Genomic DNA, 117,240 nt, shown 5'->3' on the forward strand with positions numbered 1-117,240 from the left:
GCCCACCTGCCTCGTACCCTAGCCGGGCCCACCTGCCTCGTACCCTAGCCGGGCCCACCTGCCTCGTACCCTAGCCGGGCCCACCTGCCTCGTACCCTAGCCGGGCCCACCTGCCTCGTACCCTAGCCGGGCCCACCTGCCTCGTACCCTAAACTATTATTGATATGCGAGTCCATAGCAATGTGCAGGTTCTTGTAGTTTGAGGACAGCCTGAAAGCCACCAGTCACAGACCGCTGCCTTAGCACATAGCACTTTGTGTAGATTATATGATTTACGAGGGCAACCGCTGTGTCCAAAGGTGTCATGAGGAATTTCCTTTGTCACCTTTCCCACCATATAACATTAATGTAGGAATGATGGGTGACCACTGCCACTGACTAGTCCAGGGACTGTAGTGCAGCACTAGGAGGTTATAGCGGGAGGTTGTCTATTACATGTGGGATATACAGGGTTTGCACTAATGTGTATTGTTTTTTTTTAGCAACTTTGTGTTTGATATAGACTGTTCCTACAAATTATATACTGTAGTGACTACGCATAGCCTTACCCAAAAGAGGTTTTCTGAGATTGATGGCCTCCCAGGGTTAGGACTCCATTGGTATACACTAGCAGCCATTAATATATATCCTGGAACACCCCTTTAAAGAGGAGCTGTCCCCTCGCCTAACTTGTCTCTTTTAGTAACTACTTGCATTCCCCATGTAATAACAGTAATCTGAACCGTCTATTCTTATGACTGTATGTTGTACAATTCCTCTATTATTCCTGTTAGGAGTTATGAATTGCTATCGGTTTGCAATGAGTGTTACAAGTTTGGGGGGTGTCCCAGCCTGAGCAGCACCCATTATATACTGTCGAACTGTTCATGGACACTCCCCCAACTGGTAACACCCAACTGGACCATTATTTCAGATGCCAGTAATGCATTGATCACTTCTAGCAGGAATAATAAAGGATTGGCACAACATAGAACCATAAGAATTGGTGCCCCAGAATTGTTATTGCATGGGGAATGTGAGTAGTTACTGAAACAGACATGACAGGAAAGGGGACAAGTCCTGTCGTGCACCTTTGGCGCAGCAGTGAATGAAGAGGCAGCACGGTGCGCTCTCCATTCACTGCCATGGGACTTCAAAAAATAGCCAGGTGCGCTGGCTCGATTATTTTTGGAGCTCCCATAGTGAAGAATGGGGAGCACGCTGCACCTTTCTGGCATATCCTAGCGATATGCCAACAGTGTGCGAGATGAAGGTTTAAAGGGGTTGTCCAAGTTATATTTATTGATAACCTATTATCAGGATAGTTCATCAATATCATATCGGCTGGAGTCCGACACCCGGCACCCCCGCCGATTAGCTGTTTGAAGAGAAGGCGCGCGCCGTGCCAGCGCTGCCTCCCCTTCACGGTTTACCTTCTAGCCGTTGCATCTGCAGTGGTGAGCAGGTGTAATTACACCCAAGCCTTCCTATTGAAATGAATGGAAGGCTTGGGTGTAATTACACCTGCTCACCACTGCAGATGCAACGGCTAGAAGGTAAACAGTGAAGGGGAGGCAGCGCTGGCACGGCGCGCGCCTTCTCTTCAAACAGCTAATCGGCGGGGGTGCCGGGTGTGGGACCACAGCCGATCTGATACTGATGAACTATCCTGATGATAGGTCATCAATAAATATAACTTGGACAACCCCTTTAAACCTTCATCTCGCACACTGTTGGCATATCGCTAGGATATGCCAGAAAGGTGCAGCGTGCTCCCCATTCTTCACTATGGGAGCTCCAAAAATAATCGAGCCAGTGCACCTGTGTTTTTGAAGTCCCATGGCAGATGCAACGGCAGATGCAAAGGCTGATATTGATGACCTATCCTGAGGACAGGTCATCAATAAATATAACTTGGACAACCCCTTTAAGTCAAAGTTGCATGAAGGTGCTACCCCTATAAATGATGTTACTGGAGATGGGAAGACATTTCTCCAGAGAAATTCAATCCCAATAATACAGATATTTGGGCCTGCCCATTAAAATATTTGGATTGGAGGATAGGCTAGTTTTTATTGCCTTTTGGAGAGTAGATCCTCAGCGTAAGGTTACATTTACACGACCGTATGCATTTTTGCGGTCCGACATTCCACATGGCATTCAATTTTTTTTTTTTTTGTGGATCCATTGTAACAATGCCTATCCTTGTCTGCAAAACAAGAATAGGACATGTTCTATTTTTATTCTTATTTTTTTGCGGGGCTACGGAATGGACATACAGATGCGGATAGCACACAGTTGTGCTGTCCGCATTTTTTGCGGAAGCATTGAAATTAATGGGTCTGCATCCTATCCGCAAAAAAAACCGGAATGGACACGGAAACAAAATAAGTTTGTGTGAATGTAGCCTAATCCAGTATCAATGATATCATTTGTCCTCTGCACAATGTGTATACTCGGAGAAAAGTTTTTGAAGGGCACACAGCAATAGTAGAATAGGTGATCAGTATCTGATTGATCTGGGTCCGACTCCCGAAACAGCCGCGACCTCCACAGCACATTGTATAGCGACGCTGCTCGGTATTGCAGGCCAGCCCCATTCACTTCAGGGAAGGTGAGCTGCACATAGGCCATGTGACCGATGAACGTGACATCACTGGCCTAGAAAGTGGCCGCAACGCCCACCGGAGCTAATCATCAGGAGTGTCGGGAGTCAGACCCCCACCGATCAGATCAAAATTTTGCTCCTTGAAAACCCCTTTTAAATTTTTTTTCTTTAACATGAATTGGGAATGTTGGAGGACGTCCGTACTCTTATTAATAATATCTAGAAAACTTTTAAAGAAATTATGGAAGGTGTTACAGCCCAGTGCAACCGAGATAATAATAATATACCGTGGTGATCTTATCCCATAGCAGTAAATAGGAACTTACTAAAAAAATAACCAAAAAGACCTGAAACGCGTTGCAGCATGTTGTCACCAGCTATGATACATGTCTATTCATGACTGTGGGATTCTACCTGCTAGGACCTGAAATCCATTATCTAATGACCTGTAATGAAGCCATTCTGTTCTGTCCTCTAATTGAGATGTGGGGGGTATTTAATGAGATGCGGGGGGGATTTAATGAGATAAGGGGTCTCCTCATTCTATGTCTCATACATGTCTGCACTGAAGAATGAAGAAGCACAGGTTGTCTACTCCTTTTACTATGATGAAGAGCTTTACCTGTAGGAAATAGACCCAACCTATTCAGACTTGTCTAATATATTTTTGTAATAAAAATATAACTTCACCGATGTGTCCTGTGTCATTAATATTCACGAGATGTGGAGGAAGACACCAGACCGGCAAGAACGTCTATAGTTACAATCTGCCTGTCCCATATAGTAGTTATATTCTTGTACATAGGAGGCAGTATTATAGTAGTCATATTCTTGTACATAGCAGGCAGTATTATAGTAGTTATATTCCTGTACATAGGAGCAGTATTATAGTAGTTATATTCCTGTACATAGGAGCAGTATTATAGTAGTTATATTCTTGTACATAGGAGGCAGTATTATAGTAGTTATATTCTTGTACATAGGAGGCAGTATTATAGTAGGTATATTCTTGTACATAGGAGCAGTATTATAGTAGTTATATTCTTATACATAGGAGGCAGTATTATAGTAGTTATATTCTTGTACATAGGAGCAGTATTATAGTAGTTATATTCTTGTACATAGGAGGCAGTATTATAGTAGTTATATTCTTGTACATAGGAGGCAGTATTATAGTAGTTATATTCTTGTACATAGGAGGCAGTATTATAGTAGTTATATTCTTGTACATAGGAGGCAGTATTATAGTAGTTATATTCTTAACCAAATTTCTTTTTATTGAAAGAAAAATCAAGGCCATAGCCCACACATGACAGTACAATGATGGCAATAGGGTACAAGATAGTCATCCAGCATACATGTCAAGTGCAAACAATACCAGCTGTCATTGACATTGATCATACAAAGAAATCAAAGAAAAGAGAAAAGGGGGAAAGGGGACGTCAGGAGGGGAAGGAGGGGAGGGAAACAAGGAAGGGATACACATCTGCTCTATCAAGTAAAGTTTCTATAGACTTTCCATGGAGACCATAATTTTAAGAAGCGAGAGCGTGAGTTAGTCTCCCAATGCGCTAGCTCCTCGAAACGGTAGATCTGATCCACCTTCTCAGACCACATAAGGGCAGTCGGCGGGGAATCGTTCTTCCACAAAAAGGGTATGATCAACCTAGCCGCTGTGAGCAACATCGTTGGAAGGTCATGTTTGGTAGGTGTAAGGGACTTGTTTGGGCACCATAACAGAATAAGCTTGACATCCAGTGATATCTCAGTATTACATATTTGGTTGACTAGTGCCTCAATAGCGCTCCAGAACGGCCGGATCTTAAGACAGAACCACCAAATATGTGATAGAGATCCAGCGTCTGTGCCACATCTCCAACATTTTTCGGAGACCTCTGGGTTCAATTTATGCAGAAACTCAGGTGTTTTGTACCACCTGCAGAGAAGTTTAAATTAGTTCTCCTGGATTCTCACACAACGGCTGAAAAAGTGCGAATGAGCCAGAATAAACGCCCTTTCTGGATCCGTGAAGGCTATGGAGAGTTCACGTTCCCATGAAGCCATGAAACGAAGCTCCGGGGGCAGGGAGAAGAGCAATTCTTTATACATCTGAGATAGCGGCCGAATAAGAGGCTTAGTAGTCAAAACCTTCTTTTCAAGCCAGGAGGGGGAGCCACTACCAGAGAGGAGTCCAACACAAAGTTTGGTATCCCTCTGGAAGTTCGCTAGATGGAAAAAGGGTGCAGCTTTGACCTCAGGGAGGTCCATTACTGAATCCCAGTGCAAGCTACCGTCCGGGAGAAGGACATCCCGCAAAGCAATGTCAGCGAGCTTAGACCAAATCCCGGAGGGGCGTGACACAGCAGGGTGTAGGTGACATTGAAGTAGTCTAAGCGGCATACAAGCGTTTGGGAAATTAAAGGTATGTGATTGGACCATTTTAGACCACTCTACCAGCATGCCCTTCCAAACCGGGGATGAATGACAGTGGTTAGCTGAAATAGGCCTTATACCCCACATAGCCAGCAGTTCCTGGTCAGTCAAAAGAGCATTTTCAAGACGGGAGCAAAGGGAATTGGACTGGCGAGACATAATAGTAACACACCTACCTAGCTGTACAGCAGTGTAGTAAAGCTTGACATCTGGCATCCCAAAACCCCCTAACTTCTTATCCCTTGTAAGCACAGAGTAGGCAATACGTGGCGATTTGCCATTCCATAGGAAGCGTGTGAATACCCTACGGACTTCAGTAAAGTATGAATTTGGAAGCCAAATAGGGAGGGATTGCAGCAAGTATAAAAATTTGGGGAGAATAAAGGTCTTGATGTAGTTTTTACGGCCCACCCAGGAAACAAACGGGAGTTTCAGAATTTGTAAATGTGAACGAACAGTTTGCAGGAGCGGCATGTAGTTAAGGGAGGCTAGGTCTTGAACATTAGCTGATATGTGCGTCCCCAAATACACAATGTCTCTGGAGGCCCAAGAGAATGGGGTGGTCTGCTTAAGAGCAGTGACCACTGCTTGTGGACATGAGATATTGAGAGCCATGGATTTCCCATAATTAATTTTAAAATTCGAAACGAACCCAAAGTCTTCAAATACATTCAGCAACCTGGGCAAGGCCTCCCTAGGGTTTGATGTCATGACTAAAAGGTCATCCGCGAATGCCGCAGCAATGTGAGTACAGGTACCGATACGTAGACCCTCAATCTCTGGGTCCAACCTAATTTTACATAGTAGGGTCTCCATCACCAGAACGAACAACGCAGGAGATAAGGGGCACCCCTGCCTCGTCCCATTAGTGATGCGAAATGGCGGCGATAGTGTTCCATTCACTTTGACCATGGCAGAGGGGGCCGAGTATAACGTGTAGATAGCTTTAATAAATTGGTCCGGTAGACCGAACCTCGACAGGGCCTCGGACATAAAGTGCCAGCTGACCCTGTCGAAGGCCTTCTCCGCGTCTGTGCTCACCAACACCAAGGGCTTAGCTGATCGTTTGGCCCAGTTTACAAGATGAAGAAGCCTTATAGTGTTCTCAGACCCCTGTCTGCCATGGACAAAACCCACCTGGTCCTCATGGACGATGTCGGGCAACACATCCTGGAGCCTAGTAGCCAAGATCTTCGCCCACCATTTCACATCACAATTAAGCAAAGAGATCGGCCTGTAGTTGCTGCAGCATGTCGGATCCTTATTCTCCTTATGCAGGATCGTAATATGCGCCATCAAGGAGTGTGGAGCCAAAGAGCCCCCAGTGAGGAGGTGGTTGCACAGGTCCCTAAAACGAGGAATTAAAACATCTTTGAAGGACTTAAAGTAAGCAATAGAAAACCCATCCGGACCTGGGCTCTTGCCCGAGGGGATGGACATGAGAACCTTATGAATCTCTGAATCGGTAACAGGTCTAGTTAGCCGAGATGCCTTTAGAGAGGATATGGAGGGGAGGTCTAGATTCTGCAAGAATTTATCAGTGGCTTCAGCAATATCAGTAGCAGCAGCGCCCTCTGGGGGGGGCAGGTTGTAGAGCGCCTCATAAAAAGTACAGAAGGCCTTAGCTATATCTGGGGTGGATTTATGTACTTTGCCTTTGGGGTCCTTAATAGAGGAAACAAAGGAGTCAGAGAACTGCTTCTTAGCAATCGCCGACATCAGTCTGTTTCCTCTATCCCCATGTGCATAGGCTTTAAATCGAAGAACGCAAGATCAGCTTTGCAGAGGTGACATTTAAAAGATTTTTCAAATGTACTCTAGCCTCAGTGAGTTCCGTCAGAATGGCCTTAGCCTGAGACTCCTTGTGAGAGGACTCAAGGCGAACAATTTTCGCAAGCAAAGCATCTAAAGCCTGTGTCCTTCGCTTTTTCACAGAAGCCCCTAACGCTATTAGTTCCCCCCGTATAACTACCTTATGTGTCTCCCATAAAGTGGAAGGGGAAGGAGGTGACTCCGTTGTGTCATTGAGCACAAAAAACTCAGAAAGCGAGGCCCTGATTTTGCGAGCGTGGGTAGGATCCAAAATCAGGGTGTCGTTCAGACCCCAGATGCGTTCTTTTCTCTTTGATCCGGACAGGGAGAAATTAATGATAACAGGCGCATGGTCGGATAAAGTGATACTACCAATCCGGGCCTCAGAGACATTGCGTATATGTGAGCCAGACAGGAACAGATAATCTAACCTATGGAATGACATCTTAGCATGTGAATAAAAGGTATAATCACGGCCATTAGGGTTCATAGTGCGCCAAACATCAAGGACCTTCAATTTCCGTAGGGAAGATTTAAGCCTTCTCAAGAGCCTGTAGGATACAGACGGTCTCCCCAACGATGTGTCAACAGCTGGCTCCAGAGCCACATTGAAGTCGCCCCCCAGAACCAACAACCCATCTGTGAATGCTGATAAGGAGGCGAGGGTCTGAACGAGCCATGGTACTTGGCCTCTATTAGGCGCATAGAGATTGGCGAATGTAACCGGCGAGTCACCAATTACACCCTTTACAAAAATGTACCTGCCCTCAGGATCCGCTGAAGTAGCTGCATGCTTAAAGGGGAGGTTTTTGTGTATAGCTATACTAACTCCTCTACTAGCGGAATCATGTGTACTATGAAACCACTGAACAAACCTCTTAGGAGGAAGATGAGGGATTTTATTCGTTCTAAAATGCGTCTCCTGGAGGAAGACCACCGAGACCCTATCCTTCAGCAGAAGGGATATGGTGTGAGACCTTTTGCATGGCTCGTTCAGCCCGTGCGCATTCAGGGAGGCGACTACAATTGATGACATGACAATATCCGTATTAGGAAGAGAAAGCACAAATTACCCATGAAAATGTCTAACAGAGTATAGCACATATGAGCAGAGAGAGGGAGGGAGGGAAAGGGAAAACATGTAAAATAAAATAAATTAAGAGAAATAACCAACAACATAGTGGGCTGGTAAAAAACCAGCTCAGATGCAACGTACATCTAAAAGAAAGGTAGGTGTTCACCTATCACCATCCAAGACAGGGTTGGAGTGGCGAGGGGGCAAGTGAAGCACCTCTAGGTCTACTACAAAAACGGAGACCAAAAAACAAAAAATGCTTCCAGCACCGGAAACGTTCCGGCTATTCCCCTGCAATTCGGGAGAGAGAAAAATGCCTACTGAGAGGCAGAGTCCCAGAACATGAGAAAAGAGTCCCGATTGAAGCGTGACTTGTTGTAAAAAACACTAGGACCAAAAAACGTAATACTTTGTAAAAAGCAAAACGAACAAAAAGAAGGCCTTAACCTTCCCTGTAAACAATAGGCTGTGAAGCCGGGAGACAGTCATCTCTCACATAGGAAAAGAAGGCAAGGCACGGTGTTGGCAGCCCTTGCTAGCAGGCAAAAATAATCAACGGCACCTTGTTCTGGGCTCAAGTGAGGGCCCTGTCCATCTTGCTGCGACCTATGCGATCCGACTTGCTGGCGGATGCCGTCTGCCAAGGAGACACCCGCGGCGGGACAGGTAAGGGGCCATCTTGGTCGGCTGGTAGCCACGAGGGAATCTCCACCGGAGGGACATCCAAGGACCTCCAAACTGATTCCAGGTCCGCAGGTGACCGTACTGTAAGCAGCTTTCCATTCCTAGAGACAGCCAGTCCAAACGGGTAAAGCCACCGGAACGGAGTCGACGTCTTCCTAAGAACTTCGAGGAGAGGCTTGAATAGGCGCCGCTTAGCCAGGGTGGATGGCGCCAGATCCTGGAACATCTGTATCTGCGCGTTTTCGTGCTCCAGCACCTCCATCTCACGTTGCCTTTTTAAGAGGGCTGCGGTATCAATATAGCTCAATAGGCCGCAAATTACGTCACGTGGTGGCTCTTGTGGTTTAGGCCTAGGACGCAGTGCCCTGTGTATGCGTTCCACCACGATCCCTTCCGCTCTGTCTGGCCCCAGCATGGTGGAGAACAGCTCACGTGCCACAGTCGGTAAGGCCTCTGCTGCTATCGACTCAGGAAGGCCGCGTATGCGTATATTGCGCCGGCGACTCCGGTTCTCCTGGTCCTCCAGTTTCAGGAAGGCCTCATTTAGTAGAGCTTTATGGGACGCTAGCACTTCTGACGCTTTACCTTCATAGGTTAAGATGGCGTCCTGTGTACCCTCCAGCGTGACCACTCTCTGGCCTAAATGCTTCATGTCGTCTTTGATGTCCGCCAAGTCCTGCTTAAGAGGCGTAAGGGCCGATTCAAGGACCCGACGAAGGGTCCGCTCCGACAGAGGCGGATCTCTGGGCCTCCTGTCTGAGGTATCGGAGCCGCTGCCCGCATCAGATAGCTCTCCTGCATCAGAGTCCTGTGCAATAGACGCCGCCATATTGGCGCCTTTCTGTGCGGCAGCTCTCAGCGTTTTTCGGAGAAATTTCTCCATTTCAGGCTGTCTGGAGCGCTGTGGAGAAGACTCTGAGCTTCCTCTTGTCTTTTCTTTGCCAGGTTTCCCCATAATCAGGTAAAATCCAAGCTTTTATAGGGAAAATGAGCCGGAATGCTGGAGGAGCTCAAGCTCGTGCAGCCATTCAGCAGCGTGGCTCGGCTCCGCCCCCCTATAGTAGTTATATTCTTGTACATAGGGGCAGTATTATAGTAGTTATATTCTTGTACATAGGAGCAGTATTATAGTAGTTAGATTCTTGTACATAGGAGGCAGTATTATAGTAGTTATATTCTTGTACATAGGGGCAGTATTATAGTAGTTATATTCTTGTACATAGGAGCAGTATTATAGTAGTTATATTCTTGTACATAGGAGGCAGTTTTATAGTAGTTATATTCTTGTACATAGGAGCAGTATTATAGTAGTTATATTCTTGTACATAGGAGCAGTATTATAGTAGTTATATTCTTGTACATAGGAGCAGTATTATAGTAGTTATATTCTTGTACATAGGAGGCAGTTTTATAGTAGTTATATTCTTGTACATAGGAAGCAGTATTATAGTAGTTATATGCATGTACATAGGAGCAGTATTATAGTAGTTATATTCTTGTACATAGGAGGCAGTATTATAGTAGTTATATTCTTGTACATAGGGGCAGTATTATAGTAGTTATATTCTTGTACATAGGAGGCAGTTTTATAGTAGTTATATTCTTGTACATAAGAGGCAGTATTATAGTAGTTATATTCTTGTACATAGGAGGCAGTATTATAGTAGTTATATTCTTGTACATAGGAGCAGTATTATAGTAGTTATATTCTTGTACATAGGAGGCAGTTTTATAGTAGTTATATTCTTGTACATAGGAAGCAGTATTATAGTAGTTATATTCATGTACATAGGAGCAGTATTATAGTAGTTATATTCTTGTACATATGAGCAGTATTATAGTAGTTATATTCTTGTACATAGGAGGCAGTTTTATAGTAGTTATATTCTTGTACATAGGAAGCAGTATTATAGTAGTTATATTCACAGAGATAGAAGACAGTATTATAGCAGTTATATTCTTCTACATAGGAACAGTATTATAGTAGTTATATCCCTGTACATAGAAGCAGTATTATAGTAGTTATATTCACATAGATAGAAGACAGTACTATAGTAGTTATATTCTTGTACATGGAGGCAGTATTATAGTAGTTATATTCTTGTACATAGGAGCAGTATTATAGTAGTTATATTCTTGTACATAGGATCAGTATTATAGTAGTTATATTCTTGTACATAGGATCAGTATTATGGTAGTTATATTCTTGTACACAGGAGCAGTATTATAGTAGTTATATTCTTGTACATAGGAGCAGTATTATAGTAGTTATATTCTTGTACATGGAGGCAGTATTATAGTAGTTATATTCTTGTACATAGGAGGCAGTATTATAGGAGTTATATTCTTGTACATAGGAGGCAGTATTATAGTAGTTATATACTTGTACATAGGAGGCAATTTTTATTAGTAAAAAACAAGCAATAATTATTTTACAGAAATCATACATATTGTCTGAAGAATACATTTATAATAACTTTAACTTAAGTCCATCTAAAAAATATATAAAAAAAAAACAATAAATATATATAATTTCATGGTACATGAGTTAAAATTACTCCAAATATACATTCCTCTATTTTTCATTCTTTCCCTTTTTCCTAACCTCTATAGATCTGATCCACCTTAGTTCTGACAGGATGAGGTTAATGGCTTTTATATGATTGAAGGGCTCACAGTGGATGGACACTCTTGTTCTTGTATGCCAGTGTCCGTATTTGATGGTGGTAATAATCAGATGGATGGTCCTCCGGTCAATGTCGGCTACCTGTGATGTTACACCATAGATCAGTGGTGGCGAACCTATGGCACAGGTGCCAGAGGCGGCACTCAGAGCCCTCTCTGTGGGCACCCATGCCATGGAAAAAGTCTATGGCGTACCAATTTGCCTCAGACTTTTCCTGCCATTCATCAGCGCAGGGCGCACTATGAACAGGCAGCGCACGGAATGTAGACAGGCTATTATAGCTACATGATAAAGTACATGGAAGATATAATATGTTGGACTGTAGTATTCAGGTTAAATTGCCGTGTCGGCACTTTGCGATAAATAAGTAGGTTTTGGTTTGCAGTTTGGGCACTCGGTCTCTAAAAGGTCCGCCATCACTGCCATAGATGATGTCTGGGTAGGTTAGAGACCGCAGTCTTGGGATTTTTAGCTTGCTGGTTATTTTCTGCCATTTCTGTCCCCCTCCCCAGCACTCGGTTATAAAATGTTCCATAGTCTCCTCCTGCTGACAGCCCAAGGGGTCACATGCGATCTGAGACACTTTCTTTACTGTCCACCAATAGCAGCAAAGAAAAAACATGACATAAAGGAAGAAACCATGGCAACAAGCCCCTCCCCATCTGTGCCATTATAATAGACCTCACATCCATATGTCCTTCCTCTTTCTTTGCTGCTGCCACCAAGATAAGTACATCCATAACAGTTATTTTCCTTGTTTGTCCTATCTCACTGGTTGCTTTTGGTTATTAGGTTTTCTTCCCTCAGGTTCGCCTATAGATTTATATATATATACACTCACCTAAAGAATTATTAGGAACACCATACTAATACGGTGTTGGACCCCCTTTTACCTTCAGAACTGCCTTAATTCTACGTGGCATTGATTCAACAAGGTGCTGATAGCATTCTTTAGAAATGTTGGCCCATATTGATAGGATGGCATCTTGCAGTTGATAGAGATTTGAGGGATGCACATCCAGGGCACGAAGCTCCCGTTCCACCACATCCCAAAGATGCTCTATTGGGTTGAGATCTGGTGACGGTGGGGGCCATTTTAGTACAGTGAACTCATTGTCATGTTCAAGAAACCAATTTGAAATGATTAGAGCTTTGTGACATGGTGCATTATCCTGCTGGAAGTAGCCATCAGAGGATTGGTACATGGTGGTCATGAAGGGATGGACATGGTCAGAAACAATGCTCAGGTAGCCCGTGGCATTTAAAAGATGGCCAATTGGCACTAAGGGGCCTAAAGTGTGCCCAGAAAACATCCCCCACACCATTACACCACTACCACCAGCCTGCACAGTGGTAACGAGGCATGATGGATACATGTTCTCATTCTGTTTACGCCAAATTCGGACTCTACCATTTGAATGTCTCAACAGAAATCGAGACTCATCAGACCAGGCAACATTTTTCCAGTCTTCAATACTCCAATTTTGGTGAGCTTGTGCAAATTGTAGCCTCTTTTTCCTATTTGTAGTGGAGATGAGTGGTACCCGGTGGGGTCTTCTGCTGTTGTAGCCCATCCGCCTCAAGGTTGTGCGTGTTGTGGCTTCACAAATGCTTTGCTGCATACCTCGGTTGTAACGAGTGGTTATTTCAGTCAACGTTGCTCTTCTATCAGCTTGAATCAGTCGGCCCATTCTCCTCTGACCTCCAGCATCAACAAGGCATTTTCGCCCACAGGACTGCCGCATACTGGATGTTTTTCCCTTTTCACACCATTCTTTGTAAACCCTAGAAATGGTTCTGTGTGAAAATCCCAGTAACTGAGCAGATTGTGAAATACTCAGACCGGCCCGCCTGGCACCAACAACCATGCCACGCTCAAAATTGCTTAAATCACCTTTCTTTCCCATTCTGACATTCAGTTTGGAGTTCAGGAGATTGTCTTGACCAGGACCACAACCCTACATGCATTGAAGCAACTGCCATGTGATTGGTGGACTAGATAATCGCATTAATGAGAAATAGAACAGGTGTTCCTAATAATTCTTTAGGTGAGTGTGTGTGTGTATGTGTGTATATATATATATATAAGAGAAAGAAGGACTGCACTCCAAATTGTGATAAAAATCCAAGCAGTGTTATTCACCCATAGTATGGCAAATCTTGCGACGTTTCAGCTCATACGAGCCTTCCTCAAGCATAGAGATAGTGAAAGTGAAGACATATAAAGCATTACAAAACTTGTCCCACCCATCATGGTGTTGTTACAATTAGTTTAAATTACAGACACATGATACTAATATAGAGTGCATATTTTCCAAATAGGATACACTCCCCTTTATATAGAACAAGACATATACAAAACTTGATTCCAATTAGAATAATAAAATAGTGACACCATCCTGGATAAGGATCATAGAAATGAAGACAAGGAAAGCAATGGAGCCCACATATACCGTCATGTTCCATGAGCGTCTTGATCTCCTCAGTGCGCATGCCCAGAGTGACATCATCGTGTGAGTCACAATGTGACGATCGTGCGCATGCGTTCCGCAAGGTTTTCACTTATCAACGCCATCTTACTTATGGGAGGATTGCCCTAAATATCCGTTCTCATTCATCACATAGATGATAACTAGACATATTTACTCAAAGCAGTGACTGTGGAACGGAGAGCATAGAGAGTATATAGCGAGCCGCAGTAGGGATCTCCTACAAATACCAGTATCAGGACCGGGATCCCCACCTCTCGGAGGGGATACAAGACAATGGGGCCGTATATGGCGGAGGGGGACATCCTCATGAACCCCGCCGACAGCCGTAACCCACTTACTGGCAGTAAGTGGACATTGCACCCACTTTCAGGTTGGTGCTCCCATTGGACTTTCTCTTTTTAGGAGATATATATATATATATCCTTATAGGTCTGGTTTTATTTTTGGTGTATATATATATATATATATAGATATATATATATATATTTTATTATTTTTTTCTCCCTGTTGTCATCGCTCCCACACCAGTCTCTGCCCAGGGGCTGGTGTGTTTTTTTTTGCTTCTGGTGTCTTGGATCCAATCCCCCCTTTTATTCCTTGTCCCCCCCCCTCTTCTTACTGCGTCATCCGCCATTGCGCTTACCTTCTCTTCTCTTGGCTCCGCCTCCTTGTTCTCCATCTCCCTTCTTCTCCTTCTCTTCGCGCACTCCCCGACCGCTCTGGTTCTGGCCCGCCCCTTCTGACGCACCCGTAGTCTCACGAGACTTCGCTCTTCATCCCGGCCGGCAGTTGCGGACGTCGCTCCTGTAGTCTCGCGAGACTTCGGGCGCACGATCTTCATTCCGGCCGGCAGTAACGGACGGCAGCGCTGGTCTCGGGCCTCTGGTACAATTTATTCGGCTCTTGGGCTAATATTATTGCCCCCCCCTTGTTCTGTATACCCTTGCTGCAGGAGGGATCCAGGGTCAGGTTGACCTGCTGCCCTCAATTAGTTCCTATAGATACTTTACAGGGATTCATTATGTCCAAGCATAGGGTGCCCCTATGGGGACCTTGCATCTGGAGAAGCCCCAACTAATCCTGGCCCCTTTTCCCCTGCGGGAGTGGATAATCCCTGGGTGGATGACTCCCAGGTCCTTGCGCTCCAGCGCTCTATGACAGACACCATCATTGCGGTCATGGGGTCCATGTCCTCCACACTATCCCGGTCCATTTCTGAGACCATTTTGGCCCAGCCCTCTACTTCCAGACTTCGGGTTCCCCATGCCACCCTTGAATCAGGATCTTCAGCTCCTGACCCGTCAGCCTCCAGAAACGATGTGAGCGGTGTGACTTTTGCCACCCATGATAGCGCGCCTAGGTTGCGCAAAAGGGCCTGTACGCGGCAGGCAGAAAGAGCGCGCCTGTGGAAATGTGCCAGAGCACAACCAGACACTGAGTCCGAGTCGGACTTTGGTTCAGATGAGGAGGCTCCGACTGACTCCTTTGGCGACGGGGAGGGGGATCTTGGGGACGTTCCGGTGGACCGACCCTTCTCAGCCCCTTCGGCCAGCGGCTCCCTAGCTGAGGCCAGCACTGCCTTTGCCACCACCCTTATAGACCCGGTCGGTGAACCCCTTTTTGACCCGGATGCCCTCCACCATCCCAGATCAGCGGAGTGGCTCAAGGCCATCCTTTTTAAGATTGAACCCAAATTGGCCAACCTTGCCCTTACAGAGGCGGGTAGGGAGGCACAAGGTTTGCTCTTCGGTGATTCCTTTATCAAGGATATGGGCCGTTTTGTGGGAGCCTTTATGGCCTTGGACAACGCCCAGTCCTCCATGAAAAGGGTGTTTCAGAATAGGGTTTCTACCAGGGCCGGCAGTTACAGGGGCCGTCTGTCCGGCCGGTCGACCTTCCAGACCCGAGGCATGGGGTCGAGGCTCCTTCTCTCAGAGGTCCTTTGCTCACTGGAACCCCTACCCAGAGGCGAGGCAATATTCTTCCTTCTTCCCCACTCGTGGCGGATCGGGCCGTTTCAGAGGCTATAGAGGTTCCACGGGATCAAGACGTCCTTTTGTTAAGTCCAACACCTCCTCTGCATTTTTGGGATTTTTGTGTAGGAGGGCGACTCCGTCTTTTTTCTCATGCTTGGTCTCAGACCCGTGGGTTCTTTCTACTGTTCGGGGGTTCCACATAGAGCTGGTAGACGACCCTCCTTTCCTTCCCCCGCTGCATATCCAGGTCTGCTCCACTCAGGTGCAAGCTTTGGTGGATCAGGAGCTGTCGGAACTCTACCGTAAAGGGGCGGGCCTCGGACGGGCATTCGGGAGTTGTCAGCAGCATTTTCCTAATAGAAAAGAAAGGTGGGCATATGCGCTCGGTCATCAATCTCTGAACTTTAATGCGTTCATCAGGTACCGCCACTTCAAGATGGAGGGGATTCACATCCTCAGAGATCTTCTTCTGCAATCAGATTGGATGGTGAAGCTCGACCTCAAAGATGCGTATCTGACGGTTCCGGTGTCAGAGTCTTACAGAGACCTTCTGCGTTTCCTCTGGAGAGGGGTCGGGGTCACTGATGTATGCCTTTCCGCCGTTCTCCATGATTTTGCGGGTGCTGAGTCAAGTTCGCCAGCAATTGGCCGAGCTTGTAGTTGTGGTCCCCTTGGTTTCCCTCAATTGTTAGAGCTGACAGTCGACACACCCTTCTTCCTACCTTGCTTTCTGGATCTCTTACGAGGACTGTCGGGGCTTCAGCACCCTCTCATACTGGACTGCTCTCTTCGGCTCCTGGCATGCAGGATTTCGTGAACTCCTGGGGAATCCAGGGAATTTCGGAAGCGACTCAGCGTCTTTTAGCGGACGCATGGGCTCCCGGCACAAGAAGATCTTATAGAGCGGCCTGGACATCTTGGACTAATTGGTGCCTGGCGCGGGACTTGGATCCCTTTTTGGCTCCTGTAGCGGAAATTTTGTAGTTCCTTACTTTCTTGTTCGAAGAAGGCAAGGCTTACCGCACAATTAACCTGTTCAGGTCGGCTATCTCCTCCGCTCACCGAGAATTCGACGGGCTTCCGGCAGGCCGGCAGCCCCTGGTATGTCGTCTCCGTGGTTCACACCTGGCTAGGCCCCCGAGGCCTCGGTTCTCCATGACTTGGGATGTGTCTTGTGTCTTGTCTCTTTTTTCTACCTGGCCGTCTAACCCGGATCTCTCCTTGCGCCAGTTGTCGGCCAAGCTAGTTACACTTCTGTGTCTCATCTCTTGTAAGAGAGTGTCCGATGTCCGGGCTCTGGACTATGATGCCTGTTTGGTCACCCCAGAAGACCTTACTTTCAATATTACGCACCGCACCAAGACGCACATTCACGTGATACATTATCCTGCTTTTCCTCCTACCCCAGCGCTCTGTCCGGTTCTCTGCCTCAGGGAATATGAGGCTCATACGTTGGCATATCGTTCTCCCGCATCTCCCCAGCTTTTTCTCTCGTTCCGTCTCCCCTGTCACCAGCACTACGTTGGCTTGATTGGTTGAGTGGCTCATATCCTTAGCGGGAGTGGACACATCAGTCTTCATGGCTCATTCTACCAGAGGAGCTGTGGCCACTTCTATGGCGGTATCAGGTGTTAAACTGGAAGACGTCATGAGATTTGCAGATTGATCCAGGGTTTCCACCTACAGGGAATTCTACTTTCGACTGCCACTTCATGCTTTCTCGTCGGTTATAGGTCGGCTTTTGAACTCGCAATAGGAGCCTCTGTGTCTTGAAATAAAATTGCATGATTTTCCTATTTTATGATGTAAAGTCATGATTTTATGAAAGACACGGAGGCGAGTATTTCCCTGCCCCTTTTACCCGCCCAGACAATCTTTTTTTGTGTCTATATGTGGTTCTTTGCCTTGATTAATTGCATTGATAATTATATGTTTATTTTCAGGGATGTTTGCCCCGTTTTAGGTGTAATTCCGCAATGTCCTGTTTTCTTGATTTTGCAGGATAGAATCTTCAAGATCATTAGGAGCTTCACAGTGTGGCTTCAGTGCTGAGTTCGCCAGACCGTGGCGGTGTTTCCAGTTCCGAAGAGTTCAGTGGTTCGTGCTGCATCGGTTGAAAAGGAATGTTCCGGATTGTTCCTGTTATTGAGTTGGTGTCACCTCGCTAAGAAAAAGGAAGGACTTATGGATGTGGGGTCTATTATAATGGCACATATGAGGAGGGGCTTGTTGCCATGGTTTCTTCCTTTTATGTCATGTTTTTTCTTTGCTGCTATTGGTGGACAGTAAAGAAAGGGTTAAGCAATACCTCTGTGTCTTTCATAAAATCATGACTTTACGTCTTAAAATAGGAAAATAACGCAATTGCCTCTGACAAAAAGCTTCCCATGCAACGGCAGCCAGGCGATGTCAAAAAAGCTTTTCGAAGAGCCTCGGTCCATTGAGGAACTTTAGACTTTCCTGTGAGGTGGCTGTTGTGCAGTTTCGTACTGCAGGCTGCAAGTAAAATAATATTCTACAGATCCTGGTATAGAGATCCTTCCTGGTCTTAGTTTCCAGATATACCTTATCTATTCCCCATTTCTTCAAGTACTTTAGACCATATTCCAGATACTAGAGGACCATGAAAGTCTAGCCAGCGTGTGGACACAGGGTGCAAACTCACAACCAGATGGCAAGTATAACAAGGTTTATTTGAAGACAATGCGTTTCGGGGTTTAACTGACCCCTTTATCAGGTCTGGGAGGCTACCTTTAAGTTTCATTATATAATGTAAGGTAAGCTCAATGACACAGCAGAAACAACAGAAAGCATAGAGTTAAACTGTTGTTGCTGGGCAGGAGTTTTGACTTATCACAGCCAGCCCCACACATAGCAGGTGTCTTGACCAATCACAGCCAGCCTCACACACAGCCTGTGTGGGAAATTCCCCTAGCAGGAGCTGCCAGAATCACTACACCAGAGGAGAGAAGCTGAACAGACATTCACTCCACTAAGAGCTCTGTTTTATGGAAGCAGAGAGGCCAAAATAGGTATTTAAAACAGTTTTATAATGTTCCTACTGTTAATATAGGGATTAGAACTGTACACTGAGCCAGTTATATGTATGTTTACTTTACAGTTCCACCAATTACAAACTACAAAGTTCACATACAAATTCCATATTGCAATCCAAGTTTCATACAACCATATCAGATCATACTCAACCAATCTGCAAATAGCTACTGCATACTGCAAATTGTGACCAAATTCAGCAAGTAGAACTTACTTAGACCTCAGCTTTACCTCTCAGAGAGATCATAAAGTGCTTAAATAACTTAAAGTGACAGTACAGATACTAAAGAGAGAAATATATCCACCATTTTATGTTGAATGACAAAATTGAACAGTTGAACGACGATCTTATGCATACCGCCATTTTGTGATATCTTTATGCAACCCGTGTTTTGTACATGGACTATCTACTGGGGAGACGGCAGTAATATATGAAGAAAAGTTGAAGTTAATAAAGAAGTTATTTCAAGCATTTGGTGTGCTCTTTAAACCTACTGTTTCCATAGAACGGCGCTAGACAGTAGTGTTGAGCGCAAATATTCGAATTACGAATATTTATCTCGAATATCGCAACTTCGAGAATTCGTGAATATTTTGAATATAGTGCTTTATATTCGCTATATAGAATATTCAGAATTTTTCCCATCTAAAGTCAGGATTCCTCCCTGCTTAAGTTGCTTGTGGGCCAATGAGTCAAGCAACTTAAGCAGGGAGGAATCCTGACTTTAGATGGGAAAAATTACGACTATTCTAAAAAACAAATATATAACACTATATCGAATATTAGTTTTTTTAGAATATTCGTAAAATTCTAAAACAATATTATATAGCAATATAGCGAATATTCGGAAAAAAAGGAATGTAGAGCAATTTAGCTAATATAGTACTATAATCTTCTTTGTCTAATAGTTGTAATTTTTTTCCAATCTGAAAAATGTAAAATATAATGAATATTCAAATTTGCAAATATTCAACAAATATTCTACAAAATATTTGTGAAATATTGCGAATTCGAATATGACCCCTGCGGCTCATCACTAATGGTCTGTTTAGACTAAAAGTCAGAGATATCAAAATTCTTCTAATGCCACAGCGCAAAAGGCACTTCATAGTGCTGCGCCTGCCACAGGACAGTCCTTGTGGGGATGACCAATCTTACCACACAAATTACATCTAATGACCTCGCAATTTGCACTTACATGACCAACTTCCCCACACAGGTTGCACTTCACCATGGTGCACGCACTCGCTAAGTGACCAGTCTTCCCACACTTAAAGAGAACCTGTCACCTGAATTTTGTGTAAAGAGCTGAGGACATGGGTTGCTAGATGGCCACTAGCACATCCGCAATACCCAGTCCCCATAGCTCTGTGTGCTTTTATTGCGTAAAAAAAACGATTTGATACACATGCAAATTAACATAAAAGAGCCATATCTTACTTGTGTGACCAGAGAAGAGTCATATTTTCAAGCTCTGACTCATCTCAGGTTAATTTGCATATGTATCAAATCGGTTTTTATACACAATAAAAGTACACAGAGCTATGGGGACTGGGTATTGCGGTTGTGCTAGCGGCCATCTAGCAACCCATGTCCTCAGCTCTATACCCAAAATCCAGGTGACAGGTTACCTTTAAAGCACTTTCTAGGCTGACCCGCATAGAAACATACACCCTTCTCCCGGCCAATGAAGAAAGAATTGGGCAGATGGGTTATATTTTGGTGTTGATGAAGCTTTACCAAGACCCTCCACCCCCCCAGTCCAGATACCGTCTTCATCTCTGGTCTTAGTGAGTTCTGACATAAGGTCCCAATGTCTCCTCAGCCAAACTACAATGTCCTGGTGCGGAACGGACTCGTTCCAGAAAATGATGGTGATATTAACGGTATCTGGCTTAGAAATGAGGGATAAAACTGAACTTATTCCAGTCCTCTTCTTCTCTAAACCTGATGAAGCTAGCCCAGAAGCGGTCTAAGTCAGACATGAGCTTGAAACTAATGTCATAGCCCTGTCTGTCCGGAAGGTTTATCACGGCCAGGATGGTGCTTACATAGCAGCTCTCTGATGACATACCTCCTATCGGGCACCTCTTCCTTGGCACATGTATGCCTGAACCTGACCATGTCAACCCAAAAACAGAACCAATAACCCCAAAGAAAAGTGGGAGACACACATATAAAATATATGTAATTTATTGAGACATGATCACATAACAAACAATATATGAAACATAAGGCACAAGTGTACAGGAGGGGGGGGGGAGACCTCATGTAAGGAGGTCAGATACAACCTCTCTCCCAAACACCCAACTGGCAGGGAAAAAGATGTCACAGCCCCTAGGCATACATCAGCATGAAAACTGTAGGTTCACTCAAAGTAACATGTACTAGTATGTATGTTGCATGCACAGAAAGATAAATGAAAAAATTTACAAATAGCACAAGGCAAACTAGCCCACCCAAAAACCTGGGATGGCCGCATAAGGTAGGCACATAGCCATTGAACTGTACAATACAGACAGAGGCAAGTGTGCCAAGTGCAGGTGGCAATAGAGATATAAAAAGAGATGTAACAACTAACTGAGCAAAACAACAAAACATGTATTACCCATGATATGCTGGACCCAGAGCGTGTGACCAAAAGCTGCACCTCAACGTACGTTTCACCTGGAGAGGCTTCGTCAGGAGGTAAAGTAACAAACTGAGTTCGTCCTTAAATGGTGTGGTCCACAGCTGGCAGCTGATTAGCGCATCCGCCCAGTGTTGCAGGGATGACATCATAAAGACGCGCCACCCAGCCTACAGAGCAAGGCACGCCCACCGTGTCACATGACCAGACCAGGAGGAGGGAGGGAGCCGCATCTGACATCACGCAGCCACACCTCCCCGCCCCGGGTCCGATCACATGACACTCACGTGCGTGTCATGTGATCGGACCCGGGGCGGGGAGGTGTGGCTGCGTGATGTCAGATGCGGCCCCCAAAATTAGGCATTCACCTGACAGAAAAAGCCTTTTATGCCGCTTTATATACATAATGCAAGGAACATTCTTTGTTCTGGGTGGTGGCGGATATGTGTGGGCTGGCATGAGGAAATTCTATTACACGTGGTCGTCACAGGTGTTGAATTCCTTTGAGATCCATGTCTCATTCATTTTTAAAAATGTGAGGTAGTCCACACTGTCGTGAGCTAGGCGAGTGCGCTTATCGGTCACGATCTCCCCTGCTGCGCTAAACGTCCTTTCGGACAGGACACTCGACTAGGGGCAAGCCAAGAGTTCCATGGCAAATTGTGTCAGCTCTGGCCACAGGTCAAGCCTGCACACCCAGTAGTCCAGGGGTTCCTCGCTTCTCAGAGCGTCCACATCGGCCGTTAACCCGATGTAGTTGGACACCTGTCGGTCTAGGCGTTCCCTGACGCTGGATCCGGAGGGCGGCTGTCGATGGGTTGGCTGCAAGAATGATCTCATATATCCGAATAGACCAACACATATACAAGGTGGAGTTCCAACGCGGCGGGCAGTCACAAATCAGACGTCTGAGGGGCAAGAGGTGCATCTGACGGGCAAGTAGTGTCTCCGCTGAACGTCAGCAAGGTGAGCTATGGCCGTGTAAGATCTTCTAAAATGCCCAGAGATTTTCCTGGCCTGCCATAAGATGTCCTGGACCCCGGGGTATTTGGCAACAAATCGCTGCACGACTAAGTTCATGACGTGTTCCATGCACAGCACATTCATTAATGTCATTTTGCCCTGTTTCAGAGCGCTCAGCAGATTGTCACCATTGTCGCACACCACTTTACCAACTGTCAAATTGAGCGGGGTTAGCCACTGATCGGCCTGTGACCGCAGAGCTGAAAGCAGTGCAGGATCGGTGTGGCTCTTGGCTTCCAGGCACAAAGGCCGCAGCACAGCATGGCAACGTCTATCCTGGCATGTCGAATAGGTTCTGGGGAGCTTGGGGAGTGCAGCGGAAGAGGTGGTAGCAGGGAAAAAGGAGGAGTCAGCCAAGGAGGAGACGGAGGATGGAGTAGGAGGAGAAGAAGAGACAGGCCTGCATGCAATCCGTTGCGGTAACACCAAATCCACACGGGTGCTACGGGTTACATGCTTGACGGCAGTCAGAAGGTTCACCCAGTGGGCAGTAAAAGTTATGTACCTTCCCTGCCCGTGTTTGCTAGACCACGTGTCTGTGGTCAGATGTATCTTGGCACCAACACTGTGTGCCAGAGATACATTCACTTGCCGCTGAACGTGGCCATATAGCTCTGGGATGCCCTTCTGGGAGAAATATTTCCTTTCGGGGACCTTCCATTGCTGTGTGCCAATGGCCACAAATTTTCTAAAGGCCTCCGAGTCCACCAATTTAGTTGGCGGGCTAGCAGTTCTGACAATCCAGCAGTCAGCCGTTGGGCAAGAGGATTATCTGGCGTCATAATTGTTTTACGCTCGAACATTTGGGCCACGGAAGCCTGCCTTGTGCTAGATGAACGCGACAACGGCACATATTCTTGTACATAGGAGCAGTATTATAGTAAATATATTCTTGTACATAGGAGGCAGTATTATAGCAGTTATATTCTTGTACATAGGAGCAGTATTATAGTAGGTATATTCTTGTACATAGGAGGCAGTATTATAGTAGTTATATTCTTGTACATAGGAGGCAGTATTATAGTAGTTATATTCTTGTACATAGGAGCAGTATTATAGTAGTTATATTCTTGTACATAGGAGGCAGTATTATAGTAGTTATATTCTTGTACATAGGAGGCAGTATTATAGTAGTTATATTCTTGTACATAGGAGCAGTATTATAGTAAATATATTCTTGTACATAGGAGCAGTATTATAGTAGTTATATTCTTGTACATAGGAGCAGTATTATAGTAGATATATTCTTGTAATTTGGGGCAGTATTATAGTAGTTATATCCCTTTACATAAAGTATAGCATAAAAGTAATCAGTAAAACTATTGCGGTCAGGAAGTGGTTAAGTAAGCTGCAGAAGTTACACATGAAGCGCCGTGACCTCACCAGGCTGATCACGTGACCAAAACACTGGCCGCTGTCAAACTATCCCAGGCGTCATCTACATCATCCCTTCCCAGCTAATCAGATGAAAGCGTCTCCTCCCCCTCTCGGAGGCCCCGCCCAGTGAGTGCGGCGGCTGTAGTCAGTGGGGCTGGGGGTCGGGAGCTGCGCGGTTTATGTATCAGTGTGTACGGGAGCTGAGACGCTGCGTCACTTACCAGGAGCTATCCGCCGTAGCATTGCGGGTGTTTGTACTGAAGGGAGGACGCTGCTGGTGGACGTTCATACAGGGGGTGACGCCCAGGAGCTGGAGTAGCAGAGTTGTGTTTGCTGATTGATGTTACAGGTAGGTCATGGAGAATGATCAGGGGGCAGTATTAGAGTAGTTATATTCTTGTACATAGGAGCAGTATTATAGTAGTTATATTCTTGTACATAGGAGCAGTATTATAGTAGTTATATTCTTGTACATAGGAGCTGTAGTATAGTAGTTATATTCTTGTACATAGGAGCAGTAGTATAGTAGTTATATTCTTGTACATAGGAGCAGTATTATAGTAGTTATATTCTTGTACATAGGAAGCAGTATTATAGTAGTTATATTCTTGTACATAGGAGCAGTATTATAGTAGTTATATTCTTGTACATAGAAGGCAGTATTATAGTAGTTATATTCTTGTACATAGGAACAGTATTATAGTAGTTATATTCCTGTACATAGGAGCAGTATTATAGTAGTTATATTCTTGTACATAGGAGGCAGTATTATAGTAGTTATATTCCTGTACATAGGAGCAGTATTATAGTAGTTATATTCTTGTACATAGGAGCAGTAGTATAGTAGTTATATTCTTGTATATAGGAGCAGTATTATAGTAGTTATATTCTTGTATATAGGAGCAGTATTATAGTAGTTATATTCTTGTACATAGAAGGCAGTATTATAGTAGTTATATTCTTGTACATAGGAACAGTATTATAGTAGTTATATTCCTGTACATAGGAGCAGTATTATAGTAGTTATATTCTTGTACATAGGAGGCAGTATTATAGTAGTTATATTCCTGTACATAGGAGCAGTATTATAGTAGTTATATTCTTGTACATAGGAGGCAGTATTATAGTAGTTATATTCCTGTACATAGGAGCAGTATTATAGTAGTTATATTCTTGTACATAGGAGGCAGTATTATAGTAGTTATATTCTTGTATATAGGAGCAGTATTATAGTAGATATATTCTTGTACATAGGAGCAGTATTATAGTAGTTATATTCTTGTATATAGGAGGCAGTATTATAGTAGTTATATTCCTGTACATAGGAGCAGTATTATAGTAGTTATATTCTTGTACATAGGAGGCAGTATTATAGTAGTTATATTCCTGTACATAGGTGCAGTATTATAGCAGTTATATTCTTGTACATAGGAGGCAGTATTATAGTAGTTATATTCTTGTACATAGGAGCAGTATTATAGTAGTTATATTCTTGTACATAGGAGCAGTATTATAGTAGTTATATTCTTGTACATAGTAGGCAGTATTATAGTAGTTATATTCTTGTACATAGCAGGCAGTATTATAGTAGTTATATTCTTGTACATAGGAGGCAGTATTATAGTAGTTATATTCTTGTACATAGGAGCAGTATTATAGTAGTTATATTCCTGTACATAGGTGCAGTATTATAGCAGTTATATTCTTGTACATAGGAGGCAGTATTATAGTAGTTATATTCTTGTACATAGGAGCAGTATTATAGTAGTTATATTCTTGTACATAGGAGCAGTATTATAGTAGTTATATTCTTGTACATAGTAGGCAGTATTATAGTAGTTATATTCTTGTACATAGCAGGCAGTGTTATAGTAGTTATATTTTTGTACATAGGAGCAGTATTATAGTAGTTATATTCTTGTACATAGTAGGCAGTATTATAGTAGTTATATTCTTGTACATAGCAGGCAGTATTATAGTAGTTATATTCTTGTACATAGGAGGCAGTATTATAGTAGTTATATTCTTGTACATAGGAGCAGTATTATAGTAGTTATATTCCTGTACATAGGAGCAGTATTATAGTAGTTATATTCCTGTACATAGGAGCAATATTATAGTAGTTATATTCCTGTACATAGGAGCAGTATTATAGTAGTTATATTCTTGTACATAGGAGGCAGTATTATAGTAGTTATAGTCTTGTACATAGAAGGCAGTATTATAGTAGCTATATTCTTGTACATAGGAGCAGTATTATAGTAGTTATATTCTTGTACATAGGAGGCAGTATTATAGTAGTTATATTCTTGTACATAGGAGGCAGTATTATAGTAGTTATATTATTGTACACAGGAGCAGTATTATAGTAGTTATATTCTTGTACATAGGAGGCAGTATTATAGTAGTTATATTCTTGTACATAGGAGGCAGTATTATAGTAGTTATATGCTTGAACATAGGAGGGAGTATTATTGTTGTTATATTCTTGTGCATAGGAGGCAGTATTATTGTAGTTATATTCTTGTACATAGGAGGCAGTATTATAGTAGTTATATTCTTGTACATAGGAGCAGTATTATAGTAGTTATATTCTTGTACATAGGAGGCAGTATTATAGTAGTTATATTCTTGTACATAGGAGCAGTATTATAGTAGTTATATTCTTGTACATAGGAGCAGTATTATAGTAGTTATATTCTTGTACATAGGAGCAGTATTATAGTAGATATATTCTTGTATATAGGAGCAGTATTATAGTAGTTACATTCTTATATATAGGAGCAGTATTATAGTAGTTATATTCTTGTATATAGGAGCAGTATTATAGTAGTTATATTCTTGTATATAGGAGCAGTATTATAGTAGTTATATTCTTGTACATAGCAGGCAGTATTATAGTAGTTATATTCTTGTACATAGGAGCAGTATTATAGTAGTTATATTCCTGTACATAGGAGCAGTATTATAGTAGTTATATTCCTGTACATAGGAGCAGTATTATAGTAGTTATATTCTTGTACATAGGGGGCAGTATTATAGTAGTTATATTCTTGTACATAGGGGCAGTATTATAGTAGTTATATTCTTGTACATAGGAGGCAGTATTATAGTAGTTATATTCTTGTACATAGGGGGCAGTATTATAGTAGTTATATTCTTGTACATAGGAGGCAGTATTATAGTAGTTATAGTCTTGTACATAGAAGGCAGTATTATAGTAGCTATATTCTTGTACATAGGAGCAGTATTATAGTAGTTATATTCTTGTACATAGGAGGCAGTATTATAGTAGTTATATTCTTGTACATAGGAGGCAGTATTATAGTAGTTATATTCTTGTACACAGGAGCAGTATTATAGTAGTTATATTCTTGTACATAGGAGGCAGTATTATAGTAGTTATATTCTTGTACATAGGAGGCAGTATTATAGTAGTTATATTCTTGTACATAGGAGCAGTATTATAGTAGTTATATTCTTGTACATAGGAGGCAGTATTATAGTAGTTATATGCTTGAACATAGGAGGGAGTATTATTGTTGTTATATTCTTGTACATAGGAGCAGTATTATTGTAGTTATATTCTTGTACATAGGAGGCAGTATTATAGTAGTTTTACAGCAAGACACGGAGGCGAGTATTGCTATCTCCTTCTTTACTTTCCACCAATAGCAGCAAAGAAGAAATTTACATAATCATAACAATAAAGGACCCTCCCCTGACAGATCCTATAATAAGCAGTGTCCTCTTCAGTAACTTCCTCTTTCTTTGCTGCTCCACCAAAGCTAAGTAACATCTATTCACTATATGGTTATTGCTTTTACTGCGATTTAAGGGTTAATCTCTGAGCTTTAGTTTGCTCAGGGTGCCATATTTTATGCTGTTTTTCTTTATAGGGTTTTATCCCCTTATATTTATGTTATTTTACTTGGGCCTTTATATCTTGTTGATTTCTGGGCCCTCTTTACCTTCTTGGGGGGGTTTCTCCCCCTATTTAGCGTTACCCTATTGTTTTAGTGCCAGTTTTTCTTCCGGCTGCGCTTTGCTATTGGCGATTCTCGCCATTTATTTATTCCTCCTGGCCTGTGGCCTGTCCTGCGTCCGGAGGGTTTTCTCCCCTCTTACCTTTTTCCTCAGCGCTACGCTGTTAGTTTCGCTCCGGCGAAGGCCCGGCTTGGTTTTCCCGCGGGCCGCGAGATCTCGGCGGCCATTTTGGGAGCTCTCGCGCGTGTTATCGCGGGATTTCGGCTCTGCTTGTGCACCGGACGGTATCGGCTACTCTCTGCGGCTCCTGGGGTGATTAACCCCTCTCTTGGTTAGTTCTTGGGTTCTGTTAGGCCTACCTCTACCCTTGTTAGTCTCCCCTTAGGTTCTGTGTTGCCATTATTATTATCTTATAGAATTAAACATGTCATCCGACCGATCCCCATCCGGGCCTACCCCCCCTACATCTGGGGACCCCGGAAGGTCTGAGATGAAGGTGCAGGCCCTGGAATTGCAGCGCTCTGTGTCAAGCGCAATAATAGAAGCCATGGGATCCATGTCAACCATGATATCCCAAACCATATCCCAGGCTCATTATCTGCCCATGCTCCAGGCCCCTCTAATCAAACGCCTGCTATACCTCATCCGCAGCCTGCCGCTTGTGATACTCCTAATATACAGGAGAACCTGACTGGTGTGATCTCAGCCACCATTGATAGCGCGCATAGATCGCGCAATAGAGCCTTACCGCGCCAGGCAGAAAGGGCGCGCACGTGGAAATGTGCTAGAGCACAAAACAGTGATGTGGAATCAGAGTTGGATTCTGATGCGGAGGCTTTTGCGGAGGCGAGCGGCAATTTGGAAGTGGAAATGGAATATGACATTCCGGGCACTACTGACCCCGTGCCTTCCACCTCTGGGTCTATGGGTCCTGCCACCACCACTCCCAATGCGGCACCTGCCCTGGTGGACCCCTCTGGCGACCCTTTATTCGACCCTGATGCCCTCCACCACCCTAGATCGGCGGAGTGGCTGCCGACGGCTCATGTGAGCACGTATCTGGAGCACTGGGTGCGCCGTCCTCTCAGTAGAGGCGCGCAGCAAACTCAGATCCGAATGTCCCAGACCACTAGTTCCCAACAGGGTCTGTGAGACACCTTCAGTCGACCCAAAAATGACCCAGTTCCTGTCTAAGACCGGCTGGAACCCCCGTAAGGGGTTGGATTCGGCACTAAGGAGTTGCCAGGACAAGCTCCTAGACATATTTGGTCCCCTGGCCAAAAATTTTGAGATGGCCGAATCGGCCAGAGTTGACGGCTCTCCAATAACGGAGGAGCTTTCTGGATGGATACAGAGAGCCATCTGTATCGCGGGCAGCTCTAACTCGTCCCTGGCCATTGAACGGCGTAAAGCCATACTGTTCAAAATTGACCCGAAACTGGTTAACCTGGCACTTACCGAGGCAGGAAAGGACGCTAATGGCCTACTGTTTGGGGACTCCTTTATCAAGGACCTCGGCAGATATGTGGGGGCATTTACGGCACTAGACAAGGCCTGGTCCTCCATGCGTAGGGTGTTCCAGGGACGGGTCTCCACCAGGGCCGGCAGTAGTAGGGGCCGCCTGTCCGGCCGTTCCACGTTTCAGGCCCGTAGCTGGGGCAGAGGCTCCTTTTCGCAAAGTCAGCCCTTTCAGGAACAGAGGAACCCTCCTCCATTCTTCCCGGCCAGAGGCGGCCAATGGCGATCGAGGTCCGTTCGAGGGAATCCGTCTTTCCGAAAATCCTACGGTAAGTCTTTCCCCTGTGGGGACTTCTTTGGATCTTTGTGTCGGGGGCAGACTCCGTCTTTGTTCCCACGTTTGGTCCGGAATTACATCAGACCCATGGGTGCTGACCACATCTTATCCCTTCACCCCCTCCACTTCCTCTGGCGCGACCAGACAGGGAACTCGTGGACTCAGAACTGTATTCCCTTTTTCAAAAAAGGGCCATAGAAAGGGCCCCTCCTACTCCGGAGGGTGTACTCAGCAACATTTTTCTGGTACAGAAAAAGGGCGGACAAATGCGTCCGGTGATAAATCTCCATGCCCTTAACGCAGTGGTGCGCTATCGCCACTTCAAGATGGAGGAAATTCACCTCCTTCGGGACTTGCTGGTTCCGGGGGACTGGATGGTGAAGCTGGACCTCAAAGATGCCTATCTGACGGTCCCAATTGCCTCCACGTCCAGGGATCTCCTGCGCTTCCTGTGGAGGGGCGAAGTGTGGCGCTTCACTTGCCTTCCATTCGGCCTTTCTTCAGCGCCTTGGTGCTTTACCAAACTTCTGCGCCCAGTCATGGCCTGGCTACGGAGTCGGGGGGTGCGTCTAGTCATCTATCTAGACGACATCCTCATTATGCATCAATGTCAGTCGACGCTGCTTCAACACCTTCAGTGGACCTCGAACCTCCTTACGGCTCTTGGCTTTCTGCTGAACCCCGAGAAGTCCTGCCTCACGCCGTCTCGACGGATGGAGTTCCTAGGCTTCACGGTGGACTCTGTCGCGGAATCTCTCAGTCTTCCATCAGAGAAATTGCGGACGATACGCAAGGAGTTGAGACATGCTCTCTCAGCTACCTCCCTATCCTTACGCCACCTGGCTCGCATCATTGGCCTGTTGGCCTCCTCTATCCAGGCGGTGTTCCCCGCTCCTCTCCATTATCGGGCTCTACAACGCCTGAAGATCGCCCACCTTCGTGCTGGGGCCTCGTTCGCGGACCCGGTGGTTCTGGATCAAGAGGCTCGGGAGGAACTCTGTTGGTGGATATGCAACTTTGGAGCCTAGAACGGCAGAGCGATCTTCGGATTTCAACCAGAATTCACGGTGGAGTCGGACTCGAGTCTCCAAGGCTGGGGTGCCCACTGCGAGGGTGTTTCCACAGGGGGTCGATGGTCGGAGGACGAGACCCAATTCCACATCAACGCTCTGGAACTTCTGGCGGGCTCCTTTGCCATCCGGAGTTTTACCAAGGACATCGCACATGCGTGCATCCGTCTACGCATGGACAATGTGTCGGCGGTCCGCTCTGTCAATCACCTGGGCGGCACCCAATCGGCTACCTTGGCCCGACTGGCGAAAGAGTTCTGGTCCTACTGTCTTTCCAGGGACATCATGGTACAGGCGGAGTACCTTCCGGGTCTACACAACTACCGAGCGGATCGGAGTTCCAGATGCTTCACGGACGGCAGCGATTGGAGGCTCGCACCGGAGATGTTCTCCGTGATCTCGGACGCCTGGGGTCCTTGTGCCATAGACCTCTTTGCGTCCCGGCTCAATACTCACCTGCCCAGGTTCTTCAGCTGGCGCCCGGATCCGGAGGCGGTGGATGCGTTTCTCCAGGACTGGTCATCAGCTCTACATTACGCGTTTCCACCTTTTGCCATGATCCCGAGGATGTTGCTACAGACTCGTCGTCAGCATGCAGAGTTGGTGGTGGTGATCCCCTTCTGGGGGTCTCAAGCCTGGTACCCGATCCTCCTGGAACTCCTAGTGGATGCACCTCTTCTCCTTCCGGATCGGACGGATCTCCTCCAGGACCCTCTGGGTGCTCCACACCCCCTGCTGGGCGACGGATCCCTTCAACTTCTTGCGTGCCGACTCTCAGGACTCCCGGAGAGGTCGAGGGAATTTCGGAGGCAACTAGACGCCTCCTGGACAACGCTTGGGCTCCCGGCACCAGAAAGTCTTACCGGGCAGCTTAGGGATCTTGGGTTAGCTGGTGCCTGGAACGGGACCTGGATCCCATTTCGGCGCCTGTGACCCATTTATTACAATTCCTTACGTCTCTTTTGAGGCAGGAAAAGCTTATCGGACCATTAATTTGTTCCGTTCAGCGATCTCTTCTACTCATCAGGGTTTTGATGGTGTTCCGGCGGGTCAACACCCTTCGGTGTCACGCCTTCTGCGTGGCTCACGCTTGGCTCGGCCTCCTCGGCCACGCTTCACCACTACGTGGGACGTTTCCCTGGTCCTTTCTTTCTTCTCTGCGTGGCCTGAAAACGCGGCTCTTTCCCTCCGTCAGCTGTCGGCCAAGTTGCTGACCCTCTTTTGCCTCATTTCCTGTAAGAGGGTTTCCGATGTCAGGGCTCTGGATCATGATGCGAGATCCTTTACTCCCGAGGGCATCACATTTCACATTACGCGGCGCACCAAGACCAATATTCGGTCTGTGTCTTATCCCTGTTTCCCGTCTTCCCCGGCGCTTTGTCCTGTGGCCTGCTTGCGGGAATATGAGTTGCGCACTCGGGCTCACCGCTCTGCGGACGTTCCACAGTTGTTCCTCTCTATTCGCCATCCTTTTGGCCCGGTGACTAGTCCCACTTTGGCGCGTTGGATGAAGTGGGTCATGTCCCTTTCGGGGATTGATACGGCGGTCTTTACCGCTCATTCGGCCAGGGGCGCGGCTGCCACTGCCCTGGCTGTTTCGGGGGCTCGTTTGGAGGACATTTTGCGTTTGGCTGACTGGTCTAGGGCCACGACGTTTAGAGAATTTTATTTTCGGCCGCCACCTCATGTGTTTTCTTCTATTATTGATCAGCTTTGAACTTGCAATATGAGCCTCCGTGTCTTGCTGTAAAACTAAATGATTTTCCTATTCCATGACGTAAAGTCATAGTTTTATTAAAGACACGGAGGCGAGTATTGCCCGCCCTGGGTTTTTCCTGCCCGCCCTTTTGTGGTGTTATTATTATTGGACTGTTTACATTGTCGTTTATGGTTATTTATTACGTATAATTGTATTAATGACTGTTTATGGTTCTGTTTTCAGCGACCTTATAATGTACGACCGTTTCCAGGGTCGATCTTGCTCAGTTTCTGCCTGCCTCTTACACTGGCTATATTATTTGCTCTGTTTCAGGTTGAAGGTTCCACGGCGTATGGACTTCTGCGTTGTCCCCGGTTTCCGGAGGTGTTAGCCATGTTGGCTTGAATTCTACAGTGTGATGGACCAGTTTGTTTATCGTTCTCGGGTCCAGTTCCAGTTTCCGGTTTCGGTTCCAGTTACGGTTATGCGGTTGGTGTCATGGATACAAAGAAAGAGGAAGTTACTGAAGAGGACACTGCTTATTATAGGATCTGTCAGGGGAGGGTCCTTTATTGTTATGATTATGTAAATTTCTTCTTTGCTGCTATTGGTGGAAAGTAAAGAAGGAGATAGCAATACTCGCCTCCGTGTCTTTAATAAAACTATGACTTTACGTCATGAAATAGGAAAATCATTTAGTTATATTCTTGTACATAGGAGCAGTATTATAGTAGTTATATTCTTGTACATAGGAGCAGTATTATAGTAGTTATATTCTTGTACATAGGAGCAGTATTATAGTAGTTATATTCTTGTACATAGAAGCAGTATTATAGTAGTTATATTCTTGCACATTGGGGGCAGTATTATAGTAGTTATATACTTGTACATAGGAGCAGTATTATAGTAGGTATATTCTTGTACATAGGAGCAGTATTATAGTAGTTATATTCTTGTACATAGGAGCAGTATTATAGTAGTTATATTCTTGTACATAGGAGGCAGTATTATAGTAGTTATATTCTTGTACATAGGAGCAGTATTATAGTAGTTATATTCTTAACCATATTTCTTTTTATTGTGGTAAGAAAACAAGGCTTCATGCCCACACATGACGGCAGAATCATAACATTAAAAGTCACAATAGTTATCCATCATACAAGTCATATGTAAACATTTCCAGCGATTATCATCTGCATCAGAAATAAACATTTAAAGAAAAGAAAAGAGAAAAAAGGGAAAAAAGGGGGGGGGACACAAGGATAGGAAGGTGAAGAGAACCAGGGAAGGGGAGGATTCCTGCTCTATCATGTGAAATTCCTGTGTGATTTCCACTGGGACCATAGTTTCAGGAAGCAGTGGCGTGAGTTTGTTTCCCAATGCGCCAATTCTTCAAAGCGGTAGATTTGATCTACTTTATCCGTCCACATATTGAGATCTGGAGGAGAATCAGTTTTCCACAAAAAGGGGACCAGTACCCTAGCAGCTGTAATCAGCATTGTAGGGAGGTTATTCTTGGCGGGGGTGAGCGTATCATTCGGGCACCACAGTAAGATAAGTTTGGCGTCCAGGACGACTCTGGTTTTGCAAACACTATTAATCACTGATTCTATCAATTTCCAGAACGGTTGGATCTTATGGCATAGCCACCAGATGTGTGATAATGAGCCAATTTCTATGCCACACCTCCAGCACATTTCAGAAACCTCAGGGTTAAGTTTGTGTAAGAATTCAGGAGTCTTATACCATCTACTTAGTAGTTTAAATGAATTCTCCTGAACTCTCACACAACGACTAAAACCATGAGAGTGAGCCAGAACAAAGGCCCTCTCCGGATCCGTTAGGGTCACCGAAAGCTCTCGTTCCCATGAAGTCACATAAGCCAACTCCGGAGGTAAGGAGGAAAGCAATTCCTTGTACATCAGGGACAGTGGTCTAGAGGGAAGTTTAGGAGCTAAGACCCTCTTCTCGAGCCAAGAAGGGGAGCTGTTGCCAACAAGGGGTCTAACGCAGGACTTGATATCCCTTTTAAAATCTGCCAAATGGAAAAAGGAAGCTGTCTTAATTTCGGGACGGTCCATTATTAAATCCCATTGTAAACTGCCATCTGGGAGAAGGACATCCCGCAGGGATAAGTCAGCGAGCCTAGACCAAATCCCAGAGGGGTTTAGCACAGAAGGGTGAATATAGCTCTGCAGCAATTTGAGAGGCATATACGGATTGGGGAAGGTAAACTGCTTGGTTCGGACCATTTTAGACCATTCTACTAGCATACCTTTCCACACCGGGGAGGAGGCGTAGTGGTTGGCTGAGAAGGGCCTAACACCCCATAGAGTAAGCTGATCTTGGTTGGTGAGCAGTACAGATTCGAGACGTGAGCAAAGGGAGTTAGATTTGCGGGTCAAGGCAACTACACATCTACATAACTGAACAGCTGTGTAGTATGACTTTACATCAGGCATCCCAAAGCCTCCAAACTTCCTATCCCTTGTAAGGACAGAGTAGGCTATACGTGGTGACCTGCCATTCCAGAGAAAGCGCGTGAACACTCGGCGGACCTCTGAAAAGTATGAGTTCGGCAACCATATAGGAATGGCTTGCAGCAAGTAAAGGAATTTGGGGAGGATGAAAGTTTTCAGATAATTCTTTCTCCCTATCCATGAAACAAAAGGGAGTTTCAGATTCTGTAACTGGGTGCGAATCCCTTGCAGGAGTGGGGCGTAGTTAAGGGATGCTAGATCCTGAATGTTGGCCGAAATATGTGTTCCCAAGAACGTAAAGTCTCTGGAGGCCCAGGTAAATGGGGTGGTGTGTTTAAGATTATTGACTACAGATTGGGGACAAGAGATGTTTAGTACCATAGACTTCCCATAATTTATTTTAAAATTGGATACAAACCCAAAATCCTCAAAGGTAGTCAACAATTTGGGCAAGGCTTCCGCAGGGTTGGAGGCCATAACCAGTAGGTCATCCGCAAATGCTGCAGTAACATGGGTTTGTGAGCCCACCTGAAGGCCCTTAATAACAGGGTCTGATCTGATTTTACACAGAAGGGTTTCCATCACCAGCACAAAAAGCGCCGGGGAAAGGGGGCACCCCTGTCTCGTCCCGTTGGTGATGCGAAATGGTGGGGATAATGCTCCATTGACTTTGACCCTGGCAGAGGGGGCCGAATATAGGGTGTTAACAGCACTAATAAACTGGTCCGGGAGGCCAAACTTCGCCAGGGTCCGCGACATAAAGAGCCAGCTGACCCTGTCGAAGGCCTTCTCTGCATCTGTGCTTACCAGGACCAAAGGTTTAGAGGATCTCTTGGCCCAGTTCACAAGATGTAAAAGCCGCACTGTATTTTCCGACCCCTGTCTGCCACGGACAAAGCCCACTTGTTCCTCATGTATAATGTCAGGGAGAATATCTTGAAGCCTGGAAGCCAGAATCTTCGCCCACCACTTCACATCATTATTAAGCAACGATATTGGCCTATAATTACTGCAGCAAGTTGGATCCTTGTTTTCCTTATGGAGAACAGTAATGTGCGCCATTAAGGAATGAGGAGCAAGAGCACCCCCTGTCAGAAGATAGTTGCACAAATTCCTGAAACGTGGGATTAAAACATCTTGAAAAGATTTGTAATATACAATGGAAAATCCATCAGGGCCAGGACTTTTACCTGACGGAATAGACATCAGTACCTTGCGGACCTCTGAATCAGAAATGGGCTTAGTCAGGAGAGACGCTTTAGATGAGGGTATGGAGGGAAGGTCTAGAGAGTGCAAAAATTTGTCGGTAGCCTCAGATAAGTCACCAGGTGTAGTCCCATCAGGGGGTGGTAAATTATATAAGGCCTCATAAAAGGCGCTAAATGCCTTGGCAACTTCTGGAGTGGATTTATGTATTCTGCCTTTAGGGTCTTTAATAGAGGAAACAAAGGAGTCAGAAAGCTGCTTCTTGGCAATTGCCGACATCAGTCTGTTTCCTCTATCCCCGTGAGCATAAGCCTTGAAACGGGAACGTAGAACTAGCTTTGCAGAGGTAACATTCAGTAAATTCTTTAATTTTGCTCTGGCTTCAGTTAGCTCCGCTAGGGTGCTTATAGCTCGCGACTCCTTATGAGAGGATTCTAGACGAGCTATGGTCGCCAATAAGTCATCTAGGACTTGTGTCCTTTGTTTTTTCACAAAAGCGCCTAAAGCAATAAGTTCCCCCCTCAGGACTACCTTATGGGATTCCCATAGTATGGAAGGGGACGGGGGTGAATCTGGGGTGTCATTAAGCGCGAAAAATTCAGATATAGAGGCTTTGAGTTTACCGGCGTGACTTGGATCTGAGATCAGGGTGTCATTGAGACGCCATAAGCGCTCCTTTCTCTGTGGTCCGGACAGGGAGAGGCTAACAATAACAGGGGCATGATCAGATAATGTTATATTACCTATCCGGGCTCCAGAGACATTACGTATATGCGAACTAGATAGGAAAATATAATCCAATCTGTGGAAAGAAAGTTTAGCATGTGAGTAAAATGTATAATCTCGGCCACTGGGGTTCAGGGCCCGCCATACATCTAATACTTTAAGTTTCCTTAAAGAGATCTTCAGCCTTTTCAAGAGCTTGTAAGAAACAGAGGGTCTACCCGCCGAGGTGTCCACCGCAGGCTCCAGGGCGACGTTGAAGTCACCCCCCAAAACCAGTAACCCCTCCGAGAAGGAGGACAGTACAGCAAGGGTCTGAACGAGCCATGGAATTTGGCCTTTATTGGGAGCGTACACATTGGCAAAGGTTACTGGGGACTCACCCAATAAACCCCGTACAAAAATGTACCTGCCCTCGGAGTCTGCTGAGATAGCTGTGTGTTTGAAGGGGAGACATTTATGCACAGCTATACTAACCCCCCTACTGGCAGAATCATGAGTGCTGTGAAACCACTGGACAAATTTCTTAGGGGGAAGACCAGGAACTTTACCCGTTCTGAAGTGGGTCTCTTGCAAAAAAGCCACAGAGACCTTATCTTTCAGAAGGAGAGATAGTATTTGAGACCTTTTACATGGCTCGTTCAGCCCATGTGCATTTAGTGAAGCGACCACTATAGAGGACATTACTGCATACATTCAGATGAATAAAGGCATAATACGACCATGGAAATACTGAAAGGTAGACAGATGACATGAGCAGGAGGGGGGAAGGAGGGTGGAAGAAACAGAAAAGAACAAAAAATTAATAAGAGAACATTAAACATGTCAAGTTGACAAGTGACTATCTCAGACAAAGCCCCTGTCCGAGAAGGGGTTGGTACTTTACTTATCACCAGCCAAGACAGGGTTGGACTGGTTAGGGGGCAAGAAAAGTACCTATGGTCTAAACAAAAGAGACCAAAAACAAAAAATGCGTCCAGCATCTTAATCTATCCGGACATTACCCTGCAATGAGGAACAAAATACGTCGACCTAAAGGAAGCGTCCAGTAACAGCAATAAAGCGGCCCAGACCCACATATATAGCTTAAGAGAGCATTAAGCCCAAACATGAGATAGGCCGAAAAGATTTAACATTAAAACATAGAAAACGTCTAAAATGTAGAAAACGTAGAGAACGTAGAAAGGACAAGTCCGCCGTGAATAACCCATATACATGGAGGCGAGCGACAGTCATCTCCTTTCCTGGGGCGGTAAAAACAATAGCATGAAATGCGTACAAACACCTCTGATCAGGTAGGAGCTCTATCCATCCTGCTGCGGCCCGAACGATCCGATTTGCCCGCGGACGCTGTTTGCCAGGCGGTCACACGAGGTGGTGTGGGAAGGGCGCCATCTTGATCTGCCGGTAACCATGAGGGGATTTCCATCGGAGGAACATCCAGGGATCGCCAGACAGATTCCAGGTCAGCAGGAGAGCGCACGGTAAGTTGCTTACCATTCCTGGAGATCGCCAGCCCAAAAGGGTATAGCCAGCGGAATGGGGTCGAGGTCTTCCTTAGTATGTCCAGGAGAGGCCTGAATAGGCGCCGCTTGGCCAAAGTGGATGGTGCAATGTCCTGGAACATCTGGATCGGGGTATTTTCGTGCTCCAGTACCTCCGTTTCTCTTTGACTTTTAAGGATGGCGGCGGTATCAACATAACTCAATAAGCCACATATCACATCACGTGGCGGTTCTTGCGGTTTAGGCCTGGGGCGCAGCGCCCTATGTATGCGTTCCACCACGATTCCCGCCGCTCTGTCAGGACCAAGCAGTTTGGAGAACAATTCCCGTGCCACTGTCGGTAAGGCCTCCGCTGCAAATGACTCAGGTAGGCCGCGGATGCGGACATTGCGCCGGCGGCTACGGTTTTCTTGATCTTCCAACTTTAGGAAGGCATCGTTTATCAAGGCCTTATGAGACGCCAGTACCTCCGACACTTCACCTTCGTAGGTCATAATGGCTTCCTGAGTAGCTTCTAGCGCCACCACTCTCTGTCCCAAATGCTTCATGTCGTCCTTAATATCAGACAGATCTTGTTTCAGGGGCGAGAGGGCCGATTCAAGGACCCGTCGCAGGGTCCGCTCTGAGAGAGGTGGATCTCTAGGCCTTCTAACCGAGGTATCGGAGCCGCTGCCTGCATCTGATAATTCTCCTGCATCGGAGTCATGTGCAACAGACGCCGCCATGTCAGGGCCTTTCTGCGCTGTGAACCTCGGCGTTTTCCTAAGAAACTTCTCCATCTCAGGCTGTCTGGAGCGCTGTGGGGTAGACTCTGAGCTTCCTCTGTTCTTTTCCTTGCCAGGTTTCCCCATAATCAAGCAAATTATAGGCTTATATAGGGCAAATGAGCCGGAATGCTGGAGGAGCTCAAGCTCGTGCGGCCATTCAGCAGCGTGGCTCGGCTCCGCCCCCATAGTAGTTATATTCTTGTACATAGGAGCAGTATTATAGTAGATATATTCTTGTATATAGGAGCAGTATTATAGTAGTTATATTCTTGTACATAGGAGCAGTATTATAGTAGTTATATTCTTGTACATAGGAGGCAGTATTATAGTAGTTATATTCTTGTACATAGGAGCAGTATTATAGTAGTATATATTCTTGTATATAGGAGCAGTATTATAGTAGTTATATTCTTGTACATAGGAGCAGTATTATAGTAGTTATATTCTTGTATATAGGAGCAGTATTATAGTAGTTATATTCTTGTACATAGGAGGCAGTATTATAGTAGTTATATTCTTTACATAGGAGCAGTATTAGTTACATAGGAGGCAGTATTATAGTAGTTATATTCTTGTACATAGGAGCAGTATTATAGTAGTTATATTCTTGTACATAGGAGCAGTATTATAGTAGTTATATTCTTGTATATAGGAGCAGTATTATAGATAGGTATATTCTTGTACATAGGAGGCAGTATTATAGTAGTTATATTCTTGTACATAGGAGCAGTATTATAGTAGTTATATTCTTGTACATAGGAGGCAGTATTATAGTAGTTATATTCTTGTACATAGGAGGCAGTATTATAGTAGTTATATTCTTGTACATAGGAGCAGTATTATAGTAGTTATATTCTTGTACATAGGAGCAGTATTATAGTAGTTATATTCTTGTACATAGGAGCAGTATTATAGTAGTTATATTCTTGTACATAGGAGGCAGTATTATAGTAGTTATATTCTTGTACATAGGAGCAGTATTATAGTAGTTATATTCTTGTACATAGGAGCAGTATTATAGTAGTTATATTCTTGTACATAGGAGCAGTATTATAGTAGTTATATTCAGTATTATAGTAGTATATTCTTGTAAATAGGAGCAGTATTATAGTAGTTATATTCTTGCACATAGGAGGCAGTATTATAGTAGTTATATTCTTGTACATAGGAGGCAGTATTATAGTAGTTATATTCTTGTACATAGGAGGCAGTATTATAGTAGTTATATTCTTGTAAATAGGAGCAGTATTATAGTAGATATATTCTTGTACATAGGAGCAGTATTATAGTAGTTATATTCTTGTACACAGGAGCAGTATTATAGTAGTTATATTCTTGTACATAGGAGCAGTATTATAGTAGTTATATTCTTGTACATAGGAGCAGTATTATAGTAGATATATTCTTGTAATTTGGGGCAGTATTATAAATGTATATCCCTTTACATGAAGTATAGCATACAAGTAAACAGTAAAACTATTGCGGTCAGGAAGTGGTTAAGTAAGCTGCAGAAGTTACACATGAAGCGCCGTGACCTCACCAGGCTGATCACGTGACCAAAACACTGGCCGCTGTCAAACTATCCCAGGCGTCAATTACGTCATCCCTTCCCAGCTAATCAGAAGAAAACGTCTCCTCCCCTCTCGGAGGCCCCGCCCAGTGAGCGCGGCGGCTGCAGTCAGTGGAGTTGGGGGTCGGGAGCTGCGCGGTTTATGTATCAGTGTGTACGGGAGCTGAGACGCTGCGTCACTTACCAGGAGCTATCCGCCGTAGCATTGCGGGTGTTTGTACTGAAGGGAGGACGCTGCTGGTGGACGTTTCATACAGGGGGTGACGCCCAGGAGCTGGAGTAGCAGAGTTGTGTTTGCTGATTGATGTTACAGGTAGGGCATGGAGAATGATCAGCTTCTTCCTGTACAGTCCTATAGGACAATCCTGATAGAGACCCCCCAGCCCACCCCTGTCTCCTGGTGTAAGGTTTCCTATACTTCCTGTATTGATTTGATCCTCACAGGTTCCCAAGATCTGTGCTTGCCGTCATTGACTAGCAACCTTCATTACTTTCTTCCAGACCTGGTTTAGTGAGGGACACACAGTTATCAGAGAGCACATCTGGATGGTCAGGCCTGGGCTCTAACTCTGGAAGTAATGAAGGCTAGTGACAGCAAGCAGAGATCTTGGAAAGGATAGTATATTGGAAAATGGTATTACTACTAAGGCAACTTTTTGCCGCAACCCCTTTTAATGGAGCGTCACCCAGATGGGATCACGTGGCTGCCTCCATATCCAGCATTTTTATAGGGTCCTGTTTTTGACCGTCCCGCTGATAATCCAGGACACAGAGGGTCCCGTTGATGCCAGACTGACGGACATTTCCCGGGACCCACCCTTGATTTCTTACATGGGTGGTGTCAAGCTTATGTTGGTTTTGTTTAGTTTTTTTGCATTTTTTATTTTGTTTTTTGTTTTTCTTCACTTTTTTATATTTTTAAAGTGTTTTTATTTAAAAAAAAAAACACCAGTTTCAGTTGCAACATGGGAGTCTGTGGGAAAGATCAAAGAGGACAGACAGGTGTTTTTTAGTAGTAGCATTTTTTGGGCCAATGTGTTTTTTTTTTTTTTTTTCTGGTGTTTTTTCCCCTCTTACTAAAGACCCGTTTATTGAGGGGGGGCACCTTTTTAATGAATTTGTCACATCTTCTGCTGTCAGAACCTCTATGTACTCCGGTTAGGAGCTGCTGTAGATTGCTGGTGGCGCCTGCGTCAGTTTTTTGGCGCACATGTTAGATGAGTCGGGCCGCGCAGATCCCGCCTGGACCCCCAGACAGTTTTTGGAAAAGCTAAAAAAGTCACAAAATTTCCTTCAAGCCACAACCTGCGATAAAATTTGTGATTTTTTTTCGACGGCAGAAAGATGGTCTAACGTTATGGTAGCTGACCCCCATTGTCTGGTGTTTTTCTACCATTGCCCCCCCCCCCCTTTTAGTTTATTTTTTTATATTTTTTTATACCAGTATACTAGATGCGCACAGGTATATTTCATCTATTTCATTTAATGTTTCTGTGTGTCGTTAAAAGATATCGACAGTGTCCCCCATAACAGTGACCTCCACTGCCCCTCACTCATTAACACTGACCCCCCCTCCTTACAATGGGACGTCTACAGCAGCCCGTCTGCTTAACTTTGAGCTTCACAGCACCTCACTCCCTTGACATTGACCTTCTCAGGGGCACACCCCTTTAACAGTGACCTCCACAGTGCCCACCTCTTTAACAGTGACCTCCACAGTGCCCACCCCTTTAACAGTGACCTCCACGGTGACCACATATATGGCAGTTGGGATATGAAGAGAAAGACTTGCAGGCTTGTATTGGCTGATGCAGGTCATTTTTTGGGAATATCTAAGGAACGGTACGTCCTAGAGAGCCTGTGACCCCCGCAAGATTTCTTTCCAGGTAGGCAAGGGATGTGTATACCAAGTTCCGTTGAAATCGATGGTTGCGTTTTTGAGTGATCGCGGAACATACACATATACGCCCTTTATATACCGTATTTTTCGCCCTATAAGACGCACCTAGGTTTTTGAGGAGGAAAATAAGAAAAAAATATTTTTAACCAAAAGGTGTGCTTTTGGTGGGTTTTGAACTAATGGTGGTCTGTGGATGACGCACTGTTATGGGGTGATCTGTGGATGGCACTGTCATGGGGGATCTGTGGGTGACGCACTGTCATGGGGGATCTGTGGGTGACGCACTGTCATGGGGGATCTGTGGGTGACGCACTGTCATGGGGGATCTGTGGATGACGCACTGTCATGGGGGGATCTGTGGATGACGCACTGTCATGGGGGGATCTGTGGATGACGCACTGTCATGGGGGGATCTGTGGATGACACACTGTTATGGAGGATCTGTGGATGACGCACTGTCATGGGGGATCTGTGGATGACGCACTGTCATGGGGGATCTGTGGATGACGCACTGTCATGGGGGATCTGTGGATGACGCACTGTCATGGGGGATCTGTGGATGACGCACTGTCATGGGGGGATCTGTGGATGACACACTGTTATGGAGGATCTGTGGATGACGCACTGTCATGGGGGATCTGTGGATGACGCACTGTCATGGGGGATCTGTGGATGACGCACTGTCATGGGGGATCTGTGGATGACGCACTGTCATGGGGGATCTGTGGATGACGCACTGTCATGGGGGATCTGTGGGTGGCACTGCTATATATGTGTCACCCACATATCCCCCACCCCATAATAGTGGCATCCACAGATGCCCTAATATACCGGAGCTAAACCTGTGGGAGGGGAGGGAGGAGGGGCCGGTGTCATGCAAATGCGGCGAGGCCGGTGCGGGTCACAGTACTCCGCCGCTCACTCACTTCCTTATTGCCTAAACATTTTATAATAATAGCTTTAATTGACGTTCCGATCCCCAGCCCCATCTGTACTACTTACTAAATGTCCTGTAGCAGGCAGAGCAGAGCAGGGCGGGCGGGCGGCCGGAACTCACTGACGTCACGTGATGTGCCTGCGCTGCCTACTTTATGAATGAAGTAGGTGGCGCAGGCACGTGACGTCAGTGAGTTATGGTCGGCCGCCCGCCCTGCCTGCTACAGGACATTTAGTAAGTAGTACAGATGGGGCTGGGGATCGGAACGTCAATTAAAGCTATTATTATAAAATGTTTAAAGGGTTTCCCCATCTTAATGATCACTGTTAAATCTGTTAATGATTTGTGGTCAGTGATCATTTTTCTAAATATATTTAATTAACAAATCCCCACCCCTTAGAAGAAAATAAACATATACTTACCTGACTGTTGTCTTCCATCTCCCCTGGTTACGGCCACCGCTCTTCTCAGGAATTGCGGTGGCCGCGTGTGCACAGACGACTTCTCTTCTCCCGGCCGGCCGCGCGCTGTACTGAACGCACACGCCGAGGCCGCGCATGCGCTATGGTGATTTCTTCCTGGCCAGTATAGTATACTTGCCAGGAAGAAGTCACCAGGGCGCATGCGCGGCCTCGGCGTGTGCGTTCAGTACAGCGCGCGGCCGGGAGAAGACTTCAATCAAGATGGAGCCAGGAAGTGGACAGCGCGCCGGGAGCAGGTAAGTATGAAATAGCGTGTGGATAATACCCCTTTAAGCAAAAAAAGCAGTGAGTGAGCGGCGGGGCCGGAGTACAGTGACCGCACCGGCCCCGCTGCATTTGCATGACACCAGCCCCGCCTCCCTCCCCCCGTCCAGCTGATACACCACAGTCTGCTGATGGGGGGGGGAAAAGTGCGTCTTATGGGGGCGAAAAATACGGTATGTAGATTTTCCCCATACGGCTCTGCAGATGAAGTGATATGACTGACGGACGGGGGGGGGACACACACATACACTTTTTTTTTTTTTTTTTTTTTTTTATATACTTAAGTAAGACGTGCAGAAAACGCCATTAGAAAATGCACTATACGGGCAGAAACGTGTCAAAATCACGTAGGAAATGGCGTAAGTTCGTCAGGCAGGTTTTTGTTTTCGCCAAAGAAGTGCAGTATACGGTATATATCACTTCCTACGTGGTGATACGGGCAGGACACGCCCTTCTCGTCACCTCACCTCTACTGGACCATGGACCGTAGTAACAACCTCATACAGAGAAGTGCCGCACAGTGGCTTTAAACCACCGGCCCGCGAATTGCAGCTCTGCCTCCAATTGAAAACAATGGGAGGCAGACATCAGGCGACTGCGCGGGGGCATAATCCATCATGTGAACCGGCACAAAGAATCGAGGAAGAAAGTATAAAACAAAGGATTTACAAAGTTGCACAGGTAGAAATAGCAGTGGGGGTCATTTATCAAACTGGTGTAAAGTAGAACTGGCTTAGTTGTCCCTAGCAACCAATCAGATTCCACCTTTCATTTTCCAAAGGAGCTGTGAAAAATAAAAGGTGAGATCTGATCGGTTGCTATGGACAACTAAGCCAGTTCTACTGTACACCAGTTTGATAAATGACCCCATATGTCCCCAGTAGTCACTGACAGGTCCCCCAAGTGATTGCAGCAGGACACTACACAAGCAGGGAATGCTGGGAGATTTCAGCTCAGAAGCCAGCAAAATTGTGAACCACACATGTGTGACTGGCGCTCTGTTCAAATGGAGGTACGCAGGCCCCATTCTCCTGATCGGCAGGGGCCCCAGCAGTCGGACCCCCACCAATACTATGAATAGGGGATAAGTTGTATTGGGGCACCCCGTGTAAGTGCTTGGAGCATGTATTGCTGATGCACTACCAGAACCAGCCAGCCTCCATTTATATGTGTGGTACTGACACATGATTGGCTGTGTCGGTCACATGATACGTGTTCTGACTTGACCACGGCGGTCACAAGTCTTCATAGGAGCTGTCGCCATACTGTATGCCCCATATCACTGTACGGAGCCTCGCTGACAGGGTCATTGTGCTGAAATCTGTTCCTCTTACTGTATCCAAACCTGAACAGAAGCTTCTAGACAGACGTGACTAAGGAAATCAACATCAGGAGGTGGTGGAGCTTATCCTTTCCATTGAGGTAGATCGGTACAAACATAGAAGAGCTGAATATGTATTTGAAGTGTTATTGTCGGGGACGGTGTACAGGAAACAAGACAAAGCAACATGCATATATGACTCACTGGATCCAAAGCTAAGGAACTAAAGGGAGACCCCTGCACAAGACCTGAGACTTTCCCTGGCTGCTCAGCCTATGCAAAGATCCCAGAGGTGGATGGTTGCATATCCACGTACCTCGACTATATAACCCCTGAACACCCTACAATAGTGAGGGGACACGACCACCGGCTCCCTACACCAGACACGGAGGGAGTCAGGGTCACCTGGGATCCAGCAAACAGAAAATAACAGATAAATGTTCAGCACTTAACTTTGTAGCAGACTGGAAAACAAGATCAGCATGCACACACACTCCAGGAAGTAGTATAAGCCGCCCAGTAATGCATTATGGGGCGGAATTTAAAGGGATGCAATCAGTCCAACTACATGACAGCTGAGAGAGGCTAACGAGATGAGGAACTGAATATCACAACAAAGAAACTCAAGGAGGAGGTTCTGAAAGGCTTCTGTCAGAGCTTCTCAGCTGTCTGGTTGTGACAGTACCCCTCCCTCTACGAGTGGACTCCGGACACTCAGAGCCCACCTTCTCAGGATGGGACCTATGGAAAGCCCTGATGAGACGAGAGGCCTTAATGTCCGTCACTGGGACCCACATCCTCTCCTCAGGACCATAACCCTCCCAATGAACAAGGTACTGAAGAGAACCACGGACAAGACGAGAATCCACAATCCTAGAGACCTGAAATTCAAGATTCCCATCAACCATAATCGGAGGAGGAGGCAAAGGCGAGGGTACAATGGGTTGAACATAAGGTTTCAATAAGGACTTATGAAAAACATTATGGATCTTCCAAGTCTGAGGAAGATCAAGACGGTAGGCAACAGGATTGATGACAGACAGGATTTTGTAAGGCCCAATAAACCTAGGACCCAACTTCCAGGAGGGAACCTTCAATTTGATATTCTTGGTAGACAACCACACCAGATCACCAACATTCAGGTCCGGACCAAGCATACGTCTCTTATCTGCCACACGCTTATATCTCTCACTCATGCTCTTTAGATTATCCTGAATCTTTTGCCAAATAGATGACAAAGACGAGGAGAATCTGTCCTCATCAGGTAAACCAGAAGACCCCTCTCCCGAGAAAGTCCCAAACTGCGGATGAAACCCATATGCACCAAAAAATGGTGACTTATCAGAGGACTCCTGACGACGGTTATTTAAAGCAAACTCAGCAAGGGACAAAAAAGAACACCAATCCTCTTGATTCTCCGCCACAAAACAGCGCAGATATGTCTCCAGATTCTGATTGACGCGCTCTGTCTGGCCATTCGACTGCGGGTGGAAAGCAGAAGAGAATGACAACCGAACCCCCAAGCGAGAACAGAAAGCCTTCCAGAATCTGGAAACAAACTGCGTGCCCCTATCAGAGACTATGTCTGAAGGAATACCGTGCAATTTGACAATGTGATCAATAAATGCCTGCGCCAGCGTCTTAGCATTGGGCAAACCAGGAAAAGGGATGAAATGCACCATTTTGCTAAAACGGTCCACCACCACCAGAATCACAGTCTTCCCTGAGGAACGAGGCAGGTCCGTTATGAAGTCCATGGACAGATGTGTCCAAGGACGGGAAGGAATGGGTAAGGGAAGGAGAGGACCTGATGGCCGTGAATGAGGGACTTTGGCACGAGCGCAAGTCTCGCAGGCTGCCACAAAACCCTCAACCAGACTTACGAAGCGCAGGCCACCAGAATCTCCGAGCGATGAGATCCAGTGTGGCTCTTGCCCTCCGGGTGCCCAGCAAGGACCGTATCGTGGTGTTCCTTAAAAATCTTGTGTCTTAAAGCTGATAGGCACAAACAACCTCCCAGGAGGACAAAGATCAGGAGCCTCTGACTGGGCTGCCTGCACCTCTGCCTCCAATTCAGAAAAAAGAGCAGAGACCACCACACCTTCAGCCAAAATGGGACCCGGGTCTTCAAAATTCCCGCCTCCCGGAAAACAACGTGACAGGGCATCTGCCTTCACATTCTTAACTCCAGGGCGGAACGTGACAACAAAATTAAACCTAGAAAAGAACAAAGACCATCTGGCCTGTCTCGGGTTCAGACGCTTGGCTGACTCCAAGTAGGCCAGATTTTTATGGTCAGTAAATACGGTAATAGGGTGTCTGGCTCCCTCTAGCCAATGGCGCCATTCCTCAAAAGCCAACTTGATGGCCAACAATTCCCTATCTCCCACATCGTAATTTCTCTCTGCGGAGGAGAGTTTTTTTTCTAGAAAAAGGCACACGGTCGCCATTTGGCAGAAGAGGAACCCTGAGACAAGACCGCCCCCACACCCACCTCAGAAGCATCAACCTCAACTATGAAGGGTAAAGAAATATCAGGTTGCACCAAGATGGGAGCGGAAGCAAAACTCTCCTTGATATTAGAAAAAGCCTTACGCGCCTCTACAGACCAAGAAGAAAAATCTACCCCCCTTCTGGTCATATCAGTGAGTGGTTTAACAATAGAGGAATAATTCAAAATAAACTTCCTGTAATAATTGCCAAAGCCCAAAAAACGCATCAGCGCCTTCTGATTCTCAGGAAGCTCCCACTCAAGCACAGCGCGGACCTTCTCGGGGTCCATGCGAAAACCAGAAGCGGAGAGAAGAAACCCCAGAAATTGAATTTCTGGAACCGCAAACACACATTTTTCCAGTTTCGCATATAATTTATTCTCCCGCAGGATGAGCAAGACCTGACGTAAATGTTCCTTATGAGTTTTGAAATCAGGAGAAAAAATCTAAATGTCATCCAAATACACTAATACTAATTTTCCCATCAAATGATAAAAAATGCTGTTCACGAAATGCTGAAAAATGGCTGGGGCATTCATCAAACCAAAAGGCATAACCAAATTCTCAAAATGGCCCTCAGGGGTATTGAAGGGCGTCTTCCATTCGTCTCCTTCTCTGACCCTGACCAGGTTGTATGCCCCTCTTAGATCTAATTTGGAAAAGACTTTAGCCCCAACAACCTGGTTAAACAGGTCCGGGATCAGAGGAAGCGGATAAGGGTCAAGAATAGTGATATTGTTCAGCTCCCTGAAATCCAGACAAGGTCTTAAAGAACCATCTTTTTTCTTAACAAAAAAAAACCAGCGGCAACAGGTGACTTCGAGGGTCGTATGTGTCCTTTTCTCAGACTCTCAGAGATATAAGCACGCATAGCGATCCTCTCAGGTTGGGAAAGATTGTATAAACGAGATTTAGGCAGTTTGGTGCCTGGGATGAGATTAATAGGGCAATCGTACTCCCTGTGCGGGGGCAAATCCTGAACTCAACTCTCAGAGAAGACATCTGAAAATTCAGAGAGAAAAGATGGTACAGTCTTAGTAGCAACCTCAGAAACAGATGTCGTGAGGCAATTCTCTCTGCAAAAGTCACTCCAACCATTTATTTGCCTCGCTTGCCAATCAATGGTGGGGTTATGTTTAGTGAGCCAGGGTAGCCCCAACACTAGAGGAGTAGGCAAACTGCTAAGGACGAAACATGACACATCCTCAACATGAGCATCACTCACAATTAAACGGATATTGTGAACTATGCCCTTTAATGATTTCTGAGAAAGTGGAGCGGAATCAATAGCAAAAACAGGAATATCCTTTCCCAAAGTGCGCAACTGGAAACCATGAGTTATTGCAAATTGATTATCAATGAGATTGACAGCTGCTCCACTATCCACAAAAATCTCACAAAAAATGTTCTTGCTGTCTACCCTGGCAGGTAGGAGAAAACGGGAACTACAAGTAAATGGCAAACCTTCAATTTCCGCATCAACCTTGCCAATAGTAGCAGATGGAAAGTTTTTACAGGGTTTTTTCTTTTTGTTTTTCTTTTATTACCCTCTAGCGCCACCCTAACCGGCAGGACAAAACGGGAACTACAAGCAAACGGAAAACCTTCAATCTCCGCCTCAACCCTGCCAATAGTAACAGACGGAACATTTTTTTAAATATTTTTTCCTATTTGTTTCTTTATTACTCCCAGAAAACTGCCTGAATCTCCTAGAAGGACAAACATTTGCCAAATGATTTATACCTCCACAACAAAAACAAACCCTCCCATGCGAGCTGAATCTTCTATTGTCAGAAGCAATCAACCCCAGCTGCATGGGCTCCTGCTCAGAAGGGGCTGACAGCGACTGAGACCCCTGCGCACAGAATGGGACCGCTGCACTGTCCTGGGACTGAGTATGACAGGAAGGAGACATCTCTCCTCTCTCTCTAAGACGCCTGTCAATACGAACGGCCTGAGACATAGCAGAGTCCAAAGAAATAGGCCTCTCATGAAAGGCAAATGCATCTTTCAATCCCTCTGAAAGACCATGGCAAAATTGACTTCGGAGTGCAGCATCATTCCAACCAGTATCAGCTGCCCATCTCCGAAATTCTGAGCAGTATATTTCTGCGGATTGTTTACCCTGGCATAATAGACGTAGTCTAGACTCAGCCAGAGCAATACGATCCGGATCATCATATATCTGACCCAGGGCTAAAAAGAAATCATCCACTGAACGGAGAGGCCGTGCCCCCTCCGGCAGCGAAAAGGCCCAAGACTGAGCCTTACCCCTGAGCAGCGATATAATGATCCCCACCCTCCGTTCCTCATCACCAGAGGAATGGGGAAGAAGGCGAAAATGGAGTTTGCAAGCCTCTCTAAAATGCACAAAATTCTCACTACCCCCGGAGAACGTATACGGGAGCGAGATCTTAGGCTCAGAACAAACTCCATGAACGCAAGCTGAACCGGTCACTTGAAGCTGAGAAAAAGTCTTACGGAGATCAGCTACCTCCAATGAAAGACCCTGGAAGCGTTCAGCCAAAAGTGAAACCGGATCCATGCTTGAGACGGTTTTGGCGGCTTATAATGTCACGGACGGTGTACAGGAAACAAGACAAAGCAACATGCATATATGACTCACTGGATCCAAAGCTAAGGAACCAAAGGGAGACCCCTGCACAAGACCTGAGACTTTCCCTGGCTGCTCAGCCTATGCAAAGATCCCAGAGGTGGATGGTTGCATATCCACGTACCTCGACTATATAACCCCTAAACACCCTACAATAGTGAGGGGACACGACCACCGGCTCCCTACACCAGACACGGAGGGAGTCAGGGTCACCTGGGATCCAGCAAACAGAAAATAACAGATAAATGTTCAGCACTTAACTTTGTAGCAGACTGGAAAACAAGATCAGCATGCACACACACTCCAGGAAGTAGTATAAGCCGCCCAGTAATGCATTATGGGGCGGAATTTAAAGGGCTGCAATCAGTCCAACTACATGACAGCTGAGAGAGGCTAACGAGATGAGGAACTGAACATCACAACAAAGAAACTCAAGGAGGAGGTTCTGAAAGGCTTCTGTCAGAGCTTCTCAGCTGTCTGGTTGTGACAGTTATCCATTGGCACCACGTCTCTGAGTCAGCCCTTTGTTCCAGTTGGCACACAATTTTACATTTTTTTTTTTTTTTTTTTTTTAAACTGGAGAAAAATGTCCAGGCTTTGTAGTAGATGGTGGAGAAACTGCAGGTCACAACAGTTGGTGTCAGATGTGTGGGCTAGTCTTCAAGAATTTTGCACCAGAAGCATTGTCATGGCGTAACCGGTAATGTCTCGGTATAGACATCTCTAGGCTGTGCCCCTGCCCGAACCATATGGCAGCTGTTGTAGAAAAGTGCAATGCCACTTTGTCTCTCTCCTTCTTCTGGGCACCCACATGGTCAGCCATTGAGTATAATAGACCAAGCCTTTGACCTCCAAAGACTGCCTGGTGGAGAAATTTGGATTAAATGGCAAGCACTTTCCGAGTGCCATTGCTGCTTTGTTCTACAGATTTACTGCTGTGACCCCTTCCGTTTGGGCAATGGTGGCATATCCGGGTAGTGTACCACCAGCGTCTATCCTGAGACAACCCCTTGCCAGTTCTGAACTTAATTTGTTAGACCCATCATTAGGTGTGGAAGTCTTTGCTGTACCAGGAGGTAGACTAGGTAGTCGTCCAAATGTGCTTCTCTTTCCGCTTTCACAAAACAATGGACCTGCTTGGATTTGGATCCCTCTTTGCTCCTTGAACGTCCCCTCTTTGGCACATGGTTTTGGAAATAATTGTAAGGATTTGTGTTCAATCAGCCACAAGAACATTAGTGAGGTCAAGGTCTGACGTACAAGTAATTCCCAAGATGTTCATTAGGGTCTAGGGTAAGGGCTTGATGCAAGCTTGTCAGATATTTTTATGGACCTTCAGGAGCATTGTCCTGTGGAAACATGGTGCCACAATTTTGGAAAGCCATAATTATTTGAAAAATCACTGCACCCTACAAAGTCATACCAGAGATGTTCAGTAGGTCTAGGTAAGGGCTGGATGCAATCCAGTCAGTATTTTACATGCAAAACAATTTTATGGCCCTTCAGGAGCAAATTCCTGAGGAAACCTGGTACCACAATTTTGGAAAGTTCTAATTTTTGGGAAATTCACTGCACCCTACATTATCATAATTTCTCAGGTCCACGAGAAGACTATTTTTCTTGTACACAACATTAGAAATGGTGCCACCATACTTCTCCTAGTATTCTCCAAACACAGATATATGTCCATCACATCGGTAAGAAATGATACCACGCGTGTGACACTACTTGGGTGAAAATTTGCAGAGCACCCAACACATGACAATTCTTCATCTAAGGTTGCTTTCCCTTACCATGGATAGTGAGGAGAACAGGAGCTGTAGTCATGAACCCATTTATAAGAGGAGGTATTTTTATTTTTTTGACCACATAGTCCTCATGGCCTGGTCCATGGTTGCTGTATGTTGAAAGACTACTGGCAGCTGTTGCCAACCTGAGTTGTTCTCCATCTGATGGACTTGCAGGGTATACTTAAGTGAGTTAATAAACCCAGTGACTCATGGACATTGACCATAGTATTGCTGCCTTAACCCAGTTCTCTTACGTGGAAAACTGGAATTTCTGGTTGTGGTTATTGTAGGACTTCGGAAGTATTGTATGCTACTCTGGAAAAGTGGATTAACTGGATTTACCAGTCTTCACGGCTTGTTGGACTTGCTGTAGCCGGATGGTAACCTAACACTAGCAGTTTGTTACTTGTGTGTCACCATACTTTTTTTTTTTTTCTGCCAGTTAAAACCAGATTGTTACACGTGTTCCTTCTTTCTACTTTTTTATACTGATTTCAGATTTTTTTATTCTGTTTCCCGAACATGATTATAGAGGTGGCCATCTTGCCTGAGCTCTTCTTAACAGCATTTAGAGATTTGCTTTACCATGGGCCATAGACACAGTGGACAGGAGGGGACCTCATTGACTTCTATGGGAGAGTTTTCTAGGCATGCTCTGTGACCTGTGCAGAGGTCAGATGGGAGAAGATAAGCTGTGATATCATCTATTGTGAACTGTAGATCTTGTGTTATCTATACAGAGGTGATATCTGTCCTGTGGTAATAATGACATGACTGCTTGAAAGTGATCGTACAGACTATTGTTAGGCTTAGTGGCCAGTGGAAAAACTGCAGCCTTTTTTTGAATTTTTTTTATATATTTTTATATATAGATTTTGACATGGAAAATTAAAAATAACATGACCAGACATTTTCTTAAAAAATATGTTTTACGTAACATGGTCATGTATAATCTAGAGTGTGAGCTGGCTGTCAAGCATAATAACAGAATGAGCGTGGGTTCAACATCTAGAATGTAATAGATCTGAGCTGGACCTCTAGAGTGTAATTGGAGTGACCTTGATATCTAGAATGCAGTGGGTATGGGGTGGACCACTAGAATGCAGTGGGTATGAGGTGGACCTCTAGAATGCCCTGGGCGGGAAGTGGACCTCTAGAATGCCCTGGGCGGGAAGTGGACCTCTAGAATGCCCTGGGCGGGAAGTGGACCTCTAGAATGCCCTGGGCGGGAAGTGGACCTCTAGAATGCCCTGGGCGGGAAGTGGACCTCTAGAATGCCCTGGGCATAATCTAGAATGTGAGCCAAACTTCCAGAACGGGTAGTAGAAATGTACTGACTCAAGCTCTGGCTTCAAAATATTATGAACTATTATATATTATTAATAATGTATCACTTATTATACCCAGAGCGTCTTGCATATGTACTTTAATGGTAAATTAACAAAGTCTAGAAATTGTATTCATATAAATATATATTATTCTGGCAAGCTCTCATTTGGCCAACTGTCTGTCCTGATGCTCTCATACATATGGTGGCTTATCTCCTGAAAGTATAAGGTTGAGCAGTTAAAATCCAACATGCCTGATCCTTACCTATCATTGCACTTGCTCAGTAGTGAAGTTTCTCTTGCGAAGACCAGAGGGAGGACATTCAACACTGAGTAAGTCTTCTCGGACCAGCTGGAGAGAACAGGACACAGGTGTTAAGGCATATCCTTAATAAAGGTGAAGAAAAGCCCAAGGTCACCATAATACTAAAATAAATGTATTACTAATTATTGTACTTGAGCCATTTATATTAGAGTTGGCGTGTGAAAAAAGAGAGGCGTCTGAGGTGGAGCTGGGAGTCTGGCTTACCATTCCACAGACCTCATGGCCATCTAGACCGAGTGCCTGCCAAGAAGAGTGTTCGATAGCTGTCTCTGACCGTCTCTATAGTTAAATGGACACCGTACTTTCAACAAATTTTGTATAAATCTGTAGCAGTAATAGAAGATGCTGCAATATATCTTATCAAAGAAAAGTGCCTTTTTCTCGCTCGTATCATTAGGGGACACAGGACCGTGGGTATAGCTGCTGCTGTTGCCAATAGGAGGCGACACTAGGCTGAAAACTGTTAGCTCCTCCTCTGCCTGCTATACCCCCTCCAGCCTGGAGAGAGCATATCAGTTTTTAGCTTAGTGCCGTAGGAAGCAGACCTCCCTGCTTAGCAGGGCGGCTTCCTTTGATATATATTTTTTTAAATCTTTTTCTCCATTTTCACTTCTGGATGGGGAACAGAGTCGCATTGCCTCTCTGTCTACCCGGGGAGGCTGGCCGGTGTCTGTTGTCCCACCTGCCCTGCCTCCCCCAAGAAGAAAAGGTGAAAAAAACATCTTTTAAACCCCAAGCGGCCTGGCGTCCATGGGCTCAGCCGCCACGTTCCGCTTCTGGCAAGCAGTTTTCCGCATGAAGGTGCGCCCCCGCCCTCGCGGGTGGGGGGTCGTCTCCTCCTTTTTCAGGAGACATGGCGGGCTCACATCTCGGAAGCGTGGGCACTCGAGGTCGTGACCTCGGGTTACAAAATCGAGTTCCCCTTCACCCCTCCCAACCGCTTTTCCTCTCACAACCCCCCAGGGATCCAGTTCGGGCTGCGGCATTCTTTCAGGCGCGGCATTCTTTCAGGCGGTTTAATCCCTCCTCACACAGGGTGTGCTAACTCCAGTTCCTCTGGATGAACGATTTACGGGTTTTTATTCAAACCTGTTCGTGGTTCCCAAAAAAGAGGGCGCTGTCCACCCGGTTCTAGATCTCCAGGTGGTAAACCGGTTTCTCCGTGTTCAACGTTGCAGAATGGAGTCCCTTTGCTCCGTGGTTGCTTTGTTGGTTCAAGGGGAATTCCTAGCGTCCATAGATATTCAGGACGCCTACCTGTACATCCCTATCGCAGCCGCCTACCAACGCTTTCTCTGTTTCGCTATTCAGTCGTGCCATTACCAGTTTTTCGCCCTGCCCTTCGGCTTGACGACAGCTCCACGGGTATTCACGAAGTTACTCGCTCCCCTCCTTGCCCTTCTGCGATCCAGGGGCATCACTCTGCTCCCCTATCTGGACGACATCCTGATCAGGGCTCCGACAGCCGCTCAGTGCGAATGAAGTCTACGGATCACCTTGGACACTCTCTCTCTCGCTTCGGCTGGCTGGTGAACCTGCAGAAGTCTTCCCTGCGTCCCTCCACACAGATCAGGTTCCTCAGCATGATTTTGGATTCGGGCACAGCATTGGTATGCCTTCCCCCCCGGACAAGAGGCTGGATCTTCAGCGGTCGGTCCGTCTCCTCCTCCAGCGCTGAAGCCCGTCAATTCGCAATTGTATGCGGATACTGGGTACGATGGTAGCCTCCTTCGAGGCAGTTCCATTCGCACAATTCCACACACGGTCATTTCAACGCGCCATATTGTCGTCCTGGGACAAATCCCTGGATTCCCTGGATCGGTGTATCCACCTGTCTCGACAGGTACGGTCGGCACTCAGGTGGTGGATCGCACCTGGAAGTGGGGAAGTCCTTTCTCCTAGTGACATGGACAGTCATCCCCACCAACGCCAGCCTTCAAGGTTGGGGCGGGTCTTCGCCACCCTGGAAAGTCCAGGGCGTTTGGTCTCCATCGGAGTCCAAACTGCCCATCAATATCTTGGAGCTCTGGGCCATTTATCTGTCTCTTCGGCATCGGACCCCTCTCCTGGAGGTCCGTCCACCCTAGGGTACAGTCGGACAATGCCAAGAGGGGACCCGCAGCCTTGCCGTGATGCAGGAATCAGCAAAGATCCTACAGTAGGCGGAAGCCCACGTTCCGGTAATCTCAGTGGATTTTCTCAGCCGGACGATGGTGGACCCCGGGGAGTGGTCCCTCCATCCATAGGTGTTCAAGGCGCTCTGTCTCCGTTGGGGCCGACCGGATGTGGACTTGATGGCGTCAATCACAAGGTCCTTTGCCCCTTCTCTCGCGCAAGAGACCCCAAGGCGTACGACGTAGACGCCCTTGTGGCACCATGGGATGACTTCTCTCCTGTATGTCTTCCCACCTCTTCCTCTACTGCCTTGGATTCTGCGCAGAGTCAGGATGGAGGGCATCTGGAGAATTCTGGTTGCCCCAGACTGGCCTCGTCGAGCATAGTACACCAATCTCATTCTTCTAGGGGACACACCGTGGCCCCTTCCTCTCAGGGCCGATCTTCTCTCACAGGGTCCGGTCTTCCACCAGCGTTTAGATACGCTACGTTTGACGGCGTGGCTATTGAAAGCTTCCTTCTAAGGCGGAGAGGTTTCTCTGATACAGTCATTTGTACTGATGATTATTGCCAGAAACCCCACGTCGTCCAAAATCTATTACAAGACTTGGAAGTCCTTCCTGCGTTTCTGTGAAGAACGCGGTCTCCTTCCCAGACGGTTCTCCTTTCCGGCTATTCTGGCATTTCTTGAATCCGGATTTGGAACTTGTACTCGCGCTTAGTTCCTTGAAGGGACAGGTCTCAGCCCTGTCCATATTTTTCCAGCGTTCCCTGGCTGGGTTAGGCCCCGTTAAGACATTTCTGCAGGGGGTGGCTCACACAGTGCCTCCTTATCGTCCCCCATTGCATTCTTGGGACTTGAACCTGGTCCTGGGCTCGCTCCAGGCCGCTCCGTTCGAGCCTTTGAGTGTGGTTTCTCTTCACTTGCTCTCCTGGAGGGAGGCCTTTTTGATGGCCATCACGTCTATCAGGAGAGTTTCAGAGCTGGCAGCCCTTTCTTGCAAGGAGCCCTTTCTGGTGTTTCACCAAGGTAAAGTGGTGCTCCGCCCAGTGCCTTCTTTTCAGCCGAAAGTGGTGTCGGCCTTTCATGTCAACAAGGACATTGTTCTCCCCTCGTTCTGCCCGCAGCCTTCTCATCCGAGAGAGTGCGAACTCCATCGGACCTGTCCGTTTCTGGTTCTTTTCGGTGTACGGACTAGCGATCGACCGATATTGATTTTATTTTTTTAGAGCCGATACCGATAATCTGTGAATTTTCAGGCCGATAGCCGATAATTTATACCGATATTCTGTGCATTTTTATTTTTGAAAAAACACAAAAAAATTCTTACACAAATCTGCTGAAAATAAACATGTTTATTGTTAAAGTGGAAGCTTTTTTTTTTTTTCTCAATCTTTCTTTTTCATTTATACTTAATATTTAGGTGTTTGTGTTTTTTTTTTTTTGTTTTTTTTTACACTGACTTTTAGCCCTCTTAGGGGCTAGAACCCTTGTTCAGGGTGAATAGGATTTCACACTCTCCCTACTGCCCTGTGCATAGTACACACGGCAGCAGGGAGCTGACTATGGCAGCCAGGGCATCAGTAGGTAAGACTGGTAACCACCAATCGGAGCCCCAGGATTACACTGCTGTGGCTCCGATCAGAAGCTGCCACTGCACCACCAATGAGGAGGAGGGGACCCTGTGGCCACTGCCACCAATGATTAATACTGGGGGGGCGCACTGCGCCACCAATGTCTTTAATACTGGGGTTGGGGGGGGTGCACTGCGCCACCAATGAAGATAACTCGCCCATTAATTCATATACAGGAGGCGGGAGCTGGCTGCAGAATCATATAGCCGCACCCGACCTCTATGAGCGGTAGCTGCGATCCGCGGTAGTTAACCCCTCAGGTGCCACAGCTACTTGTCATAGAGTTAGGGTGTGGCTATATGATTCTGCAGCCAGCTCCTGCCTCCTGTTGAATTTGAATGGTGAGTGAGTCAGCATCTTTGGTGGCGTAATTGCCACAGCCCCTCCCCTCCTTATCTCCTCTCATTGGTGGCAGCAGCCGCACAGGGGGAGGGAGACACTGCTTCCTTCTCCCCTGTGCTGCTGAGGGAACACGGATCGCGCTGACAGCAGCAAGATCCTTGTTCCCGATTCGTTATCGCCATATCGGCAAAATAGATGCTGATACCGATAACTTTGAAAATCCTGAATATCGGCCGATCATATCAGTAAAACCGATAATCGGTCGATCCCTAGTACGGACTCTGTTTGTAGTCCCTGAAGGATTTCGCAAGGGATTGGCGGCCTCCAAGGTGACGATTGCCAGGTGGATTCGGTCAGCGATTGGCGAGGCATACCGCTCCCGGGACAAGGCACCTCCCCCTGGGATCACGGCCCACTCTACCAGAGCGGTCAGGGCTTCTTGGGCTCACCTTCACCATGCATCTGCGTCTCAATTGTGTAAGGCTGCGACTTGGTCCTCCTTGCACACGTTCACAAAATTTTACCAGGTGCATTCTCTGGCCTAGGCAGGTGCTGCACTGGGCCGCAGGGTCTTGCAGGCCGCAGTGTAGTAACTTCTGCGAGGGAGTTGTTTTCCATGGGGTTCTGGTTTTCCCTCCCTGTGGACTGCTTTAGGACGTCCCACGGTCCTGTGTCCCCCAATGATACGAGCGAGAAAACAAGATTTTTGTGAACTCACCTTGTAAAATCTCTTTGTCGCTTAGTTCATTGGGGGGACACAGCACCCACCCAATTTTCTTAGTGCAGCATGTAGAGGACAGTTGGTTGCCGGTTGGGACCTCGGTTCTGGTTTGGTCCTATGGCGGTGTGCGGTTCTAGTTTGTTTTTCAGTTTACTTCCTGCTTCTACTGCTAGGGCACAAACTGATATGCTCTCTCCAGGCTCAAGGGGGTATAGCTGGCAGAGGAGGAGCTAACAGTTTTCAGCCTAGTGTCGCCTCCTAGTGGCAGCAGCAGCTATACCCACGGTCCTGTGTCTCCCAATGAACTAAGCGATTTTACAGGTGAGTTCACAAAAATCTTGTTTTTTCCCTCTAGCAGCATTCTTCCACCTTCCTCCGAAGACCTCTGTGGGCAGCTCGCTCCTCCTCACCCCAACCCTATCCATAGACTTCTATAGGCAGCATGTAGTGTGATCCTTTAGTGAGCTGACAGTCCGGGCTTAGCTAAGAATATTAGTTTAGGAGGGAGAGAAAGAGACTTTTTTCTCTCTGATAAGATATATTACAAAGTTTCTTATATTCATCTGTACTGTTAGTTTATTTTTATTTTTTTCCACTTTGAATCTTTAAATCCTTGCTCTCCTGCTTTTCTTTTCCAGATAAACGTATCTGGACATACATTCAAGATGCAGAATTTGGCGCTCTTGCTAACCTTGATGCATGGTGTAATTTTGTGCTCCGGAGGATCATCTGACGACGTCCCCCGGTTAATCCTTGTATCTTTTGATGGATTCAGGGCGGACTATTTAAACTACTCTTTGCCCAATCTCCAGGAGTTTATCAATGAAGGTGTCCTAGTAAGAGAAGTCAAGAACGTCTTCATCACCAAGACCTTCCCTAATCATTACTCCATAGTGACTGGTCTCTACGCCGAGAGCCACGGGATTGTAGCCAACTCCATGTACGACAAAGACACCAATCTCACCTTCATTGTTTCCAACTCTACGTCCGAGACCAACCCGGTGTGGTGGAACGAAGCCACCCCCATCTGGGTGACAAACCAGCGTGCTGGGCGGAGGAGTGGCTCCGCCATGTGGCCGGGGACTGACGTGAAGATCCAGAACGTCACCCTAAATGACTATTTACAATATAATCGCTCTGTACCTTTTAAAGAACGAGTGGATAACATCACCTTGTGGTTTACCAGGGTTAATGACCCCATCAACTTTGCGACTCTGTACTTTGAAGAACCCGACGACAGTGGACACACTTTTGGACCTGAAAACAAATTTAACATGTCCAACATACTGAAAGACGTGGATATAAAAATAGGGTACTTAGTGGCCAAGCTTAAAGAGTTAAAGCTTTGGGACACGGTCAATGTAATAATCACCAGTGACCATGGAATGGCCCAGTGCTCGCCGGACAGAGTCATTGTGCTGGATAATTGTATTGGCCGGGGAAACTACACACTGGTGGATACAACTCCAGTGGCGGCCATATTGCCTCTTCAAGGTATGTGGGATCATATAATAATCCTAAGTAGGTAGATCTGACCTTATTATATCATTGGATGAATCTCCGAAGCCGGCAACTTCTCCACCTTTTCTTTGCACCATTTTTGATAAATATTTGAAAAGTTCAGTCACAAACTCAGCTCTGCTCCATCTGTATTATGGCCTGTCAGTAAGGCTTCTTATATTCAGCAAAGCTGCACACAAGGAGCCTTATGGAGCCCCACCAGTCCTATAGTTCTGTTTTCTGGATACATATGGATGCCATGTGCCTTTGCTTGATTCCTCTGTGAGGCGCCATGTTTTGGGTGCCTCCATATAACACAGAGGTATACATACGGCCTATAACCGTAACGCGTGCTATTTGGGGCTGTCTGACCAGTGAGGGTCTGGTGTCACCCCCTTTAGATGGAGTGGCTGTCAAGCTTATGCACTACCGCTCCTTTCTAAGCCTATTGGACCGACCAAGATAGCCTAGTGCAGTGCTCAGCTCTGCTACATATGTGTTATTTACAGATTAGTACGAACCAACTAATACGATTTTTCTCTGTTTCCAGATATAAATCTGGTTTACGGCCTGCTGAAAAACTGCAGCGATCACATGAAGGTCTACCTGAAAGACGACATCCCCGATCACTACCACTACAAGCAGAACAGCCGCATCCAGCCAATCATCCTGGTAGCTGACGAGGGCTGGACCATCGTGCAGAACGCCTCTTCTCCTATAGCGCGTAAGACGTCACCTGTGTATTTGTGCCTGTCACTTGCTGGAGTAGTCTCTTGTTATACCATGTTTAGAGTAGTAGTTGTAGACTGCCTTGGATTGTACGCCATCATCAGCCGATCTGTCAGGTCACAAATGCGGCTCTACCTGTGGCAGAGCCGGTTAAAACACAGTCACTAGCGTCATTGCGTAGCTTCATTCACCAGCGTCCGGAGTCGCAGGAGAGCACAGATGCGCGTCATCAACCACATGACCGTCAGATCAGCTCCGTCTCTTTGCGCTGTCATAATATTAAGAAGCGATAATATTTTTTTTCCTAAACCTGGGTATATATAAAGGGCTCCAACACCCATCCTGCATATCGAATCTAGCCAGTATTAGCCTAAAATTGCTGTGATTCGGTGGGAGTGGACAACCAAAACTCAACTACCAAAACTTCTCATCACACGAGTCGGCAACAGCATGTACAGTTAGCAGTGTGTTTATATACAGGTCCTTCTCAAAAAATTAGCATATTGTGATAAAGTTCATTATTTTCTGTAATGTACTGATAAACATTAGACTTTCATATATTTTAGATTCATTACACACAACTGAAGTAGTTCAAGCCTTTTATTGTTTTAATATTGATGATTTTGGCATACAGCTCATGAAAACCCAAATTTCCTATCTAAAAAAATTAGCATATTTCATCCGACCAATAAAAGAAAAGTGTTTTTAATACAAAAAAAAGTCAACCTTCAAATAATTCTGTTCAGTTCTGCACTCAATACTTGGTCGGGAATCCTTTTGCAGAAATGACTGCTTCAATGCGGCGTGGCATGGAGGCAATCAGCCTGTGGCACTGCTGAGGTGTTATGGAGGCCCAGGATGCTTCGATAGCGGCCTTAAGCTCATCCAGAGTGTTGGGTCTTGCGTCTCTCAACTTTCTCTTCCCAATATCCCACAGATTCTCTATGGGGTTCAGGTCAGGAGAGTTGGCAGGCCAATTGAGCACAGTAATACCATGGTCAGTAAACCATTTACCAGTGGTTTTGGCACTGTGGGCAGGTGCCAGGTCGTGCTGAAAAATGAAATCTTCATCTCCATAAAGCTTTTCAGCAGATGGAAGCGTGAAGTGCTCCAAAATCTCCTGATAGCTAGCTGCATTGCCCCTGCCCTTGATAAAACACAGTGGACCAACACCAGCATCTGACATGGCACCCCAGACCATCACTGACTGTGGGGACTTGACACTGGACTTCAGGCATTTTGGCATTTCCCTCTCCCCAGTCTTCCTCCAGACTCTGGCACCTTGATTTCCGAATGACATGCAACAGTCCAGTGCTGCTTCTCTGTAGCCCAGGTCAGGCGCTTCTGCCGCTGTTTCTGGGGAATGCGGCACCTGTAGCCCATGTCCTGCACACGCCTGTACACGGTGGCTCTGGATGTTTCTACTCCAGACTCAGTCCACTGCTTCCGCAGGTCCCCCAAGGTCTGGAATCGGTCCTTCTCCACAATCTTCCTCAGGGTCCGGTCACCTCTTCTCGTTGTGCAGCGTTTTCTGCCACACTTTTTCCTTCCCACAGACTTCCCACTGAGGTGCCTTGATACAGCACTCTGGGAACAGCCTATTCGTTCAGAAATTTCTTTCTGTGTCTTACCCTCTTGCTTGAGGGGTCAATGATGGCCTTCTGGACAGCAGTCAGGTCGGCAGTCTTACCCATGATTGCGGTTTGAGTAATGAACCAGGCTGGGAGTTTTTAAAAGCCTCAGGAATCTTTTGCAGGTGTTTAGAGTTAATTAGTTGATTCAGATGATTAGGTTAATAGCTCGTTTAGAGAACCTTTTCATGATATGCTAATTTTTTTAGATAGGAATTTTGGGTTTTCATGAGCTGTATGCCAAAATCATCAATATTAAAACAATAAAAGGCTTGAACTACTTCAGTTGGTGTGTAATGAATCTAAAATATATGAAAGTCTAATGTTTATCAGTACATTACAGAAAATAATGAACTTTATCACAACATGCTAATTTTTTTAGAAGGACCTGTATATATGTATATATATATATATATATATATATATATAAGTAAATCGGACTGCACTCCAGATAGATCTTCAGTGAAAAAAGGATTTATTCACCCATAAGGTGGCACAAGCGACGTGTGTGTGTGTGTGTATATATATATATATATATATAGAAATAAAAAAGCAATGGCAGCACCGTCCTCAATGCAGGCTGGTGGGTGCAGCAGGCCCAATATGGATCACTACAAAAATGGAAAAATGGGCAGCACTCCAAAGAGTAAAATATAGAAAAACTTTATTTATCCCAGTGGGAAATGCGCGACGTTTCGGCTCCGAATCAGAACCTTGAGAAAGGTTCTGATTCGGAGCCGAAACGTCGCGCATTTCCCACTGGGGTAAATAAAGTTTTTCTATATTTTACTCTTTGGAGTGCTGCCCATTTTTATATATATATACACACACACACACAAATGTATATACACTCAGGTCCATAAATATTGGGACATCGACACAATTGTAACATTTTTGGCTCTATAAACCACCACAATGGATCTGAAATGAAACGAACAAGATGTGCTTTACCTGCGGTCTGTTAGCTTTAATTTGAGGGTATTTACATCCAAATCAGGTGAACGGTGTAGGAATTACAACAGTTTGCATATGTGCCTCCCACTTGTAAGGAACCAAAAGTAATGGGACAATTGGCTTCTCGGCTGTCCCATGGCCGGTGTGTGTTATTCCTTCATTATCCCAATTACAATGAGCAGATAAAAGGTCCAGAGTTCATTTCAAGTGTGCTATTTGCATTTGGAATCTGTTGCTGTCAACTCTCAAGATGAGATCCAAAGAGCTGTCACTGTCAGTGAAGCCATCATTAGGCTGAAAAAACACAACAAACTCGTCAGAGAGATAGCAAAAACATTAGGCATAGCCAAAACAACTGTTTGGAACATTCTTAAAAAGAAGGAACGCACCGGTGAGCTCAGCAACACCAAAAGACCCGGAAGACCACGGAAAACAACTGTGGTGGATGACCGGAGAATTCTTTCCCTGGTGAAGAAAACACCCTTCACAACAGTCGACCAGATCAAGAACACTCTCCAGGAGGTAGGTGTATGTGTGTCAAAGTCAACAATCAAGAGAAGACTTCACCAGAGTGAATACAGAGGGTTCACCACAAGATGCAAACCATTGGTGAGCCTCAAAAACAGGAAGGCCAGATTAGAGTTTGCCAAACGACATCTAAAAAAGCCTTCACAGTTCTGGAACAACATCCTATGGACAGATGAGACCAAGATCAACTTGTACCAGAGTGATGGGAAGAGAAGAGTATGGAGAAGGAAAGGAACTGCTCATGATCCTAAGCATACCACCTCATCAGCGAAGCATGGTGGTGGTAGTGTCATGGCGTGGGCATGTATGGCTGCCAATAGAACTGGTTCTCTTGTATTTATTGATGATGTGACTGCTGACAAAAGCAGCAGGATGAATTCTGAAGTGTTTCGGGCAATATTATCTGCTCATATTCAGCCAAATGCTTCAGAAATCATTGGACGGAGCTTCACAGTGCAGATGGACAATGACCCAAAGCATACTGCAAAAGCAACCAAAGAGTTTTTTAAGAGAAAGAAGTGGAATGTTATGCAATGGCCAAGTCAATCACCCGACCTGAATCCGATTGAGCTGCATTTCACTTACTGAAGACAAAACTGAAGGGAAAATGCCCCAAGAACAAGCAGGAACTGAAGACAGTTGCAGTAGAGGCCTGGCAGAGCATCACCAGGGATGAAACCCAACGTCTGGTGATGTCTATGCATTCCAGACTTCAGGCTGTAATTGACTGGAAAGGATTTGCAACCAAGTATTAAAAAGTGAAAGTTTGATTTATGATTATTATTCTGTCCCATTACTTTTGGTCCCTTAACAAGTGGGAGGCACATATGCAAACTGTTGTAATTCCTACATCGTTCACCCGATTTGGATGTAAATACCCTCAAATTAAAGCTGACAGTCTGCGGGTAAAGCACATCTTGTTCGTTTTATTTGAAATCCATTGTGGTGGTGTATAGAGCCAAAAATGTTACAATTGTGTCGATATCCCAATATTTATGGACCTGACTGTTCATAATGTGACAGGTATGGTGCATAACCCAATATCCAGCATTATATTATCCTACCACACCTTCGGTCAGCTGGTGGAACACAGGTGTCTCAGATCCGCCATTAAATTCACCATAAAAACTATATCAAAAATAGTGATAAATACATAGATTAAAACCACATAAAATACTGTAATGTATACACTAATACTGAATCAGATATACACACATTCCTTATTTGACTCCACCCCAGTCACATTAAACTCGATATTGAGGCCATTGGTTGTAATGCTTTCAACAAAAAAATCTATTTCAATTCCTTTTTTCTGAGGATACGTTCCTTGTCCCCACCCATGGTGGCTTGGAGGTCAGCACTGGTGGCTTGATTATTTTGGTGCTCGGTGTCACCCCCCTGCTAAGTAGTATAGTATATGAGCTGCCCGGAGGAGTGGGGGAAGGGAAGTGACAACGGCTCTGAGCTGTCAGGAGGAGTGGGGGAAGGGAAGTGACAACGGCTCTGAGCTGTCAGGAGGAGTGGGGGAAGGGAAGTGACAACGGCTCTGAGCTGGATTTGAGCTGCGCTGAGAACCATTTCTTATCTTGCAGTGGGAAACCACGGCTACGACAACAGCCTGCACAGCATGCATCCCTTCCTGGCAGCCCGCGGACCAGCGTTCCACAAGAGCGTCCGGATCAGCACCATAGACGTCACGGACATCTATCCCATGATGTGTCACATCCTTGGCTTAACGGCAGAAGCCAACAACGGCTCCTTGTCCAGCACCAAGTGCCTGTTAGCCGACCAGTGGTGCGTCCAAGTGCCAGAAGCCATTGGGGTCGTCATAGGTGGGATCCTGGTGCTCGCCACGGTCAGCTGCTTGGTCATAATGCTGCTGAAGAAGAAGACGCCCTTCCGGCACCGGTTCACACGGCTGCAGTTCCAGGATGACGATGACCCTTTAATTGGGTGACCTCCTTTAGTTACAAGTAAACCTGGTACCGTCACTTTAACCCTTTGAATGTTCTTCCATGTAAAACCTGGGTGTGCCGAAATCTAAGTCTAAATATTAGGGGGGGGGGATAAAAAAAAATAATCGTCCCAAATATTAAAGGTACAATAGGGCAAAATGCCAGATTCAGGCCCCTCCTGGACTGGGTGACTCCTCTGCTTATAGGCATGTCCGCTTACGCTCCGGCTTTCTGCTGCGGGTTGAGACCCATGCCAAAATCGGTGCCAAATCTGCTCATAACTTTTTACACTGAATTTGGGGATGTTCCCTGCGGTATCCGTACGGTTTTCTGTTGGAAACAGTCAGCAAGCTCGCCTGTAGACATATCCCAAACAGCCTAGCTGATTACTGTGCAGTTACTGTCGAAAGGGAAAACCTCTCAAAATGCAATTCGCTCTGTTCAGACACCGAACAAGCAGGAAACTGTAGAAGACTTCAGCTCTGAAGCCTGAAGAATAATGAATTCAGCTCTGGAGTATAATACAGGATGTATAACTCAGGACTGGTTTACAGAATATTCTGTCTAAATATAGGAACCCCATCTAATATCCAGGGCGGCTACAAGGACACGGCACAAAATCTATGGCCCCTTTGCTTTCAGTAAGCCATGTAATGCCTCCATTTCACCTGTGGTGGCGCTGCATTGGAATGGAACACTTGCTGATGGGTTCTGCATCAGATTGTAGCTGATCGCTGGGGCCCGTTGTGATCGGCTTATTGTCTGGAGATCCAGCACAAACACATTGTGTAAAGTGGACCGGGCCCTCAGACTCGGTACGACGTTCCACCAGGAAGCGTTAAAAGCCACAAAGGCAAATTCTCATCTCCTGCAGGGAAAAGGAAGTTGCGAATGAAGCCATTGAAATCAGTGGGCTGTCTGTGTAATGCACAGACGAGCGGGGTCCTATAGAGGAAGAATCTCTGCAAATAGAGGGGCCCTATAGAAAGCAGTTGTCCAAAGCAGGGCCCCCTTTTAGAGACGTATATGTAGAGCTGTGACGTTCTGTGTTTGGGACTGTCTGTAGACTGCAATACTGAGATTTTATATAAAGTGCCTTCTCTAAACAGCTCTGAGGCAGAGGGCAGCACACAGGAGGACCTTCCCCAGTGTCACCTCACCTTCTGTGAGCCATGCCTTGTAGCATCCTCTAGATCAGGGATGGCTAACCTGTGGCTCTCCAGCTGTTGTAAAACTACAACTCCCACCATGCCCTGCTGTCGGCTGGTAGCTGTAGGCAGTCTGGGCATGCTGGGAGTTGTAGTTTTGCAACAGAGAGCCTCAGGTTGGCCATCCCTGGTCTAGATTAACAGTCTACAACCTGTTGCAACTCCAAGAAAGCAAGCCACAGGTCATGCTGAGAGTTGTAGTTGCACCCTAGGTTGGAGAGCAATAGTATAGGGGAAGAGATACAGCTGCCCATTTACAATGCCAGGCAGTCTACCGCGTACCCTAGCCGGGGCCCACCTGCCGCGTACCCTAAACTTTTATGGATCTGCGCGTCCATAGCAATGTAAATGTAGTTTGCGGACAGCCTGAAAGCCACAAGTCACAGACCGCTGCCTTAGCACATAGCACTTTGTGTAGATTATATGATTTACGGGGGCAACCGCTGTGTCCAAAGGTGTCATGAGGAATTTACTTTGTCACCTTTCCCCCCATATAACATTAATGTAGGAATGATGGGTGACCACTGCCACTGACTAGTCCAGGGACTGTAGTGCAGCACTAGGAGGTTATAGCGGGAGGTTGTCTATTACATGTGGGATTTACAGGGTTTGCACTAATGTGTATTGTTTTTTTGCAGTTTTCAGTGTTTGATATGGACTGTTTCACTGTTCCTACAAATTATATACTGTAGTGACTACGCGTGGCCGTACCCAAAAGGGGTTTTGTGAGATTGATGGCCTCCTGTCAGGACACACAGGTACTGCTGCTTCTGCCATTCTAGTGGATAGGGCTTGGCGTACTTTCTAGTTGCAGCCATACGTATGGATGAAGCTGTTCGGTGATGGGACCCCCCGGGGTTAGGACTCCCACCGGTTATACACTAGCAGCCATTAATATATATCCTGGAACACCCCTTTAAAGAGGAGCGGACATGTCTGTTTTAGTAACTACTTGCATTCTCCATGTAATAACAGTTCTGAACCGTCTATTCTTATGACTGTATGTTGTACAATTCCTCTATTATTCCTGTTAGGAATTGCTATCGGTTTGCAATGGGTGTTACAAGTTTGGGGGGTTTCCCAGCTTGAGCTCATTCGGACACTGGCAGCACTGACCCCCCCCCAACTGGTAACACCCAACTGGACCTTCATTTCAGATGCTAGCAATTCATTGATAACTTCTGGCAGGAATAATAAAGGATTGGCTCAACATAGAACCATAAGAATAGAGGCTCCAGAATTATTATTCGATGGGGAATGTGAGTAGTTACTGAAACTGACAGGAGAGGGGACAAGTCCTGTCGTGCACCTTTGGCGCAGCGGTGAATGAAGAGGCAGCCATACATGCACGGTGCGCTCTCCATTCACTGCCATGGGACTTCTGAAAATAGCCAGGTGCGCTGGCTCGATTATTTTTGGAGCTCCCATAGTGAAGAATGGGGAGCACGCTGCACCTCTGTGGCGTATCCTAGCGATATGCCAACAGTGTGCGAGATGAAGGTTTAAGTCAAAGTTGCATGAAGGTGCTACCCCTATACATGATGTTACTGGAGATGGGAAGACATTTCTCCAGAGAAATTCAATCCCATCAGTACAGATATTTGGGCCTGCCCATTAAAATATTTGGATTGGAGGATGGGCTAGTTTTATGGCCTTCTGGAGAGTAGATCCTCAGCGTAAGGCTACATTCACACAACCGTATGCGGTTTTTGCGGATCCATTGTAACAATGCCTATCCTTGTCCTCCAAACGGACAACAATAGAACATGTTCTATATTTTTTTTTTGCGAGGCTACAGAATGGACCTACAGATGCGGATAGCACACGGTTGTGCTGTCCACATTTTTTGCGGACGCATTGAAATAAATGGGTCTGCATCCTGTCTGGAAAAAAAAAAAAACGGAACAGAAACAAAATACGTTTGTGTGAATGTAGCCTAATCCAGTATCAATGATATAATTTGTCCTCTGCACAATGTGGACGGGTGGTGTATGCTCGGAGAAAAGTTTTTGAAGGGCACACAGCAATAGTAGAATATTGATGAGCTATCCTCTGGATAGGTGATCAGTATCTGATTGATCTGGGTCTGACTCCCGAAACAGCCGCGACCTCCACAGCACATTGTATAGCAACGCTGCTCGGTATTGCAGGCCAGCCCCATTCACTTCAGGGAAGGTGAGCTGCACAAAGGCCATTGGACCGAATAACGTGACATCAATGGCCTAGAAAGTGGCCGCAACGCCCACCGGAGCTAATCGTCAGGAGTGTCGGGAGTCAGACCCCCACCGATCAGATCAAAATTCTACTCCTTAAAAACCCCTTTAAATTTTGTTCTTTAAGATGACTTCGAAATGTGGGAGGACGTCCGTACTCTTATTAGGGTACTTTCACACTTGCGGCAGAGGATTCCGGCAGGCAGTTCCGTCGCAATCTAGACGCAAACTGATGGCATTTGCCAGACGGATCCGGATGCGGATTCAGTCTCTCCGGAAAAACGCTGGAACACTTAATGCCGGCGTTCCGGCAAGTGATCAGTATTTTTGGCCAAAGAGAAAACTGCAGCATGCTGCGGTATTTTCTCCGTCCAAAAAACGTAAGAGGGACTGAACTGATGCATCCTGAACGGAATGCTCTCTATTCAGAATGCATTAGGATAAAACTGAACCGTTTTTTTCCGGTATTGAGCTCCTGTGACGGAACTCAATACCAGAAAACAAAAACGCTAGTGTGAAAGTACCCTTAATAATCTCTAGAAATTACGGAAGGTTTTACAGCCCAGTGCAACCAAGATAATATTATTATACCGTGGTGATCACATCCCATAGCAGTAAATAGGAACTTTCTAAAGAATAACCAAAAAGACCGGAAACACATTGCAGCATATTGTCACCAGCTATAATACATGTCTCCTGCTAGGACCTGAAATCCATTATCTAATGACCTGTAATGAAGCCATTCTGTTCTGTCCTCTAATTGAGACGTGGGGGGTATTTAATGAGTTGAGGGGTCTCCTCATTCTGTGTCTCATACATGTCTGCACTGAAGAATGAAGAAGCACAGGTTGTCTACTCCTTTTCTATGATGAACAGCTTTACCTGTAGGAAATAGACCTAACCTATTCAGACTTGTCTAATATATTTTTGTAATAAAAATATAACTTCACCGATGTGTCCTGTGTCATTAATATTCCCGAGATGTGGAGGAAGACACCAGACCGGCAAGAGCGTCTATAGTTACAATCTACCTGTCCCATATAGTAGTTATATTCTTGTACATAGGAGGCAGTTTTATAGTAGTTATATTCTTTTACATAGGGGCAGTATTATAGTAGTTATAGTCTTGTACACAGGAGGCAGTATTATAGTAGTTATATCCTTGTACATAGGAGCAGTATTATAGTAGTTATATTCTTGTACATAGGAGCAGTATTATAGTAGTTATATTCTTGTACATAGGAGGCAGTATTATAGTAGTTATATTCTTGTACATAGGGGCAGTATTACAGTAGTTATATTCTTGTACATAGAAGGCAGTCTTATAGTAGTTATAGTCTTTTACATAGGGGCAGTATTATAGTAGTTATAGTCTTGTACATAGGAGCAGTATTATAGTAGTTATAGTCTTGTACATAGGAGCAGTATTATAGTAGTTATAGTCTTGTACACAGGAGGCAGTATTATAGTAGTTATATCCTTGTACATAGGAGACAGTATTATAGTAGTTATATTCTTGTACACAGGAGTCAGTATTATAATAGCTATATTCTTGTACATAGGAGTCAGTATTATAGTAGTTATATTCTTGTACATAAGAGCAGTATTATAGTAGTTATATTCTTGTACACAGGAGGCAGTATTATAGTAGTTATATTTTTGTACATAGGAGCAGTATTATACCAGTAGTAGTTATATTCTTGTACATAGTAGCAGTATGTCACAAAGAGGGGTAGAGGGTAGTGACCACTAGCTCAACCCACACCCCTCTCCCTGCCTACTTGCACCACTCGTCCTAGGCAACGAGGTACAACTGGGCGGCGTTCCCTAGCCTGGGTAAGTGCGGAGGGACATACAAGAAAAACAACAGATGTCCGCAAGCAGAGTCAGAACCAGGATGTCACTATAGTACTAAAGGATAATCAAAAAGAAGTCAAGTCCACGCCAAAGGTCAAACCAGGAGAAGCCAATATACGCAGGGAGCAACCAGAGATGGAGTCAGGAACGGAGCCGGGAATCTAGCCACATGTAACGCTGAACAAGTTCAGGATAGAGACTGAATTCACAGGCAACCTGTGGCCAGTAGGCTGCCTGTTAAATAGTGGAGGCCACGTCACATGACTCATTCTCCTGAACCCAGCCGAGCACCGAGTGATCAGCTCTGCGCTCAGGCTTACCGCAGTTGCCATGGACGCATCACCGCACCAAGGGAATGCGCACGGCCAGATCCTCCCCGCCCCTCGTTGCTGTGGAGACTAGGGCGTAGCGCATGTCCTCGCTCCGTATGAAAAGCAGAGCGGTGAATAGGGGGAGCCTGTTGTTGGTGCCCCGTGACAGTACCGCTCCTTCTACACGGGGCCACCGGAACCCCAAGCCGACGGAGCAGGTTTGTCAGGATGATCACGATGAAACCTTTAAATCAGCCTATTAGTTTGAATCTTATTCATTGGTACTAATGATCTTTTCTCAGGTCCGTAACCTTTCCAATGAACGAAGTATTGAAAAGAATTACAAACCTTCCAATCGTCAATGATCTTAGAAATGACATACTCATCTTGCTCAATCACCAGCACTGAGGGAGGAGCACTTTGCGACGGAACCACGGGTGAAACATACTTTTTAAGCAAAGATTTATGAAACGCATTGTGAATGCAAAATGAATCTGCCAACTTCAACCTGAAAGATACGAGAGTAATAATTTCGAGGACTTCATACGGACCAACAAAACATGGTGCAAACTTCCCGGCGGCACTCTTGGAGACAAATTCTTAGTGAACAGTCAAACTTTTTCTCTGACCTTAAAGTTCCCTCCTTTGGAACGTTTTCTATTAGCATATGTTTTCTGACTATCTTGAGCTTTCTCCAGGTTCTGCTGAACCCGAGCCCAAACTGTGCACAGTTCTGAAGTTACACTGTCAGCCTCAGGATTAGGTGATGGAACAGATGAAACAGAACTAAATCTTGGGTGAAAACCAAAATTGCAGAAAAACTGAGAAACCCCTGTTGTTGATGGGAAAACTCAGTCAAAGAGAGATATTTCACCCATAGTTGCTGGTTATCAGAGATGTAAGATCTTAAAAACTGCTCAACGGCTTGATTAAGGCATTCGGTTTGTCCATTCGACTCAGGGTGAAAGGCTGAAGAGAATGACAAAGATATTTCACATCTCTGACAAAAAGCACTGCAGAAGCCAGAGTCTTGGCATCAGGGAGTTTGGCTAACGGAACGAAGTGTACCATCTTACTGAATCTGTCGACCGCTACCCAAACCACGACTTCCCTTCTGAGGGAGGTAAGTCAGAGATGAAATCCATCGAAATATGTGACAAGGGTTTACTCGGAATGGGTAGTGGTTGTAATTCACCAGCAGGACATGATCTGGGCGTTTTGGACCTGGCACATACCTCACATGCAGAAACATAAGATTTGACATCCCTGTATAGTGTGGGCCACCAATAAGATTTGGACACGAGTTTCATGGTGCCCCTCAATACCGGGATGTCCGCACAAGACCGAGTCGTGACACTCACTCAGCAAACGGAGACGAAACTGTTCAGAAACAAAAAAACTTATCAGTAGGTGTTTGTGGCGGTGCAAAGAGAGAAGCCAGTTCCTTGGACAAAGCTGCCACAGTGATGTTAGCTGGTAGAATGCGTTCAGGAGGAATGTCAGGGGGTTGAAAAGCACAGAAACTTTGAGACATCAGCTTTTAAGTTCTTACTTCCTGGCCTAAAAGTAATCAAGAAGTTAAAACACGTGAAGAACAAAGCCCTGGCTTGATGTGGGTTCAGGCGTTCAGCAGATTCGAGGAACAATACATTTGTATGGTCAGTGAGCACAGTGATACAATGTTTAGCCCCCTCGAAAAAATGTCTCCATTCCTCAAATGCCCATTTGATGGCTAGCAATTCTCGATTACCAATGTCATAATTCCTCTCAGTGGGAGATAATTTCCGTGAAAAAAAAGCACAGGGTCTTAAATTGGTAAGATTAGAGGGTCCCTGCGAAAGCACTGCCCTCACACCATCCTCCGAAGCGTCAACCTCTACAATGAAAGGGCTCTCTTGATCAGGCCGAATCAAAATTGGGGCGTTCCTAAAAGTCCTTTTAAGTGTCTCGAAGGCTTCAATAGCCTCTACAGACCAGTTCTCCAGATCCGCCCCCTTAGCGAGATCGGTCAAAGGTTTGGCAACTACCGAAATTTTTTTGATAAATTTACGGTAATAGTTGGAAAACCCTAAAAAGCATTGTAAGGCTTTCAGGGATGATTGTCTTATCCAATCTAAAATGGCTTGTACCTAACCAGGGTCCATTTTAAAGGCATGAGGAGTGAGAACATAACAGTTGACAGTTGATTTTTTCTGAGAATCTCCAGAACTTGTCTGGTATGCACAATATGAGATTCCCAACTTGAAGAAAAAATCAAAATGTCATTGAGATATACAATCATACATTTTCCAACAAATTCTCTGAAGATGTCGTTCATGAATTTTTTGTTTAAACTGCAGGAGCATTACTAATCCCAAAAGGCATGACCAGGTATTCGAAATGCCCCTCCGGAGTATTAAAAGCAGTTTTCCATTCGTCCCCTTCTTTAATTCAAACTAAGTTGTAAACTCCCCTTAGGTCAAGTTTGAAGCCCCTAGAACTTGATTAAACAGATCGGGAATCAATGGAAGATTGTATTGATTTTTAACAGAAATGTTGTTCAATTCTCGATAGTCAATACAAGGCCTAAGCCCTCTGTCCCTTTTTTTTGACAAAAAAGAACCCTGCCTTCATAGGAGATACAGAGGGCCTAATATGTCCTTTAACCAACCTTTCCTTGACATATTCTTTCATGGAATCACGTGCTGGACCAGGTAGATTATATATACGCCCCTTGGGAAACCTTTAACCTCCTACCAATTCAATAGCGCAGTCATAATGTCTATGGGGTGGCAACCCTTCAGGGTCATATACGGAGAATACATCCAAATAATCCTCTATGAATGGAGGTAATATTTTGGATTCTGCTGAGACTCCTGCATGGACAATAGACAAACATGAATCACATTTAGGGCCCCTTTTGACTAGTTCACCTCTGGTCCAATCAATCACAGGGTTGTGTAATTGGAGCCATGGCATACCTAGCACCACAAGACATCAACAGGCAAATTCTCCAAAATTAATAGGGCACAACTTTCAGTATGACACACCCATACCGTTAGCGTAATCTTGGGAGTAGAAAACTTCACGGTACCTCCTAATAATGGGGTAGAATCAATAGCAACAATGTATACAGGATCAGGAAGGGACAGGATAAGAATTCCCACCTGGTGGGCAAATTTGAGATCAATAAAGCTAGCAGCTGATCCAGAATCAATAAAAGCTTTACCTGAACCCTTATTTAGCCCTGCTGAAACAGTAACAGGCACCAAGAATTTACCTTTAAAAATATCCGGGAGTACCTTGTCATTAGATGTCCCAGGTTTCAGTGATCTACTGGGAGTAGACTTCTTGGGACATTGTCGAATCCAATGGTCAGAACAGCCACAATAGAAACATGTCCCCTGATGGTGTCGTTGTTCCCTTTTGGTCATACCAATCTGCATGAGTCCTTCAGCACCAGGTTCAGATTGGATACCCACGAGACTGACCTTAGATTTAGACGTCACCTGGGAACAAAGCAAAACCTCCTGCTGTCTCTCCCTAATGCGTCTTTCAATTCTTACAGCAAGTGTCATGGTCTGCTCCAAAGTCTCAGGAAGGGGGTAACCTATAAGCATATCTTTAAGTTTATCGGACAAGCCTGACCTGAACTGACACTTGAGGGCAGGTTCATTCCAGTCGGAGGGAACACACCATTTCCTAAATTGAGTACAGTACTCCTCTACCGGTAGGTCACCCTGTACCAAAGCCTTTAACTGCGTCTCTGCTACGGTAGCTCTGTCTGGTTCATCATACAGAGCACCTAGGGCCTGAAAGAAAGCATCAACTGATCCAAGACACAACGAGTCGGGGCGTAATGAAAACGCCCACTCTTGGGGGTCACCGTGTAACAGAGAAATTATAATTCCCACTGGTTGTGGCCCCAGGCCAGAAGAAAGAGGTCGTAGCGCGAAATATAATTTGCAGCTTTCTTTAAAGGTCTGGAAGCTCTTGTGGTCTCCTGAAAACCGCTCGGGAAGTTTAAAAAAAGGTTCTGTCTGCATGACGGACGGAAGGGGAACCGTGAGGTTACGGCCCGCTTCTTGGACTTGTAACCTCTCCCCTAATTCCTGAACTATCTGGGCCAGGTTCTGGACATGATCCATCAGGTGTTGTAGAAGATCCATAGTAGTTGTATGGGCCTGTGAATCTGTCACAAAGAGGGGTAGAGGGTAGTGACCACTAGCTCCACCCACACCCCTGTCCCTGCCTACTTGCACCACTCATCCTAGGCAACGAGGTACAACTGGGCGGCGTTCGCTAGCCTGGGTAAGTGTGCACGTCCTTGCTCTGTATGAACAGCAGCAGCAGAGCGCTGACGGCGGTGAATAGGGGGAACCTGCTGTCGGCGCCCCGTGACACAGTGTTATAGTAGTTATATTCTTGTACACAGGAGGCAGTATTATAGTAGTTCTCCAGCCATCAGTAACTTCGGATCTTTATTGTAGTTACTCAAGTAAAATCCACAAGGAAGGACACATCAAGCCCATGTACAGTATCTACTGATGCGTTTCGTATGCCTCAGCACCCTTAATCGTTGCAACAAATTTATATTTGTGTACATAGGGGCATTAATGTACAGACACTGCATCCTATAACTTATGTAACATGTTACATAAACAATTGTAGCAAGTTTGTCGTAGATATTTATTTTAGTGTGTGAGGATGTAGGTGGATGAGCCGAGAACCTTAAATCTGTGCTTCATCATGAGGCATGGCGAGTGACATTTAGCTAAATATATTTGTCACTGTGTAACGCTGGAATTTTTCTAGAAATTCACGGTTATTTGAAGGCTGATGGATACATGTAGATGCAAGATGATGAAAGAAGGGGTCCTCAATGACCTGTCTTTCCCTCCCCCTGTATGAGATACCCCTCCATCCTTCACTGGGACTATAGTTGCCTTTGTGGTGCAGTCACGTCCAGTTGCGCCCTCTTATCTGCGCACGCTGGGAGTCGTCATTTAGGGCACGTGCCACTTGTTCAGAGGATGACATGTAATTGAAATCAAAGCATCTATCTATATTGAAAAGTGCAGAACAAACACAGATGTCTCTTCCATCTGCTCAGAGTCATTTTCCAGTTATGACATAATGATATTTAAGCGGAGAAGATGGGACATGGCGCTCACAACTGCACCTAGTGAAAACCTGAAACTCCAGAATCGTACGACCGTGCCCATACTCTGTTAATTTTAAAGAAATCCATTATGGCAGCACCTAAAATGGTGTCAAAATACATTAGCATATCCTCAAATTGTACTAGGCTCATTGCGTGATGAATAAAGCCTCATTCATACGTCCGTGTTGAAATCTGTGAAAAGGTGGTCAGTGATGCCTCCGTTAAGATGTCCTTGATGGATCTGTGTTGGGTCTGTGTGTCCGTTTTTGTGTCATCCGTGTTTCACTGACACTGCGCAGTGGAAAAATCATCTGGGGCCTTTGCTGCATTTGTCACAGTGAAATACAAGCTTGAAATACTGCAATTATATTCTGGGTTTAAAAAAAACACACATTTTTGGCAATACTCTACATCTTGGGCCTTTGCTGCATTTGTCACAGTGCAATACAAGCGTTAGATACTGCAATTATATTCTGTTATTAAAAAAACACCCATTTTGGGCAAGATAATACATTTTCGGCCTTTGCTGCATTTGTCACAGTGAAATACAAGCGGTAGATACTGCTGTTATATTCTGTTATAAAAAAAAACACCCATTTTGGGCAAGACACCACATTTGTGGCCTTTGCTGCATTTGTCACAGTGAAATACAACCAGTCAATACTGCAGTTACATTTTTAGTTGACAAATTGCATGATTTTCCTATTGTATGACGTAAAGTCATGATTTTATTAAAGACACGGAGGCGAGTATTGCATCACTCTTTCTTTACTAAATTCCTCAGCAGCAAAGAGTTAACATAAAAAATCAAGGACAAACCCCCAAATAACCCCTCCCATAAACCAGTCCATAAATAGGTCTTCCCTCTACATATCTTCCTCTTTCTTTGATGTGACTAGCCAATCCATACACGAAACCGAACCGAAAACTCTTCCAACCGAACTCTAACCGGGATCCGTGGAACTAGATCCTGAACACCAGAACTCAAACGGAACAGCGGTCAACCGGAACTAAGAATTTCTTGGAACCATCACGGGGTGAAAACCAGAAGTCAGCCTAAGGAGACAACAGAAATAGAAGAAGGTAATACATAGAATCTGAAATCGTATACAATCATGTGGCGATAAAAAATCAAATATAAAATATAATATACATCAAATATAAAATCTAAATATAATACGGTAATATGAACATCAGAACCTAAAATATAAAAAAGGGGGGGAACAATAGGGTGGGCAATACTCGCCTCCGTGTCTTTAATAAAATCATGACTTTACGTCATACAATAGGAAAATCATGCAATTTTATAACAAGACACGGAGGCTTCGTATTGCAAGTTTAAAGTGACGACATTACAGTAGAAAAAGCATGAGGAGGTGGCCTGAAGTAAAACTCCCTAAACGTTGAAGCCCTTGACCAATCCGCCAACCGTAGGACATCCTCTAAACGGGCTCCGGCAACAGTCATGGAGGTAGCATAGGCTCCTCTAATCGAATGAGCCGTGAAAATAGACGTATCAACTCCGGCCTGAGACAAAATCCACTTAACCGAACGGGATAGGGTGACACTAGTGACCGGAAGAAAAGGTCTGCGGAAAGAAATGAACAGTTGCGGAGAAAGCGGATCACGTAAGGAAGACGTGCGTCCTAAATATTCCTGCAAACATTGCACCGGACAAAGGGAAACGTTATCCGGAAAAGCCGGATAGGAAACCGACCGGATATTAGTTTTGGTGCGGCGAGATATGTTAAAGGAAACCCCGCTAGGAGTAAAAGATAAGTCATCAAAATCCAAGGCTCACACGTCCGAGACCCTTTTGCAGGAAATCAAGCAAAAAAGGGTGACCAGCTTTGCCGAAGGGATAAATCCGAATTGAGGGGCCAAGCCGGGAAAAAACGAAGGACCAGCATAACATCCCAGGAACTAGTGAAACGGGGTCTGGGTGGACGAGATAACCGAGATCCTTTAAGAAGTCGACACACCAAGGGATGCTGACCCGCAGGGCAGCCCGCAAAACCCTGGTGGCGAGAAGATATGGCAGAACGGAAGAGGTTAATGGACCTATAGGCTTTACCTTCATCAAAAAGAGACGACAGGAACTCAAGCATGTCCGTCACAGGTGCCGAAAAGGGATCCAGACTCCGCCCCACGCACCAATCAGACCAACGCCTCCAGGCTGACTGATAAGCACGTCGGGTGCCGGGAGCCCATGCGCTCTCCAAAAGGATACGAGTCGTTCTCGATAAGCCCGAGACATTCCACTGTTCCCCGAAACCCTGCACGCGAGGAGAGTGAGAGAGCCGTCTGTCACTAGTGGATGACGTTGGTCCCGGGGTCCGCAAAGGAGATCCAGAAACGATGGAAGAAGCCGGGGGTCCTCCACTAGAAGTTCCAGGAGTTCAGGGAACCATGATTGGGCCTGCCAAAAGGGCACCACCAGCACCAAGTCCGCCTGTTGACGACGAACTTGCGACAGCACCCGTGGGATGAGAGCAAACGGAGGGAAGGCGTAAGCTCGATGATCCGACCAATCCTGTAGAAGGGCATCCACAGCTTCCGACAGAGGGTCTGGTCTCCAACTGTAGAAACGCGGTAGCTGAGTGTTCCACCGAGAGGCAAAAAGATCTATAGATAGGGGTCCCCAAATCAACATGATGGAGGAGAATACCGTTGGATCTAATCTCCAGTCGCTGAAATCCGATGAGTGGCGAGAGCTCCAGTCCGCGAAGGTATTGGGAAGTCCTGGAATATGTTCCGCGATAACCGTGAAGCCCTTGTCGAGGCAAAAGGCCCAAAACTCCTTCGCTAGATGGGTCAGGATCGAAGAATGGGTGCCCCCCATGGCATTCACATAACGCACAGCAGACACGTTGTCCATCCTGAGTCTGATGCACGCCGATATCTTGTAGTTGGTGAAGCTGCGTATGGCAAAGGAACCTGCCAATAGTTCCAGAGCGTTTATATGAAGGCGAGTTTCGTTGCCTGACCAGGGACCTCCGGTGGAGACCCCATTGCAGTATGCACCCCAGCCGAGAAGACTGGCATCTGACTCCACAATTAGGTCGGGTTGGGGTCCCACGATGGCCTTGCCGTTCCACGCGTCGAGGTTGGATATCCACCACGCAAGTTCGTCCCTCGTCTCGCGATCCAGAGTCACCAGATCCGCATGGGAAGCCCCCGCTTGCAAGTGGGCGATCTTGAGCCGTTGCAACGCTCGGTAGTGAAGAGGAGCCGGGAAAATCGCCTGGATGGAGGAGGAGAGGAGACCGATAATGCAAGCTAAGTGACGAAGCGACAACTGAGGAAGTCTCAGAGCGTGACGAAGTTCCTTGCGTATGGACCTTGACCTTGGTTCTTGGCAGGAAAAGGGATAGTTCGCTGGAGTTCACGACAAAACCCAGAAACGCTATCGACCTGGAAGGCTGCAGACAGGATTTCTCGGTGTTAATGACAAAACCATGACCTGTAATGAGGGACATCGCAGAGTGCAGATGAGAAAGGAGCTCTGATGGGGATTGAGCCATGAAGAGGATATCGTCCAGATATATCACAAGGCGAATACCCTGACTGCGAATCCAAGCCACTACCGGTCTCATTAACTTGGTAAAACACCAAGGGGCTGACGAGAGGCCAAACGGCAGGCACGTGAACTGCCAGAGGAGGTCGTGCCAGCGAAATTGTAGGAGTAGTCTGGACTGGGGGGAGATAGGCACCGTCAGGTAGGCATCCTTCAGATCTAACTTCGCCATCCAGTCCCCTGGAAGAAGAAGGTCCCTGAGTAGATGAATCCCTTCCATTTTGAAATGGCGGTAACATACAAACCTGTTCAGACTCCGTAAATTTATTACTGAACGGAATTGGCCTCCCTTCTTTTCTACTAAAAAGACAGTGCTGATTATCCCGACCGTATGGGGAGGAGCTCTCTCTATCGCTCCTTTGACCATAAGGGAATGGAGTTCTAGGTCCATGAGAGACCGGGCCGATTCTGCCAAGACCAGCGGATGAGGTTCCGGAAGTGACAACTGAGTAACTACCAGATCTATCTGGAACCCTTGAACCGTGGCCAGCACGCACGGATCGGAGGTGACACGGCTCCAAGCGGTTAAAAAATGTCGGAGTCTGCCCCCGATACAATGGCTGGAAGAAAACCATAGATTTTGAGGACTTACCAAGTGGACATCTTGAACCAACAGAGCCTCTGAATCCTCTGGGACGGTAAGATTAGCCCCTGGAAAGGAAGAAGGAGGACTGCTGTCTCTGGTCCTGGAACGAAGAACGTTGATGATAGGGGCCTCGAGCGTTTCCACGCGTCTGGAAGTGGACACGGCCGGACAGTCGGCCCCTGAAGCTGCCGGCCCTGCTAGAGACACGCCCATGGAAAACCCTGCGAATGGAGCTTTGTGCCTTATCAAGAGCAGTAAACACTCCCACAAACTTTCCTAAATCTTTGATGAAGTTATCCCCAAAGAGGAGCCCCTGAGCCTCCTTGCCCGTCTCAGTCAGTGCCATATTGGACAATTTGGGCTCAATCTTCATAAGAAGAGCCTTTTTCCGTGCGATGGAGAGAGAGGAATTGACATTCCCTATCAAACAAATGGTGCGCTGCGCCCAGCCACTTCTGGGTCTATGGCCGTACCCTCAGATCTGGCAGTTTCAGCCATTTCAAATATTTTTGTCAGGGGCCCTAGACTGTCTAGGAGCTTGTCCTGACAATCTCGGAGAGCCGAATCAAGGCCTTTGCGGGGATTAAAGCCCGATTTTGAGAGGATTTGGATCATTTTGGGATCCACATTTGGTGTTTCGCACACCTTATTTGGTATTAGGGGTCGGGGGCATTCTGCCTTTAACTTATTCCGGGTCTCCTTGGAGAGTGGCTTTCTCACCCTATTCTCCAAATAGTGGGCCACGTGAGGGATGGGTAACCATTCAGCCGACCTGGGGTGGTGAAGGCTGTCAGGGTCAAACAGGGGTTCACCCTGCAGATCAACAAGGGAGTCAGGACCCGAGGTACCAGCTTCTGGACCTGCGCCAAGAGGGGGGGAGAAACCAGTAAACTCGTCAGCCACCCGGACCCCTTCAAGGTCCATATCAGAGGAATAAAGATCCTCACTCAAAACCTCCTCATTCGACTCAATATCAGAGTCAGAACTAGACTCGGGACAAGCACGAGCGGACTTCCAGGGGCGCGCTTTTTCCGCCTGGCGCGGGCAGGCTCTCTTACGTGACCTTGGCACGTCGTCTCTTGATGGAACTAAGCCATCTACATCATCAATTCTGGAGGTAACAGGAGCCGGGCAAACAGTGGGGGTGGCGACTGGGTTTTGCGCTCTAAGCGCTTGAGAAACTGACTGTGAGATAATAGTGGACATATTACCCATGGCGTTGGCAATAGCTGAAGAAATGGATTGTTGTAAATCCAGTACATGGGACTCAGCTTGCCTGAGGTTAGAACCAGCAGGGGGCGCAATGGAGCTGGTGGTAGGATTCACAAGAGACAAGGGGGTGTCGCTGGGCAGAGACATGATAAGGAGTTAGTCACTCCTGGTGAAAAACACAGACAAACAAAACAATAGCAGCCGAGACTCAGAGAGCAGGCAGTCTCGGGCACCGATGCGGACGTGCAGGGACGGTGAACCGGAAACAGGATAGAGGGTGGAGGGGGAGGAAATAGAAACGCCCCCTACACCCCAGGTGTAATAAGATGGCGGCCGAATAACAGCCGGCACTGCCGGTAGCTGGAAGAAGCCAGACGGGGGTAGCAAGATGGCGCCCGAGAATCTCGGGCCCGGCGCGCCCTGGCCCTCAAAAGTGAATGCCGCCGAAATCCCGGATATCGCGAGATTTCGGACGGCAAGAAGCGCGAACGCTGAACAGATAGAGGAGCAATGGCGTCGGAATTAAGGCAAGGACAGATAAGGTACAGTGAGAAAACCATATATAAGTGAAAAGGGACAAGCAAAATTGAACAGAAGAGATGCGCTCAACGAGTGAAGGAAGGACAACTTGACCTAGACAAGGGAAATATGACAAAAACGAAAAACAGGATACAAATATACACTGGACAATTAAGACCAAGGGTAAAAAGACCAATGATATTACATCAAAGGACCTAAGATCTAAAACCCTCTAATATTAATACAATAAAATAATACCACAATTCGAATAAGAGGTACTTATCTGCTGGGGAGCAGCAAAGAAAGAGGGAGATATGTAGAGGGAAGACCTATTTATGGACTGGTTTATGGGAGGGGTTATTTGGGGGTTTGTCCTTGATTTTTTATGTTAACTCTTTGCTGCTGAGGAATTTAGTAAAGAAAGAGTGATGCAATACGAAGCCTCCGTGTCTTGTTATAAAATTAACATTTTTTGTGATCGTGAAGTAATTGTATACAATTCGCCTGTCACACTATTGTGTGACATCAAGAAATGTTTCCTCTTTATGACACCGGCACTGCCTTACTCTCAGTGAACTTAATTGTTGACTATTGGCGGTTACATTGTCGCCTGACATAAACCATCTGTTAGTTTGGGTGAACGCAAAGAATGAGGAGAGCGTCAAATAGGGGACGTGGCCCCGGTCGTTGTGCTGCTGGTGGAGCTCCTGTTGCAGGGAGAGGACGTGGTTGATCTGTGCCAGCTACACGCACAAGTGAAACACCTTCCTCAGGTGCGAGTAGGCGACAGAACCTTCAGCGTTATTTGGTCTCGCCAAATGCAGCTCTACAAATGGTGAGGCCAGAACAAGTACAGGCGATAGTAGATTGGGTTGCTGACAGTACCTCCAGTTCCTTCACATTGTCTCCCACCCAGTCTCCTGCTGAAAGCTCAGAGTTGGCACCTAAAGCCGATGTCCATCAGTCCTTCACCTCACCCCCTTGCAAATCAGCCAAGCAGTCTGAGCCCCAAGTCTTGCAGCAGTCTCTTCTGCTTTTTGATGACTCTGCAAGCAGGGTTTCCCAGGGCCATCCACATAGCCCTGCCTCAGAAGTGGAAGAGATAGAGTGCACCGATGCCCAACCACTTATGTTTCAGGATGAGTACATGAGTGGACCACCGCAGTACGTCTCGGATGATGACGAAACACAGGTGCCAACTGCTGTGGCTTTCTGCAGTGTGCAGGACCGACAAGGAGGGCAGGGGTGAAGACTGGGTGGAAGATGATGTGGAGGACGATGAGGTCCTTGACCCCACATGGAATCAAGGTCATGCGAGTGACCTGTGTAGTTCGGAGGAACAGACGGTGGTTGCACAGAGCCACCAGCACAGCAGAAGAGGGAGCAGGGTGCAAAAGCGGAGCGGCCATCCCCTAGACAATACGCCTGCTACTGCCAACCGCAGCAAGGGACCGAGCACACCAAAGCCAGCTCCAAGGAGTTCCCTGGTATCTGAGTTTTTCAGACAATGTGCTGACGACAAGACACGAGTGGTTTGCACGCTGTGCAATCAGAGCCTGAAGCGAGGCATAGACGTTCTCAACCTGAGCACAACCTGCATGACCAGGCACCTACAGTCATGTGAAAAAATTAGGACACCCTTTGAAAGCATGTGGTTTTTTGTAACATTTTTAATAAAAGGTTATTTCATCTCCGTTTCAACAATACAGAGAGATTAAAGTAATCCGACTAAACAAAGAAAACTGAAGAAAAGTCTTTTCAAGATCTTCTGTAAATGTCATTCTACAAAAATGCCTATTCTAACTGAGGAAAAAGATAGGACACCCTTGCCCCTAATAGCGAGTGTTACCTCCTTTGGCTGAAATAACTGCAGTGAGACGGTTCTTGTAGCCATCTACCAGTCTTCGACATCGGTCTGAGGAAATTTTACCCCACTCCTCAATGCAGAACTTTTTCAGCTGTGAGATGTTTGAGGGGTTTCTTGCACGTACAGCCCTTTTCAAGTCACCCCACAGCATCTCAATGGGATTCAAATCTGGACTTTGACTTGGCCATTCCAGGACTCTCCATTTCTTCTTTTTCAGCCAATCTTTGGTTGATTTACTAGTATGTTTTGGGTCATTGTCATGTTGCATGGTCCAGTTCCGCTTCAGCTTTAATTTTCTAACTGATGGTCTCACATGTTCTTCAAGCACCTTCTGATACACAGTAGAATTCATCGTGGATTCTATGATGGTGAGCTGACCAGGTCCTGCTGCAGCAAAGCAGCCCCAAACCATGACACTTCCACCTCCATGCTTCACAGTTGGTATGAGGTTCTTTTCTTGGAATGCTGTGTTTGGTTTACGCCAAACATGTCCTCTGCTGTTGTGTCCAAATAATTCAATTTTGGACTCATCTGTCCAAAGAACATTATTCCAGAAGTCCTGGTCTTTGTCAACTTTATCTCTGGCAAATGTCAGTCTGGCCTCGATGTTTCTCTTGGAAAGCAAAGGTTTCTTCCTTGCACACCTCCCATGCAAGTTAAACTTGTACAGTCTCTTTCTGATTGTAGAGGCATGTACTTCTACATCAACAGTAGCCAGAGCCTGCTGTAGTTCTCGAGATGACACTTTAGGGTTTTTGGAGACCTCTTTTAGCATCTTGCGGTCTGCTCTTGGGGTGAACTTGCTGGGGCGACCAGTCCTGGGCATGTTGGCAGTTGTTTTGAAAGCCCTCCACTTGTAGACTATCTTCCGGACAGTGGAATGGCTGATTTCAAAATCTTTTGAGATCTTTTTAAATCCCTTCCCAGACTCATAGGCTGCTACAATCTTTTTTCTGAAGTCCTCTGACAGCTCTTTTGCTCTCACCATGGTGCTCACTCTCACTTCAACAGTCAGGAGCACACCAAACTAAATGTCTGAGGTTTAAATAGGGCAAGCCTCATTCAACATGCAGAGTAACGATCTACTAATTATGTGCACCTGGTGTGATATACCTGTGTGAGATCTGAGCCAATTTAAGAGGGAATACATGTGAGGGTGTCCTATCTTTTTCCTCAGTTAGAATAGGCATTTTTGTAGAATGACATTTACAGAAGATCTTGAAAAGACTTTTCTTCAGTTTTCTTTGTTTAGTTGGATTACTTTAATCTCTCTGTATTGTTGAAACGGAGATGAAATAACCTTTTATTAAAAATGTTCCAAAAAACCACATGCTTTCAAAGGGTGTCCTAATTTTTTCACATGACTGTAAGTGCTAAGCACGAGCTGCAGTGGAGTAGACACCTCAAAAACAAAGAAAGGTCTCTGGCTCCTCCTGCTTCCTCTTCTGCTGCAGTCTCGGCCTCTTCATCCACCTCTGGAGTGACAGCGGTACCTGCCACCCCGCAAACAGAGGATCTGCCAGCAACATTAACACCTGGGTCACCAAGCATCTCCACAATGTCCCATGGAAGCGTTCAGCATTCTATCTCCCAAACACTGGAGCGGAAGAGAAGTTACCCCCCCTACCCACCCGCGATCCTTGGCCCTAAATGCCAGCATTTCAAAATTACTGGCCTTTGAAATAATGTAATTCTGTGTTGTGGAGACGGAGAGTTTTAAAAGCCTTATGGCGGTGGCTGTCCCACAGTACGTCGTTCCCAGCCGCCACTACTTTTCAAGGCGAGCCATCCCTTCCCTTCCCAACCAAGTAGGGGACAAAATCAGGTGTGCACTGCGCAACGCCATCTGTGGCAAGGTGCACCTGACTACGGATACGTGGACCAGTAAGCACGGCCAGGGACGTTATATCTCTATAACAGCACACTGGGTAAATGCAGGGGCGGCTGGCCCTGAGGCAGATAGCAGTTTGGCGCATGTCCTTCCACCACCGAGGATTGCAGGGCGCTTCAGTTTGCCTCCTGTTGCTTCCTCCTCCTACTCTGCTTCCTCATCCGGTCAGCGTAACACCTTCACCACCAACTTCAGCACAGCCAGGGGTAAACGACAGCAGGCAGTTTTAAAACTTATCTGTTTGGGGGACAAACCGCACACCGCGCAGGAGCTGTGGACGGGCATGGAACAACAGACCGACGAGTGGTTGCTGCCAGTGAGCCTCAAGCCCGGCCTGGTGGTGTGCAATAATGGGCGAAATCTCGTAGCAGCTCTGGGACTAGCTGGTTTAACGCACATCTCTTGCCTGGCGCATGTGCTGAATTTGGTGGTGCAGAAGTTCCTTAAAAATTACCACAATATGTCAGAGCTGCTGCATAAAGTGCGGGCCGTCTGTGCACGCTTTCGGTGTTCTCACCCTGCTGCTGCTCGCCTGTCTGCGCTACAGCGTAACTTCGGCCTTCCCGCTCACCGCCTCATATGCGACGTGCCCACCAGGTGGAACTCCACCTTGCACATGCTGGAGAGACTGTGCGAGCAGCAGTAGGCCATAGTGGAGTTTCAGCTGCAGCACGCACGGGTCAGTCGCTCTGCGGAACAGCACCACTTCACCACCAAGTGGGCTTCCATGCAGGACTTGTGCGCCGTGTTGCGCTGTTTCGAGTACTCCACCAACATGGCCAGTGGCGATGACGCCGTTCTCAGCGTTACAATACCACTTCTATGCCTCCTTGAAAAAACGCTTTGGGCGATGATGGAAGAGGATGTGGCCCATATTCAGCCTCTCCTCAATATTTATTCAAGGTTTCTTTGCACATTTGTATTTCCGTATGTAGCGACAGCAATTTCTCATTTTCAAATTCAATAATTAATGCCATGAGTTGCAATGAACAGTGTGACCAAATACTATTCCATTTTGTTACAAAGACATCTGAAAAAATAGTGGTAGGTATTTTCTTGATCCTAAGTCCGCGCGGGATCATTGATTTCTCCATATATTTCACCAACGTGGTGAAGTTTCCTGTGACATGAGTTTTTCCAGATCCTTCATTTTACTCTTCAGATCCAAATCCCTTTTAGCAGACTGGTCATCCATGGGAAAAAAACAAATCTGCTTTGGACCTGCGATCAGGTGTGGTCATAAATGCCATAGTGCAACAGGTATGCAAGTGATATGAACAGTCCGCAGTGCTTACTTCAGTTACTGAGGAAGTTTCATTGTATATTTAACGGGAAACCGACGGTGTAGCACGGAATCATCCTTGATGAAACATATAAAACATTGTTTGTCCAGGTCACCTATTCGACGTGTCTTATCCCGTGTGCTCGGAATCCAACCAGCAAGTCCTTGGATAAATCAAATAATGTGAAGAAAATGGTTCCGGCACTGAAGTTTTCTCAATAAAATCTTCCTCTTTAGTGACGTAACAACGACGACAAGTGCAGACAAATTCATGCAGCAAGCAGAAGTTTACGCGTTTCGGACACCTTGTCCTTAGTTGTAACAATGTTGTCTGTCGGTTTGGGAAATTTAAGGATCCATGCTCCCTCCCCCAACGAATGGGGGGTGGGAACGTATCATCGGAGATAAGACATGTCCTCCCTTTTGTGGCAAGGTCGCATGGACCTGGAAACACACGGAAGGATCTGGGTCTGTGCAGCCACACCGCAAAAGATAGAAATGATCTTATCTTTGGCCACAACATGTGGATTGCGGAACCTTTGAAGTCGATTAGTCCGCAACACGATCCGGGGTGTGCATGGTCGGTGTACGTTTTGCGGATCTGAAGTTGGCGGTCCACAAAACTGACATAGTTGTGTGTGTCGGGTCTAAGGATGTTCAACTTGTGAAGAGGAAATGGCTAGGTTTGAAACGCGTGTGACAGACGGATCAGGACGTTTTTATAAGGTAAATGATACAGGAAGGACAGTTAGACTTTGCATCAGTAATGTGAGGCTAAGGGCAATGGAAAACTACTGTTTTCTGTGAAAGTATTGTATAGTTACTGTGAAACTACAACTCCCAGCATCCAAACATGCACGGATGTTCTCACAACTCCCATAGAAGTGAATGGAGCATTCTGGGAGTTGTAGTTTCCGAATATCTGGAGTGCCAGAGGTTGCTGATCCCTGTCCTACAGGCACCAGGACATAACTGTACATCTTTGATGCGCAGTAAATGTATGAAGGAGGCTCATGCTCTGAACCCGCTCCATATGCGGTGGATGCCGCCTGTGTAATATCAATAAAACCCAGCCACACTGACTAGGATCAGAGATAACGCTGATCCAGATCGTTTAATCCTTTGGATGCCACAGTCAATAGTGACTGCAGCATCTGAGCAGTTAGAGGAGGGATTTCATTTGTCCTCCAATCGTAGCCCCTGCATCAAAAATTGAGGGCTCCAATCAGTTGCTATGACAGCCTTGGGCCCTGTGAAGACTCTCAGCCTACCATAGCAAACTGCCTGTTAAGATGTACCTTCAACAGGGCTTAGAGGAGTTCTCAGAGATTTTGATATTGATGGCCTATACTCAATATCAGATTGGCAAGGGTCCGATTCCCGGCACCCCTGAAGATCACCTGTTTAAAGGCCAGTGACATTGCATTCATCCAGGGGCGGATTTGCCATAGACCTTACAGGGGCAGCCTGGGCCTTCCTCACGGCCGGCCAGTGGAAGTTTTTGGGGATGTATATTGTGTTGCTTGCAGCAGTATGTTGTGATGGTCTGTGGTATTTGGCTCTGTTAGGGTAGTATAATGTGCCACAATATGGTATTTCTGGCTCTGCCTTTCATAACTACAAAATGGGGCCACTTTTAGTATTTTTTCCAGGGCCACTTTAAGTTCCCAGTCCGCCCCTGCAATCATCGGTCACATAGCCTAGTTGCAGCTCACCCCATTGAAGTGAATAGGTCTGGGCTGCAATACCAAGCACAGCCACTATGCAATGTACAGCACTGTGCTTTGTAGACTGCAAGGAGGCCGTGATGCTCACCAAAGCGCCACAGCTTCCTCAAAAAACTGATCGGTAGCAGTATACTATTGCAGTCTATGGGATGAGCAATCAGAAAATCGCATGTACAAGTCCCCTAAGGTTCCATTCACACATCCGCAAATTGCAGATCCGCAGTACATCTGGCTGGCACCCCCCATAGAACTGCCTATTCTTGTCCGCAATTTTTTTGCAGAGCCGCGGCCCGGAAGTTCAGGGCCGAGCTCCGGAAATGCGGATGCTGACAGCACACTGTGTGCTCTCCACATCCATTCCTGCCCCATTGAGAAGGAATGGGTCCGCACCCGTTCCCGATATTGCGGAACGGATGCGCACCCATTTGCGGACATGTGAATGGACCCTTAGTGGACTATAAATTACAGTTAGAAAAATGTAAAAAAAATTAAAAATATTACAGATTCAAATCACATAAAATAAGTAAACAATAAAAGATAAACCATTGCAGCGTCTGAAAATCTCTGAACTATTAAAATATTTAAAAAAATGTATCATACATGGTGAACGCTGAAATGGAAAAATATCTAAAATGGCCAATTTGCTGTTTCTTGTCCCAGATAATGAAATGTAACTTTTAATGATTCGCTTAAAATGAAGTCAGCACATCTATTAACTATTATAAGTGAGCTCTAAAGACTGTGGGTTAGAACTAGCTGATGCTCAGTATTAGTGCCAGATCACTATGTTATTGAATTGCTTCGTTTTTAGATGGTGGCTGGGAGTGCACTTCCCCACACCACTACCTCGCCCCCAAAAATAAAAAAAATTGAATAGAAAATGATAAAAAAAAGTTGTATGTAACCTGAAATTGTACCAATAAAAACTACAGCTCATCCACATAAACACGTGCCTCACTTAACTCTGTGGATGGAGATATAAAAACCTGCCCTACATCTCCTGTATAACATTTTCAGTCTAATTTATTTGCGCATACACTTACAAAACCTGCGCTACTGTACGTGTCACATACTTGCAAGCACATATACCATTTAAAGGGCTTCTGTCACCCCCCAAAAGTCATTTTTCGTTTTTGGGCTACTTAAAATCCTTATACTGCGATTTTTCAATATATAGTGCTATTACCCTTTTTCGTTCTCTAGTTTCTTTAAAAAACGCACTTTTATAATATGTAAATTACCTCTCTACCAGCAAGTAGGTGACAAATAGCACACCGCCGCAGGGCTTTGGCAGGGTATAAGGGACCAGACTGAGCTGTGGCTCTCGCCACTCAACCTACAACCAGGCATGGTTGTGTCTGACAAGGGCCATAACTTGGTGGCGGCTTTGGAGCTCGGCAAGCTCACACACATACCATGCCTAGCCCACGTTTTAAACTTAGCGGTTTCTCAAAACCTACCCCAATTTGACTGAGCTACTGGTGAAGGTGCGCCACGTGTGTGCCCATTTCTGAAAGTCATCTACAACTGCCGCCGGTCCAGCAACGCTGCAGCTCATCGACTGTTGTGCGACGCGAGCACGCGCTGGAACTTGACGTTCCACATGTTGGCCAGGCTTTGTGAGTAGCAGAGGGCAGTAGTGGAATACCAGCTGCAACATGGTCATCGCCTTTCCAGTCAGCTTCCACTCTTCACAAGCAACGAGTGGGCATGGATGTCTGACCTCTGTGAGGTTTTACGCAACTTTGAGGAAACAACACAGATGGTGAGCGGCGATGCCGCTATTATCAGCATAACCATCCCACTTCTGTGTTTACTGAAACGCTCGCTGCTCAGAATGAAGGAGGACGCTTTGCATGTGGAAGAGGTGTAAATAGCGGAAGACAGTACAGAGGGTGATAGCCAGACCGCCCTCAGTTCGTCTTCTCAGCGCTAATTGGATGATGATGAGGAGGAGCAGGAGACGGTTGCCTCCACTATAGAGGGTAGTACCCATAGCAGAATATTCCATCTGTTCAGCGTGGATGTTCCGAAGAGGAGGAAGAGGATGAGGAGATTGAGAGTCATCCTGAGGAGGACAGCGAAGTCTTGTCTGTTGGGACTCTGGCACACATGGCTGACTTTATGTTATGCTGCCTTTCCCGTGACCCTCGCGTTATACGCGTTTTGGCCAACACCGATTACTGGTTGTTAACCCTTCTTGACCCCCTAGAGGACTAGCAAAATGGTGCAATACCAGAAGGTCCCTGTGGAAAAATTGCTCCACAAATTTCCAGCTGACAACGCTGGCGGCAGAGTACGTAGTTCCTTGGGCAACCGAGGAGAGGAGACAATGGGAACACACAGCAGTTCCAACAGAGGCAGGGCAACACTCTCCAAGGCCTGGGACATTTCATGACACCCCGCCAGCACCTTCACCCTGATGCGCTGCCTAGTGTCACAAGGAGGGAAATGTTTTGGAAGATGGTGAAGGAGTACGTAGCAGACCGTGTCAGAGTCCACAGTGATCCATGTGTGCCTTACAAATATTGGGTGTCCAAGCTGGACACGTGGCACGAACTGGTGCTCTACGCGGTGGAGGTGCTGCCCTGCCCTGCTGCCAGCGTTTTGTCAGAGCGTGTATTTAGTGCTGTTGGAGGCATAATAACTGATAAGTGCACCCGACTGTCAACTGAAAATGCTGACCGGTTGACTTATATCAAAATGAACAAGGCCTGGATTGCCCCTGACTTCTCTACTCCACCAGAGGAAAGCTGCTGAACATAAAGGCACTCTAAATGTGGCTTTTATGGTGTATTGAATACACTGTATTCCCATGCACCCTTCCATCACAAAAAAGGGTATATGGTTCAATCTCCCTTTTCTCGTCCTCCTTCATCATAGCCACATGCTTATTAGCCTGCCCTTGCTCCTAATGTTTTAGAGGGTCAGCTCAGCAGCAGACCCTCACCCCTAATGTTTTAGAGGGTCAGATCAGCTTGTACAACAAAAGAGCAAGGATTTTACAAGGTAAAAAATCTAATTTTATTCAACTCAAATCACATGATCAATACAAATAAGAGTCAAAGGGACAAGGCATAGAGACTAGGCCACAGTTGGGCTCTACAATGTGGAGAATCACAATAAGGGATGATGTGACCATGGACAGCAGGTAACACACAATGAGAGCAGAGGCTATGAACCCTGGGGTAGTTGCGGGTGCAAATGCTGTTCCCTAATGATTAACAACTACCTTACTATCAGTCATAGCGTCTAACCATTGGATGCTGTAGGGTATAAGAGGACGGTGGAATAATACTCATAAAGATGGCATTTAAACAATAACTTCAAGCCACTCGTCCCACCGTATTCCAGATACCATGTAACCTACCCATGTTGCTGCTGTGAACTGGTGACACTAATCCCCAACCGCTTCAACCTGGACACATGTTTCGCCACGTAGGCTTCGTCAGGAGGTACAAGTACCCCTAATGTTTTAGATGGTCAGATCAGCAGCAGGCCCTCGCCCATAATGTTTTAGATGGTCAGATCAGCAGCAGGCCCTCGCCCATAATGTTTTCTAGGGTCACCAGCAGTCCATCAATCATAATTTCCCAAGGCTGTGTATGATGCCCTCCTTTATGTGTAATAAAGGGTGTATTGGAGTGCCGGTTCCTTGTAATTTTTGGCAGCCCTTTTACTTACTGCATAGGCTTTATGAGTGCAGGAGTCCCATTACCTGAACTATTGTACCACAATGTGAATGAGGCCCTCCTTTATGTGATATACAGGTTGTATCGGAGTGCCTCTTCCTTGTAATTTTTGGCAGCACTTTATATACAAGTAAATATACAGGAAAGAATGTTTACTAACAATTTTTCTTTAAAATTGATTTTATCTTCGGTTTTGTGCGTATTATTGTCAGTCTGTAAAAGTGGTGTACTACTCGGACAACATCGTTCCCAGCAGCGACCTGGGAGTCCAAGATGCATCCAGACATCCTCCCCATGCTGTTTACGAACCATTTCAGTGGTGTTTCCATCAATTTCTGACCTTTTCCTATGAACCAGACACCCTCCCCTCTTCAGAGCAGGGGTTGCCTGGTTTAATGCTTGGGTTCTCCCATTGACTTCCATTGTGCTCGGTAGAACACCTGAGCATCCAGATGTGTTCTACTCGAGCACCGAGCACTTTGGTGCTTGATCAACACTAGGGGTGACCACAAATAAATTTTTTGAGCCAAGTCAAGTCTGGATCCAAAAGAAAAACACAGTGAAGACTGACACCTCTCATCTTCCTCAGGAAGGAGAAGACCTCTTTATACTGGATGTCCAGTTCCTCTCCAATCCACTTCTGGCTCAAAAACTGCACATCAGAGACGGCTGGTGTGATTTCAGCTTTATCAATCAGACCCAGCCCTTCTTTGCTGGAGCCAAAAAGACTATTATGGTACATATGATCTTTGGTTGCTCTATATTACATTTTTGTAAGGCAAGGTTACAAAAAGTAGAAATTCTGAAATTTCATCTCCATTTGCCATAAACTCTTGAGGAACACCTAAAGGGTTAACAAAGTTTGTAAAATCAGGTTTGAATACCTTGAGCGGTGTAGTTTCTTAGATGGGGTCACTTTTTTAGAGTTTCTACTCTAAAATTGGGGAAGGGGATTATAAATGTAGTACTTTATGGAAGTGTGGTACTCCCTGAAGCAACCAATAACGCAGAGGCCCAGATGATCGGGGCCCGTGTCACACTGAGTAGTGGTGTCCTTCCGTATCCCCCTCCTGTGACACACTCTGCACATTTTTTGGGTTCGTCCCTTCTTTCCAGTATGGGGGACCACACCTGGAAAGTGTTGGCCAGGGACGATCTGTACTTTTTTGTACCGTGTCTGTGTTTTGCGCATGGCATTATATGGATAGAGGACTTGATCAGAGAGATTAACTCCTCCCATATACCGATTGTAGTCGACGATACAATTGGGCTTGAGGACCGTTGCCGCGGTACCTCGCACAGAGACGGGGGTGATGCCGTTACCGTGAATTGTGGACAGTACAAGGACATCCCTCTTGTCCTTATACCTGACCAGCAACAGGTTTCCACTGGTTAGGGCACGGGTCTCACCCCTGGGGATAGGTACCTGGAGGGGGTGGGCAGGGAGGCCGCGTAGATTTTTCCGCACGGTCCCACAAGCGTATGTGGATCTGGCGGTGAGGGACTGGAACAAGGGGATACTAGTATAAAAGTTATCCACGTACAGGTGGTAACCCCCATCTAGCAGTGGTCAACCAATATTAACCGGACAGAGTAAATCTCTAAACAACGGACCCACAAGGAGCCATAATTATCACCAAACAAATGAACATGACTTTCGTATATATGAAAATCCAAAAAGGCTTTATTATAAATATTAGTAGCGATATATAGGTATATACAGAAGATTGTCACCATACATAGATTAATTAAATAAATTAAATTGTACACCCTAAACAGAACTAGGCCTCTAAAAATACATAAAATTATTAATAAAATACTGATTGATAAAATAATATTCAATCCAATATCAGTCCACTGATATAGCTGGTGAGCTGCAAAGGCTTGGATCCCGATCGAATGGTGTGTAATATCTGAAGTCTGAGACAGGTCTATCCAGGCTGCGGACACACCAAACTGCTGGCTGCGATCAATTGACTACAGCAGTGACTGATACATTGAATAACCGTAAAGTGCAAATAATCCAAAGTGCACAAGTGTTAAAAGTATTACACTGAATGCGTAAGAGAAGTGAAGAAATATAATAATAATGAAAAAGATTTTGTAAAAATTTGAAACGGTCTTTTGTTTCAAGTGCTGGTAGTGCAAATTTGCGCAATATGCGTCAACATAACAGTGTTCAAGTACTTGGAATATTCAGTATCAGTATAGCTAGGTTGCTATTAATGGTGGACAGTCCGTCTAACCACTTTGTTGTATTACTAAAATTCAGTCTTTCTGCTGTAGTATAGCGGATCTCCTGGAAGTTGCCTTAATGTCACAATGTTGCAATCCACATAGATACTCGAGGTATGCTCAATAGTGAACAGTGCCAGTGTGATATAAATGCGGTCAAATTAAGCAACGATCAATGAAGTTACGGCAGTGTTAGTTTACTACTCATGTTTAATCCTGTTGTTCACACCGTGGCGTCCCACGTAGTGTAAGTTCGGGGTAAGCTTACCTTTTGGTAGTGAGTTAAATGGAGTTGCTGTGTAGTCCAGTCTTGCGGTTTTACAAGTCCGGCTGTGAGTGAGACTCTAACACCTCGCAGGTTCACACTGGGCTTCTTTGATTGGGGTAGGAATTCCACCTGTCTTTGATAACACAAATGGTTCTACTTTGCCTGTAGATCGCTGAACTATATCCAGAAGGACCGCGGTTCCTTTTTCTTTAAAGCGCTTTCATATTCCAGCAAAAAGTATCAAGCTGTTGTAGTTGTAGATTAGCCGTTTTTTGTCAGGTCCAATTCCTCCATGCCAGACGCGTTTCGAAGGTTATCCACCTTCTTCCTCAGTGGCTATGTTGGATCTGACTGACTTGCCGGCTTTTATTCATTTTAGCTTCCAAAGGGACTCTATAGTAAATCCGAGATGGATCCAAGGGATCTGGTGTTCACAGATGCAGTTTTCCATGTGTTGCGTTATTCATACAGTTCGTCTGCGGTTTTTTGTGCATTCATGCGTTTTTTGTGTTATGTGATCTTGGGTTCAACGGAACATTACCCATATTTTATTTTTGTTATAACTGGTTGCATTTTCATCTTATATAGATAATTATGTCAAATGGCTTATTCAATAATACACAGTCTCAGGAGCACATATCTGCATAAAAAATCGAATCAAATCCCTTGGCATCTTATTCCAATTATCATGGATATTTGACATTTTTGATATATTGAATGGTTTAAATTTTATATATAAACAATTAGTTGATTACTATATATAAATCCAACTGTGAGCCATTCCTATTCTAATTTCTTTTACAATATATATATATATATATATATATATATTAGATTCAATTGGGTGGTGGTGTTAGGATTTATTTATGTATTAGGATTTATTTGTTAGAAATTTATTTATTAAAAGTATTAAAACAATTTTTATTGGAATATATTACAAATATATAAAAAATATATTAAACATAGTAAGAGGCATCTGTAATCGGTATAAAAATTATATAATATATAAAATGTTATAAGATATTTATGCAACCTCGGTTGCAGGATATATAACTGAATATAAGTATAATATAGAATAGAAATTTGAGAGTGACGCAGAGATGATTCCAGACAAAGGAGAACTGCAAGCAGATTAGCATATGCAGCGTTCTGAATATATATGGTTCCAATGGGGGTCATTGCCTAACATGGTTTGGGTATGAGTTGGTAGATGGTTTCTCCATAGGGATGGGATGGGGGGGCGGAGACCCTCAGCGCAGGAGGGGTCATAGTGCTGCTAAACAGCCCGACTAGTACCCCTCGTGAGCCGAGGGCGTCCACCCCATTATAAGAACCCGAATATTTCTAGTTCGGCATTTAGCCCTGCTGGAGCCAAACTGCCGAATTCGAAAATCCTTCTCGACTCAGCCCTAGACATTCGTGCAATGTGGTTGCCTCCCCTCCAATGGTGCTCTATCTGTTCAAATGCTGCAAATGTTAGAGTCTTAGGGTCTTGATTATGCATCAATTTAAAATGTTTGGATAACACATGTTTTTCGTAGCCCTTTTTAACATTGTTTATATGTTCCGCTATCCAGATTTTTAAAGGTCTTTTGGTCCTACCAATATATTGTTTGGCACAGGTGCATCCGATAATATAGATAACATTAGAGCTGTTACAAGTAAGAAGGTTCTTTATCTCAACTGAAAACGTATTTTGTGTTGAGCTCACTCGTGTAGTCTTTTTAGCAAAAGATGTGTTCTTACAATTAACGCAGCACCCACATCTATGGAACCCACTTCTTTTTAACCACTAATTAATGGATCCGGTTTCTCTTATCTGATTTTTAATAGATGGTGCTATTTTCAGACCCAAATTAGGGGCCTTCGTGTACACTATCTCCGGTATTGGTGGGACCAAAGGACCTATAGTTTTATCCTTCTGGATTAGGTGCCAATGATTTTTGATACTTTGCTCAATTTTCTTATGTTGTGTATTATAAGGCAGTATTATGCGGAATTTGTTTTCATTGGTGGGTTTGTCAACCTTCTTTTGACTGGCTTCAAAAAACTTTTTCCTATCCATTTTTCTAACTGTTTGCAAAGCATTTTCGACCACTTTATCTGGGTAATCTTTCGCCAAAATTTTTTCTTTCATGTTTATATTCATGTTTATAGCTTCCTCCTCAAATCCTACCTGGCTTGTACAGTTCCTTTTAATTCTACGGAACTGACCAGTGGGTATATTCAATAGTCAGGAGGGCAAATGGCAGCTAGAGAAGAGGATGAAGCTATTCTTAGCTACCTTTTTTTGAAAAGTGGTACATATATAGTGGTCCATCTGGGTAGTGATCCGTATATCCAGAAACTCTGTGTAGTCCTGATTTATATTGGAGGAGAAATTGAGATTATATTCGTTCTTATTGATTTCTTCTAAGAAGGTGTGGAGGCCAGATAAATCTCCTTGCCAAATAAAAAATTTATTTTAATTATTATAAATATATGTCGGGGTACGACATCTGTCTGGTGCACCTTGCCATCTTGAGCCAGGGGAGAGCCGTCCTTTACCCTATTTATCTATTTATTATAAATATACATAAACAGTACATACATACATAATAATAAAAAAGGCAGCACAAGGCGGGACACACGGATGAGGAACAGGACCCAAGGAGAGGCCGGGAGATCAGCACACCAAAGGACAGGGAAAAAGAATGCTGGCTAGAAAAGCATACGAGTGTACTGTCTGAAACAGTTTAATATACCTGATCAATAAAAATTATTTGATAAAAAAAAAAAAAGCATACCAAAGAACCTCATGGCAACAACGCCCCAAACAGAATACAAGAGAGGCGATTGTAAAAATATTGAGGTTTGGTGAAAGAACAAAATAAGCATACCCTGAATGGTGTGTCGATTCGCCAGTAGACCTGGCTTCTTCCGGGAATTCTGTTTGGGGCGTTGTTGCCATGAGGTTCTTTGGTATGCTTTTCTAGCCAGCATTCTTTTTCCCTGTCCTTTGGTGTGCTGATCTCCCGGCCTCTCCTTGGGTCCTGTTCCTCATCCGCGTGTCCCGCCTTGTGCTGCCTTTTTTATTATTATGTATGTATGTACTGTTTATGTATATTTATAATAAAGCCTTTTTGGATTTTCATATATACGAAAGTCATGTTAATTTGTTTGATAATTATCTAGCAGTGGGTGCATAAGGTTCCACACAAGTTTCACACCCAGAGTGGGGGGGACATTCTGGAGGTTCAATACGGGAATCTCGCCCCTCGTACACACAAAACTTGTAAGTGTACCCTGAGGTTACTCTCACAAAGTTTGTACAGCTTTACACCATACCTCGCCCGCTTAGAGGGAACATACTGGCGGAATATGAGTCTCCCCTTGAAAGCAATGAGAGACTCATCAACAGCGACCTCCCTTCCAGGTACATAGGCCTCCAAAAATTTGGCCCCGAAGTGATCGATGACCGGCCTGATTTTGTACAGGCGGTCATATGCAGGATCACCTCGGGGGGAGGACATGCTGCATTATCTGCATAATGCAGGCATTTCCGGATGGCCTCAAAACGGGAACGTGTCATGGCCATACAGTAGAGTGGGGTTTGGTAGAGGACGTCCCCGCTCTAGTACTGCCTGACACTGTGTTTTTTGACTAGGCCCATGTGCAGCACAAGGCCCCAAAACATCCTCATCTCCGCTGCACTGACCGGAGTCCAGCCACCGGACCTAGCCAAAAAGGAGCCCGGGTGTTGAGCAATGAACTGTTGGGCGTAAGTTTGTTTGCTCCCCAAAATAAAACTAAAATAGTCATATTCAGTGAAGCCCACTGTGGGAATCTGGATTCCTGGTTGGCCAACAAAATCAGGAATCACAGGCTCAAAATCCTCTGGGGTACACCATGCAAGTTCACCGGTAGGGGGCTCAGGTGGACTTATCTGGTGGGCCGTAAAACTAGTACAAGCACCAGAGCTGCTCGTAGTTGTGTGGGCCACAGGGTCCCTGGCATGGGGGTCCCCTGGCTCTGCTTGGCGGCGTCTCCTCCGCCTTGGGGGCTCATCATCATTAGATGATGATGAGGACGCGGATGACAAGAGGAAAGTGGGGTCATCCTCGTCCTCACTGGGGCTCTCGGAGTTGGAGGCAAGCAGGGCATATGCCTTCTCGGCTGAGAACATCTGTCGAGCCAAAAGGGAGTGTGTGTGTGCGTGTGTGTGGGAACACGGGTGTTTGCGTACTTACCCTAAACCTAACAGAAGAAAAAAAAACTCAATAAAAAAAAAATTGAAGCCCCAAAAAAGTGAAAAAAACAAACAAACTCGCTGATCAGCGGTGGGGTGGGCGATGTGCTAACAGTGGCCGGACGCTAAGGCTGCCGGCCACAGTCAGCACACGCACACGCACACAAAATAAAAAATAAAAAAAACTTGCGCCCCCAAAAATGTGTGTGTGTGGGGAGCAAGCTGCAGCACCCCTGGGGGGTCTAGGGTCATACAGCTGAGTGCTGTGGACCCAGACACCTGATCTGGGTGCTAAGCCCCAAAATCATTTATTTTTTTTCCCCTAACTCTCCCTCACTATCCCTGCCTAATCTAACCTCTCCCTCACTATCCCTAAAATACTTTTTGAAGAAGACTTATGTTGGTGGCAGAAGACCGGACGGCTCCTCTCTCTCCTTGCTCCACGCAAGTCTATGGGCGGGGAGAGAGGAGCTCCGGCAGTTCAAATCTCCCGCCCGCCTGCCCAGCTAATCAGATGCGATCCTGAGAGGTGGCGTCACCGCCACATCTCAGGATCTAAGGACGGTGATTGGTGGTATATTATCACACCACCGATCACCGTCCTATTCCGGGTGATCGGGTCACTGGAGACCCAAATGACCCGGAAAGGTAGCAAACTGCAGGTCTGAATTGCTGCGAATGATTTCAGCAGGCACTCTGTTCCGATCACCGCGCGGCAGTGATCGGAAATACACATGATGTACAGGTACGTCCCGTGTCCTTAAGTACCGGGACATCATGCCGTACCTAAGAGGTTAAAGAGGTTTCCAGTTTAAAAAATACTATTTTGATACTTACCAAAATCGGGGCATCTAAGCCCTGCCCCTGGGAACACCCCGACCCACATTGGAACACCCATTTACGGGTGAGGTTTGCTTAAGCTCCAGCCATTTTCAGCCCTGGACAGCGCAAATTTGTCTGAATTGTCTATAAAAATCAGGGACAGTCCCTTCAAATTCGGGACAGTTGGCAAGTTGCATTTTCATACATCCTAATAGGGAACTCTGAGTTAATAGATGGGGTTTCCCTTACAGGGTCCTCATCTCTTGCCCATAGTAAGATCAGTTACAAAGATTGTCTCTCACTCTGGAGGACCTGTCCTGTCCTACATTACATAGACAATCCATTGATTTGAAAGGACACTGTGTAATTCTTTGTTTCCCCTGTGGTGGCGCTGTAGGATAATTGACCATTTCTTCACAGACTACAGCTGATCTCTGGAGATCCCAGCAGGGGGACACTAGGATCAGATTATTGTCAAGGCAGAGACTGTCAAAAGTAGAGAACCCTTTTAACCTCTTAGAGACCAGCCTGCACCTTAGTCACCAAGCAATTTTAAAACATATATTTTTACTTTTGACAGCCCTGTGTGAGGGCTTGATTCTTGCAGGATAACTTATAGTATTCATTGGTACCATTTGGAGGTACATGAGACTTTTTGATGGCTTTTTATTTAGTTTTTTTGGGTAGTGGATAAACAAAAGCAGTAACTCTGTCAGTGTTTTTTTTTTGTTTTTAACACCATTCACCAGAATTAATACATTTTAGGGAGAAAAGGTGTAATAAAATAAAATAAAAAAAAATTGAGAGAGAGTTCTTAACAATATATATGCATTGTGGAAGTGGTACTCTTTCTTATTATGGAGAGCCCAAAGTATTCCGCATACACATTGTATGCCAGACAATGCCCCTAATATGCCAACTACATGTGTGCTGTATTGTAAGCCAGGCAGTGCCCCTCAGGGCTTCTGGGAAAGATATTTAAATTAGCTATCCTAAACCTGGCGCTGGAAGATGTTAGACATGGTAATTTGAATATATTTTACCTAGAAATCCAGAGGAGCATCGTCTAGCCTACAATAGTCATCACGTATATCAACTCATCTCCATAATAGAAATAGTACCCACCTAGAGATTCCCCCTAAAGCCTTGCAACTAGAAATGTTGTTCTCATTTTCTTTTCTCTTATTAAGGGCTTTTGTCCTGAAAGAACCAGAATGTCTCAAGAGAAACTCATCTTAGGCTACTTTCACACTAGCGTTTCTATTTTCTGGTATTGAGATCCATCATAGGATCTCAATACCGGAGAAAAATAATTCCATTTTGTTCCCATTAATTATCAATGGGGACAAAAAGCATTCCGTTCAGTTGCGTTCCCATACCAGAGAGCAAACCACGGTTTTCTCCCCATCATGATCCACAATGCAAGTCAATGGGCACGGATCCGTCCCCATTGACTTTCAATGGAGTTCATGACGGATCCATCTTGGCTAGATGTTAAAGATAATACAACCGGATCCGTTCATAACGGATGCAGACGGTTGTATTATCAGTAATGGAATCGTTTTTGCCGAGCCCTGCCAGATCCAGTAAAAACGCTAGTGTGAAAGTAGCCTTACTTAGTTGACTTGCCTTGTGGGGTACTCTTTGGGGTGCTCTTTATCATTGGAGAGAATGAAAAATAAGCATGAGTATTATATGCAAGGTGACGCTACTCTTGGTTTCTAGGGACAGTATATGCAAATCACATATCCTAATACAGCTGGCATGGGAAAAGCTAATTTGAATATCTTTCCCAGAAACCCAAAGATATGCAAAGTAGCTCTTTCTCACAACGAATTTGGGTTTGACTAAATCTGAAGTTTGGACCGAACCAGTTTGCTTATCCTTACAATACACTACAACACTTTTGGATGAAAAGTGTGTAAATTGGTGGAAAAGTATATTAAACTGTGCCACTCCTTTCCGGAATTTGAGTCTCATGGCTGCTTCGGTGCCACATTATCAGGAGTAGGAGGTGTTTGCTCTGCTCATTATACTGTTCGTGGACAGTAGTGGTGAGATCTGGCCACTAGATGGTGATGTTGCACAGCCAAAGCAGTGAGCAATGAAGAGAAAGTACAGGATAATATGCGGGACCCTGATAAGAAGGACTGTAGGGAGCAGGGCTGCCAACCAGAATTTTTCTTTTTTTCTGGACAACTTATTCAAAAATCACAGACAGACAACATTTTTTACAATCTGGAAAACCATAACGAATGCTAAAGATTATAAGTAATCCATGTCTATAGTTCACCATAATAATCTAGTCAAGTACCACCAACCTAAAAAAAAATCATGGACACATCTGTTTTTTTTTTTACGGACATAGGAAAAAAGTCGCCTATTTTTAAGAACTGTCCAGAAATTTCTGGACGGTTGGCAACCGTGGTAAGGAGCAATATTGGAGGAGAAAGGCTGGGGATGCAGGAATTAGGCCTACTGCAGTAGAGGATATGCTGAGTCACTGGGTGTCTTCTCTGTCCCTAAGGGAGCAGACACAGAGGACACAGTAGCACCAACCGATATGCGCATTTCACTGCTGGGGTTGTGCTAAAGAAATGCCCTGATCAGTGCATCAGCTTCCAAAGACACTTGACCTGGATGGAGCTGGTGGAGCAAGGTGACTCCCTACCAGGGTCCAGAAGATAAAGTGTGATGGCTGCAAGTGAGGAGTGACCCATAGAGCTGGACACCTGACGTTGCTCTTGTAGCAGGGAGGTCCCCCTGGGATTACTACTTATGGACTGTATTAGTGATTGTACATTCGGACTCGTCCGGTTTAGATAAATTCACATTTTTATCATTTTGTTCTTGTGTTTACAGTAAATATAGTGAGTTCGCAATCGCCCACTGTAAGGCTTAAAGTATTTGGCCCACTGTAAGGCTTAAAGTATTTGTCCCGCTGCGGCTGAATGAACAAGGCTGCTAGTAAAGTAAGACTATGGGAGTCTCGCACATGCACTGTTACTGTAATCCGCAGCGCATGCTGAACTGTATTAAAAGACGAATCAGAACCCGGCCATTGGGCCACAGCGAGGCAAATACGTTAAACCTTACATCGGGCAATCGGGAATTCATCATATTTACTCTAAACACAAAAAAGATTTTGGACTAATTCGAGTCTACCATCACTAGACTGTGTATATGGACAGTATATTGTTAAAGAGACGGTGCCTGTCGGTGAGATCTGCTAGGCTTGCTGTGCTCTTTTAAAAGACTTGCGACCATTTAAGAGTGCTGTACCTTTAAGAGACTGTAAATTTGTGTTATTTATGTTGTGATGCAACTTTACAAGTGAGGAGTGATTATATGTATGTTCTATGTATGTTGTTTTGTGTATGTGAAGTTGCGTTGTTTTGCTGCCTCCGGCATCTCCCAGTCATTGCCTGTCATTCTTTTCTACTTGTAATCTATTAGGCCATGCCCCTCGCACACCTGAGGCCTTCATTAGAGCCCTGACTGCCATGTAAATACATTGGCACCCTGCAAGCACATTCATGGGGGGCACTATTGACTCACTATTGACCACAGCACCCCTTCCGCCCCAATGCATCAGGAGCCTGCAAGGGGTTGTGCCGAGGTAAAAATTTCATAGTTTGTTAAAGTAAGGAGAAATTCACCGCCGTGCCCGTGTTGGGGACCACAAACCGCGGAGCCGCAAAACAAGGGAACCAGCCGTTTGTGCTCTGTATTGCAGGGCAGACCCATTGACTTTAATGGATCTGCGATCTGCAAGATGCGGCAAAAGATAGGACAATGTGTATAAATTTCTTCGGCTTCAGGTTTAGCTTCCCTCTACCCCAGCACATGCCGTCCCAGTCCGGCTGACGTGGACACACCATAAGGAGGGGCTTCCTGGGAGGAGCTTCCACTTCCCTTCTTCATACAACAGTCTCGCTCCCTGTAGGCAGGGCTAGAGTTTCCAGCTTCAGAGAGGGGCGTTCCTGCATTTTCCCGCTCTAGTTGGGCATGACAAAGCTGTGCCATTACATGTAAAAATGGTGGATTAACCCTTCAGGTGCTGGCACGCAGTGTTTTGTGTCGGTCGCTCCATAACAGATGCATCAAAGTCCTTTTTAACGGCAGTTTTGTAAATCCAATAGGCTATAAAGTTCAATTGCACACAGCTATAACGTATTCGTATCCTGTTCGTGATGCCAAAAATCTGCAGCAACAACAGGTGAGAAGTCGGCCAGGGGGTCCCTTTAAGGTGTTATGAAAGTTTTTGAAGTTTGTCGTGAAACCAGTTGCACTTCAGCAACGAGGGACTTGATCCCCCTAAGTAGATGGTATTGGTGGTACCCAGGTGTAGGAATGCCATATATGTGTAAGGGTTGCCTATAATGTCCCTTTAGGTGTTGTGGCTGTGCACGTGTCACAGTGCTCCTACCTGGATATCCTGGAACCCCAGGTGTGTTTGTCCGAAGCAGTGCAAGCTAAGATGGATAGGTGATGAAGATGAGGATGAAATAAATTGAGTCCAGACTTTGTATTAACGTCAAACACAGCTTTACTTGAATAAGTTTGCATCACAGAACAATCTTCCAACTTTATTTTGGTCACCAGCAAGCTTTGGCTTAAATTCTGGCAGGCTAACTCATTCAGCTCTGCTACATCTATTGCTCTTTAGCGCTACTGTGCTATCAGGATTAAATAGAAACTTTTCCTTTCTGCTGAACTTAGCTTGGTAGTCTGCCTCAGTCTTTATCTTGATCAGTATCTTTATCTTTCTCTTTGTCTTTTAACTTTGTCCAGGGAACTTCTTCATGGCTTCTTAGTCTCTTTACTCTTTCCACTTGTTCCAGCAATGCTGATGGTGCTCTGCTGGCCTTGGCAGGGCTCGTCCAGCAGGGAAGAGGGCCTGCTGCACACCCTTCCCCTTACAGGGGGTAGACTAGACTGACCTTCACTAACTAAACTCCTCCCTCTCTAGAGAGGGCTAGAATGGCTCTGCCATTGTTGCCGCCATCTGCTGGTAGACCAGGTACATTACACTTTAACAGTTGCATTACAGGGCAAAGAATATTCACATGATACAGGACCTGGAAATCAATACATAAGATGACATTGGGTCAACCATAGGAGAGAGTAGGGGGCACAAAGAGGTGGTAATACCACTGTGGGGTATTACAAATGTTCTATCTTTTGCGGCACGGACCTGGAAGCACATGGAAGTCTTACATGGACTTACGGGTCCGCGCCTTTACAGCGCAAAAGATAGAACATGTCTTGTCTTACACCGCATCTTGCAGTTCTCAGACCCATTGAAGTCAGTGGGTCCATAGCTGGGATGTTGGGTGCACACGGCTGGCCCTCTAGTTTTGCGGCCTGGTGCATAGTGGCACTACAGTCATGTGAATGCCCCCTAAAAGAAAAAATGGTTAACGGCAATCAAAGATTATCATGCAAAGTGACAACTGGGGACAAAAATCTGTAAAATGTGATCTTGGAGTCCGTTCCTTCAGATGTTTCTTCAGCCGTAATCGGTGTGGTTATCCACAGACTTCTTGGGTGCCCAATTCAGTACAATTTCAGAAGACCTCATAACCATAAATGTTTGAAGAAAGATGTTTCAGCTGGTAGCATACTCCACATCCGTCCCAGAATGTGACGTTACATACGTGATGATATGGTGGTCAGTAGACTTGTTTTAGAATATGTTTGCTTCCTTCGCAGGGGAATAATAATTTCTTGACTAAGAAAGCTGAAGTCTTCTGAAGAACATTCGAGAACCTGTTTTTGTCTCTTGTTTTTTTGGGATCATTGTTTTTGACTTCTCAAGATGGGACTTAGACATCATTTCGGATGCAAGCATGTGGGGTTCACTGGCAGACAGAGCTTCTCCTTCAGTCAAGCATTTCACAGATACTAATTCTGGATACCAATTACAATGGGAGGAGCATCTGCAGGAATGGGTTGTGCTCCTTAGCAGATAGGAAGTTATCCGATCACTCCAAGGTAGAAAATATTCTCTTTTTACGTCTTATTTTTTCTCCTTAATTGTTGTCACTTTGTAGGACTATCTTCATTTGACATCATATTTTTGTAATGTAATGCATAATGACTTTAATATGTCTATTACAGGACCCACCACATTCCCAGAGGGGACCTACGGAGGTCAAGGATGATGCTTTCCGCCTCAACAGTTATAGGGATGATGGACTCCGTGGAGGCTTCCCATTTGCTTTGGGACAAGACCAACCCCCAACATTCGGACCTGGCATTGAACCATCGCCTATGGGAGGAAATATTTGTGGCGCTCGTCCTGACATATGACAGCCTGTCCGCAAAGAGAAAGTATCAGATCGGTAAGGATACATGTGATGCCTGGGTGCTGTCTTTACTTCACAAAACTAAAATGAAATTGTGACCAAAAAAAAATAAAAAAATTCACTTGACTTAAAAAAAAACGAAATTAAATGGTAAAGTTTTTTTTTTTTAAACTTCCGCAAAGGCTCACTGATACAGATGAAGTGGAGATCGCTGCGTGACCGCTTCTTCCGAAACCTAAACAAGGAGTCCAGGGCTACCCACCGTACAGAAAAGCTTTATATAAATATTCTAGGCAAGGGATGGCCAACCTGCAGCTCTCCAGATGTTGTAAAACTACAATTCCCACCATGCCCTGCTGTAGGCAGATATTTGTAGGCAGTCTGGGCATGCTGGGAGTTGTAGTTTTGCAACAGCTGGAGAGCCACAGTTTGGCCATACCAGTTCGTGGCAGTTGAAATTCCTGAGAAGATGTTTCCCGCCCCACCAGTAATTGTTAATCCATACCTATCTGACCTGGTGATATGCCACCAATGTGACGACTCTTTTTACTTGGGCACAGGAATCTTAGGAGTTAAAATTACATTTATATTCCCCCTTTCTATGCAATCTAATGCTCCGTTACATTCACTGACCTGCGATCCCTGTGATAATAATTCATGAAGCAGCCGCCGGCTCACTGCGCACAGCGCTTCTACTTCCGGGGGCTGCTACATGAATTATTATCACAGGGATCGCAGGTCAGTGAATGTAACGGAGCCTTAGATTGCATAGAAAGGGGGAATATAAATGCAATTTTAACTCCTAAGACTCCTGTGCCCAGCCTTCTGTTTCCCAGGGAAGCAGGGGAGGCGGAAGCACAGCGTCTGCACAGCCCGTCTCCCCTTTGCTAATCGGAGACGGATGGCCCTTAGCAACGCTCTTTTGAAGAGTGCTGCTAAGGGCCATTTCAGACCCAGTTTTCTACCCAAAATATACGTTTTGGCTAAATAAAGTCTATTGCAAAATTGTTACCTATAACTTGCCCTACACTTTAGCAAAAAAATAAAAATTAAAAATATGACAGTTATCCTTTAAAAATATATACCGTACTTTTTGCTCCATGAGCCAAACCAGACTATAGGATGGAGGAGGAAAATAAGAAAAAAATATTTTTCTTCAGAGGTCAGATGAGAAATAAAATATATAAAACATCTTACCTCTCCTGTTCCAGATGGCACCATCACTTCAGAGATCCAGTGTTCTTTTCCTGCAGCACTGCACTCTGACCTGACGTCACACAGCGTCAGGTCATGGTGCGCTACGTCCTGACGCTGTATGCATTTGGAATACAGTGCAGCACCGGCAGAAGACCAGGGAGCGCTATATTCACCACTCCCCAGTCCTACCTTGTACTAATGAGCTCTTCCATAAAGGAAGTGTAACATCCTGAAGTATGTCCCTAAACTACTGTCACCCGGCTTCATAATGTTAAGTGTATATTTATTATCATCCTGTGTAATCTTGCTTTGCATTGTCACTTATATGTATTTTCTATGTCTGTTTTATACTATTGCTATAATTTTCAATGTACACCAGCAGGTGGCAGCAGCATGTAGCAGATCTTAGTTAGTGTCTCTAGCCTGGAATAGTCCATTCCAGGTTAGCCCCCCCCCTTTCTGAGGAGGAGTGGTATGTTCCCACTTCCTACCTCATGGGGAGGAAGGAAAGTTCTAGTCAGTGTACCAGCCACCCCTGCTGGGGTAGGTTGTGTTAGTAGGAGCTCCTAGAAACAGGGATCCCAACCCTGGATCCAGCCTCGGCTGAGGTAAAGATCCATTTCCCCAGGCTGAGTCATCTACCTTAGCTGGTGGACAAAGAAAGCAGCCCTCTACAGAACTATAGATCTCCAGGAAGAAGACATCATACCCTGCGAGCAGTCCTGTGAGTACAGATCCCAAGACCAGGAGAAGCTAAATTCCTCCTCAGCTAGTCAGGCCCAAACTGAGCAGACTAAAGACAAAGCAGAAGATAGATACCTGCCAGATTCTACTAGGCGTATGTACAAGAAGCAGAATAGATAAATTCCTGCCACATATTGCCAAAACCTGCTGGGACCCAAGTCTTATGCTGTAACTTGTATGGACCAAAGCTGCCACTCAGTAAACTCAAGTTGGACTTTATTACCTGTTTGGATCTCAATTATTCCTCAACTACTCCTGCTAACCACACTCAAATTATATTGCAAGTGAGCCAGGATTCAGGAGTCCAGCCGTACCAAGGTAGGAGACCCCGTTGACACTACACAGAGACATTATCCCCCTCTGGCATTCCTCACCTGGTACGTGATCTATAACATCTTAAAGGGCCCTGCTATAGTACCTGCGCAAGCTGCAATTGGCATCACGAACTATTACACATATATACTGACCCACTGCATAGCAACCCCACTGTACCGGTGTCCTGCTCATTGCAGAAGCACTCATTAGACTTCACTTCATAAGAGGCACTGACAATTTACCCACACTTTTGATGATGCGTCTTATGGGGCGAAAATTATGGTACTTTATTAAATTACAAACATGAGAAGTCCCTTAGTGGTGAATGGAGGGGTGGCTGCTCTTTTGTGGCTTGCCTACCAATCACTAATATGGAACTTCTGAAAAAAGCTGTGTGTGATTGCTCAACTATTATCGGAAGTCCGTGTGTTTTCTGGGTCTGTATATCCATTTTGCAAAAAGATAGAAAACATCTACAAAATGCAGACCATGGATCCATTGAAGTCAATAGGTCCTCAAAAAAAATGCCGACATCACGCTGATCGCATCCGTATTTTACGGATCTGTGATTTGTAGATCACAAAACTGATGAGGTCGTGTGTGTGAGGCCTTACCAAAAGAAAGAAAGGTCCACAGAGATGTATTGGGAGTGCTTGCAGGTGATAAATAATTTGTGGCCAAACAACAATAAATGGTGCGATTTATTTTATCTAGTAGTGGGGAAAGTTATTTTTGTATGTGTTGAAGATGAAGAAATGTTAACCCCCAAGAACTTAAAGGGAAACTGTCACCCCTTGTATGCTGCCCTTGCTGAGGGAAGCATAGTACAGTGCTGTGATGGCTAACCTCCTGCACTCCAGCTGTGGTAAAACTACGACTCCCAAGATGTACACTTGCTTAGCTGTTCTCAGAACTCCATAGAAATAAATGGAGCATGTTGGGAGTCATAGTTTCACCACAGCTGGAGTGCCGGAGGTTCGCCATCACTGGTATATTGGCAGACCTGCTGATTTCACTTCTGGGATAGAATTCTGTACTTTTACAGTACTGACAGGCCAAACAAACACTGCCGCGCGCTCGAGCGCTGCGAGAGAGATGAGTCTGATGAGACTCACTGGCCCTGCCTCCTGCCCACGACTGACAGTTTTTTTTCAAGTGATGCATAGGAAAGAAACCTGCCAATCATGGGCAGGAGGGCGGGGCCACAAGTTTCATCAGACTCATCTCTCTCACAGCGTTGGTGTGCTCTGCAAGGTTCGCCCTGTCAGTACTGTAAAAGTACTGAATGCTAGTCCAGAAGTGACAGCTGCTAAATTCAGTGGATCTGTTACTATCCAATGCTGCCTTCAGCAAAGGCAGCATAGTAGAGGTGACTGGTTCCTTTTCATGGTAGGTTGAGGTCAGTCAAATGGAGAGGAGGCAGCTAGCAAAGTTTAAATGTGAGAGGAGAGAGATAAATTTAGGATCTGCAATTCCCCCATGTTGCCTTTAAAGTGTAACTGTTATATATATATTTATTTTTAATTTTTTTTATTTGCTAGTTTATTAGACCTAAGCACGTTTACCTGAGTCAGTCGATCAATGATTGCCAAAAGGTCTGTAATTACCTTATAATAACAGCTTTCATTAATGTCCCCTGTCCCTTTCCACTGCTTCCTTAAAAGACTGTTGCAATGGCTTGTCTGTCACCGGCTCACTGTAAACAGAAGACAGAGGGGCGGTCCTTCACACTGCATGCCTGCATTAGGTTTCAGAGTGAGGAGGCGTGTCTCTCAGTAATCCAATCTGATTGGCTGGCAGGAAGCTGCTGGCTAAAACAAGTGTGTATGTGAAGTGAGGGAAGGGAAGGCAGTTTTGGCACATGGGCCCCCGGGTTGTCCACAATCAGCTCACCCCGATGGTCCTTCTGTGATCTTATTCAGCTGCATGATCTGAGGGGTGTCACCGGATCATCTGTCTTAATTAGGGACTCATGCACACGACTCACCCGCAAGCGGATAGGGGGCCAGGTGAAGTCTGGAATGGGAGTCTAAATCATGCTTGAAGGGACACTTGCATCCGAAGGAGCTTTTTTTTATTTCAGCAGCACTAGCCCACAATGTAAATACAAAATACTGTCCTTATGTAGCTGTCAGCAGAACTGAGAAGACCTCCTATATGGATAAGTGATCCAATTGCGAGTTTACTGCTGCTATGGGAAGATGTTATCTGCCAGGTAATCCTCATGATCGTAGTTGTACAATTGGGATCGTAGTATGACAGCTCTATTGTTTTCTTGGTGGACATTGATTAGTGTGATGCCGTAACTGAGCCACTACAGGGTCCAAACAAAGGAGGATGTTACCAGCCAGAACAGGAAGCTGAATACATGGAGAAACATAATTTTTTGTAAAAATATATCTAGAAAACCGTACACCTGTTTTAATAAAAAAAAATATATATAATAATTACATACTGTATAATATTCACATATAGGCTGTAATAGATGACAAAAAATGATGGAAGCGTCCGTTTAATTCGACCCCGGCTACAGCTAATAAATGTTATTCAAAGCTAGAGCTTCACTTCACTTTAATCTCCCACCACAGAGAAGGTTCCGCTTCACCACTACTTGTTTTATGGCCACAAGGGGGCGCCGTGGCTCCATTACATAGAGTGTGCTAGCAATGAGCACTGGGAAGTCTTCCATGATTATTAATTAGTTGAGGTGAGAAATTCAGGGGGTTTTGATTACCTGGTCATGTGATGTGTGCGCCATTTCCATTGCACTTTATTTCAGGTTGCTTTTTTTTAAAAAAAATTTGCATGTGACAATTCACATGTATAGGTTTTGCAACTTTTTACAAACGCTTAAAATTTTGCATCCAGAAAAAGCTTCCTGGTTACACGTTTCAGTCGTATGTGACGCATGATACGTCGAAGTTGTCGGTCCTAGGCATGTTCCCCTTTGATTCTTGTGTGGTCTGGGTACGAACGCCTCACACTTTACGACAAGGAGGATTTTTAGCATGCGGTTACCCTCAGGATGAGTCTTTATATTCTGAGATTTATGTCTTGCTTTTAAGATGCTCTTGCGCTGTCTACTTGCTGTATGCGCAAGAAAATCTCGCAGCGCATACGTTATAGATACCCATAGTCTACTATTCACCCTGACTAAAGCCAAAAGAGTGTCCTTTTACCATTTTTTAAGTGCTGGAAAATGTATTTTAAATAGTTGTTTTTTAATGTTTGCCTATGCAGGGGGGTCTGGCGGTGGTGTACAGATACCTCAGACAGCATTCCGGAGTGTTGTACCACAATGAAGCTGTATGGGGATGAATGATTGTAGTATATTTTTACATGTCATTTTTATATACATAATTACTTTTTTTATAATTTTTTTAAAACTACATCTAAAAAAAAACCTTACATTTTTGCTTCTTTTTTTGGGGGGTAATTTATGTGTATTCGTCACAGACTACTGTATATATTTTTCCCAATTTCAACTAAAGGTCTTTTCTAGGCTCCCGAAATTGTTGACCTATCCTCAGAATATCTGATCATTGGGGGCCTAACCCCACACCCCCCCACTGATCAGCGGTTCCCTGCAGCCTCCTGTGCTGGAACTAGCACTTTTAATGGAACAGGAAGCAGACCGCTCCGCTCAAAGTGTAGTGGCCATAATGGGTACTGCAGCTCTGCTCCCATTCACTTCAATGGTAACTGAGCTGCAGTAACCTGACATAGCCACTACACTTAGAACGGAGCTGTCTGCTTCCTGCTCTGTTTAAAGGAAACAAAAACAAAAAAAACTGTGCTGCTTGTATATTCTAACTAGCCATGCTTCCCTGAGCAGAGCATACTTTACTGTATGTTCCTGCGACGCGCCCCTTCTTCAGTTATGCCTCCCTAAAGGTCCAGCACCACACACGTCACAGGGTGTCAGACCCTCACCAATCGAAAAACAATGACTTTTTTTTTAACTTTTGTTTTTAAACTTCCTTGGTATCTAAGCAGTGAACCTCTGACACATGCGCAGGCACTGTGGGCGCAGCCATGTCAACAGAGCAGGCGCTGGCTGATCCCTGCTTCCCATGAACAGAATATGGAAGACACGGCCATTCAATAAATACATCAGTTCATTAGATAAATATATTTTTATGATATTTTAGGATGAAATAGAATTTTTGATGTATGCGGCTATTGACATAAAATGAATTGTGAAGCGTCAGTGAGCGAAGCGCATGCGGAGGAAGTTCACTGCTTTGCTTTCCTCCCAGTACTTGTTAATTTGATGGACCTTCCCACTACAGGACACAACAGATAGCGGAAAACCAGGCTGGAAAGGAAAGGACGCAATGCCGGAGAGGAGCGGATGGGGTCATGTGACTGCATTCACGATCACTGAGAGAACGTGCATTCGTGTAATTTAGTGAAAGATGGTCCACACATTCGCCAGAAAGGGGTGCTGATAGAAACTGGAAAACTCTTCAACCAATGCAATTTGGTTTTTACTTTATACATATTATTTAAAAAAAAATATTTAACGTATATTAAAAGTAAAATATTGCAGTTCTCCTACTGGCCACTAGAGCAGACATAATAGGAGAAACTTCCTGTTTCCTGCAGTAGACTTGTCAGCTTTGCTGTATAGCTTGGGACACAGTGAGCAGAGTCATCTCATTATCGCTAGAAGATGACAGAAAGACAGATCTGTTCTACTTCTGGAGGCCTAGATAAGGCAGGGTAATAACAATATAAACCCAGAAAAGACTGTATGCAGCTAGCTCCCCTGTTGGTCCGTAGAGTATATGTGAGGGGCGGTATTCCATCACTTCCTGTTATAATGTATCACATTTTCTGATAAAGGGCATCTGTCAGCATATGCAAATGAGTCCCTAGGAGCAACGGGGGCGTTGTCACTACACCTAGCGGCTCAGTTCTCTCTCTGCAACTGCAGTGCCCTCTGCATTTTAATGATGTTTTCACTGCCTAGCTCTGTCAAAGTTCAGACGACGCGGCAGTTGCAGAGAGAGCAGAGCCTCTAGGTGTAACGACAACACCCCCGTTGCTCCTAGAGGCTCATTTGCATATATTAAACATAATTTTTCTCAGCAGTGCGGACACATATGAACATGGGACCAACACAGATGCCTTCAGCTGCCAACAGGTCAGCCAGTTTCATAGGTACAAACCTGCTGACAGATGCCTATTAACTCCTTCCTGCGGCTGCTAGAAAGCACACACCCTACAGGAAGAAAGTGTTTGCCTCCAATATGGTGACATTCACTATATTACGTAACATGAGTAATAACGGGAGGCCGGAAGCATAAATAATCACAGTTTATTTTTTTTCTCTACTGAAATTGTAGCTAATTTATACAAAACACCATACTCAGGCGATTATACAAATGTACAAAAAATGCATTTGCTTGAACACATTGTAACTGGACCTAGTAACAATCGCAGTTCATTTTAGGCTACGGTGAAATGCGTCAGTGCGTTATTAACAACAGAGACCTGTACTGTCAGAACAAAGGACCCAACACATTGATTTTTCTTATTACACAAAAAGAAGACTCTGCCATGCGGAAAGATCTGCAACATGCAAATGTTAGATGTAGGCAGGATGATGGCGATCAGGGCTGAGAATTACACAATCTACCCAGAAAGTACAAACCAGGATCTGCCAATTCTGGTGTACAGGCAAGGATGAAGTGCTGTACCTACAACAGAGACAGCTCATGGAACTGCTATGGTGCCTATGGTAGAAGTGTGCCCGGCACTAAACTACTTTCTATAACATGGCCATAGCGAATACTCAGTCACCACCAGGGGGAGCTCATGGCATACATTTGTATACAGCCTCTGTTAAAAGGTGGCTCCCATTTTAGTACGTAGAGGATATTCTTTGCATACAAGTTATACAATTTTCCAATATACTTTCTTTATAAATTCCTTGCTGCTTTCAATACCTCTGCTTGCAGTCATTTCATAGTGATATTCATTATTTACTTCCAGCAGACAAAAATTTCTCTAGGGGATGTGATGCGACATATAAGTTCTCAGAGTTGTGTCATGTAACAAGTAGTAAGCCATGCAGGTTCTTATTGAATGACAGAAAGCAGAGATCTTGACATTCTTAAGAAAATGATAGAGGAAGTGAGATGGAAAATTGTACAACTTATTATACAATCAAGACGCTTTTTATGCTGAAAGCTCCCCCTAGTGGTGACTGCAGGCAGCCAGATAAATGGAGCTCCCCTATAGAAATATTATGGAGTTAAAGGGGTTATCCAATTTTAAGAACCCCCCCTCCACATGTGCTGGGCCTCTCACCGGTAATATACTTACCCCGCTCCCAGTCCCGGCATCCCCGCTGCCAGTGAGGGGGGAAGGCAGCCAATGGCAGGCGGGGACGGGGAAGAGCCTCCCTAGGGAGGCTCGTCCCCGTCCTCGCGTGCCATTGGCTGCTCCCCCCCGACACCGTATGTTTTCATCCGTGTAGAGGGTGAAGCAGCAGCGGCGATGCGGGGACCAGGAGCGGGAAGCGGGGTAAGTATATTACTGGTGAGGGGCGCGGCACATGTGGTGGGGGGGGGGGGGCTGTTTTTGGAATTGGATAACCCCTTTAATCAGTGCAGATTTTTTGCACCTAAAAACAGAATGGTGGAACTTAAAGGGGTTTTCCAGGACTTGGATACTAAATGTCCTATTCTCAATATAGTCCAACAATAATAGATTGGTGGGGGTCCGACACCCAGAACCCAATGATCAGCTGTTTCCGGGAGCCACCTTTGCCAGAAACTATACAGAGGGCAACTGTGTAGTATCCATGACAACGTATTGCACCCCCCACATGAATGGGAGCTGAGCTGCAGTACCCAGGTACGGCCACTACACATTAGATGGCGCTGTCTGCTTCCGATTCTGTCTAGTGTACAGTTTCTGCTGCCGGCAGCTGCCTGAAAAAGCAGGACAGGTTATCAATAAAAGTCCTGGAAAACCCTTTTAATTTTTATAACTGAAACGCTCGGTGGGCACATTTTGAGTTTTGCGATGGTGCCTTACTATATGACCATTTGTATTTGTCATTTTAATTAATAAATTCTAATGGGGTTCTTTATCAAACTGGTGTAAAGTAGAACGGATTTAGTTTCCCATAGCAACCAATCAGATTCCACCTCCCATTTTTCATAGCTCCTTTTGAAAATGGAAGGAGGAATCTGATTGGTTGCTATGGGCAACTAAGCCAGTTCTACTTTACACCAGTTTGATAAATGACCCCGTAAGTTTCTATATGACCGGAAGCCATAACCATAATACTGACTGATCTGAAATTATCCAGTAACGGCTTTCAGAACATAACACAAACATAAATCTATTCTCCAGACACAGAATGCATTGGGCAAATTTAAAGGGGATTCCCACCTAAAATGTAAAGTAGCAAAATGTATTAGTAAATCAGAAGGTGGAACAGCAGGAAAAAGCTTGGTCATTCACTTACAGATACACTGACAAAGTAAAGAGTTTCACCGGGTTCTGAAAAGGCTACACAAAACTGACATCCAATATGGCGGCACTTCCTGTTGTCCATTTTGCAAAATGACAGCTAAATGTGAACAGGAAAATGGCAGCAACTCTGTAAGTAACTGAAATATAACTGACAAACTTTGTCTGCTGCCCAAACTTCTGATTTACTACTACTTAATGTACAATTTTGGGAAGAAATTACTCTGGCATAACTGGGGACATTTAAGGAAAATGCCTTTGTTGCCCACAGCAACCAATCACAGCGCAGCTTTCATTTCATATTCTTCTCTTGCAAAATGAAAACTGTACTGTGATTGGTTGCTACATCA

The 117,240-nt window shown here is 45.4% G+C and overlaps 1 protein-coding gene across 2 annotated transcripts; it reads left to right on the forward strand.

Moving 5' to 3' along the window:
- The first annotated feature begins 23,991 nt into the window (after positions 1-23,991).
- LOC122934132 (bis(5'-adenosyl)-triphosphatase enpp4-like) lies at positions 23,992-66,735 on the forward strand. Of its 2 annotated transcripts, none has more exons than XM_044289345.1 (4): positions 23,992-24,178; positions 59,536-60,391; positions 60,948-61,121; positions 65,832-66,735. In XM_044289345.1, exons 1-4 carry the CDS (start codon positions 24,170-24,172, stop codon positions 66,194-66,196), a joined length of 1,404 nt encoding a protein of 467 aa, XP_044145280.1. In that variant the 5' UTR covers positions 23,992-24,169; the 3' UTR covers positions 66,197-66,735. The 2 variants fall into 2 exon arrangements, with proteins under 2 accessions (XP_044145280.1, XP_044145279.1); XM_044289344.1 differs by lacking the exon at positions 23,992-24,178 and adding an exon at positions 40,861-40,944.
- Positions 66,736-117,240: the final 50,505 nt, after the last annotated feature.

This window comes from Bufo gargarizans, chromosome 4 (genome assembly GCF_014858855.1).
Source record: "Bufo gargarizans isolate SCDJY-AF-19 chromosome 4, ASM1485885v1, whole genome shotgun sequence".
NCBI classification, from domain to species: Eukaryota; Metazoa; Chordata; class Amphibia; order Anura; family Bufonidae; genus Bufo; species Bufo gargarizans.

Bases quoted from the DNA above. Each gene is read 5' to 3' on its own strand.
- LOC122934132 (XM_044289345.1), top strand. The intron at 60,392-60,947 runs GTATGTGGGATC...CTCTGTTTCCAG, and splicing joins GGCCATATTGCCTCTTCAAG to ATATAAATCTGGTTTACGGC. The intron at 61,122-65,831 runs GTAAGACGTCAC...CTTATCTTGCAG, and splicing joins CGCCTCTTCTCCTATAGCGC to TGGGAAACCACGGCTACGAC.